At 42.6% G+C, this 143,099-nt stretch overlaps 4 protein-coding genes across 4 annotated transcripts; 2 read left to right on the plus strand and 2 right to left on the minus strand.

Annotated features, from left to right (window-relative positions):
- Positions 1-11,022: 11,022 nt before the first annotated feature.
- On the plus strand, positions 11,023-67,842 carry ABCG1 (ATP binding cassette subfamily G member 1). The gene is made up of 15 exons (XM_035545896.2): positions 11,023-11,251; positions 14,122-14,365; positions 44,686-44,803; positions 45,548-45,680; positions 46,993-47,043; positions 51,089-51,234; positions 51,936-52,059; positions 53,156-53,270; positions 53,970-54,118; positions 54,303-54,404; positions 56,305-56,473; positions 57,250-57,350; positions 57,814-57,972; positions 59,386-59,504; positions 61,028-67,842. The coding sequence occupies exons 1-15, from the start codon at positions 11,210-11,212 to the stop codon at positions 61,254-61,256; spliced, it is 2,001 nt and encodes a 666-aa protein (XP_035401789.1). The 5' UTR covers positions 11,023-11,209; the 3' UTR covers positions 61,257-67,842.
- Positions 67,843-73,882: 6,040 nt separating this feature from the next.
- Positions 73,883-77,594, minus strand: LOC118247798 (trefoil factor 1-like). The gene is made up of 4 exons (XM_035546061.1): positions 77,513-77,594; positions 76,356-76,502; positions 74,545-74,694; positions 73,883-73,890 (listed from the first exon to the last, which is right to left on the minus strand). The coding sequence occupies exons 1-4, from the start codon at positions 77,592-77,594 to the stop codon at positions 73,883-73,885; spliced, it is 387 nt and encodes a 128-aa protein (XP_035401954.1).
- A 27,403-nt stretch (positions 77,595-104,997) lies between these two features.
- On the minus strand, positions 104,998-120,269 carry TMPRSS3 (transmembrane serine protease 3). Its single transcript, XM_035545897.1, has 14 exons — positions 120,252-120,269; positions 119,037-119,178; positions 117,098-117,208; positions 116,158-116,274; positions 114,973-115,096; positions 113,730-113,855; positions 112,692-112,735; positions 111,791-111,956; positions 110,097-110,266; positions 108,539-108,634; positions 107,238-107,380; positions 105,894-106,048; positions 105,508-105,520; positions 104,998-105,027 (listed from the first exon to the last, which is right to left on the minus strand). The coding sequence occupies exons 1-14, from the start codon at positions 120,267-120,269 to the stop codon at positions 104,998-105,000; spliced, it is 1,455 nt and encodes a 484-aa protein (XP_035401790.1).
- A 1,882-nt stretch (positions 120,270-122,151) lies between these two features.
- On the plus strand, positions 122,152-142,611 carry UBASH3A (ubiquitin associated and SH3 domain containing A). The gene is made up of 14 exons (XM_035545898.1): positions 122,152-122,264; positions 125,138-125,191; positions 126,836-127,022; positions 129,260-129,458; positions 130,810-130,979; positions 131,850-132,058; positions 132,940-133,066; positions 134,976-135,084; positions 136,399-136,521; positions 137,226-137,318; positions 138,535-138,679; positions 140,860-140,966; positions 141,461-141,567; positions 142,474-142,611. Exons 1-14 carry the CDS (start codon positions 122,152-122,154, stop codon positions 142,609-142,611), a joined length of 1,881 nt encoding a protein of 626 aa, XP_035401791.1.
- Positions 142,612-143,099: the final 488 nt, after the last annotated feature.

The raw sequence follows: 143,099 nt of genomic DNA on the forward strand, positions 1-143,099 counted from the left end.
AGATCCTTTTCCTTCCCTCCTGCTGACTGGGGCCTAAACCCATGGGGCACAGCTCCCCCAAGAGCTGCCAGGCTCAGGGGCAGCGGGTCTGATGTCCCCAGTGGGTGGCAGGGATTTGCTGTGTGATGTTGTGATGGGTATGAGGGCATTTGTGGTGGTCAGCAGAGAAAAGTGAGCATCTCTGGGACATGACTCATCCGCCCTTGTTTTAGGTGTCTATTTCAGATGAGCTAGAACCACCCAGAAATGACTCTTTCTCTCCATTGACTCTGAAGAGAAACTAGACCAACACTAACTCATGGACCTCTACATTAGGAGACAGCTGCAGGTCTCAGAGGAAACCCCCTCCCCAGCTTGCATGCCTTGGCAGAAGGTACCGGCCTTGCCCGTCATGCCAGCACCTCGCAGGGTGGGTTAGCAGGTCTGTGACAGTATAGGCCTGGGTAGGGCTCTATATTGGGTGATGGAGAACAGCAATTTTTGCAAGCCTGGGGAGTTCAGCCGCAGCAGCATCCAACTGGGAGCCTGCAGCTCTAAGAGGCACCACTGGCACAAGATTTTTTCACTCCTTTAGTCGTAAATCTAGGACCTGTCAGTGCAGACAGACAGAGCTAAGGAAACTGGCAAAGGAGAATTGTGACTGCTTCACTCCTTCATGACGAATCACCACCCAGCCTTGCAAACTCATTGTGCCTACTGCATGGGGCTCTCAGGGTGGTGAAGAAGCAGGGACGTGCTATTGCTGTGCAAGCCTGACAGGAGACGCCTGCTCCGATTCTCGCTGCTAGCAACCCGCCTGCCTCAGACAAGCAAGCTGGCAGCAGTGGATGTCTCATCCGACAGCATAATGGAAACTGGATAAACCCCTCTGCCCCTTCTTTCCTATTTTTTTATGGTCATGGAGCCTTGAGGTTGACCTGCTATTAATAATGATGAGCGTGGTCATACTGCTCTGTGAACAATTCCCTTTATTCTAACAGAAAGTGCTGAAAGTCTTATTTAGAGGAGAGAGAGTTTCCAGCTTATGCCATGCTTGAATTCTCCATTCACCTCAAGTTTTTCAGTCTCACGCTAATAACTGGTACCTGCTTCGCTATGATAAATCCGTATTTGCTGGGATGCCCTTAATGCCTTTTGCAACTCAGTGGTGCAAATGTATGGAAGGTGTATTCACAGCTCAGGAAAACAAGGGCCAGTCTGTCACTGCTGAAAAAATTCTAGCAAAGGAAGCTCTTGGGTCACTGTAAAGGGTAATCCGATTTTATTTCGCTTGTGCAATGTCAGAAGTGATCGGTATCTTAAATATGAGGAAATAGGGTTTCCTGCTTTGTCCTACAGCCTGTATTGCAATTGTCTCATTCCCTTTTATTAACTGATGTCTCCATGGGTAGCTGGGAACAGTCTCCCTTTTCATTCTTTATGTCGTACAATGCAGTATGTAATTATTTCATGATGACTTTAATTAGTCATTCTTTCATTAAGGTTACAAGCACAATATTTAGTGATTTCTTTTTTATTTTAGTTGATTTCTTGGCTCTTAAGAGAGGTGGGGGAGTTGAGGGGCTTTTCAATTTTCAATTGAATGGCTATTCAATTTTGGAATTACCTTTGACACAGACTCAAAGTACAAAATTGCTTGTCATTTTTTCAGTCCAAAAGCATTACACTGGAAAACTGCCAGAGTCAAACAGCTCTGCAGGAACCTGCTTGTTTTCCTGTCAGCTTGCTCAGGCTCTGCCTGGGGAGGCTGCAGGTGCTGGCCCTCAATCCACCGCGCCAGCCAGGCTGGCGGGAGCTGGGAAGTGAAAGCTTCCATCCATGACTTGTCTGTGGGCTCCTTCTTTCCCTCTCTTCTCCTCACCTTCCTTTCCCAAGGAAAAGCTAGGAGGCTGCTACAAACCTAGAGGGGCATCTTCAATGAAAGGACGCTCCATTTTCATCAGGCATTTCCATCAGATGTGGGGTTACCTTGTTACATCCCTCCGGCACGTCTTCTTCTCAGAATAGTGATCTGAGCTGAGTTCAAGGAATTGCAATGTCAGCGCGGGGTGTTTGGGCATGTGGTCCTGCCCTTCATGACACATCCTTCTGCCACTGAGCACCGGTTATACTGGGGGCATATGTGTGTGTGGTTGCAAGGAGCTTCTCACCGAGGCCACTCTACATCTGGAAACTCCAGATGTCCACAGTGCATGCACAGATGATGTGGAAAGCAGATCTGAATTATTTAATTCAGAAAAAGAAGAAAAGAAGGAAAAAAAAAAAGAAAAGGATGCTTACTGTTCATGCAGAGTGCAGCTTGATGGAAATAAAAATAGTTTTTAACATGGGAGAAGCTTCAGTAGCGAACCATTGCTGGAGATCTACAAGTACCAGTTTGGTAATGTTTAAAAGCACCATGCCTAACACAGGGAACCAGCTAGGGACTTTCTGTCTCACTGGACTGGGATCCAGTGGTTGCTGAGGGACCACTGGTGCCAGTCTGCCTCTGTGCAAGCAAGACAACAAGAGAAGAGTCCCAGTAGTGCTCTGCATGTGGGACAGACTGCTATGAACCCGACGTGCCTGATAACACCACAGAAAACAGCAGAGTAATTTAACAAATATTTCTGTTTAGTGTTCAGAAAGGAGCTGCATGGCACGAGTAAGTCAATAAATTCAAAGAAGTATTTTCCAGGCCCTTAGGGTGGAAGGAGATGCTGCACAGCACTTGCTGGCACTAAACTTTTAAATCACTGACCTGGACAGTTTACATTCTTTTACACAAATATATAACATATCTCATTAGAGAACCTTTATGAAGTTGTACAAAACTTGGAGTCCTGAAGAAATTTCATTATTCCTAAAAACATTGCACCAGAATTTAAAAAAGGCCAGAGCAATGGCTAGACTGGGTTTGGGAGTGTGACAGCAGCTTGAGGCAAAAAAAAATGATTTAATGGCTTTAATAATGAACTGTACCATCAAACATAATACATAATACTACGCATTGAGAATACTGCCCTTTTCTGAGTCTGCCCTAGACAGAACGTGGCTCCATTTTTTATGAGCAGGCACCATACTGATTTATGAAAATATATGCACGCTCACACATGATGCAGCTACATTCTTGCGAGGTTTGACTTGGTATCTTATGAGAACCTGTCCAGTACTGTACAGTATTATAAAATAAGCGAAATAGTTTACCAACTGGTAAACTAACATACCTTAAGGCAGTCATCATTGGAGAAACTTCTAATGGATGTGTTTTGATTAAGATTCCTCTGGTGTTAGGCTTGAAGTGATTAAATATTTGCATCAGTGATTCGGAAGTAAATATAACTCCTTTACTGATTAAGGTGTGTGACTTATGCAGAATGGTAAACAAAGAAGCTAGGACTGTTGCACGCAACGATCTTGACTTCTTGATAAGCTTGGCCCATTTAAGTGAAATGTATTTCAGTAGTTGACTGCACAGATGCACTTTTAGGAATAAAGAAAGAAGGTCATACCTACAGAATAAGATGCTGTATCCCAACAGGAATGGACTCAGAAAAGGATTTGGTAATCAAAGGATAAGCAAATCAGCGTAATCTCCCACAGTTATGCTGTGGCCAAAAAAGGTTAATGGGATGCTTGGATTAGCAGTGCATGAACAGGGCCGTAAGGTAACGCTACCTCTGGATATCGCATTAGTGAGATTGTCACTGGAATGTTGCAACTTTTGGCATCAGCTGTTTTAAAGAGAGGCTGAAAAGGTGTAAAAAAGCACCCCAAAGATTAGATAGCTGGAGAAACTGCCTTACAGAGAGCTCTAAAGAGTTCAGCCTGTTTAGCTGATCAAAAAGAAGATTGGATGCAACTTATTACGTCTAAATATCCATCTTTTAGGGACCAGGGAGGGAAAAATGAGAAACTGTAAAGGTTTTTTTAACCTGATTAATTACACATGTAAGCAAACAGCTTGAAACCATGGTAGACACACAAATACTGTACAAATTATTTTACAGCAAATAACAACATGGTAGAATAAACTATAAAAGATAACCTTCTCCCTCCTTGATTTCATGCCTTCAAATCAAACCAGAACGCTTGTCCAGAAGGTAGCTGAACATTGCTGTCTGCCATACAGGGTCACTGAGCGTGACTGAAGGACTGGTGATGTACAAGGGGTCAGACTAGCAGATACGGCCGCTTAGTTTGATGTTTATCAGTCTATCAGTGAATTAGTAAACGCTCATTGTGAAAGGCTTTCATGTCAAGCCTGTGGGATGACCAATACCAAACGTTATGTCTGTGAGGTCTGACACAAGCTCGCTCTGCAAACCACGACAAACCTGGTGCAGTTCAGGGCCCGCGGTCTGGCTGCCTTACAGGTAATGACAGGTCTGCTTCCCTGGGAGGCGTCCCAGAGATCAGGCACCTCTTGTAAAGTGAGGGCATCACGTGCATTTCTTGTTCTGAGATGTAATCTTGGACAAAAGCATTGCCAAGTACATGTAACAAGCAAATAAACTTGTACTAAGCTTCCCAGCTCCTGCTATGCTCCTTTCTTCTGCCATCCTGGTAGGTGGATGATATAAGTGCTCTGACTCTTTGTTCCCCTGTCAGTCTCACGTGGGCTACTGGGAGTGAGTGGGACAACTTTCTCAGTACGTCATTGGTTTTGAGGTGCTTTTTTTCTTTCTTTCTTTCATTCCCCTAAGCTAAAGCAGAACATGCAACTTCTCCATGAGGCTGAGACTCCAACAGCCTGGTTTTGTTGCCTGGGAATCGTGCTTATTATCTCCCAGGGACTTCGGTACTGCAGGAAATAAATGTATACATTTTCATTGATAAGGGAGGGAGCTTTATGTCACTTATAAAATGATCTTTGAGATGTGTCAAATGCCATGGCCTTGCAGAATAATTAACGTTTGTCTGCTGAGTCTCACATGTCTCAGAAAGAGTCTACAATCCCAAATCTCCTGTGCTTCTGCTGCCAAGCATGTAGAAAACCAGGTGAGGGTGACAGGACTGGGAAAAGTGCTGTGTCTCCTTAGGATGTCCATGGTTAAAGTGTTTTTCTAGCAAGCACCATATCTGCTCCACCTAACCTAGAGCAGGAAGCTTGAATCTGAGTCTCCTGTCCTTTGTAGAAAAGCTGTATACCCTGGGGTGAAACCCCTGATTTCTTGAAGTTTTTCCACTTCACACTGAAAGCAAAGGGGAGGGTTGCATTCAGTTAGTGTTTAGCGACATTTTCAAAGCAGAACAACAGCAGTGGGAGTGACACCTACTGCTTTCCCCAGAAAATACTTATTTTAAGTGACTCAGACCTCGTCCAGCCCCACAGGCCTGTCCATGACCTTTCTTGAAACTGAGTAGAGGCTGAATGTGAAATGTCCTTTTCAGCACCAAGATGAACATGCAGCAGCAGGATAATTGGGTGTAGTGGGATAGGTGCTGGTTGGAGCTTTCTGTCAGACAAACACGAGGCAGTACCATGGCTGAGAATCCCCTTTGGAAGCAGAGAAGCTTTCAGAGACTAATCCAAGTCCTCCAGGCATGAATCTTTCCTTGGCATTTCCTTTTGCCTAACGTTTGCTGCTGACTTCTGTGCATTCCTTTCCCAGGTGCCCGATGCTCTCTTTAGGCATTGTACAGGGAGCTTAAGCTGAAGAAAAGAGTTTCAGAAGACTTGTGCCATGTTTAATTGTCGAGTTGCCTTGTGAATTGAGTCTTCAGCCTTTTCGTCAGGCTGTGAGAATATTATTTTCACCCAATCTGCTCACGACAGTGTTGCTGAAGTTTCTCCCCTTGGCCATTACTGCATGAGTGCTGTCACTTGCTCCCTAGTGCTCAAACCCTGAGGCTACGGTCTGTGCTGCCTGCCCCTAAAGGTGCAGTCTAGGGGGATGCGATGCTTAAAATCCAGCTGCTCTTAGCTCTGACTTACAGCCACCGCGCCCACATGTCTGGTTATGATGAAGGTGACATGGGGCTTGGAGAAGAGGGTGTTAAGCATCGTGGAGGTTTGCTGAGATAGCGTGCAGGACATGATGAAGCAGGCAGCTCAGCCTCCTGGCTGCACATGGGGGTATGAAATGTGTCTTGGGTCCAGTTTACAAGGAAATGTGTGCAGTCCTGAAGGCCTTTTTAGAGAATATGGTCCAAGACATGTGAAATCATGGCAAAAGCAGAGGGATTGTGAAAGGGTTACGGCTGCTCCTGGTATGGATTTGTAGCTTATGCCCATCCCTAGAGCACACTGATTGCTTAGGCAATTCCCCTTCTTATCCCATTTCCTTTCTGAGGAGAGCTGCCGTGTGGGGCAGCACTGTAGGGTTGCAAAGATATGTCTGATATAGCCTCTGTACGGGGAACTTTTTCCCTAGAGTTATTCAGCTCTTATCTGCTTCCAGCGCAACGTGTGGGAGACATTTTGCTATTTCTCCTCTCATGAAAACTACGGGAGTGTACTATGTTGACATCAACTGAAAGCACCGAGTTCTTATAAATTATGCTCCATCTCTGACAAGATAACTATTTGTTTGAGCAGGAAGAATGACGATGCGCGTTCCTGTTCCCTCCTAGCATGTCTCGGGATCAACTGGCTGTGGTAACTGAGGGCTACTTAGATACAGAGTAATGGATCACCGTCTTCTGCAGGGCTGAGCTAATCCGTTGCTCTTAGTGTTACTTTTTTCCAGTGTTCACCTCAGTTTGCTTGAATGAAAAAGCTCAGACAAACAAAAGCAAGTGCTGTATGCTCTACTGATTCCATCAGTACAATAGACAGTAGAAATAGACACAGAAATGAATTTCAACTGAAAATGTTAAGAAATAAGTTGGTGTTTTGCTCTTGAATCTGTTGCCCTTGAATTTCAGAAGAAGGATGTTGGAGTACTCAGATAGAAAAACAGGAATAAAACCTCACATAAAATAGATGTGTGAAGCTTCTTTTGTTATTCCAGGAAATGTTAGTTGAAGACAAAAGTGGACTAAGAACATAGCTTGGGTGGCATCCATCTCTATAGCACTGGCCATAGCTATTCCAGGTTAGGTGTCTGGAGCCCTTCCCAGTTGATTGGGAAGCCAAGATGATCTAGAAGACAATTAATCCCAAATCAGGGTAAATATTTAAGAAGACTGAATTTTCCTTTGGGGATGCCCATTTCTCTCCACTGACTGAAAGAGAGTCTGCATGACTAGCTTAGATACCAATTTTCTAGGCAGCTAAAATTAGAGACAAATCCCACCCATTATACAGAGTATACCTAACATGAAAGGAATGACTGATTATGTTCTTCAATATTAAACAGATCTGAAGGCAGATCTGTTTAAACTGACTGACTGCGTTCTTCTCAAATAGCATTATGTGAGTATTACCAGTATAGATAGGGAAGTATTAATGTCAGGCACAAAAAGACATGAGAAAAAATGAGAGGGTTTATGATGATGTGCCACTAAATAGGGAAAGTAAACAACAGAAAGGGAAAGGGAAATCTGGCCTAGGTCGGGGCTTTACTGTGTTTTTGTAAGATCCTTCTTGAGATTTCCAGCCCACTTCCAAAAAAATACTGGAATTTTTTAGTTGGATACTCGCTGCAGAGATCCTAATAATTTCTTAGTGTTATAGGAAAATTCAGTGTCACTGGTGGTTTGTTTGATGCATCATCTGAAAGTAATATATGTGTTGATGTCTTCCAAGTCTTATCACATGGGAACTTAAATAGAAAACTATCTCTTTAGTTTATATAACTTCCTTCCAGTACAACTGCTGCTTCTTTTTTTTTCTTTTTTTTTTTCCATTTCTTTTTTTCTTTTTAGATTATGTTTTCCTTCCCAGCTTCACTGACAGCATAGTGAAGACTCCCAGCTCCTAGCTTCCAGAAATCCAGGCTCCCAGCATTTCTCATGATTGGACCATAAGCTTTTTCTCAACTTCATCTTCAGGCTGTTCAAACCTACCGATATTCTTTCCACTCATATTTCACTAGACCTACCAAAATATTTGGGGCAGGGCACAGGAAGAGAGAAAGCATAATTCAGAAATCATCCAAAACAATGCATATTTTGAAGTGGCAAAGTGACATTCTGTCTGGGATAAACTGTTTTTATTGGGTTTTAATTTGGGTCAATAGTTGTGTGAGCATTTTACATTGGGATACGTTTCTTTGTGCTTTCAGATCCTTTGACTTTTAGGTAGATTTAGAAACAGTTCTGAAAGGAAAAACACAAATGTTTTTCTCCAGTAAATATTAAAACAAACAAACAAAAAAGTTCTCAAAAACTCTCTAAATCTTTTCCTCAGTGTTCCTTACACTCTGGCCAAACCACTTAAAATCAACAAGTTGCAAATTGTTAAAGTCAAGGAACTTTTTAAAAATGAAAACTCCATGTAAAATATTTTGCCTTCTGTATTTTACACTTCCTTTTTCTCACCTGCCTATTCCACATTTCTCAGTTGAACTTTTCCTACATGTTGTATCTTAGCAGCTACATCCATGCTGACCACTGTGTTCCCCCAGGCTGTATTGCTTCTCCATGTGAACTAGTTCTTGCACAGAGACACCAGAGCTATCAATAAAACACTGAAAATACTCCTGTGAGTGTACTGTAAATCTGCCCTCTCCTGCTGCTTGTATGCTTCCACTTTGGCCTGCCCTTCCCAGCTCATTTCTTCTTGTGCTGTCCTTTTTCTTTCCTGTGGGTTACACCGATCCACCGCCTGTAATGCTTACCCTGCTGTAAAGCCTGGAAGCTACTACTGTTTCCTTGTCTATTTTAGGAGTGAGAGTTTTGTCCCTGTCTGGTTGTCCTCACCTTCATTTGTAGCTGCATTTTTTTTTTTTTTTTTTTTGTCCTGGATTTTTTAAATCTCTCTCTCTCTCTCTCTCTCAATGTGTGTCTGTCTTTTTTCTTCTCAGAGTTGTGTGCTTGATATTTTTTGTCTGCAGGGACCAGGGGATCACCTGTGAAGTTAATGGAAGAGTTAATGAGGGAATGTAGGAATGCAGGAGATTGCTATTTTTAGCAGGCTTCATCTTATGTAATCATTTTTTTTTCCCTGTGTGATATCAAAATAGATACCAAATTTAGTTGGTAGGTAGAATTTAGTTTCTGTGAAACCTGTTTTTACGTCTCAGTGTTTTACAAGAAGCTCTGTTAGATACTGATACAGCAGCCACTGTGAAAAAATAATTCCTTGGGATGGGATTGTGTACTCGTGCTCAGGCTAAAGTGGACAGTAACAGGAGTGGTGCTTGAGTAAAGGCTGCAGGTCTGAGCCCTCAGTTGTCTTCATCCCATGCCTCACCTGAAGAGGGTTTGTGTCTCTTTGCCACCTCATATGAAATAATGCGACCTGTCTGGCCGTGCTGGGGTGGCTCAGGTGGGCAGCACAGGCAGTCCCAGAGCTGGCAAGCTACACGTGCCTTTCTCTGCAGGACCCTTTTGTAAAAGGCACAGTTTAGCCCTTAGTACCATAAGCTGCTTACAGCCTGAGCTAAAACTTTTGTTTGTGCAGCAGATTTCAGTACTGTAAATTTACATTGCATTACAGCCTTCTTTCTTTTTATCTTGCTTCTTCCCAAGCCTTTAAGAAGTTGAAACAGGTGAGAAACAGAGGAGAACAGGCATTGTGCTGGGTCTGGATCGCATGTGCACTAAGATGAGGATATCTCATGCACCTTCTCTGCATCTCCTTCTACTTGGCAGTTAAAACATCTGACGTCTTTAAGCAGTTCGTTTAACCCCATAAATGCCTTAAATGTAGTATTTCACAGCCGTTTTCAGGTCTTGTGGGAGATAATTCAGCCTATGTTTCTAAGGGAAAATAGAGGAAATAAAGATTGAATAAATTTTAGATGCTATGGATATGTGTTCCAAATCAAGTAAAGTAAAACCCTGGACCCTCACTGGAACAATAGTTCATAATTTCTCTTTATTTCTAAAATTAGTGTTAATTTTATTTCAAATTTCTTCTCAAACAGTTCAGGTCTCTGGTGAAGACTTCTGGATGGGCCTATCCATGTTTTGTCTGGTACTCCACAACGGGTATAGATTTTTTCCCCAATACATGAGTAACAAGTAAGTAATTTTCTGCAATATCTGGTGACTGAATCCAAGGTGAAGAGCAGTGAGTCTCAATGCTCTACCCCTTGGCAACAAGATGTAGTGGATGTAAACGATCACAGCTGTTCAAGGGGAAACCTGGCGTAGTTCATGTAAGAGACATCTACTGAAGTTTATTAGCACATTCAGGAGTGACAACTATATGTCAAGAAGTCCTTGAGCCCAGAATGTCTGTGGGTTGGCAGAGTATCAAGGAGACATCTGACACACACTAGCCTTGTGCTTGTGCTCTTCTTTGATCATCCATCTCTTGGCCCTGCCGTGCTGGTAGGCATCTCCTCACAGCTCAGGAAGGATGAAATACATACCTGTCTTCCAGGGGCTTTGTGAGGATTATTACCTCGGTATCTGTACAATGCTATGTGAGTGCCAAGCATTATGGCAAGCTCCCTTAACAGACTCCTCACAGGTAATGAATTAATGTATAAAATGTTCTGTAGACATTTTGAATCCATTTCTCAGATCCCTGCTATGATTTAGCTACCCATATATTCCTTCTGATGCTCCCTGAGGAAAGGGAGCCCCTTCGCATATGGAAAATAGGCCCAGTGGGCGCACAACTTCAGAGGCCCTGGAGAAGGCTGGTGGGTGTTTCAGCATTCAGCTTCCTGGCACGGTGAAGTGCCTGGGCAGAGCTCCCTGCCGCTGGGTAGCGAGGCTAATTAATCTGACTGGAAATCTAGCTGTGGATCTATACTCATCGCAGGAGTGCCAATGCAACTCTTAACACCACCCATTGCACTTAATGGGCAAGTCCATTGTTCCGGCCCCACCTTTGCTGCCATGTAGGTCTTAGAACTGAGGAGAAAACAATCAGAGAAGGAAACTTGGTTACAACCTTCTATTACAACCTAGGACACCCCCCCGCCCCGCCACACAGCTGCCGCTCCTCTCCCCTCAGCCCCTCAGCGCGGCGGCGGCGGGCGGGGCCGCGCTCTCCGCGGCGGGGCGGCCCCCAGCTCGGCGGAGCCGCCCTCCCTCCGTCCTTCCCTCCCTCCCTCCATCCCTCCGCCGCCAATCCGGCCGGGGAGGCGACACCCGAGGGCTCCGAACGGTGCCGGCGGAGCGGGAGCCGCCGCCGCCGCCAGCAGCAGCAGCAGCAGCGGGGCACATGGCATGCCTGATGGCGGCTTTCTCCCTGGGCACCGCTCTGGTAAGGGCGCCTTGCCCGCCCTTCCTTCGCGGCCGGGAGGCGGCTCGGCCGGGACGAGGGGGGAAAGGAGGGGTCCGTGGGGCTCCGTGAGGGAAGGGTGGGCGGCGGGGGGCGGCTGGAGGTGCCCGGTGGCGGTGCTTGACCGGCAGTAACCTCCCGGCTTGAGCTGCCGATGGGATTAGGGGGTTGTGCCAGCACGCTCCCTGCCCCGCCGCCGGTGGTTTCTCGAAACGGATTTACCAGGGGGGACCGTAACCTCTATTTCTGACATAATAGCCTCGGTGAAAGGCGGGCAGGCTGCGGGAGGAGGAAGGAATTGTGCGGGGAAGTTGTTTGGGGGAAAGGCTGCGGGGTGTGAGGGAGCATCGCGGTATGGGGACGGGACCGTGTCAGCTGCCGGGCCCGGTAAACACCAGCAGGCAGTCCAGCTCCTCACGGGAGCTGTGTGAAATAAAACTGTGTGAAATCGGCTGAGATATAAGTGCCATAGGTGTGTTTGAGGTGGACACCGGTGCGAAAGACACAGCTGCATGCATACACCACCGTGTCTGGAAAAGCACACGGCTTATGCTTGTAGATACATGAAATTCCTCAGGCTCTCCTCCAATGCCAGGTTATACAGACTGGTGGCTGTATGAGCCACCAGAATTGCCCACCTTGTGGGGAATTTCAAGCAAAGACCCCACAGCACAGTGGCGTTTCAGGCACCCCAGGTGGCAGGGGACATCCTCACCCCAGCGAGGGGACCCCCGGCAGGCTGGCATCTGACCCAGGGCTGTGTCACGGTCTGCTGAGAAGAGGCGTTTCAGTCCACCAGGTGACTGAAATGGTTTGCTTATGTCCCAGGAACAAAAGTCTCTGGCTTTGTACTCGCGACTGATTAAGTCATACAGCAAGGACCTTGTCCAAAGGATGTTCTTCTTGAAATTGTCTAAACTGGAGAAGCCCTGACTGTCCCTACAATAGTCAGTGTGACCTGCTCATTGGTAGTTTTTGGATATTCCCTCTGGCACGTGAATTTGCTCAGTAGTTTCTGTGAACCAAACTGTTTGAGAATGCCAAAGTAAGCCTTGAAAACATTCAGGAACATTATTAACTCACCTTCTGTTAATTTTTTAAGAGAAGAAGGAGGTTCATGTTCTTTAATTGTTCATGTCTAAGGTGTTTCACATTACACTTGTTATGTTCAAATTACGTGCTATTACAGTCATCTGTTTAAGAAATTGGGGGTGAGTGTTACTGGATACTTGACCTCTGAGCAACTTGAGAGCATCATTAAAATCTCTTGCTTGAGAAAATGTGGTAAGCAGAGCAGATTTTTACATCCAGAGCTATGTGCTTGCGCGTGAAGAACTGGAAGACGCTTGGTAACCGGTGGTTTTGAAGGACTGTATTTTAGGGTTTTTCATCAGCATTCATCAGAAGTGATTGACCTGAAAAGCACATCAATGGGGAGACCGCTCCCCATGACAGAGGATGATTTTGGAGGCAGTGTGACTTACTTGCTCTGGAGAGTGAGTAGGGAGAGACAGTGTCATGACCTACAGCTCCTTATTTGAGGGTGTTCAACGCTGGTGCCTTGGAAAGAGGTGCAGTAGATCTGCTTTTCAGTGGGTACCTTTGGAGACGTAGGTTGTTGGATACGGGTGACAGGATGGAAAGCCTGGCATATGTTACCTACAGAATTATTTTCTGATGCAAATCTGTATTAAAAATACTAGATTTTATAGTAGACAACTGTGCAGATGTTAGGCACTGCTTATGGCATACTCCAAACAACAGATGACAAAGGATGTCCTCCGAACTGTTCAAAATTCTGTTTAGCTGAAGAAGATTCATGGTTGTTTTCATTTAGGCCTTGGACATATCCTGTTGATACTGGTCCAAGGTGCCCATGCAAGTAAAAGGAATCGAAAAAGTACAGATTTTGTGTGTGTAAATAAAAAATAAGAGAAAGGCAGGCAGCAAGCTGCTGTCACAGTCAGGAGAGGAGGGGAAAGAGCCTCTGTCCAAAAAAAGCCAAGTGGAATTGCAGTGGGTGCCATGCTGGGCAAAGCATGGTAAGAGACATGGCTGTGAGCAGAGAGCATTGACCTTGCAGTGTCAGCAGTGCTGTACTGAGCAGGGTTTAGTATGTTTATGTAGCTGATAAGATTTCCATTAGGGATCACTGTCAAGCAAGGAAGGATTTTGGATGGAAATCGCTGTGCTTTCCTAACAAACCTCTAGGAAAGAAGTTGTACTGCTGCAAGTCTCAGAGTCTCCAGATCTATTGCTGCAGGAGCAGACAAGGCAGAAAACAGTACATTTCAAAATTTGCAGAAGTGTAACTTGTGCAATTTCACATTTACAGAAGTATCTTCTGATCTAAAGGCGTAAGAGCTCTTGGACTTTTTGAGAGGCTGTCTTTTGACATGTCTGCATAAACAATTGTTCAGCTAGCTCCCTTCCCCCTTCAGCTCTGTCCTGGAATCAGAGCAACTAGAGCCTAATTCTTGGAGGGAATGAGAAACTGAATACACTGTGACTGTACTTAGAAATTGTATTCTTCTGCTGTATTATTCTGGTGCAAGAGCCATTCTGTTCTGAAGTTAGATAGTGATGTGCTGTATATACCCACTGAGAGGAAAGTGGTGCAAAGGGAACTGCTCTTTGTGTGCTACAAGCTCTTTTACCTCTTCTATCAAGACACTGGCAGAACAAACAAAAGATTTTTTTTTTCCCTCTTTCACCTTTCAACACATTTCTGTGCTGCATTCTGTGCTTGGATTTTATTTTATATAATAACTCTTCTCATGCAGAAGGTTTTGAAATGCGTTCCTAAGGGAAAGTCTGTGAACTTTGTCCTTTCTCCAACTTTTTCCCTCTAGAACGCCAGCAGTTCTGCCTGTAATATGGCCGAGCCAAAGTCAGTGTGCGTTTCAGTGGATGAGGTGGTCTCCAATGGCACAGATAACCAAGACGTTCGACTGATGAATGGACGCTTAAAAAAGGTGGACAATACTCTGACAGAAGCTCATCGTTTCTCCTACCTGCCACGCAGACCAGCTGTAAACATCGAGTTTAAAGAACTGTCGTATTCCATCCAAGAAGGGCCGTGGTGGAGGAAGAAAGGTGAGGAAAATTTAATGTTTTAACACGTTATAGCTGAAAAGAGCATAAAGAAGCTGCCCCGGGGCTGATTGAAAGGCTAGGTGCAGCATTTGTCCCTGCTCTGGAAGCAGACACCACTTCCTTCTGAGGAACGTGGAGAGTCCCGCTGCCCCCAGCAGAGCAGGGAACTTCCCAGGAGCCTGATGCTCATGCTCCAAGATACTGTAGATGCAGTAATTCGTACAACTGTTTATTTTTGCCTCCCAATTCTAAAGTATCTGAAGCACATACAGTACTCCTGTGCTGCCAAATATGTGTCCTGTGATTTTGCATGTTTACAATTTGTTGTTTGAGTGGTGGGGGAGGACAGGCTGAGCACGCAGTAGTTTAAAGATAGGGGTCGGGGAAAAGGGAATGCTTTTTTTTTTTTTTAACTTTTACAATACATTGTTTTGTCAAATGGCTGTTTTTTTCGGTACCCTTGCAGAACAGCAAGCATCTCAGAATTTCAGAAGGCATTTGAAACCAAGATAGTTATTCTCTTAAAATGCTGTGTTTCAAAGTCAGTGCTGTGGGCTATTGGCATGTCAGCACATCCGTGTCTCTTGGTTTTCTCAGATGGGTGTCTTTAAGTTTACCATTTCTTTTAACTGATGAAATGACTGCCTATTGCTAGGACTAAATCCTGAGATTTAGTCAAGGACCAGCATGCTTTTTTGCTAGTTACTTCGCTAATACACAACAAACTGTTCACAGCCTGTAACACAGGGCCCACCAAAATGATGTGGATATTGGATGCGTGTGTCAAGGAAGTCAAACATTACCACTTTCTTCTCGCAATACAATTTCACTTATAGCTCTGAGACATTGCTTCTGGTGCTGATTTATTGATGGGGGTTAGGAGGGCATATTCAACTCTGTTCTTTATATGCTCTTGGTCTATTCCAGTTCTGAAAGGTGGGTGTAACGTGGCTCTGCCCTTTTTCATCTGCTTCGTATTCATTCTTTTTATACTTTCATCTGCATTGTGTAGCCATGTGTTTTCTGGAGAAATTTCATGTGTGTCTTTGTGTGACTAGTTGTCTCTTTGAAAGAAAAACTAGGTCATGCAGTAAATTCCTGCTAGCGAAAAGAAGGAAGTCCAAAAGAAAATACCGAAATCTAACGGAGAATTTTGTGTGCTAAATGACATAATTGCTCTTTCTTGAGGAATTCTCTCTTAGTAATGTAAATTGGTATGGCTGTGTGCTTTAGTTATTTTTAAGAGATAAGACCCTGTCAACGTGCTGCCTGAGCCATATTTGATACCTGGACTTGCTTTGAATCTATAAATCCACTGGCTTAAAGGTTCCACTTGAAATTGTTTCGCAAAGTACATTGCTGCTGTGTGGAAATGTTGTCATTATCATAACACCGAGGCTTTAATAGTCTAGGAATGTGTGGTATGAAAAACACTGAGCTGTGGCCGTGCAACTGCTGCCGTATCAGGATAGCCTATGCGTGCAGCTAATCATTTGTTAAAGGATGTGCGGTCTTGTGGCTTTAATGTTTTTGTTTGTTTTTTTTTTTTCAACGTCAAAACTGTACGTGTACACACATGCCTTCTTTAAATTATTTAGTAACATTGCATCTAGATCTGCTGTCCATAGGAGAACAACTCGGTTTGGCAACAACTATTGTACATTCAAAATTATTTTTTGTGTTTATGGAGTAAACTCAAATTTTGAAGTCTTTTTTTCCCCCAAGAAATAGAACTATGCCGAAGTGTTTCATGTTGGACTTGACAATTTGAGGGTTTTAACTGGTCTGTTTCTCACTGGCCAAAAATGATGAAGGGGTTCCAGACCAGAAACTCACTACACTTGGATTTGCAAGAGGAGATGGTCTCACAGTGGCTTACAATTATACAAAGGGCAGCTCTGAAGACACTGCAGCCAAACTCCTGGTGGTAGAGCCAGCTGATGCGTAACAAGGGTCAGTGGCCACGTACTGCACTTTGGGTTACAGTGGGCATTAAGAAATAGCTTTTTATCAGGAGTGTGTTGCAGTGCTGGGACAGGTCACCCTGGTGGTGTGGTTTCTCCGTGCTGCGGGGTTTGGAAGAGTGGACTTGGCACAACCACAGCTGGCCTGAGCTGGTGGTAGCGATCATCTTGTTTTGAGCAGCAGGCTAGATCAGGGCACCTCCAGAGGTCCCTTCCAAGCAACGCTTTTATGATTCAGACTATAGAAACCTTCCAGAAACAAACTTCCCTCCCAACCATGTTCCCACTCCAGAGATTGACCCGATATATTGCTTTTAATAGAGAAGGTTTTCCAGTAGAGAAACAGAAAACTGAATACCAAACTGCCTAAATAGTCTCAAAGGAAGGTTGGGACCAAAATATTAGATTCCTTGAATCATTTTAGCAGTTGTGTGAATAGAACTGTTTGTGTGTAATTTTGGTTATCTCTGTTTAAAATGAGTAGGCTTGTAGATAAACACATTACACATAAAACTATTCTGAATGCCTCTTACCAGTTTCTTCTCCAGTGGGAAACTGGGACTTTGCAATGAGTTTTAATCTGTGTCTGTTCAGGAAAAGGGGCATATTTTACCTCTAAACACTGGTGGCTGTTTTAGCTCTACACTTCTTGGGGCTTCCCTGCACTAAATTTCTTTCTCATTGCTGTGAAGTGAAATGTTTAAATTCACTTTTTTTTTTCTTTTCTGAGTAGCCAAGAGCATACTCCTGAAGATACAAAGTCCAGTGTTGGTAATCCAACTAATTAAAAACAAGCAAACAAACAAAAACCAGTAAACTTGTATGTGCAAGATGGAAAAAAACGGAAGATGTCTCTCTGTTCATTCTGTTCTTTGGTGCTGTTCATGGCAATAAGGGGTAAGGGATGCTGTTCTGAAAACATGCCTAATGGCGTTTCTATTCTGAAATGGAACTGGAAAAATTCTGCTCTTCCTACATCTTTCCCCACAACTGTAATGAATTAGTTAAAACCTTTCAGTGAGTGTTGCATCACAAAGGGAGAAATGTAGTTTCCTTGTGAAGACAATTTGTGCCAGTGTGTTAGAGAGGAATTGAACTAAAAAGCAACAACAGAAAAACGTACTCCCTTCAGTGAGGATGTTATTGTAAAGTAATGTTAAGGTTAGGCTCTAAATTAACAAAAGGAGGAATAATTAGTAATGCTGCCATTGTGTTCTGTACTTTGCTGCATTGTTCAGACAGTGAAACTCATGGTTTGTAACATCATTTACTTTTTATTAAAAGCACAAAGAAGGTGAGCTTGAATTGCTTGTCAACAACAAAAAAGCTAAATAAGCCATAGTAGACTTCAAATTAGAATTTTTCATTGATTTGTGTCTCAGCCTTAACGCGCCTAATTTATCTATTAAATCTCATTTAACTTATCTATTAAATCTCTGTAAAAACAAGGAAGGGCGTTTCATTCTCAGAATTATGTGAGAAATGCTGCTTGCTACAAACAAGCCTGGTCAGCTCTTTTTATCAAATTGAGTTTTTATCAAATTCATAGTGAGGATTTGTATGAGTCTGGGTCTGATTCATTCACAGTGTAATTCCTCTCAAAGTCAGTGGTATTAACAGGAGTGAACCTGGCACATGAGTCCTTGATCAAAGAAACTCTGTCTGACCCGGTCAGTTCAGCAGGCCTTCTTATCAATATGGGAATTTGGAAGAGGTTACAGAAGTGAAATTTTTCGGAAGGTCTCACGTAACTTTGGTATTTCCTCCATAAAGCTTTTAGGGAATTACTCAGCTGGCAGAATGAACTTTTCCTTCAGTTTTGAAGGAAAGAGATTGGTAAAACGCATCTCAGTCTTTGATTCCAGTTTTTGTTCAAGCATGTGCCAGAAGTCTCGCGCAGGTCAGCAGGATTCAAGATTTCCTTAAGAAACCTCCAGGACTGCTGGAGCAGGTAGACAGCGTGTCAAGGTTAACGTGAACTGGCAAAGCCAGAAAAAAAGGAAAATTCAGCACACAAACAAATAATATTCTACAATGCCTTCTCCTTTCTGGAGAAGCTGGATGAGGGAGCCAGCTGTCTCAGCCAGGGGAAGAGAGAGAACAGGAGAGTCCTCTGTTAGATCAAGTGTGGGCTCCTTAACTGAGGAGAAGCAACATCCACAGAGCTTCAGAACAAACCTTGGCCAAAATTTCACTGCCTTATCAGACAGCCATTTATCTAAGGGTTGAAAAAGAGACTGAAGGTGGCTCGTATCGTGGCTTGCGAACTGTCTCCTTAAGCTGTATTTTCAAATGACATTGAAAATGTCATTTAAAATGCAAACAACAGGAACATGTATTGGGTTTACCAGCTTATAAAAAAAATAGTAGATGTGTAGGTTTTAAATCTAAGTCTGCTTGAAGACTGTATACAAGGGGATTTTGTAGAAAAGTCTGTGCCTTAGCTTGTTGTTGTTGTTTTATAAGCACCATAAAGAGATCTGAATAGAGTGACTGATTGAGGAGTAAAATTATGGATGGTCCCAAATATGAGGAAGCCACAAAAAGTACTTTGGAGTCTTCTGTCTTGATACAACTCTTTCCCTTCAGTTAGTTTGGTTCTGTATACACACACCAAAGGACGTTTATCCTTTTGTTTCCAGGTTTCTGCCGTAACGTAGGATCCCAGGGAAATATCGCTCCTACCTAATGAGTGCATCTGGGTAGAAAGCAGTAATAAATTGGCTTTTAAAACTCCACCAGAATTTGGGGAGTAATTTTTTTTCCTATCACTTCTCAGTATTCGTGGTTAATTAGGCAACAGTGTAGTTGGAAATTTCTCCATTGTTATTTTGAGGACTGCAGTGACTCACCCGTGCCGCCTGGGGATGGAAGTGCGGGTAGGATTTGATCTGTAGTAACCTCTGGGGGAAGGGGCCCCCGCCGGGCCGACTGTGACCTGCTCGTCTTACTGGGAGGATTAGCGGCCACGAAGAAATTTAGGCTCAGCAGAAAATGCCCAAATGTTATTTGGGGTTTGCTGTAAGAGCTCAGACCCCGGGAAGACGAGTGGTCGTAGAGGTCCTGTCTTTTCTCCCAAGATTTTGGGTTCGTAATGTAAAGATTCAGCACGTGAAACGTGCAGATGAGGTTTGCCGGTGTAAAGGAGGGGGATGCAGGACTCTGTTTTTTCTGGCTGGCCCCATAGTGTCTGAGGGGAAAACAGGGAATATTTGGCAGGCTGCTTGGTATTCGTACAGGGCTGAAAGCGTCCATCACCGCCTGAGGTGGTGTCATCAGAGCAGCACAGAGGTCTGTGTGCTGTATGAATGCTGATCTCTGAACGAGGTGGAAACAGAGCCCCCTGTCAAGCCCTCAGCACAGATTTGAGCAGGCTGGCTTTTGCTGCTCTGCTGCTCTGTTATGAATTCCTTATTTCTGGTACGTGTGCTCGGACAGCCCCGATTCCTTTTATTATTTAGCTGTTCGGTTTTTGTTTTGCTGCACCTTTCCTGGGACTCCTCTTCCTGGCTTCCACCCGCCGAAGACCTGAACGGAAAAGGAAAGGGGCGTGTGGGGGGGGGGGGGGTGGAGGGTGGGATTTGCCCTAAATTATTTGCTAATCCTTGCCAGAGGAGTCGGAAAAAGCCTGTCCTCAGCCCCAGCAGGTGCACTGCGGTAGAGGCGCCGCATGCTCGGGCGGGCTGGCTGGCGGTTACTGGCGGTCAGTGCACTGCAGTAACCCGCGGCTGCGATGCTCCGCGCCGGGGAGCGGGCCCTGGTTGGCTGCTCCGCGAGCTGTTGCTAAGAGGAGAGGAGAAAAGATGAGCAGAAAAGAGCCCCCCAGAATTAAATAAATAAAAAGCCCTTCGCGAGAGAGGGAGTTCTCGCTTCTCGCCTTTCTCCGACAGATGGGTTGCATTGTTTTCCGCAGGTTTTGCCTGTTTCGTCGGAGAGCGTGGTTTCAGCCCGGAGAGCAGAGCGTGTGCAAATTCAGAGCCGTGTGCTAGGAAGAATAAACAAGTTAAGCTGGCTGAAACGAGCTGCAGTACCAGTAAAAGCTCTTCAGCCAAGCATTTTGTGTCTTCTTTTTCAGTGACTTAAAATGTTAGAGGGATTAATGAAAACAAAACGTGACTTCTAACAGGATTTCTAAATTTGTGTTTCACCCTTGTTGAAGCCCATACAGCTTCTCTTTTACCTCTTAAGCTGTGTCCTAAGAAGTCACTGTCACTGGAACAGTTCACAGTGTTTTATTAAGAGAGAAATAACAATTCCTAGCATCCTCTTGCATGTGTTGTATAAAATAGAGGATACTAAGGACAATTCTTGGTCAGCCCCTTTGTCTGATTGTCAGTTTCCCAGCCAAGAATGACAGTCTCATAGCAGTAGTTCTGCTGAAACAGAGAAATGCTTATTTTCCTTCACATGGAGCCCGTTGTTATTACTGTGGGATTTTTTTTTTGTATGCAGAGTTTTTGTTTTGTTTTTTGGAAACATGTCCAAGTTTGACTCGGGGAGTCTTGGTCACTGAGCTTTTGTGTGAGTGGAACATATTTTTCTTCTTTCCCTTTATCATACTGCTGGTAAAACAATGCCAACAACATTGAGAACTCGTGATCAAGGAAGGAAGTTTCAGAGAGGGACCAGTTAAAACATTTCAGAATTTATATCCCAGGGAAGCGGTGATGGCAGTGGCGATGAGCTGTTGGGAGACTGAGCTGCCGTCTCCACTGTTTCCATCTCACAGTGAGCGTGTGTTGGGGGCTGGCTGTAACTCACCCTGACAGCTCTCCACTGCGACCTTCTGTACACTGAGTGGGATTTGATGAAGTGCTTTGCTGTCCTCTGCCCATACGCATTCATCTCTTGCTCGAGGTGTTGAGGAGGTAGTGATTGCATGCGCCATCTTCAGAGGTGGCGTGTAGCTGTGCCGTGTGGATAATCATAGAATCGTAACATCATTTAGGTTGGAAAAGACCTCCAAGATCATCAAGTCCAACCACTAACCTAGCATTGCCAAGTCCATCACTAAACCATGTCCCTAAGCACCACATCTACACCTTTTTTGAAGAGCTCTAGGGATAATGACTCAACTACTTCCCTGGGCAGCCTGTTCCAATACTTCACAACCCTTCCAGGGAAAAAATTTCTCTAATATCCAACCTAAACCTCCCCTGGTGCAATGTAAGGGGAAATTTCCTCTTGTCTTATCACTTGGTGCATGGGAGAAGAGCCTGATCCCCACCTCGTTGTAGCCTCCTTTAAGGTAATTGTAGGGTGAGGTAAGGTAATGCTAGCCTGTGGTTTGCTGTGACATGTGGGTGTACTTTGTTCCACCTGATGGTATTTCAAAGTAGAACTCAGTCCGTAGTCTGAAGGTATGTCTGAGGGAAGACTGGGGAAGGATCATTTTGCAATTGAAGGCTTCAGCCATCAAATGGTTGATCGGGGTCCTCTACAGTCTCAGTAAAAGTGGAGATAAATCAAAAAAGCAGCCAAGAACAGAAGCTAATGCAAGAGCAGAAATGCTGTCAGAGGCCACTTTCACTTGTGTATTTACACGTCATTTTGGAAAGTGCCCTCTGGAAGCCCACAGGGTCTAAACTTACACGCGTACCAAGGCATAAGTGCCAAGACTTTTGTTCTCAGGGGATTTAAGATCTCAAAATACAGCTCTATTCTCTAAGAAACTAATTCCTTCACACTTCCCTGTAGCATTGTTCTTCTATGTAAACTGGTTGGTTTTGGGAGGACGGAGCACAGAGAACATGATACTCCTCAAAAATGTGGCAGACCCTGAGCAGGGATACCCTGCTGCAGTATAATTCACAACCATACCTGTTAAACTAATGGCAACTTTTGTCCTCTGTGAGGAAAAAACGTTTGGTCTTACAATGAGAATTAACACCTCAAGACTTGCTCTGAAAAATATGCAAGGAGAATCCCAGCAAAATGGGATAGCACACAGGAAGGAACTGGTTTGGATTTAAAATGAAAGCATTGCAGACTGAGGGGTGGGTGTTCAGTCTCAGAGTGAATGTCCTTCAGGCAGAACTCAATGCATTAACCAAAAAGGCCATGTCTTATCCTGCAGACCTCTGTGGCTTTCACACTCCTGAGCTACGTAAGGATGTATGTCTAACACTTTTTGGCAAAAATAACGTGGGAGTTTGGGTCAGTTTGCCATTGTACAAAGTCAGAGGATGCCCACCTGGCCCAGTGTCTGTTCCCTGACACCAGGCAGAAGTAAATACTTCGCGAACGGTGTGAGAACAGGCAGGCATGCAATGTGCCCCATGTCCTTGCAACTTGCAGCTCAGATTTCCAAAATCAGGTTTGTTTACCAGCTGTTCGTGGAATTTTCTTTTGTAAAATCATTCACTTGCTCTCTGACCCTGTGCAGGCTTTCGGTGTGTGTGCTGTCACCTTGCTGTTTGCCTGCTTTTCCAAATCATTTAGGAGTAAACGCATAGCCTGCTACAAATTCCCTGGTACTCGGGGGTAAACTTTCCCCACTGCCTGACCACTGACTCCTATTCTGGTGTCTCCTGTTGCTTTACCTGCTTTCTCATTTATTTGAGAGCCGTCCATCTACCTTCTTGTTAGGTTCATTTATTTAACAACTTTAGTAAAAGACCTTACTGAAACTCCGTGGCATCCATGTAAGATGACAAAATGGCCTTTCTTTTAAGACAGTACTTCCAAAGGACATCACATGCAATTTACATAACTGAATCTTGGATCAGAGACTTCTGCACAAGTTCTCCCTCTTTGTCTGTTAAAAGCACTGGGACAGCAACAAGTTGGGATGTTAGGGGTTCAGATTGCCTGCCTACTGTGCCAGCTAGGCTCTGAACCTAGAAGCCAGCAATTTCTGTTTAACATCACCACTATGGAAGACAGCAGACACACCAGCCCTGGCTTAGACTGTACCACGTGGAAAGTTTATCTTTTAGTAACATTGTCATCTTCTTGATATAAATGCCTGTGTTAATTAGGAAACCAAAAGACTAAGCGTCCTCAAGTCCTTCCAAATGTAGTCACTTCTTCACCAACTTTCGAAGACATTAAAAGAAGTTACAGTTTAATAAAAATGTCTGAAAGAATTACAGCCCCTTTCAACCAATTCTTTAACCTGTTTGTCCCCAAAGCAATAGTTTAAATACGATGGGAAAAGGTCACAGCACATCGATAGAAGGGCAAGAAACTTCAGTTGTTTTTAGTAACTGTTTGAATCGCAATAGCCTCCTACAAGCAAGCGTCCTTATGTATTTCATTTGTTCCTTAAGTACACTATCAGGAGACCTGTTGAAATATCCCATCGGTGATGATACACGTATTTGAAAATTACTCCCTTGTGAGTTGTGTTCTTTAGTACAGACGTTTGAGGTTAATTTGGCCTTCGGATACTTCCTCTCTTAGAAAAGAAGATTGGAGAATGAATATTTGATAGAGAACGTAAGGGGTTGTATAAAATACAGAAAGCCTAGTGTTGTGTAAGTGTCTGTTGGACAAGGACAGAATAATTCCTTCTAGGAAATCGTATAGCTGGAGACTTAAACTGCAATATGTCTTTAGTCATCCTGCAGAAACCTTTTTAATGTTTCCTACGTTTCCTGATTGGGCTCTCTTGTCACTGTTAGGCTTGTATTCTCATTCGCAGTTCATTTAGACTTTTTTTATTTTGTTGGAAGAAACAGATGCAATCTGAAGACTTAATTCTCTTCAGAGAGGATGGGGATGAAGTAGTCCAAGTTGTTAACAGAAAGAAGTACGTGGAATTACATAACAGTCAAACTGAGTTAACCACTTGTTTGTTTGTTCATCATTCATTACTTATCTGTTCCAAAGGAAAATAAATGGCAGAGACCTTGGCTTTACAAGACAATTTACCATCTGCCTCTCATCTAGTATCTGCAGCCTACATCTTCTGTGTAAGAATCATCTTTCTTCCTGCTTTGCATGTTTAGAATAATAACAAATGTTGTTTATAATTGCAGTACATCTGCTGCCGCAGAGAGGAGAAAATGGAACGTGCCATGGTCAGGTTCCTGGGTAGGTGAGAGTGAGACCTCTGCTCTGCCTCATGCTGATCTTCAGAGAGCTGGCTTTCATGCAGGGCAGGAGAAGAAAGGAATTTCAAATGAAGTGATGCAGCTAGTCAATACAAAAATGAGAAAAAATCAGAAGGTTTTAATGCTCTCATTAAGCAGTAGAGTTAAATTCTGCCCTTTTGCATATGTTTTGTGCTTATTGAAGTGCTCAAGTGGATGAGGCTGCACCAACAGAGCATGGCTGGTACAATTTCTTTAGTCATGACCCAGTCACTACCTCAAGTGCTTTGGAAATTAAACACTGTAGTAGCACCAGCATTACAAGGCTAGAATTGGTAAACAAGCATACAATTAAAAGGATGGGGATTGAAGGTAAACACTTTGCTTTTGGAGGGAGGACAGATTTTTTACCTGGGTCAAAATGCCACTAAGTTCAGCCAGCTTACTGAATAGGACTGTCAAGGCCTGACTGCCTAAAATAACTATCTGAGGTCCATAAAGCTGAAACCTGTGGCTGGCCATCTGGGAGTGAGCTTCTTTCTCCACTCAGAGGGGAATGTCATATGATGGGAGGACAAGGAAAAATGCAGAGGAATGCCTCTGTGCACAGTTGCCCATGAGAAGTTACTCATTTGGGTCTTGGTTTTGACCCTGAACCTTGTAGAATCATTTGAAGGAGAATTTGCCATAGAGTAGGAATTTGACAGTAAATAAACACTAACCGTGCAGATGCTGGATGGGAGACCTTGCTGAAAACCAGTTGGGTCAGATTTGTTTTGCAATCAGAAGTGCAAGGTCTTTGCAAGAAATTTGCAAGAATTTCTAATTTTGATGGCTGTAAAACAAGACAGCTAGCCATAGCCACATCTGGCGGGGTTTCGGGACCCAAGGGGATTCCTCCTGCCCTAGCCCTGTGGCTACATGGCAGCCTCGGTTCTCTGCAGGTCCAGTTGGTTACAAGGCAGGGCAGGTATTCTATCCCGCAGCTGGTTTTGCACAGGTCCCTGCTTCTCTTCCCCCTGCATGGCACAAGTAGTCCTATTCCACTCCAGGGAGAGAGTTTCCCCATTGATGCACCCTGGTGGGTGCACCCCAGGGTCAGTGGTCCTGTCCTTTTCCTTCAAGAGCCTTAAGAGTGGCTGATTCAGGGGCTGTGTTTGCACAGAGTAGGTTGGTGGGGCTGATACCTCTGCTGGTGCTCTCAGCCTCAGTTTTTGTTTTCTGCGTGGCTGACCTTTTATCACATACCCGAGCAAAGACAATTTTTAGACTTGCTTGGCCGATTTGATTTTGCTAAGCCTTCTATTTAAAAATAAATGACATCTGCCTAGCCAGTAGCTCCTGTAAGTCCGGGAAAATTTTCCTTGTGATTTAAATCATCATTGAATTAGAACTCACACCTGAACATTTTTACCCTCACATGTGAAAGTATCAGGAAAGTTGAGAAACTGCCAGCAGGGAATAGAGGTGCTGCCATTTGTGATTATAATAAATCAGGTTCTGCTGTCTTTAAGGCTGAGTTATAACAATGTGTGTGAGTTGCTGTATTAAAAATAGTCAGAGGACCTTGACAGACATTCGCGAAGAAAGTTGACTATTTGATTTCTTGCCTGGGAAAATGATGATGTAAATCTCAAGGAAAAACATATTGCCTGAAGTAGTCACAAGTCTGTGAACCTTGGGATCACTGAAAGACTAGGTGTTTGTAGACAATGATTGTGTCTTCTCCACTAATAGTAAGACACCTGGGGACACTACAAGAAACATCAAACTCCGTAACGTGAGTAATACTACTTATCATATTTACTCTTTACTATCTTTATTATTTATCGGATGGTTGGACCAGATGATCTTGGAGGTCTTTTCCAACCTTTATGATTCTACGATCCCAGCCTCCTGAGTCACATATTCTCTAAATACCTTGTGTATGATGTATGAAAACAAACAAAAGTAAAGTAAGCCTTCCCATAGTGGGCATGGCTGTGGTATTTTAACACTGTGTTTGAGTCTCATTGACAAGTGTTAAGTAGGGAAAACACACTTCATCAAGCCAAGTGGGTTGGGACAAAAAGTGACACACATTCTGCAATAAATAAACCTAACTTTGGAGCCAACCTTTGGTTCAGCTCAGACACTCAAGCAGTACTACTTAAGAAGCATAAGGCCAAATGAATCTTAAAATCTCAGCAATGGCATATTGGATAACCCAAAGAATACATATGGGTAGTCTGCCAAGGGTGTTGTCTTACAGTAGATCATTTTGGACCAAATTCATCCTCGATATAAATTAACTGAAATTAATAAAGCTTGCTGAAGGAAGAGTATGACCTACTATCTGAAAAGCACTTTTTCCACTCATTAATGCAGTTCAGCGCTAAAACTGCTTTCCAGAACAGTCAGAAGCTAACGCAGTTCATGTCAAATGCTGGTGCTGAAAGTCAAGCAAAGTGGACTTCTGACTACCAGCATAACAAAGCAAAGCCCATCTATTTCCTACTCCCTCCCATCACCCACAGCATTAACCTGAGAAAATTGGTCCTGACTTGTGGTCCAGCTCCTGTCCAGATAACCAGCATTACAAATGTCTCCGTCATCCAATGTGGGCATGTCTCAGACGATCAGAACACCCTCCACCCTTTCAGCGTGCAGAGAGTCTTGTATGGCTTCTCCCCCAGATTTCTACATTTTCATGTTAGTAATCTATAAGTGTATTGTATGTGCCTTTTCTTTATTTTTATATGTATGATCTATTAATATGTTCAATGTAATGTAGATATATAGGTGATCTAACATATTTACATGGATATGTGTAAATATAAATGTGTATGTGCACATGTATATTTTAGATATCTATATGCACATACGCCCATACACTCAGTCAGGTGTATTTATTTATGTACAAAATCTGGCCGTGTATCACTATAGCAGATATTTTGAAGGTAATATTTTCATTGAGGTATATATTCCTCCTCCTTTTCATGACAAGGTGAAATAATTATAGAAATACAGTAAGAACCTGATGCTTTTTAATGAAAAGCAAAAGAATATTGGTTGCTTAGAAGTGGTTCGAGTCTGTTGCTACTGGATTAAGAGCATAATAAGCTAAAATAGCAGGAAAAATGACTGTAAAATGGAAGCTGTTTTATCCACCTGAATGCCACTGGTGTAAAGAATGGTATAAATAAAAGACAGCATTTTGCTGATGGTTTTCAATAGGGGCTTATTGCATTACATAAGTTGAGTAATTTTCTGCTCTCGGTAATTTCTGCTGTAATCAGATTGCTTGTGCTTTGTTTGTTCTTGCTTTCCTTAGAAGTTATAAGGAAGAATGGGTTGGAGCCCCTGTGTTTATCAATGGTAGGTCCAATTCATACATGTTTGGACAATTGTTCCTGTTTACAACTGCCAGCATCATTATCTGAATTTCCCTTTTTATTAATTTCAACATGATTGCAAGCCCCTTTCTTGCTAGGTGTAACGGAGAGTATGTTTATGTGTCATATAAATGGTTTCTACTCCTGTTTGTTTGGATAGCGGTTTGCTGGTGACAGAAAACTGGAAGAAGTCTGGATTTTGGGGTACAGAAGGAAGATATTAGGGTTTCATGTAAGCTAACGGCAATGTGCCTTTTCAGTTTGCAAAAGGCACTGATAGAGCGATGCAAAGAATGGGAACCTAGTAGAGGTGTTCTACTGGCTGATTTTCTTGGGGGCTAGAAATGTCCCTTGACTGCTCTAGGGAGGGCAAATAACAGAGCTGATAGTGCGAGGGTGAGCGCCTGAGATCTGCAAGTGGAGGGCACTTTCCAGAAATATCACTGTTAACACTATGGGTGTCCATGTTCCCCTGTGGCTACATGTACTTTCTGTGAGCACCTCCGATGTAGGAGGGAAGGGAGAGCACGAGTGAGGATGTTGTCTGGTTGTGGTCAGACTCTGTTGCTCTCATTGTCTTTTTTGCTAGCCACACTGGCACTAATACACCTCAAGACCTGTGTGAATTGCCCAATGTATTTTAAAAGCTTGACTCTCCTCTCTCCTCTTTTCCAGATCTCCTAATTATCCATATTTGTGCAAGTGCTGATACTTAAACACATAGGGAGAAGTGACTCCCAATGCTTCCAGGATGTTTACAATTGTACACAAGGAAAGGAGATTGAAGATGGAGTCAAGATTAACCTCTCCTTTTGTATCGCAGTATCATTATCTAATTAGATCAGAAGCAAAGCCCTGCAGCTTAGTCAGTATTAGAGCGTAGGCACCCATTTCAGGAGGAAGCCTTTGAGAAGAGCAATCTTCAGCCGTCCACCTACACCATTTTCTTTGCGGATTTGCAAGATGGAAAAAGTGACAGATGTAAACCTCCCCAAAGGCAATTGCATCTTCTCCTTGTGCATTGCCTTTAAAGAGACTTCTTCCCCTCGAATCACTGACTCGTGGACGATCCCCACAGGGGATCCTTGTCTTTGTTGTCTGTGAGTTGCTGGTTCAGAGACAGAACAGCTCCATTAGAGCTCAGTGGGTCAGACCTGGAAAAGATCATCTGCTGGTTTTGAATAACCCCTGCTACTTTGTTATTGGCACAAGTAGCCTTCGGCAGGGAGTTGGAGCCATAATTCAGATAAGCTGTATGGAGAGGGAATGGGAAAGAGCAGGGAATTCTTCCCAGTTGCTAGAAGAGGTCCTTTACCTGATCAAGGGCTCTGTCATCCAGTAGCTGCTGTACCTTACTGCAGAAAAAGGCCAAGATAGTTCAAGTATATGGAGAAACTCCAGCTGGGGCTCTAGCCACATGATTTATAGGTCCAATTCTTGGGGTTTATATATTGTGGAATTCATACATGGGATTTTGATTCTTCATCAGTTCCAAAATGACTTTCTGATTTCTTGATACAGCAGTCATCCCTCTAGAAGAGCACGAAACTGCTCGTGTGCAGTTTCCCCAAGGATTCTTTCCATGTAACAGACAGTAGGATTTTTGTGGTCAATGCCAAACCTGTAGGTTTGATTAAGTTTCGAATTTACCACCTTATGTGAAATTACCCTAGCGTGAGCTTCACTTTCTTGACCTCTAAGGCTCTTAAAGCAGTACTTTGGATTCCTGCAGGAAAACATACAGTAGCAAACCCTTTTGTTGTAAATCGATGATAAATTGGGACAGTTTATCATTTCTCAAGCGGAGAGTGTGAAAGAGAAGAACAGAGTAAAGCAGACTCTGTCCCTGCTACAGGATCTTAATATTCAATGTCAGTTCACTGAGAACATGGGACCATGAATCTGGCCAATGTATGTAGAAGCTACTTTGACAACTGTAACAATGACTGTAAAATACTGAACTCTTGCAAATATTACAAATGCCGAAGTGGAAACTGAACTGTTAGGGGTGGATGGCAGCGCTTAAAAGAAGTTTGCTGTGTTTCACTCGGGTCTTCACGGGAGGTGGATGGGTGACTCAGTTTAACATGCACATACAGAGATTAAAAAAAAAAAAAAAGTGGTAACATTGTCAAACTGTTGTGATCGGATGGCAGAACAATGTTCTGTGCTTGTGCCATTACCCGAATGTTGCAGCCCCTGTCAGCGTGATGGGATCTCACCTGTTGGCAGAAAGACAAAGAAACCACAGGTGGTGCCTTCACCGCTTTCACACAACGATCAAAAGCATTTACCCAGCGCTGAAATGAACACCGACAGTATTGGAGGTGTACTTATTTTTCCATTTGCACTCAGGCCACAGCTGTCATTACTTTCCCTTGTTCTGTCACATACACTTAGAAAAATGTACCCAGAAAAACCTGAATTTGTGCATCTCCAGTTTGGCACTGAGCGCATTACCTGCAGAAGGAATGCCTGTAGCCAGGTAAACTGCAGCTGCTCTGTCCTTGTGTGTAATGGAGCTGTTCATCTCACATGAGATTTTGAATTATACTTCTGTATATCAGATATTTTTTAAGACAGAAATTACGCGAGCAGTTACACTTAAGAGACAGCAGGCAGCATTTTCCCTTAGGCACCTCGCAGCAGCAAGAGACATGCCGGACAGATTCATCTGAGTAAATGTAGGTTTCTACCACATACAAGTCTGTGTCTGAGTTAGACATCAACCTCGGCACTCTTTAGAGACTGAAGAGATTTCCCTGGCAGTCAGTGGAGTTGAGGTTAGTATTCTTCTCACCCTCGGTGACCCCAACGAGCGACTCTTTCTCCACCCTGGAGAGGAGGAGCAGCTGGGGTGGGATGACCCTGGTCAGCAGCTAAGCCCCACGCAGCCAGTCCCTCACTGCCCCCCAGTGGGATGGGGGAGAGAATCAGAAAAGCAAAACCTGAAAATTTAGGGATTGAGATTAGAGCAGTTTAATAAGCGAAGCAAAGCGACGCACACAAGCAAAGTAAGATAAGGAGTTTATTCGCTACTTCCCATCAGCACGCAGATGTTCAGCCATTTCCAGTAAAGCAGCACACAGAACAGTTACTTGGGGTGACAAACGCCATAACCCCAAGCTTCCCCCCCGCCCTTCCTCCTCCTTTCCCCGAGCTTTTATTGCTGAGCACAGTGCCATATGGTGCAGGAGCTGACTTTGGTCAGCTGGCCTGGCTGGGGCCCAGCTTCTTGTGCACCCCCAGCTTCATGGCTGCGGGGGGCAGAGAGGGAAAAGGAAAAAAAACAGAAAGCCTTGATGCTGTGCAAGCACTGTTCAGCAATAGCCAAAAGACTGGTGTGTTATCAGCATCAGAATAGCTCACATGCAAGTGTTTACATTGTGGATGTTGCAACTGGCTAAAATAAATCCCTCCTTGAGATTCAGAGTTCCTGATACATCAGTATTTCTTTCATGGAAGCTTTCCACCTTCTAATCTTTGAATATTGAAATATTGGTGTGTGTCTAGATTGTTATGAATCCCCACTTTCAATCCCTCAGCCGTGTGCCAGCCACTCAGCTAGCATGAGCCTGTGCTGCTCTGTTGGTTTTAGCAGAGCTTTGGTAACAGTTTGGTAGCAATTGAGGCCGGTGAGAAGATGTGTTTTTTAGGATCAAAGCATGTGTTTTGAGGTAGCATGGATATTGTTCTAACTGTGTATCGTTACTGTTTCATTTAAAGTGGCGCTGTGGGTGAGGAGAACCATGTAAGCAGTCTGGGCTGTTAATACCTTTTTCTTTTTTGAGTGTGCAGGTGTTAACAAGTAGCACAGATAAATGACTTACTGAAGGATATTAAGTATAGATAGGCAGTGGTACAAAAATCATACAGAGAATAAAGAAATCCCAAGAGACAAGTCAATTTTAGTTTTCAGGTAATGTATCCAACTGGCATTTTTCTGAAATGATATTGTCAGTTTAGTTGGTGGTCAGAAAAAAATGGAAGCATGTCTTGACTTTGGAAAAAACAGGTGTATTTTGGAATATGGTTTACATGGACATCTACGAAAAGGATGTGAGAAGACCAGCTTATGTGAGCCTCTCTTCCTAGTGATGCACATCAATCTTCAGGTCATTAACATATGCATTAGATTTCTTTTGATGGGGTTACAATTTGTGGATGAACCAATTGCTTTCACTACCAAATTTTTCCTGTCTTAATAGACCAGTTGGATCAGCCTAAGCCGGTTCTTAGCTTATCCCTTGAGTTTTCATTAAACAGTTGAAGAACCTCATTGTAAAGAAGGACAAAAAGTGTCAAAAGTAGTTACAAGTGTTACTGGGAACCAAACACATACAAAGATAAGTAAATAGACTGTTAATACGGAGGATCTCCTATGAAAATCCAACAGGAAATTTTCAATAGCTTCTTTCTGTTGGAAAATGGTAGTGCATCAGAGTAGAAATAGGTTGTTTCTTCACTTTGTTTTTTTCTGACTGGATTTTCATGGAGATTTGTCAGGTCCAGGACTTTGTAGTTAGGAAGAGGAAGAGTGAAAATCTAGTCTCTCTGATGATCAGGGCTCTTGAAAATGTAGGAGATCCAAACCGGAGTTCTTGATCTGACTCGAGGACTTAGACTTGATAAACGCTCATGTCAGCGTGTCCCACTGGCTGCTAGAATGATGTTACCGGCTTGTAAAAGGAAACCCAACCAACTCAAGGTTGAGTTTTCTGTCTGCCTCAAAATAAGAATATGGAAACTTGAATGGAAACGATGCTTTTTTGTAGTGAGTCTTTGCTTTCTGAGTTGCTTTTCCAATCATTTTGTACATAATTTAGAAAAAAACGCAGGGTTTCCAAAATGCCAAACGATTTTGGTGCCTCATCTTAGCATGTCCTGAAATTGTGAATTAATTAGCCTTTTTTAAAAACTTCCAATAATTTTAATTTGTACATTTGAATTGTTTTAGTATGCTAAGGAAAAGTTAATCAGCTTGATATTTATATTGCAGTCTGAGTGCATCTGTCTAGTGAACATTTCTGTTTTGTGTATGAAATGCTAAAAAGTTTTCCTCTTGAAAGCTCTCATCTTTACATGGGCCATCAGACTGGCAAAATATTTAATTGCTTAGGAAATATGATTAGCAGCAAGAGTCAAGCTTTGTCTATGTTACTCCGTAAGCTTCAGCTAATCCATGACATAAAATGTAGGTCAACTGGAGCTTTTTAAAATTGACTAGTTCATGGTAGCTCAATGGATGCCTGTCCCCACAAGGCTGCCAACTTCTCCAGTTCCCAATTGCAGAAAAAGCAGAAATCAGCCTCCTAAAAGCCGCTTATTCCAACTCGTTTTCATTCCAGAAGCAGCCATGCCCTGTGCAGTTGGGTTCTCTTTGCAACATATTCAGCTCTGACATGCCACAGAAGATGCTAATTAGTTCAGCGGTGTTTAGAGGATTTTATATTTAGTTTGCTGACAACGAAAAGTATTTTAATTTGGGCAACTTCATTAGTGTAAATATTCAAGACGAGAGAGAAAAACACAGTTGTTTTAAGTAAAATGCAAGCACTGGGGCTAACCCAGCGTTTATTCCGTACACCCTTCAGGTCTTCCTTTATTTTAGCATTGAGAATCATTGAGAATCATCGATCTGTCACTCGATGAGTGCTAGGATGAAGTAAATACATTACCCTGTGCTTCTGTTTCATGAAAGTATCAAGGAGAAAAAGGGAAGAATCAACGTGACTGTTACTAAAAAGAAGGATCTCCCAAAATAACTGCTCCAGCCAGCCATGGGGCTGGCCACCAGGATATATCCCACCGCCACAGCAGCTTCCTCAGCCTCAGCGGTTCTTCTGCATGTGACTCCTGTTCTTGTTCACTGAGCTCCTCTCCAGTTTTGGAGGCCAACTGTTGACGTTTCTGTCTGTATCTCTGCTCCTGAGTGTATGTATTGTAATTAAAGTCTTAATACCTGAGTTTAAAGTTTTCTTTTAAAACACCTCTGATATTTACCTCTCAGTGTGTTTCAAAGGGTACTAGCTATGCAGTTTGCAGAAGACATCCCATCAGATACCAATTTAACGTAGAGTTTGTGATAAAGCTGTTTGCATGAAGAGCTTCTTGGGAAAAACTTATTTTTACATCTAAGCTCTTCAGAGTAGACATTACCATCAGGCCCAGCATGGAGGAAAGAGGTGCTATGTAACTTCTGCTGTATTTCTTCTGTAGCTCTGAAGAGCCCCAGAGCCTTGTTCCCTAGACTTTACAGAAATGTAGATAGGAGGAGAGAGCCACAGTCTTACATCTCCCTTTTTTTCTTCTTGCTTTGTGCATGCATGTGGGTGGGGAGAGGCTGGAAAGAAGACGGGAGAGAACAGAAGTGAAGTGCATGGCTATTCTGAACACCAACATTAGAAGACCCAAAGAAGTCCTCTCTGAGGGAGGAAGGGTTTCTGACTCCCACTACGGAGTGACCCAGCTGCATCTGCACTTTGAAATGAAGGCAGATGGGGCAGTTCGGTTCTTAACAGCTGCTGGGCTATTTTAGAATATCTCCTGCTTGAAGATTTTTTTTAAAGGGAAGGGATGTTGGGGAGAGTTCTGGTTTTATCTGTTTGTAAGACTGTGAATAATACTATTTGTACTTTGAGGTATAAAGGTACTGCAATTATGAGGAAATTGCTTTTTGCCTGACTGGCATACGTAAACAGCTTTCATCTCTAAATGTATGCATCAGGCTCGTGACTTCAGTTTGTCATTCGAGAGAATGTGTCAGCCTTTCATTTCAAATTGTGTTGGCTCTTCTTTTGTAAGGAAAGACCTTTCTTGCGCATTTAAGTAACAGAAACAAAAGAAATTAAAAAACGGTAGCAAAAAGCAATTATCAAACAAGGATTGGGCTATGGATATTGCTTTGAAAAGATATTTCCAATAGATTCAGAAGAAAGACAAAGCTGTGCGTCATTCATACATGTTTTTTTTCCCCCTTTCATGTTCCCTAACGGTTGAAGATAAATTAGGGTAGCAATTTTCTTTGCAGGCAAAGCACAAGCTATGCCCCAGATCTCCAAATGCTTCAACATGTAAATACTGCTTCTGAAGCCATCATGTCTCATTGCAAGTACAGATTTATTTGCATTCACAGTCGAAGGTTACTTTCGTTCATTGACCCATTTAATTGTCATTCCCTATCCTCAGTTGCAGGCATATGGCTTCGTGTGCATGCCTACGAAAGACAAACAGCTTTAACTCTCTCAAACAAAAACATTCAGCAAGGAAACAGACAAGAACCACATCTTGCCGTGGACATATCTGATTAAAATGAGTACCCATATATCACCATAATCATCCTGTAGAACTCGGTGAAAGGCTGTAACCTTGTTATAGGGCAGGCTGAAGGGAGCTACGCAAAAAGGGTTTGCTTCTCTGAGCTCCCTGGGTATCCGGAGACTGCCTGCTCTCTTCCTCACTAAACCTTGTTCTGGCCTTTCTTGGACTTCTTTGTGAGCGGACCAAAAAGGTGTTATAATACCCTGGAACGACTGTGTAGGAAGAGAAATAAGGAAGGTGTTATTTGTCTGATTTTGCTCTTCGTAGAAGTGGATGGATTTGATGTTTGGTCTCAGTGAATAAAACAAGTGGCTCAGAGCAGCTGTTCCAGTGGGATTAGTGTCATTCCGTATGAGGTATTTCTTTAACAAGAAAGATGTCAAATATTTACCTAGGTCTTTTACTACATTGATAGGTTTCTTCAATACTTCAGCTCTTCCTGGTCATAGCTGTAAAGAGCATAGTCTTAGTGGGGGCTGAAACAAAACCCATTCATCTCACAGCATGGTGGGGTGGTCTAATCAGTCATAGAAGGAGCAAAGAAGTGTGCCTACGATGCTCCTGCTTCCCATTCTGTTCCTCTGCACTGCTGGGGGAATGGGATGTTCAAGGAAGTCTGTAAATTGTGTCCAACTGCAAGCGCTTCATTCTCATGTTACTTGGTGGCAGGGGTTCTGGGTGCAGAAAACTCCTCGTGTTCATAAAGAGACACTGCCCAGCCAGGAGATGTGATACAGCCAGACAAGGTGAGTGAGGTTGCATAGTCTATGAAACCTTCGGACCCAAAATTAGAGGGTTGCAGAGCTTGCAGCCTAACAGACTGTCATATCTAATTAGTTACTCTGTAGAAAAAAAATATTCAGGTACTAAAATAATGTGATGGAACAGCCTGCATAGTAGGGAAAGAGCATGGTACACACAATCCTTATTTTGAACTTTCAAAAGGGAGAAATCTTTACTTAGTCAGGGATTTTTTTATTTGACTAAACAATGTGGACTGTCAGATCCAATGTCTTGCGTAAGCTTAATATCTCATCCAGGGATCTGAAAGAACAATAAAATTAAATGGTCTTCTCAGATATTTTTTTTTTACTCTGGGTTTTGATTTACGATTCTCCCTCTGCTAAAATTTGGTTTCTCACCTAGATTCCCATCTTCTTGTCAACACGGTCTCTTCTATTATACAGCATTGCCTAGGGTAACTAGGGATTTCATGTCCTAAATCTTGGTTTGGGGATTCATAATCTCTCAGATGCCAATCTACCGCATGCTTTACTGACTTTCTACAGGAAGAAGTTAGCTAATGCATTTAGCACATAGGAAGCGCCACGCACTAGCACTAGCACTTAGAAATCAAATCATAGGCACCCACACGAGCAGAATTCAAAAGCTGCTTTAAAAGTTGGTTCTCAACATTTAGCTTTTGTTTAAGATCTGACCTCCCAAAGCTTAAATGGAGTTTTCAGGCTTCGAGGTGTTCTGGTTAAGTGTGAACTGAGTGCTACAAGAAAGTGATGTATTCTTGAGCTTTTATAGCTTGAAGCAAAAACTCCTAGAGGTTTGAACTGCCTGCGGTTGTCAGAGTGAGAAAGAAGTGCTAAATACTAATGATAAAGCAAAACCACCATGCCTGTTACATTTGTACTTCCTGAAGATGGGCAGGATGCCCTCCTTGATATGTTTGTAGGAGCATCTTGGAGTGCCATGCCAACTACAAGATTTTGAATGTGCAGTTTGTGTGTTTAATTACTGCAATCGTGCAAGCAAATGGAGTACTATGATCAAATTGACATTTAAGAAATACAGAAGAAGTCTTGGTAACCATTTTGTTTGTGACTGATACTGAAATCAGCCATGACTTTGTTGACAAAGGATGAGATTTGTCCCGGCATCTAGAGATTAAGTGTCCAGTGCAAGCTGTGACCTGAGCTCTCACTGTAGGTGAGAGAAAGAGGCTCTCTTAACCCTTCCCTGAACAGGAATGCAAAATAGGTGGAATTAATTACCTGTTGGGGGTGCCTGTCTCTCTTTATTGGTAATAAGTGGGCCCTGAACAATTAACTTAGGTTAGGTGTCAAGCTTCTAGGTGCACATAATGAGGTAAAATGAACTCTACGAGATCAGCCGTAAGCGTGGGCTAAGCTCTCCATCTGAGTTATGAATAATCAGTCCCGTGATCACTAAGTGGGAAATGGGCTGTGGATCAAGAGCGATACCTTTCAGCTACATTAAGAAATGCAGTTTAGCCTACCACAAAGAGATTTGCTACCCAGTGGATTTTCTTCTTTCTTTTTGGTAAAGCACGGAAGACATTATATTCCTGGGCTGAATGGAACAGATTCCTCATTTTTGAGTTGGAAAGGACAGAAGCATTTGATCTGATTACTTCAAGCACTTGCTTGGCTTTTCTGTCCTCTCCGTCCTGCTGTCTAGGTGCCTGGCTTGCTGTTTTACAGGCATTTACATAACGAAGGTCGTTTCTCTGAGGCAGGGCACAAGAATGCATTACAATTGTAAATTCCATTAATTGTTGTAAAGCAGAGCTCAGAGCTTAGACAATGGCAAATCCTATTGTTCTGTGTCCCTGGGATAGGTGCGAATGGAATATAAATATACGGATGTATGGATTCTGAAGTACAAAAATGATTCAAATTATTCAAATAATATCAATTGATACAGATAAATTTCTCATGTGAGAACCTAAACCTTGACAAACTCAATCCTTACCACCAAGAAGAAAGCACGCTGTACTCAGATTGTGAGTGAGGAGCATGGTGCCCTGGCTGGTCAATAGCAGAATGAGAAATATCCAGAAAACATTGCCCTGACAGTATGTCAGTTCATGGAAACACCTTGGCTTTGAACTAACTTCGGTTTAGTGAAGAGCCCCAGGTATCTTAATCTTGTCCCTGGGAAGTGATTTAATTGTTTTATATTAAAATACAGCAAGCAAGCAGCCCAGTTTGGAATGAAATGGTTTGAATGGCGTAGCATGAATTGTGCACGGGGGCTAGTTGCATTTAACTTACAAGTCCAATTTTTGTTTCAGAATGAAAAAGAAGCCTCCAGATATGGATTTGATGGTGGTGTAAACTGCCTGCAATGTACCCAGCTGCTGCAAGGGCTGTCTGACCTCCCTGCCCAGCCTGTCCTGCACACTGTGCCTCCTGGTACTGGCAGTGGCATTCCTGCAGCCCGTGCAGCTGAGAACAAGCCCTGTTCTTTAAATTTCCTTGGAGTGGTTTCCAGGTGGATGGGCTTGCTGTTCTCGCTGGTTGTGCCAGCTCGGAAAGTGATAGGAAGGTGTCCTGGGGAGAGGGCAGAAGGACGCTGACCCCCTTCTTGAGCAGCAGCATCTTCTGTTGCTGTAAGCTGCTCCTGAATCTCCATGCACCAAACAGCCCAAGCCCAGAACCTGGCCACCGCCTTGCGATGGCTGCGAGTCAGTCTGTGCATCTCCTGGCCTATTTACAGCTCTCGTGTTTCCATACACAAACTGGGTAGCTGGATGACTGTAAATCATCAAGAACTAATTTACATGCACAATTAGGTTATTTATATGCAAAGAAGAGCAACCTGCATCTCTTTTCATGTACAAGTGTATGCATGCATTCACCTTTGAAATATGGTCATGACACACTAAGCTGAAGACATTCACTGTCACTGACTTCAGTGCTCTGCAGCTGCAGCCTGCTGGTCTTCTGTAAGCACATACTTGCTTATGGGGTTTATTTTCACTCAGGGAAGGGTGATGCAGAAGAAATCAAGCACTGGGAGAATGAGTTACAGCACATGGGACAGCGATACAGCAGAGCTGTCTCTAACAGCTCCATGGGAATCTCTGCCACTATTTGCATACCCTTGCCCTGCAGGGATAAAACTGTTAGATGACGTGGACTGGCATAGTCTCTATCAGGAAACATGTAGATGTTTTGCTATGGTGCATGTAAATGTTTTGCCACTATGTAGTGGCTTCCTCTCTGGAGTGGGAACAAGGATCGAGAGACACAGGTTGTGAATAACGGTTTGCAAAGGATTGGGCGAGAGTTTTTGTTACTATATCTACTCCTAGGTGTATGGAAGAGACTTTTTGCTGGTGTAAAAATGATAAAGAATTACGTCTCATAGATGATGCTTTATTGTATCTACAAATGTCTTTAGTATATATCTGACCTTCGACTGTTTCCTCCATGTGTGTGTGTCTCATCTTGTGCTTCTCTGTAGAGTATCTGCCAGCATTCCCCAGCTGTTCAGTTTTCTGCTGTAAATCTAAAGAATTTGCAAATGAAATATTTGCAAGATTTCATGAGGATGTTTTCCTGGATGGAATTCTGCAATCTCCTTCTCACATGCACGTCACTAACTTTCCCTTTAATATGAGATACAGCATCTGTTTTGCCTGTTGTGTTGTTCCGCAGTAGGTAATTCAGGGAGTGAGTGGTCTTTAGCCATCAATGTGTGGGTATAATGGGGCTGAGGGGCAGCAGCAAAGTCGTGGTTCTGCTAGGAGCCTTTTTCCTAATAGGAGGACTCCTTACTGCTGCCTCAAGGGGAAAGATGTGGATGTGGGGTCTTGATACCACTTTCTCTTATTCAGGTTTTGTGTTGGAGAATCCCCTGGGTTTCGGCATAGTTTTTTATTTATTATTATTATTTATTTAAATAAGAGGGAACAAAATGAAAATTAAACCTGAATTTCAGAATAGCAAAATGCAATGGAGTTTCTTTAATGCAACAGGGACGGTATAGAGTGACAAGAAACTCCTGAGGTTTCTGCTCAGGATTTAACAAACCATTGTATTGATGGTAGCGTAAATGAACAGATTTGTGTATTTAAATTGCTGTTTTAAAAGTTAGTTGCTTGTTGAAGGTATTGAAATAAGGCAGGATAGTAACACAGTACAAGTGTCTTCTGTATTTCCAGCTGGATGTTTCTGAGCAGTAGTAAATCGCATCTTGTCCAAAAAAGCAGCATAAAAAGACATAGAAATACAGTCCTTGTATTCGAATAAAATAGTGCACTTCTTTTTACTTTGCTGCAGGTAGGAAGTGTGGACAGAGTAGGCTATAATGACTTTGGCTTTGACTTTTAAGTGCCCGGTGCTGCTTATTTTGTAGCTTGGTTTTCAGTGGTTTCTACTTTTGCCACGTTTGAACTGTTTGAATTGAAATTTCCCACCTTACTTATTTGCAACAGTAAATTTTCTGTGAAACCTTTGAGTAACTTCAGGCCAGTGGTAGTTACAGGGCATCAACAGCTATTTCCTTCCTTCAGAAGAGCTTGTTTTGAAAGAGAACCAGTTCAGACGTATTGGGAAGGACAAATCCTGCTCTAATTGCAGCAAGCAGGGAAATCCTGCTGGGCCCACTGGGAGCTGAGGCGGGCTCTGTGTGCCTATTGATGGCTGCAGAATTAGGCCAAGATGCCTAGAAACTTCGAGGAGTCTGTGACATTTCTCCAAATACCAGATGAGTATATTACTGGTAATGAAATGCAAATGAATGAAACATTTTAATCAAAAACTTAGAGGTAGTATTTACCTGAGGATATTCACTGTAAGGGTAGGAGTTCTAGTTACATTTTTTTTTACTGATTCAGACACATTCTTAAGCATGTGCTCCTATCCTAAGCATGGGGAGGGGGAGGCTTGCTTCTCTTCAAGATTAATCATAATTTTTGGAAAATGATAAAACTAAATCTCTCCAGAATTCCTTGTAGAATCCACAAGGAAGCAGATTAAACCATCAACATAACGTCTCCACTGTTGAATCCATTAGCAAAAATTTTGGTGAGTTAAGCAGCAAAAGCTCCCCTGGCATCTTCATCAAATAAAAAGGTCACCCTAGATCAGCTCATGAACAAGGGGCTGCTGTGGGCTTTGTGCTGCAATCACACAGCAAGGGAAATCCATCTCTTGAATAGGCATCTGTTCAGGCCAGTCATGTGTTTCTGGCTCTGAATCGGGTCCAGTGTCACAGAGCTTGGGGTTTGCTTTCCGTGGGAAATCCTGACACAGAAATAAACCACTGTCGTTTCTCAGGAGAAGCAGTTGAACTTTGGAATTTAATGTTAGGTGAAATTAAGACCAAAACATTTTGCATTACCTGCATTTTCTGTTTCAGGTTTGATTCCTAATTTTTTTTAATCCTTTTTTTAGTGGGTTGGATTGAGAAAGTTGCTAAGCAGTTGTTCTGGTTGGTGATGGTTTATTAATGTTCAGTTGAAGTAGTCCCTGAAAACTGGTACGTAGGTTCTCATGGGCATAGGACCTGAAATATATTTTTAAGGGTGAGGTCACAGTAACTCTGGGAGGGGACATTGGAAAATGAGCTGGACCAGGTAAACCGGGACTGAAGGTGGTCGGAAACTGCTAATATACAGCAGAGGGATATAAAACAGTCCCCGTGCTTTAAGAATGCAATCTCCTTCAAATGCATAATCTGTTTCTCGTGAAAGACATGTGGCCCAATATAGTTTTAGGTCAAATGATTCAGTTGCAGATTAGCCTCAATATTCTGAAAGAGAAGGCTGTAGTTACTTATGGTCTTTAATTCTTGATAAAGGATTATACTGGGCACCACACTACTGCTACAATATGAAATGTTTGGGGGGGTTGCTAAATTAACCTTTGTAATAGACAGGCTTCTTATGCATGTCCAGTCAAAAGAAGAGAAAGCTTTGAGTTGGTAGCAATTTAGAATGCCAGTGATTGGGATTGTGATCTAAAATTATTTTTTTTCTTCTTCTTCTTAACTGTTTTGCAAATGAGTTTCAGAGACGTGTCCCATTCTGATTTAAGCATTGTGTGCAAGATATTTAACATAGAAATCCCCAACAGATGGGCAGAAACAAGTGCAGGTGATGAGGGGGGAAGACAATATAATTAAAGGTAGCCTGATTGTCATTTGTGAAGTATTGTTTGGAAAACTGACTTTCATGGATGTAATTTTAAATCTCACAGTCGTGTTGCGAGAGGAAAGTCTTCAATTTTAGGTAAAGGCACATATGTTGGTACATGTTTTTGGATGATGAGTGTGTGTTTCAGGTTGTATCTCCCTTACTATTCACGGTTGTACACATTCCTTATGCTCCCCTATAAATTTGTGCTGTCACGATCTTAGCCCTCATTATGAGCTACTACTGACCTCCTACAAGAATGCTTTCCCCTGGTAATCTGGGTCAGAACAAGGCCATACAATAGTTGTAACAGAGAATTATGTGAATGTGAATTTCCATCATTTTGAACTGCTTTGTGGGGCAGACAGAAAACAGAGAAAGACACCAGTGAATAGTTTACCCTATACACTACACGTGGGATCCAGTCAAGGAAATCCTCTTCCAGTGGAAGTTAGTAACAGTCCAAGCTGGCCAGCTTTTGACAAACGTGAGCAAGAGATTCCCAGCTGCATATCATTTGTGTGTGTGGTGGGTGTGTGCATAATGCAAACAAGTGCTGGTAATGTCTAATGCTCGAGTCCCTTACAAATCTAATAGGCTTGGGAGGTAACTGATTCTCATTGGACTTAAGGGATAGTATGAAGGACTTTATTTCTGTAGATCCAATTTAATAGATATTGTCATGTTTGAAAGGTCTGAGCTCTTCCTTGTGCTTTTCCTTCAAATCCCAGTTTCCAAAAGATGGCGACGTTGGCATGAGGAACGAGGTTGTTAGACCTCGTTTGGGTGCCGGGGACTTCTTTCTTCCAAATAGATGCTCCTTTTGACAGATTCTTTGTGCTTTTGTTCTTAGGACTTGCCCCATCAGCAGGCAATGTGAATACACTGCTGTTTTCATACCTGGGATATCTCGGTAGCTTACAAAGCGTTGCTTCATTCAGGTCCAGGGCAAATTTTTAGACTGAAGGATTAATGTTCTAATTAAAAAGGATAACACTTGAGTAAACCATTGTTTTGATACATTTGTTCTTTTTGTTGTTGTTGTTGGTCTTGGTTTATTTTTGTGTCCACTGCTTTCCTCCTGGGCTGGGGAATGCTTAGAGAAGAGTATTGGATGTGGATTTTGGGGATCCCACGGCAGTGTAGGATTCATGTTCTTGGTGTAAAAGTTTGCTCTCTGGCATTGGAAGTGTATGAACAGAAAATAAAGAAGAAATTTTAAGGAGAATGCTAAGTGGGGATGAAAGGAAAACAAGAAATGATGGAGTTAGGAAGAAAGAGAAATCAGAAGAAGACAATCCGTCATTCATTGTCTAGGAGCTTGCAGACAAGGTGATTTTTTACAGCATTTCAATGTTCCAGCTACAACCTGTGCTAATGATAATCACAGTGCTGGGATTGTTTACCTGTGGAATATAAATGCTTCCTGAGTATGCACCAGTGTGGCAAAAAGGATTGCTGAATCCCAGCACTGTGCGTGAATGCATCTTCCACCCTTCCATTTTTGAGATTATTTAATTACAGAAACACTTTCAACATACAGCAAGATTGTTTTTTGACACCTTACTCATCATTTTTTTATGATTAGTTTAATTAAAAGCGCTGGTCTTTAAAGTGAAGCAAGCAAGCAAATAAATAAAAGGGAAAACAATTCTGAAAAGTTTAAATGCAGGTCAGGGCTCTCTCCACCCTCCTCACCTACTCATTACCCCATTAATCCTCCAGAAATCACTAAAGGAAAAAGACTTGCTCTAAATCATAAGTGGAGAGGACAAATTTGTGAATCATTATTACAGATCGTAATGAAAATCCAATTAACCAGAGATGTTTGGCAAGCAACAATCTCATTTTTACTGCACTTGAGTTTTTCAGATGTCAGCTAACTAAATGGCAACCTTTTGCTTGTTTTGCTTGCCAAAAAATGTAGTAAACTTTTATCTATACAGATTCCCTGATTCAGTAAAATGCCTCTCCGCAATAGTGAGAAATTGTGCATCAGAGATCTTGACTTCCAGCACAGGAGAGCTGATGTGTTAGAGTGTGGTATGCCTCAAATTGTGCATTGTGCAAGAAAAACTGGATGTAACTAACTCTGAATCTGCAATTCTCATGGGAGTCCAGTTTGTGTATGCCTACAGAAACTTGGAGTTTGGGGCTTTAAATGAATGTTGATTGATAAAGGTCATTTTCAGGAGTAAGGTGAGGTGTTTGAAATTTGTGTTGTAGTTATTCTAGAACAGCTTTGCCTGAGAGCATGATTGTTGTGGCTTGATCTTCTAAAGTGTTTTGGTGAGAGGGCAGAGTTTTGGTGTTGAAGTTGCTGTGATTGGAGGATGCTCTGCTCCAAGCCTGTGGAGTTACATAAGCTGTGGAGTATTCTGTTTTGTAACTGAGACACAAAGCATCCTAAAATACTCTGAGAAGGCAATTAGAAAATGGCAGCAAGGCTTATCCCTGTGTGAAAATTTTCCTAGAGTGAATGAAGAGTGTGTGTGCTTATAAATGGATTCCTGTGATCCCATCATACTATTTGTGCAGTGGGAGAAGACTGCCACTCTCACTCAGAATTTGGCTTTCAGTAGTTATTGCAATGTGCTGATCATAATATCAGCCTCTCAGTACATACCCACTAATGCCTAATTGTTGTAATTTTTTAGCAGAAATAAACTTACATTGTCCACCAGACATGAGTATGAAGGATTCAGTGAACGTTTTGTTCTTCTTTCAGGTTATAAGACCCTTTTGAAAGGAATTTCAGGGAAGTTCAGCAGTGGAGAACTTGTTGCCATTATGGGTCCTTCGGGAGCTGGGAAGTCAACACTCATGAACATTCTGGCAGGATACAGGTCAGTAATGTGAAAATCCCAAGTAAGATAAGGATCACCTAACCTGGTAGTTCCTTGGAGACAAAAGCAGAAGAAATCTTAGCCAGTGTTTGTAGAAAATAAGTATTACACAGATTTTTATTTAGATTCTCATTGCTTCTATTTTTTCTGTTTTTCCTGTTCTGGTTACTTGTGATTTACCTGTTAACAAGGCAGGTTCAAGAACAGGAAGCAATTTAAAGTCTAGAACACCAAAAAGATTTCTCTTTTCTAGCTGTAAAACAAATCTGGCTCTAATGTTTGTGATATTTTAAAATCACATCTTATAAACATTTGAAAAAAGCCCCTTTTTAATCAACACCTTCATAATGTGGATGTCTTCTAGACCAAACTGCAACATGTGAAATGACTGTGGTTTATCATCCTGAATCTTCTGGTTTATGGCTAACTATGAGGTGCTTCTGTGTTGTTGTCATTAGGGCATAAGGAACAAGATAGAGAAACTTAATAAATTCACTTCAATATTTTTTCAGACATTCATGCAAGACAGCACACATTTTGTATTGGATTGAAATTGTCAACAAAATCACATGAAGCCTCTTAAGAAAGAGAAAATAATCATGAAATAAATTCATTTCTATCCACCGTATCAGTTTTATTCCATACTAGGCAATAATTATTACCTAGGACTTCCACATAATGAGGACTGTGACAGCTCAAATGAAGGCAAGATTCACCCCTGGTTGTTTTCTTGGTTCATTTCAGAGAGACAGGAATGAAGGGAGAAATTCTCATCAATGGACAGCCTCGTGACCTGCGCTCTTTTCGCAAAGTCTCCTGCTACATCATGCAAGATGACATGCTCCTTCCTCATCTGACTGTCCAAGAAGCTATGATGGTGATCGTTGTTTCTGGCTGTAATTTATCTGAGCAGGAGAAAATGGAAAATCTCCAATTGTTTATTGCACACGTACTTAGTAATGCCACTAGCTGTTAGCTCTATTTGATCCTGCTCAGTGGAAGTGCCTAGACTTCGATGTTCCCTTGAATTCCATTTCAGGCCCATTCTTCTATGGGTTGTCTGAGCTTCTGTTTTATTGCCTTCAATTTGTGACTGGTGTTATGATTTATAAGAAGGCTGTACTAAGTAGACCTCCTAGGCAATGGAGCCTGCAATTCAATGCAGAATGAGTCTTTGTAGGAAGCATCCTTTTTCTTGGGTGGTGGTGAAGTATTCTCTTTCCTTTCTCTCCATCTTCCATGCTCTGACTGAAAAGTTGCTGTTTTGACTTCAAGCTTGATCTCTCTGCTACTAAACTCTTACATGACTAGTCTGTAATAAAAATAGTGTAAAATTTCTTCAAAAAACAGCAAGAACAGAATAATCCCAAGATGTACAGGCAACATAAATTCTTTTTGTTGTTTATCATAGCATCAAGAGATTTATTAATTGACCAATCAATCTAGAAGAGCCTGTTGCTTAGTTTGAGAAATAAGGCTAAGGTTACTCATACTGCATGCCATCATCAGTCCACAAATTTCACTGTAGTCTTGGCTGTGCCTTGTGTGGCTAATTTCCTGCAGAGGCACTTAGTGAGGAATGTTTTCTCTTTTGTTTATTTGAACATTGTAGTCAGAATCCCATAGGACCACTTTTGTAGAAGTAGGCCCAGATGGTACTTTGTCTAATCAATCAAAGCTCTGACAAAAATATTTATTTAACTTAATAATTACTTTTAATTACAACTTAAAATTAATTTGTTAATTATTAACAAATAATCACTTATTTTTTTCTGTACTCATTTGTTGACTTCCTAGAGAATGGCAGTTTTTTTCGGTTATCCTCATGACATGGAGGAAGCACAGATAAACTGTGATTCCAGCATTGCCTAGGATGTTAGTGGCTGTGCAAAGACATGAGTCTCCCATTTTCCTCTCAAGTTCTTTAATTTGAAAAACAGCCTTTCTTTCTAGTATGATTTTTGTCGGATGCTTGAGTGATTGCTTAAGTAAGGTTGTACTGTTACCTAAAGCAGAGACATATATGATGCTTGTGATTTGAACTTTATAGCTCAACTTAAACCTTCCCTTCAGGGTTGGAAGAGGTCATTTAAATGGTACATTGGGATGTTTTGACTGAGACTTCCACTCTAACTGGTTGCGATGCTTCAGGCAAGTTTAAAATTAAATTCCATTATGTTGCATTCCAGGTATCTGCTCATCTGAAACTTCAAGAGAAAGATGAAGGAAGAAGAGAAATGGTATGTATACTATCCATCAAAGTGAAGATTTTGGGGGTTGTCAAAGAGGTCTGTGAAGTGAGCTCTCTAAAGCTGACATTTTTTATCTAACACTGAATTGCATTGGACTTGTAATGATAGAATAAATCATAACCTCAAAGTTGACAGGTATCGTTATGAGTGAATGCATAGTACTGACTGTATGAAAGTTGCTTTCAGTGAAGCTGACACTGAGAAGATAATTGCAAAAGATGTAGTGAAATGAATTCATGGGTTTTGTAGGATTCCTTTTATTGTCCCTTAACACTTAGATTCTCTTACATGCAGGTCGGAGGGCTCAGGCATTCTTGTGTGTGGTCGTGTCTGGCAATAGTGATTGTAGGCCAGCTGCAAAGTTCACCTTTCCAAGGATTAATAAAAAATTCAGTAGTTCTTGCAACTGCTGCAGAAATTTCTGTGCTCATGTTTGAAATCTTTGATCATTATGGCTGTGCTGGTGAGCGGTGAGATATTGTTCAACTGGGCAGGCTAATGAAATTGCAGTTAAGATACGGGCTAATGTATTTTGAATCTGTTTTAAGTGACCAAGGTTTGGGTATGTAAGAAGCCAGGCTGAAACGTGCATGTATCTTTTCAAAAACACTGGGAATGAGTTGCACAATTTATTCTTGCACATTTGCTGTATTGTCTAGCTGTGTCCGTCATATGACTTTCCTGAGTGGGAGAGAAGCCAAGGTGATGTTTTTTGGCTGTGGAGGCTTATAACCTAGCTGGACGTGCACTAAGTATGCTCCTCTCAGCCATCTGACTGCCGTGATTCCTCCCCATCATTTGACCTTACACAGTGCTGTCTTTTTAAAGAAAATACCTTGGAGGTGTGCAGCTAGACAGAAAGGCTTCTGACAGGTTAGCTTGTGCATGAGAAGGCTTTCTCAGCTGAATTTGGTTACCTCAGTTATACTTACAAGGGTTGGAAGTGTAACCTTTCTCCACGTTTATTCTGCATTTCAAAAATCTAGGCTTGTGTATACCTACGGCCACTCAGAGCTCAGTTGTCTGTCTGGGCTTGGGTGGAGATAGCAGGAAATGCTGAACCATATGGGAGGAACAGTTCAGTGCTGCAAGGTATGTTTCAAAACAATGTATAGCTGGGGAGCATTATGCCTGCAGCTTAAAATAAAAAATCACGGCACTGATGAATGTAGAAATAATTTGCATTGCTGAGAGATTCATTAAAATTGAACCTGTAGCTCAGAGGGTGTTTGGAAGTGTTTTTGCTGGCTTCAAACTATGTTTCAATCCAGTGTAAGACAACACCAACGAGGAGACGGTAATTATTCTCTCATAGACTGCCTCCTCAAGGCAAAAACCTCCGTAATTTGAGAGTTATGCTGAGTGCTAGTGGGGATTATGTGATAACATGGCCCATGGCTAAAATTGAGACTTACCTTCCAAGAAAGTTGGCTGCTCCTTCTACCTTCATTATGGACTTGTATGTTACTCTATACAGCTTTTTTCCTGTCAAGTTCAAGTTTTGGGCTTTCCATGGCTTTTCAGCGTACTCTTTTTCGTAAAGATAAAGAAGGATCAGTTTTTCATTTTGGTGCATTTTGTGCTCCCAAAGTCATACACTGAGGAGACCTTCCATGGGCAAATTTGGTAATGGTGCAGGTGACTTGGAAGAAGCCACCTTACAGGACGCAACTGAAATAGAATCATAGAATCATAGAACGGTTTGGTTTGGAAGGGACCATATATGACCATATATGATCATATAATACAACGCCCTGCCATGGGCAGGGACACCTCCCACCAGACCAGGTTGCTCAAAGCCCCATCCAGCCTGGCCTTGAACACTTCCAGGGATGGGGCATCCACAACTTCTCCTGGCTAAAAAATAAAAGTCTGCAGAATGAAGTAGGAGATGAGCACATCTGGTTGAGGCCTGACCTTGACTTGTTGGACTTGAGCATTTCAGAGGAGTATCTTATTCTAGTAAAAGATGCCTCTGGCCATAGCTGGCATTTCTAAGCAGAAGTTTATAAAGGAAAGGGTGGAAACACTTCTAACCTGTCTGGTGAAAAGCATACCCATTGCCTGCAACATGACAATTATGGCAACTTCAAAGTTAGGGCAGCCATTTCCATGGCTGCCTTTTGTCCTTACTTATTTCCTAATTGGAACATTATAAATCTCCTCAATCTCAGAGAATCTGTGGAAATCAGAAAGAACTGTAGAGGGGGAAGCGTACATGAATCAACATATGTTTGGTAGGTTAGGATTGCTTTGATTCAGTCAAGTACTTTTTTCATAATAAGCCAAAGACACTTTTTTAATTGGAAAAAATGTCTATGTTTAGAAACAGCTGTTACTTTTTTTGTACTTTGAAAGTCTTAATTCATTTGCACTTAGAAAGTTAGGCCACGCAAGCTAATTCAGCTGTCATACTGTCAGTGTAACTACAAACAGCTCTTCGAGGAAAAGACTGTGTTGTATGCATTTATACAACAACTGTTAGAAGGGCACTCATTTTAGTATTACTGGCCTGTACTGGAATAAGTCATTCATTTTATTGCTGTAAATTATAAGGTAAATGTTTATCATAGATAAATTTTATGAATTTATGCACTTGTGTTATCAGGATTACAGATGGTTATTTAAAACAGTCAGGGACAAGTGAAAAATCTCCAGTGAACTATACTTTATATTTCTAGTTGGTTTATCTTGTGCTGCCCATGTTCTGTTCACCCTGCCTAGAGTTGAAGAGAAGGAAGTAGTTGGGTTCTTCTCTCTGAGAACGAGGGTTGGTGAGTTTTGTTCTTTTTCCCTCCTTGTGACTAAGAGAGGCAGCTCCCAAAAATCAAATCAGGACAAGTGACTATGATTTTATTCTATCATTCTATTAGGAGGAAATTCTTCACTCAGAGGGTGGTGAGGCACTGGAACTGGTTGTCCAGAGAAGTTGTGGATGCCCCATCCCTGGAGGTGCTCAAGGCCAGGCTGGATGGGGCTTTGGGCAACCTGGTCTGGTGGGAGGTGTCCCTGCCCATGGCAGGGGAGTTGGAACTAGACGATCTTTAAGGTCTGTTCCAACCCAAGCCATTCTGTGATTCATTCTATGATTCTAAGTGGTTGGTCTGACCAGTCTTTATGATGTTAACGGCCCTGTCTGGAAAACTGCCTCCACCCAAACATTACTTTAAAAAATAACAAACTCCTTCTCCTATGCTTTGATGAAGTGTTATATATCTATGCTTCCTTTCTGCCCTTTAAGTGGTTATTTTATTAATTGCATGAGCAATATAGCAATGTAGCTTGGATTCAGCCATTTTTATGTTTGTGTTTTACTGGTGCCATAGAGCTATTTTGCTCATAGAGGGCTACAAGGTCAGATCTACAATCACTGAAACAGAAAAATTCATAGCAGCTGGGATTGTTCTTTTGTTCCAAAGACCCTGGGACAAACTGTGCCATTCCTGAGGCTGTGCCTTGAGGAAATCCCAAACATCTGAGAGTATGTGTGACAGCTGAATTGGCTCTGAGGAGAATGAAAGCACTTATAATCAATGACCACACTTTAAAGAGTAGACTTTGAAGAACAAATATGAGAATAGGTCATGACTCTATAGAAACTACTGATTTGTGTTATACAGTTTTCCATTCCCTTGTAAATACCAACTAGAAGTTCTAATGAGAGAAACTTGTTGGTCTTGCTTTATAATGAGTTCACATACAGCAAAGGTCTTTGGATATCTATGCCATATCCCAGAGATACTGTAAAAGAACTGATTTCCACTCCATTTTCACAGGAAAGGCTTTCTACTGAGATGGGTCGTGTAGGAGAGACAAGTCAAAATGTTAAGTGCTAGGCAGTTAAGCCCTGCTGAATCTAATAAATGTTTAAGACCCACCTTTCCTATATTATATAGAAATAGGCTTAGGTGTATATATACAGAAATAAAGTCAAGAGCTGGTTAACATTCACCATGAAAATCAGTGATACAGTAAAGAGGCTCTTCTTTTCTCCTAACAAATTAAATGACACACATTTTTTTGTTTCCTCTAGGTAAAAGAAATATTGACAGCCCTCGGTTTGCTAACATGTGCCAATACGAGGACTGGAAGTCTTTCTGGAGGCCAGAGAAAGCGTCTTGCCATTGCTTTGGAGCTGGTGAACAATCCTCCTGTCATGTTTTTTGATGAACCAACCAGGTATTTCAAGGCCAAAAAATAAGGACTGAACAATACTGCTTTATGTGGTAGAGCAGTGCTGCAGAAAGATTATTCACCTCTAAGTCCTTGGAAAAGGCTCATTTTGTATTGCCTGCAAGTACTGAGGAAGGCCCAAAGAAATCCTTTGATTTGGGTACTTAGTGTCTCGGTCACTGCTGTAATCAACAGACCATGGGACTATAAATAATATTTAAGGGAGACACAAACTGAAACAAGAAGGAAAAGAGAGAACTAATTGTTTTCAGATTGTGGCATGTGAATTTTCTTTTTCAAGCAAAGATAGCTTGAGTATAAGCATTTTGAAGACTGACTTTTAGTAATCAATAGAGCATATTTAGGATCAGATTCAGCGATCAGTTTAAGAGGAGGCTGGGAGAGCTATGAATATGTATCTTTTCATTAAAGTTGGGCACATTTAAATCTGTAGTCCTAAAACGTAGAAGTCCCTCAAGGCAGCTTTGAGAATACTCCTATTTTTCATTTTCGGGCATGTTTCCAACTTAATTAAAAGACTGGTGGAGAAATACAAGCATAATGTTGGCATATGATAAAATAAAACTGCTACAGAGAGAACTTATGAAAAGATAATAGTGAGAAACCAAAGTATTGAATACATGTGCTAGTTCTGAGTGGTATGTACGGAACAGTGGATAACAAACTTATTCTTTCCTTTCATTCAGCGGCTTGGATAGTGCATCATGTTTTCAGGTTGTCTCTCTGATGAAGGCTTTAGCTCAGGGTGGCCGGTCCATCATCTGCACGATTCACCAGCCCAGTGCTAAACTGTTTGAGTTGTTTGATCAGGTATTATTCTCAAAATTATTTTCAAACTCTTTCTCTTTATGCATGGTTTAGGAAGGTTATACTTTAAAGGCTATATTCTGTAAGTAAAAACATGAGTAATTCTACTCTGTGGTTCCAAACAAAATAAATGAATTAAATTAATTGGAGCAAAATACGCTTTTTGATTATGACTTTTCTTCTGCCTGTTTCCATTATTTAAATGCAGTGTTTTTAAAGAATCTGGCTGATGTGTTTGTGAAATCATGATTATCACACTTGCAATTTTTATACCTTCACCTACTGCTGTTCCTGGGCACAAGGCTGTTGGTAAAGTAAATGAGAGATAATTTGAGAGCGAGAGAACTTTAGTACAAATGTCCACAATGTTGCTAGTACATGTTCTCATCCTAGCTACACAGGTGCAAATTCAGAAGAGATTATTCATGTGAAATAATAACTGAAATGAAGTCAGTTGGAGATCTTTTCTCCAACCTAACATGGTGTGGACCATGTGTGTTTAGGTTAGATTTAAATTTACGTTAATCTTGTTAGGAGATAAATTAAAGCTGTGAGAGCTAAGAGAAAACCTACTATACCATAGGTGAACAAGCTCTTGCAGATTATGAGTCTGGCAAGGGAGCTTATTTAAAGTCAATAGCATGGCTAAAAGTTAGAATAATCAAGCTATTTCCTATTGCTGTGCTGTTCCACCTCTCCTTCCATTCCTACATTCACCAGCTTTGTCTCCCAGCCAAAAATATCCATAATGTATGGAAATTAGATGGCTTGTTTATAGAGTTTCTTGCCTATTTTCAGCATGTGTCTAAGGCTTGAATTAGTCTGTTTCTAAGTTAATGCTCTTTAAGTCGTAGAGGGAATGTTTGCAGAATTCAAATCTTCAGCATTTCATTTTCCATTAGTTGTAATTACGTGCAAAAGTAATACCAAGTGATGACAAGTGCTCCCAAGGTGTTTTTCGCACAGGGCCAACAGGATTTCATTAGGTTCATGGATTGCTGTCATATAGATAGCATGTTCAGATATGATACGATTTCATGTTTTCAATGTTTCTTTTCAATGTTTCTTTTTCTTTTCTTTTCTTTGCCTTGTGTTTCAGCTCTATGTTTTAAGTCAAGGTCAATGCATTTACCGTGGCAAAGTATTAAATCTAGTCCCATACTTGAGAGATTTGGGGTTGAATTGTCCAACCTACCACAATCCAGCAGATTTTGGTAAGGAAAATCTGAATAATTTGTTCTATTTGTTTTGCATTTGATAAGTACCTTCTTGGTAATGGGAACCATGATGTGCTTTACACTCTCGTACGTACATATATATCTGTGTACATATATGTACCAAAATTTGAAATAGAATTAATCAGATTTTTTCTAAGCAATTTGAGTGCCATCTAGTGGTAGAATTTAGTGAATATTTCTCTCTTACAGAAGTCCAGGTCCATGAAATAAAAGATAAAACATATTGCTTTGTTTCATAGGAATGAATCTTAGTGGCTTTTCAAAGTGACTCCAGTATTTGTGCTTTTTGTGTTTTGTTTTTTTTCGTGAACAATAGCACTGTAGTATCATACAGCTAGTAAAATTGAGATTCTTTTTCGTTGTTCTTTCTTAATTCCAAAGACAGTAAAGACCACAAAATAGACCTTGGTCACTTTTGACTACCAATACTGCTATTTTAACTGCCTGTCCTCTAAAATGGTTCATTTAACTACCAGGATGAAGAGAACTCCCTGAAGAGTTGTGGAAAAATACGTTTAAATTATATGTATATACATATGAAATTGTATGTGGGTTAGAGTCTGTTTTCAACAAAATTCATGTTTCTGTCAATGCTACAGAATCAAGGAAACCTAACAGTAAAGCCTGTAACTAACCAGTAGTAGAAACCAGTAATTCGCCTTTTGATTTGTGTAGTTATGGAAGTCGCATCTGGTGAATATGGAGACCAGAACAGCCGGCTGGTAAGGGCAGTACGGGAGAGGATATGTGACACAGACTACAAGAGAGATGGTGGTGGTGAGAATGAGCTGAATCCCTTCCTCTGGCACCGGCCCTCTGAAGAGGTATTGTATATATCACAAGTAACGGGTATGGCTTGAGGTTGGAGAGGGAGGAAGAGAATTTAAAATCCTCAGTCAATGGAGGAGGTTTCTGGGCTCATTCAGCTGGTGAGAATGGGGTTTTGTGAAAGAAAACTAAGCAAGATACTGTAAAGAAAGAAGTTTATTCTTTCTTGTGTTTCCACAGGATTCCTCATCCACAGAAGGCTGCCACAGCTTCTCCGCCAGCTGCCTAACCCAGTTCTGTATCCTCTTCAAAAGAACTTTTCTCACCATCATGAGGGATTCAGTAAGACTGCTTTTGTAATACTTTTGTAGCCTAAAGATCTATTCAGTTGATTGTGAGGCAGTATAATACACCTTGAAGGCATATAATACACCTGTCCACAGCCCATGCATGAAGATTGACACAGAACTTCAAAGTAAAGAGACTGATCTTTCGGCCTTACTATTAATTGTACCACCTTAATTGTGAATCACTTTTTTCTTCAGTGGAACTGAGAAGCATCCGGGCTAAAAACCTAAAGCTTAAATCCTCTCTGTACTGGCAAGTCCCTCATACAATCATTTTCCTAGTAAAAAGTGAGTGTAGAGTTGTACTGGTATGTCACAAAATTAGTTTCTTCAAAGAATTGAGGATGGCAGATAAACAGTTTCAGTGTAATGTAAAGTTAATGCTTAAAGTCTTTCTCTTTCCTTGTGAAACAGAAAATCAAATAAAAAATTTGTTTCTCTGAAAAGGAAATATTTTAGTTTTCATACATTTAAAATCAAAATGGAGTAAATATCATAAGGAAACTTGTCATTCCCAAGGGAAAAAAAGTATATATTATTCGCCTTTCCTAAAAATAAATAACCCCCTTCAAAATCACCAAACCTGCAGTTTTCAAGTTCATTAAATGTTTTGGGTGGCTAGTCTACATTAACAAAATGCAATGGGACATTTTTTTTTTTACTCAGGAAAGTTTTTCTTATCTCCAAGCAGCTGAGTTCTTTGTGAATTCAAGAGATGGGAGTACTTACACTGTCCGAATGATGTTACTGCTTTGAAAGATCCTCCAGATAGGGTTGTTTCTTCATTAACAGGCATGAATTAAAGAGATGAGCTTCCTCAAATAGACCTTACATGCACATTTGTCCAAGGGACTCATGAGTATTCAGTATCATTGGCCCAGTGCTTTTCTAGTTGGCAAATTTGCAGTTTGATAAACCTGAAGAGGGTTCATTTGCTGCTTTTTATGTGGTTTGGAACGTTTTCAGTGCTGTACATGATGGGGGAGAAAAGGCAATATATGCATTAATATATGCATTGATTTGACATACCTGTCCTTAAGAAAGGGAAAGGCCAGATAATATATGTATGAGGTAGTTTGGAACCTCAAAGCAGGTGAGCTCCATGGAGCTCAGCATGAGTGAATTACCCTTGCAGCAGAATGAGCTTGGCTCCAGATGCTGCAGCTACGCTGCTCTTGCCCCTCACCTAGGGAGGTATCCCTTTAGGACACTACCATTTATATGTATCCCAGAGGTGTACAAATCCAAAATGTGGATCATACAAACCTCTCCACCAAGTGGAAACTATAGCTTATTTTCAGATGCATAGATAGAAGAACAGTGTTGTTTTTAAGACTTTTTTCGTGCTCAACTGTAAAGACTTGCAGTTATTCCATAGTTAATTATGTCTTTTGTTTGTCCATACTTCTTGTAGGAGTATAGTATTGCAGAGAAGACACATAAAGCTTATTTATGCCAGATTGAGTTAATTTGGTCTATATATGCCCCAAATAACTCTTCTGCCTCTCTTGCCGGTCTCTTCTGCTCAGGGACATTTATCTTTTAGTCAGAGAGAAAATCTGCTTCTCCTGATGAATGAGGGCCAATGACTCAAAGACAGTCTGACAATAAGATTTCAGATTGCAGAATTTGCAGTTTCTGCTTTTGTTTACAGGAAAAAAAATTGTGCAGCAATAGCCTTGGGTCGGATTCACATTGGCAAGTTCATTACCATAAGTTTCCCTTAGCTGAGGACCAGTATGCTAGTAGAAAATGAACATTTCTATATATGTTCTTCTGGATATAATTACTGTTTTTCTGCAAGCTGTATATCTGATTTCAGTCATATTGCCATTGTTTTTGAATGTAGACTTTCTGATCAGAGGTATTTCTGTTTCCTGTTTCCTTGCTTGTAGGTCCTGACACACTTGCGTATCACCTCACACATTGGAATTGGTCTGCTCATTGGCTTGCTCTACTTAGGCATCGGCAATGAAGCTAAGAAAGTCCTCAGCAATTCCGGCTTCCTCTTTTTTTCCATGTTGTTTCTCATGTTTGCTGCGCTCATGCCAACTGTCCTTACATGTAAGTATCAATAATAATTTTAAATTAAAGGACAAGGAGATTGTAGCAGGTTGGGAGGGTGTTGTATCTGTTACAGGTAAGGTAGTATTTGACTTGTGCTTCCACTTCTAAGACAGGTATCAGGGTAAATCTTGCACTTACTAGCTGCTGTGTAGAAGCCAAAAGAGAGAGACTTCTCTCCACAGTTCTGCCAGCGTTTCTCAACCCTCACCGTCCAATGTTACAATCCTGGACTGGGATTTCCCCTTTTCCTAAGGTGCCAGTGGATCTCTGCTTTGTCATGATCTTGTGGTTGATCTTAGAGAAACACTGTTAATTTCTCTAGGACTTCTAAATCATGACTACTGCATGAAATCAGCATAATCTTGTGGTATCAGAAACAAACTCCTGCAGTATGGACTGCTCCATACTTCTTAGGGGAGTGCTGTTACTTTGTATTCCCTCTTGGACCAAAATGAATAACCAAGTCCCTTAAGCTTTGAAAACATTTTTACTTCAAAAAACCTCTTTGAGGAAAGTTCAGATCATCTGAGTAACCTCATGCATATTCTAAACAATGAGCAAGTCTCAGGGCTGACAACTTACATTTTGTGACAAATAATTGAAACTATTGCTGGTCTGTCAAAGGCCTTAGAGTTACAGTCTTACTGTGGGGCTACAGCAGTTAAGGATTAGATATGGATTATGTTGTTATTATATTATATTATTAGATATGTTATTATGTGCAAGACTATTACACACTGACAACCTAGCTTACGAAATTGTATTCTCTGTAGTTCCTCTTGAGATGGGAGTATTTCTTAGAGAGCATCTGAACTACTGGTACAGCCTGAAAGCCTACTATCTTGCCAAAACGATGGCGGATGTTCCTTTTCAGGTATATGCTCTGTTTTTCAATAAAACAAGAACCATTTAAGTTCATGGCAAGTCCACTTGCTGAGATCAGTAATAGTATTTTATCCATTTGAGTGGTGATGAAACTGTTCATATATGTGTGCTGAATCTTCAGTTCCAAATCAGAAGCACACGGATAATAGTGTGCCCAGACCTAACCCAATATTTTTTGAATAAACACATTACCATCTGTGGTTTTGTGCAGAAGGGGAATCATAAAGGACTGCAAGTGAATGGGATCTGCCTTCTAATACTGAAGTAGTATGATAAATATCCCAGTCTGTGGCAGATGCATTCATTCTCCTCAGCTGAATGCGATGCCTGTCATGTAACATGCAAAGTCTGAGAGCTCTGAGTTAACTGGAACTCACTACATTTTTATCTTATTGAGAGTGACAGTGAATGTTTGGCTTCAATAGACTAACTACAAGTGTATCTCCTTGCAGATCATGTTTCCTGTAGCTTACTGCAGCATCGTCTACTGGATGACTTCGCAGCCATCTGATGCACTCCGATTTGTCCTCTTTGCAGCCTTGGGAACCATGACATCCCTGGTGGCACAGTCACTAGGTCTTCTCATAGGTGCAGCCTCTACATCCCTCCAGGTACTAATGGTGTTTTGTGACCTCTCAGAAATCCTGCAATCTCCTAGTACTGACTGTGTACCGTGACTGTTGCTTTGTCAACAAGACATTTGTTAAGAGATGACAGGCAAAACATTCTCTTGGTCTGGTAGAGCTATTTGATGCTTCTCGCAGCCATCAACTTTAACAGCGTGTACACCCACTGGATGCGAGGCTGTGAAGTTCCTTCCCCATCTGAATGGAACTGTGCTTGCTTGAGTGGATTGTCACTTGCTATTTTTAGGTCCTAAAAACTGCAGGACTGATGCATTTGTATGCATCTACAAAGTGGAGGTAGGCCATGAAGATCAGCAGCTCAGTATGGGGTCCTTCCGTGTACATACAAGAAGGTTGCAGGAGGCAAGGTAGAAAAAGGATTGCCCAGAAACTAAACCTCTGCAGAGGAAGGGCAGGAAGCAGCTGTTGGTTTGACTGCTGCACTGGAAGCTGGCCACTGTTCTGCTTCCTGGCAGGAAGGCTGGTGAAGTGATAATTAACAGCAGAAATGTTTTGTGGTGCCTGTAGTAATAGATGATATTGACATTAATAGGCACTGATACTATAATTTTTCTGCAGTAGAAATCTTGATTCCCTCTCTGTGCCACCCTCTGGAACTAAGCATAGCCCTGTGCTGTGACCCCTATTCGTCTGCTCTTCCCAGAGATATGGCCTTTTGCCCTAGAGGAGATGTAGAGAAAAGAGGCTGGAGATGGGCCAAGATCTGTCTTCCCCACCAAAACCACCCAACTGGAGACAGTCCTTAATGCTCTTCATCAAATTTTAGTACCAGTTGAAGCTTCCGTGCATGTGGGGTTAATGAGAAGGGAACTTTGTGTGCCTGCAGAGGGGAGTGAGTGAGGAAGGATAATATTTAGGAAGATGGGTCTCACACACAGGGTATGCAAGGGAATGCCTGTGCCCATCTTGCTCAGTAAATTATTGGTGGGTTCAAATGTCTCAAAGGACAGATCCCAGCACAGCAGTGTGGTCAACTAGGAGCAAGGTTTAGGAAGAGGAGAGGGACCCCTTTTCCTCCACTAACTATCTAACCTCCCCCCTAAGAAACCTTGTCAAAAAAAATCAGTAATTTCTTGGTCTTTGAAACTGTGATAATTTGGGGGAATAGCGTTTTCAGAAGGACTCGAGTGGCATCACTCCCAACTGCCTAAGAGAGTAGATTTTCACCGACTTATTTGGTTTGGCACGGAACAGAGGATTTCCATAAGGAAAGTGCTTTTAAAAAGACTGATTTTCTCAATTGAGGTCAGGACATCAGATGAAAGAGCAGGTTTTTTGTTGTTGTTGTTGTTTGGTTTTGTTTGTGTTTTGTTTGTTTGTTTGTTTTTCTTTCTCTGTCTCTCTTGGCCATAGACTGTCTATTCCTTCTCTACCCAGGTGGCCACTTTTGTGGGGCCAGTTACTGCCATCCCAGTGCTTCTGTTCTCCGGGTTTTTTGTCAGCTTTGATACCATCCCAACATACCTCCAGTGGATGTCCTACATTTCCTATGTCAGGTACTGCTAGGGAGGCCATTAACCTCCCATTTTGGAAATGCTGTTTGTTTTCTTTTGCTTGCTTGTTTGGTTATTTTGGGTGCCAAGGAAACTATGTTCAGAGGATGTTTCTTTAAAGTATACATGAATATGATGTAAATGAATACCACATTATCTCAACTTCATTTTATTTGTGTATGATGTGAAATAAACTGGAACATTCAGTACAGATCATCAGCCACAAGTCTGTGTAAGTTCCATTAAATTAAATGGAATTACACAGCATTCAAATCTCCTTGGATTTTGGAACAGTGGATTTGTGAAATAATAGGAACAGTATGCCCAAATGAGAAATTGATGCCAGCGCCTCATTTTGGAAGAAAATATTGTATAAATCACTGCAGTATCCTAGGTGGACTTGTTGGATGAAGATTTGTTTTCTTTACATTTTGCAGTAGTACTGCCATGAGAAACATGAGGTTTTTGTTATCTCTAATTTGAATTCTTAGAAGAAAACTCTGGAGGTGGACTAGTTTAGACCAGATACCTGAATATTTATGGTTGAAATTAGATAAGATGAATTCCCATGATGATGGTGAATGGGTTTTCTTTGGAATGAAACAAAATGATTAGGAAGTGCATGTTGCAGAAGGAGCTAAAATGTGTCCTTGTAAACAGTCCTTTGACCATCATTTTGTATATGGCTCATGTACTTGCAGGACCACTTTAGTATGAAGAAATAGGTTTCTAGGTGGTTCTTCCTTTGCCCACCCACCTTTTCCCCACCATGCCTGAGCTGCACTATTACTAAGAAAACCCAAGCTAAAATATCCTCTTGTTTGACAAGTGAGGTCTTACACAGAGACCTAACAATGATTAAGAGACTACAGCCCCCCCCGAATTAGTAGCTAGAATTCAAGCTGAGGACTTTAGACATTGTCTAGAGTCATTTAGACATTGTCTGCGGGGTCTCCTGGAGCTGGTGGGAGCTATCGTAGGTGTGGGAACCATGATACTGTATCTGCTTGCAAAGTCAGATCCTAAGTGCACCCAGTCCTAGGGGAGACATGGGAACTGTGCAATATTAATTAGCGAAACTACGGTGAACAGAAGGTAAGAGAAGAGACATTCTAGATTGATGCCGGTTTTAATATATCCTGACTTCAAACCATAATTGTATCCCCATTGCTTAGTTTTAAAAATGGAATTAATAATGTCACTTTTAAAAGCGGAGTTTCTGAGTGTGAGCTGAAATTAGTCTGCTTTGTATTTTAACATTTTACTTCTGAGAAATTGCACTATACACTAGCTGGAAGCAATTCAAGGCAAAACTTCTGTCGTTGTTCAATCTCATGTAAAATGCCAGTGGCATGTCATTTGCTTGATTGTAATAGGGATAGAATTTACCTTGAGACATGTCAGAACAATGCTGAACCCCTCAGTGTTTCCAGCCAAGCTCTCATAGAGAGTGTATTGCTGGTGGACTACTTCTAAACAGATCATCAACATTTTACTTTATAATAATCCATCCTTCTTCTTTCCAGATATGGGTTCGAAGGAGTAATTCTCTCCATCTATGGACTGGATCGAGAAGACCTGCATTGTGACAAAGATGACACTTGCCATTTTCAAAAATCAGAGGCCATTCTGAGAGAACTGGATGTAGAAAATGCCAAACTTTACCTGGACTTCATCGTTCTTGGAATTTTCTTCATCTCTCTGCGCCTAATTGCCTATTTTGTTCTCAGATACAAAATCCGAGCAGAGAGGTAAAGGAAAAACAACTAAAATGATGCAGTAGGAAGATCTTTAGACATGCAATAGAGGGCTCTTGACATTGTCTCACTGTGGCAGGCCCGTCTCCAGTGCCCAGCTAGATGCTGTTATGACCTAGCCCATAGAGAACCGCATTGGGATAGAGGACATATAGTGTTAAGCCAATCAGTCCCGCTGGGTTGGGTCATGTTTTTATTACACTTTCTAGCTTTAACTAGGAAGAAGAAATAGAAGGGAATTTTACAACACAGAATATCAATACTGAGACAGTGTAACTGTAATAAAAAAAACTGGTTGTAGGAAATTTCCTTATGAAAACCAATCATGCGACAAGGTAATACTAGTCCTGGTAGCCAGAATTGTATAATGTCATTATAAGTGACAAGGTAATGAGATGCAAAATGGAGAATGCAAAGAAAATATAATTCTCTCATCTTTTTAAATTCAGAGTTTCATCTTTGCAGTTTTATATGTATTATTTAGCAATTATTTTCCACAGAATTACCCCTTCTGGCCAAAAGTCTGTAAATGTAATAATTATTAACAAAAAAAAATATCTTTTTAACATGGATACTTTTTAAAAACAAACAAAAAAATCTAAAATTATTCAAGTCATTATTTTTGTTTCTGTCTAAATTTAGAATTTTGGTGCTTTACTTGTCGAGCTGGTCTCATATCTGAAAATCTTAATGTTAGGAGGAAAAGGCAGATTCTGAGTCTGCACTAAACCTGTGGTCTGTATGTGGAAGCAACAATAGATAGCACAGACATGTTCAAGCTACTGCTGAATGATTGAAAATGTTCTTTTGCAGTGTCTTTTAAATCCTAAATGTTTGTTATATTGAAAATACTGACTCTGCTCATCATCCGTTTGATCTACCTCTTGTGAATGAAAAGATCAAAGCACTCCAATGCTCTTTTTTTCTTAAATTATGAAAGCAGAATCTACCCCTAAAGCCTGAGCAAGATACATCCACAGCTCAAAGCTTGGGGTGTTGTGTTAAACCACTAGCGACTGCCTCCTGTGGCAGCATTTAAAATACCTGTAACACTCTATGTGTAGGAGTCTCCTCAAAATATGCAAAGGGCCTTGTAATATTTCAGGGTTAATCATACCAAGCAGTTTTGTTCTCATCCCGAAGTCTACATGCGTGACATGGGAATTAACACCAGTGAAACCATTGCAAGAGGCATGCATTTGTTCTGCATATCTCACCTTTGTAAACTTGGTGGGGGGAATTCTGACTCCAAGTCGAAGTGAATTTTGTCGCTGATTTTCCCGGGTTTGGATTGGCAACCCAAAATGACAGCATGGGACCAATGCCCATGTTGGACACCCTGGTAAACTTCTGTTGGACACCCTGGTAAACTTCTGTGTGAGTTCTCCTACCTTCTGCGGTTACTGTGTGTTTTACCTTAGTGTCACAGACATCCAGGCCAGACCTACGCATTCTATAAATGCATTATTCCTATCAGGACACTGAGGTCTTGTAGATTGGAAGCAGCTCGGTGACAGCAAACCACTCAGGAGCTCAGCAACTCGTGACGGAATAGTTGAGGAGAGAGACCTTGTGCATCTGCTGGCCACCAACAGTCACAGCTCACAGTCTGGCTTTGAGGACTCCATGACCACATCTATATTAGTATACTAAATAGTTCCAGGGCCTGGTCTCTGTTCTTTAGGCTAGTTTTCACAGTCTGCCTTTGTCTGTCCTGTTAATCCTCAGACAGCTGGAGCTACCAGGAACAATCCCTGCACTGTACTAACTTTTAAACAGTGCCCAAACACTGTCTGGAAAAGCTCAGGTTGTGCTGAGCCGCAGCTCTGCCACTTAGCAGTGAAGACAATTGTTTTCCTGGCCCATGCCCAGGCTCTATTTTATTTGCTGGTACAGACACAGACTGTGTGTATCTATTAAGCTCAGAGTGCTTGAATTAAGCCAGTCTTCTAGACTGAAGTCAGGTCACTTGTATTAGGAAGGTCAGCTGAACTTTCTCTGGAAATAAGTTGACCTGTGAAAATAAGGTCAATCTTTACTGTAGAAGAAAAAAAAGGCAAAAAACTCCTTGTCCAACCTCTCTGCATGTTTTTGTTGCTGTTTTTTCACAAAATATCCCTGAAGCCAGTAGAGCTTTTATACAGCTCCGCAGCTTTTCCAGGTATATTCACAATCAGGTATGGGCCTCCATGGCTGTCAGATAGGAGAAATTAAGCACTTTGATTATTCTAGGTAATATTCTGAACTGTGAACAGTTTTTGAACAAGTCACGAATTCCTTGTTCCCCTGAATTCCCTTGGCACAATGTACCTTGATTATTTTAAGGCTCTCAAAATAATTTGTGAATATTTCAGGCAGTTGCTGTTTGCAAACAGATACAGGACTATGTTTCTCAGATTACTCTTGTTGCACACTGCTGGTCCAGCTGTAAGCTAGCTGAGTATGAAAGTGTGTAACATCCACAGCATGAAATAAATTCAGGGTTTGATTTGCGTTTATCAACACCATTTACCAAATAGCACACTGAGGATCTCATGAAACTTGCCAAGTGAAATAACTTTGCTGATAAAACTGGTACTTCACCACTCTCAGCTTAGACAAGGATATTGCAGTCTCCTCCCACCCAGACCAATTTAGCAGTATGAGCGCTTTGGATCCTGTCTTGTTATCTGTGCCTGTTCCTGTGTTTGTAGACTTTCTTATTTTACCTCATTAGTCTGCAACATACTGTTCTGTACTGTAAGTTTGTACTGTGTTACCGTAGCCAAAAGTCTGGTCCTCCATGGGTATTCCTAAGAAAATGCATGCTTTCGACTATTTTTGGTCACTCTTTTTTTTATTAGATGTGCTTCTTCCCAGCCATCTGCTGGCAGAATTTAGCTGAAAGTTACTATTCTAAGGAACGCTTTCAGACTGTAGTATCCCAGTAAGGAAATAAATGATTTTTCTTGAAGCCAATGCTACACATAAATGAGATAATCATTCTTTCCCTCCTTAGTGCTAAAATTAACTGATATCTCTTTTGCTGATACTGTGGGACAGAAGTATTTGAAGTCCGTCCCAGTTATATTTTCGTATGCTGCAAAGTCTTTTAGCATAGGCTCAACTTGGCCTTTCTCCCTTTATGTGGAAATAAGTTCTAGCAGGCTAGTATTAAATGCTTTCCCATGTTAGTGGACTGAGCTTGCATGTGCTGTGGTGTAAGCAAGCTCATTGCCAAGCTCTGGAGACTTCGTGCTGAGATATAATGAGGCCAGCAGGATTCTAAAGACTTCAAAACCTCATTTTATATAGCCATATATAAGTAGCCATAAACTGGTTGAAATCAATGCCATTATCACCATTCAAACCAGTCACAATCTGGCTAAAAATTGCACAAGAGGCACAAAAGTTTTCTAAAGTTCTCTTGAAGACTGAATGTGTGATTTCTGTTGTGATTACTAGAAGATGGGCATTCTTTTGGCTTCCTTGTTTCGTTTGGACTTACTTTGTTCCTGTTGCTTTGGTTATAATGTGCACCAATTAACACTTTATGTGCTTCTTTTTTTTTTTTTGGCAGAAACTTGCATATAATATGAAAACCCCTGAAAGTTTTTAGGAGGAATTACTTTTATTTACAATTAAATAAAAGATTTGGAAAGTAGTCTGTACTCATAAGAAATTCAGAAAAAAATCATCTTTATAGATCAAAAGGAGAAACAAAAATATCTGGTGGTGAATTCCTGTTCAATTCTTAATATTTGGAGCCCCAAATATTTCTTTTATCATTACAGTAGAGGAATATATATGCACATTAAAGAAAGAGAGATGGTATAGGTGTAATATAATGAACACTTGTGTCCAGACACTGGATGTATCAGATGGCTGGCATTTCGATCTATTCTTTTGAACCACAAATTTCTTTTGAGGGGCAGAAGAGAAGGAAAATCAAGCAGAGAGATGAGTGTATATTTTCCTGCGTATTTACTGTTGCTTTGCGTAATTGCTTTTGTGTAATTTTGGTAATGAAAAAGATCTATTTTTTTCTTTCTGCACCAGAAATGCCAATCCACGTCTGCTTTGCATACAAAAAATGCCAGTGTTTATTTGTACTTTCCAAAATAAGCAGAAAGGGTTCTTTTTTCAGTATTAACTTTTACTGAAATACAGTTTTGTTCTTTTGCCTGCTGCTCTGTGATGATTACCTTCAGAAACAATAAAAAAGGGCAGAGGGAGGGACTTAATGTGCAATGGTTATGTTCTCAAACAGAGATCCTTGGAAAATGTGTGCGAGAGGGGTGCAGATGGCATGCGTGCCTCTTCCACATTGCCTCTGCTCACTGAGCTGTAGGTCAACCCCACTTGGTGGCTCAGTGGGAAGACGGTGATGTGTACTTGTCCTGCCTAATGCAAGAGAGCCCCCTGTTAAAGGTTGGACTAGATGATCTTAGAGGTCTTTTCCAACCTAAACAATTCTGTGATTCGAAGAGCAAGGATATTAGAAAACATCACGGTTGGTTTTGGCACTAGCTGACCTCAGGCTCCTCCAGAGCAGGTTGAGTGTGGTAGATAATCAGGCTGGATTTCTGCGTCTCAGTGGTATCAAAGATATTGTCCTGGAGGTTATTCTTTTTTCCTTTTTTGTGTGTGTCCATTTTCCTACCAGAACACCCTGAAAGGGTGCAATTGCTCAGGAACTACTTCCCTTTTGTTCTGTATGGAAACCATTAACGATGTCTGATAATCACAAAGGCATTTTGATAAGCTGTTGGGAACTAGAAGTAGGCAGAAGATGACGCTGTGTCATGTCCTTTCTAACAGTTTGTGACAGGCCGATCATTGCTGAGCCCATGACACAGGTCCTACTAATTGTACAACACCACACTAGTGAGTGTTTAAATGAATTGCGAGGTCTCACTGAAGGTAATCACGGGCTTTCCTATTCCTGGACAGGGGCAGTAGCATTTTCAGGGATCAACTCCTACTGTCCTGTTCCTGAATACCTGTTCTCATAATATAGAGATTTTTCTTGTGGATCCCACCGACTGTTTTTTTATAACCCAGATGCGTATTACAAGTCCAGAAGTTACAGGTTGAGCCTGCAAGCATCACAAGTTTGCTTTTAATTGTGTGTATGTTAGCATACTTCTCTTTCTGTACACATTTCTTACAGATTTTGCAAAAGAGTAATGGTACCTTACAGCATTAAATCTAGCTTCAATGTTTTTATTATTTTGAAATCTTATAATGAACCATAGCTTTACACAGATGTCAGTTGTAGAAGCTTCTTTTAAGAGAGTTAGATTTCTATTGAGACTAATTGCAAGAACTGTAAAAGGATGACCAGTCAAAATATGTACCCTTGTGCAAAAGAAATTCCCACGACTCAGCCTACCAGCCTGCGTTCTGTACGTTGTTTATGCCTTCAAGGTACATCGAGAATTTATTGATCCATTCTCTTTCTTGGGGTTTCTGTACAGCTCTGGCCATGCAAAACAATTTCTCGTGTCCTTCCATCTAGTTACTTGTTGTTGTCTACGTGGTTAAAATGAGCTTCTTGGGACCAGTGCAAAGGAGTTTGAGGTGAAGCGCTGACTTTTTAGAGTTCTTTGAGCTACTGAATACCTCACGGTCTGGATCTGAGGGTGCGCTTCTCTCCGCTCTTTCAAGAAGAACAAAATCTAAAATGTCTTTTTAAGCAGATTATAAGATGACATGGAAATCCTTATTTTTAAGTTTGTGTTTTGTTTTTTTTTTTTTTTTTACTTCGGTGACATCTGTGATGTCTTTCTTCTTACCCCATTTTAACTTATTTTTGTAACCCATTTAGTGTAATCGTTACACAAACTTCTTCCTCTTCCTTTAAAAAGCAGCTTTCCCACCGCGCAAAGTTGTTGAACAATTTTTTTAAATATTGAACAAATGCTCCTAAGTTACAGGATAAATACATGAAATTTAAGGAAAAAGAGTATGTGATATATCTAAAAAGAAAAAAAGTTCTGCAGTGTAGCCAAACCCTTATGTATGTCAGTAAGCCTCGTGAAATACTTTGAGTCAGTTGACCTTATTGTGAGATACTACCCTTGAATCTGTAATTGAATTATTTAACATTTGTTCTTTTGTTTTTAAAGCAAGAGTCAATGCAAGTATCATTCTAAATCAGCGTGCTGAAGTGTGCATATTCTGTATATCGAATGTCATTGTTGTCTCTTTTTTCTGTAATGCATTTGCATTACTATGAATCAATTTTATTACGCTTCTCTAGAGACTTTTGCTGCCTGCACGCTGTGATATATTTGCACTGTTGTAGATATATATATACATATATGTAATTATATTATATAAACCATGTCTTTTTCAGGTTGCTTGTTACCTTTGTAGTTAACGCTTACTGGTACAGTGGACCTGAGTAAAAATGTGGGATGTGGGGCATTCTGATGATATATGACAATAATAGAAAAATCTTTGTATATTTCTGTATACTTAATACCCGTAAGAGATTTGTATGTGCATTATTTTCCAAACTAGGGCTTTGTTTTCTGAGAATAGAGACATTTATGATAATGTAACAAAAAAAAATCAAATAAAGTGTTATTATTTTCAGACAGATGCCTTCGTCCCTATTCTCTCTCAAAGGGAACTGGCAGCTGCAGTGGTAGAGATACATTTTCACTTACTGCCCCTGGCAGTCAGCAAGGACAACAAATTGCCTGTTTTGGATATGGTTTCAGGTAACTCCCAGTAGAGGTAGGTTACAGATACAACTTGTAAAAATTTTTCATAACATAAATACAGTCACATTGACTCAGGGCAAGGATTTGTATTGTCAAGCCCAGTGCTTGACAGTGGACAACAGCAACACACAGGGAAGAGTGTAAGAACAGGGTAAGCATCGAGAGGTGCTTGCCTGCCAATTCAAAGACTGCCGGAGACATTGGGATTTTCTTTGTATTTTCTTGCCTTGGATGGATTTTTCTTTCATGGACTTGTCTAATTGCTGCTTGAGTCTCCTGTTGACCATGCTAGCTGCAAGTTTCAGCAGAGGTTTCCCATACTCTTACAGTACAGGAAGGAGTGAATGATCATTCCCTATCTACCTTCTGCTCGGTACTCTGGAACTTACAGATTTCCTCCTCCCTTGTTCCCAGAGAAGGGAAACCATGTATTATTCTGCCAGTCCCACCTGTCCATTTCCCATTTTACCAAGCACCATTTTCCCTTGTTCAGCCACGACACCCATGCTATGTTCTTCTGCAGCCTCCTGTGCATTTCCATCACGTACATCATGAAAGGTCTCTTCAACTCGTTTGGCTGGGTGGCTTTTCATGCTACTAAGTTGTCCTTGTGCCATCCCTCCTGCCTGCCACAGCAACAAAATTAGCTGTATATCTCACCACAGTGCAAGACTAACAGCCATAACTTCCACAAGTTAGTTAAGTGTCCAGTCCTAGACAACACGAGTAGTGATGCCTAAAGGATAAACTACCCAGAGGATGCTCCAGGACTGTATTTTCAAAACTAAGAGCAAGACAGTTTTCTAATGATAATAGAGGTCATACTTTATGTTTTATAGACCAGCAAAAATGCTGGACTGAAGACATCATGGTCTCCAAAACTAGATGCCTCCCAATGCCAACTCTCCATAGATCACACAAGGAAGAGGAGGAACAGGACCCCTTTGTAGCCCAAGCGGCAACTTCAAGCACTTTTATTGTCTTATATTACAGTTAATGCCATTAAATAAGCCATCCATAAACTTCTCGTTATCAACTGTACAAAAATTAATATACCTCACATGCAATTACCATCCACTCTGTTCTCTAAATGGCGTCATAAAATAAAGAGCATTAGAAAACAAAGAACACTTGATATTGCATTTTCCCGTAGCTATCAATTTAAAAACTCTTCCATAATGCAGGATGGGAAACGCTGGAAAGACAAGGAAGCTGCTACAATAAGAATGATCCTTTCTTTCAGCATGGAAGGATGCCAGGATGTGTGCAGTGCCCAGGTGAGCGATGAGCAGCTGTCATGCTGCCATTTACCAGCACTGGGGTTTATCTTAGAAAAGCCATAATAAGGGGCTTGGCTGGGAATTCCCACCTCTGTGGCAGAAAAGCTGCCAAGGGCAGCATGAGCACTAATTGCATTTTTTTTTTTTAATTTCATACCCTCATTTGGTTTCCCTTTTTCTTTTTTTTTTTTTTGTGCCTTGATTTTTCAAGAAGATCTGTGAATTTTTTATGCCAAGTCAACTTTGTGCAATAGCACTGTTAGATACCTGACATTGCAGTTTTGTGCCAGTCCTTCATCTCTTCCACAAATGGAAAATATTAACAGAACATGAAGTTGAAACATTATCAAATTGTGACTTTGGAACAGAATTGCACCGTTTCTCCACTAGCACCTAGTTGTTGCCTTGTCCCACTGCCTTTCTGCTGCCAGCTTGTCTTCTCTGCTAAGCAGGTAGAATGAAGTTCCACCTGTTCCTGGGAACTCCTTGCTCATTCCTCCATATCCTTACAGTCAGATATTAAAAACATTTCATGGCTTTATCAAAAGTCTTACAGGTGGTTTTTGGCTCTCCCCCATGGTACAATCAGAAAGTAGCTCCGAAGTCGTTACAGAAGAAACAGAAATGAATCAAAGCTTAGGATTTTGCTGCTGCTTTTTGCTGAAACCTGTATGTTGTTGTAGCAATGTCCCCGTTGGGTGGGGTGTAATGACAAGTCTGAGGAAGGGGAGGTAGCCGGGGAAATCCCACTTCATGGCAGGAAGGATCACGGGGCCTTTGGAGAACTTGGTCAGGTTTAACTTCTCAGATTCAGCTTCCATGAAGCTTCCTCAAAGCACAAGAGATCAAAATCATCCAGCTGCTGATAACTACTTCAAACCACCACCACTCCGCTCCCGTCTTTAGTCACCCCTGTGTGACTTGCACAGGCTTTTTAAAGCCTGGTATTTCCCTGGTATTCACCCTGGGTATTTCCTAGAGTTTCTGCAACAAGAAAGCTCAGCAGTGAGCTGTTTGGCTCAGCAGCGATGAAATTATTTGATTCAAGAATTCTAGTTTCATTTCAATTTTTGTGATATTTCAGTGTTAAATCCTTCAAAAACTCCATTTTCCAAAAAAAGCCTTTGGATATGCTGAGATACAGACGTGCATATTGAAGGAAGCCCGGGACACCTAACTCAGAGACAGATGGGAGCAAGACCTTGAGAGAGCCTGTCTTTAGGATCTTCCTGGAGAGGTGCTTCTGGGTGCCACAATGGGTATATGAAAGGGTGCTCACAAACTACAAGAAGTTAGAAGAATAGATACACGAGTCTCCAGCAGAAAAGTACCTTCTTTTCTTACCCTGCTCAGCTCCGATAACATCACAGAAATTTTACCATTCTCTAGCAGGAGGAGACAACCAAACTGCATCCTCTTCTAGAGCATTGGTGAGTGCTACTGTATATAACCAAGTATTATGCATTGCAACACACCTATTTTTAAGCAAAGTCTGTCTATTTGGCAAATTGTCTCCTACTGCTGAGCACACGTTTGCAGTCTCCTCCTCCCATCGTGTACCTGGTGGTGTGTACTGGAGCAGGGACCACACGTGCTGCATCAGGCTGTCAGGCACTTTGCTGTTTCATTTACTGACACTGGCAGCTTTCAAATGCTCTAGAAGGTTTGGATGGGGAGGAAATAGGCTACAGTGCAATAGGGGACTCTTCTGCCCAAAGAGGATTTTTTTTTCTGGCAGAGAGCTGCTCGGGAAACTCTTGGCTGAACTTTGTTCCTAAGGAAGGTTTTGAAACCTGCACCTCTGAGCACTGAATCTGCCTTTTTGGACCCAGCCTGCCAGTGAGGACAACCTCCTGGAGACTTAGTCTGGGTCTTGATACCTTCATTCTTCCTGGATATAACAGGGAATCAGATGTAGTTCTTGGGTCTTACCTTCTGCTTTCCAAGCTGGTTGAGGGCATCATGGTCAAGTTTCCAGGCTCTTCTCTGCAACTAGGAGTCTTGAAATTCAATTGAAAATATGGGCCAAGTGTCCCTTATATTTACTGAACCCCAGGGATTAAACTTTTGGAAAGTTGTTCACTGAGACTTGTGGCAGAACTGTGTGATTTAGCTGCTCTCAACAGGAACATTTCAGTTTCTGTATTTGTTTTCACTTTGGCTTAGCACCTTACCTTAAATCTTCCTTTTGAATGGGAGCCTTGCCAGGGGAGGTGTGTGATACCAGGTGTGTGATACTCAAACAGGCAGCATACCCTTTCCAGAGATACTTGGGAATGCAATCTGCAGTAAGTGGGCATGTTAAAATATACATCTTCAGAGGTGTTTTCAGATTGCTACAGGTTTCTTCTTCTTTGTTGCTAGCACCCATCTGCACCCTGAGCTCCTTGTCTGCTCCAATTTTTCCTATTAATTCTGCATGTCAGCCAAATTCAGCTCTCCTGCATTACTTCAAAATGTTTGACTTCTGAGACCTTTACCTTAGCTACAGTTGCTTTAAAAAACAGTCAAATATCCTCAGTCGCTGAAGACCCACACATGGAATCAATCCATATTGCCAAACAGTTTCTTTCCAGCCTTGTTGGAAGCTGGGGCATTGGTTGCACACAGCTGTCTTGATTGCAGTCAGTTTAGGACCACCAGGCATGCGTGGTTTTAAACATCATTCACTAGCTGCGTAACAGCCTCACCAGCACAAATGCTTTGTGTCACAGCATTGATTCCTATTACGGTAGCACCTTTGCTGATGAAAATTGTGTAGCTGACCTACTTTTTTCCCCCCCCAGAAAAATACTAAGCACTTTGCTTACTTGTTCAGCACTAGCTGTGCAGCGATGTGGGTGTGCAAGCAAAGATACAAAGGGTGAGTCTGCATTTGTGATTCCCATGTTTACTCGTTAAAACTGATTCACGTTTGTGACAAGAGCTCTGTGCTGTGTTAGAAGGGCAGCCTCATTATACGCTTATTCTGCCCCTTTCCCTGGACAATTCTGTTGGGGACTGGAGGACACGGGGCTGGATGAACCTCTGAAATGCCCCAGTGCGTCCACCCATCGCTCTCAGGGCATTATGGGTGCACTTGGATTTCTTTATATTTGGAAGTTTAATTTGGGTAGGGTAACCAGCCTGAAACACTAACAACAGCTTTGTTCAAGTTTCCATTTGAATCTCTTTTCCCAAGGCAAGTCAGGGCTAAAAATAAATAAATAAATAAATAAATAATTAAGAAGGGACAGGAAAGGACAGGCTTTACACAACCCAGTCATTTGAAGCTGTTTCCATTGTGCCAGCTAGTGAAGCCTGTAAATCTATTGACGCAGACCGAATGGATGAGCTGGGTGTATCTGCTGGTGTCCGTGTGCTGGCCGACACGGGCTATGAAACGCAATCGATAGCCAGCAGCCATGGCCCCTCGGCTGAGCTTGTCTTTCTGGGGCCTTGGCCACTTCACTATATTAATGATCACACTGTACTTAATCCTCCCAAGTTCACCTGGGCTACACCTCCAAATCTTCCTTAGCAAAGAGCTTCAAAGACATTCAGAAGGCTTGTCCGTTTATTTGCTTCTATTACAACCATATTTATATCCTGTTACTGAGCCTGTTTTAATTGCGAGATAATGGAGTTTCACAAATGACTGATTTTTGCCCACTTGGATAACTTCATCATCATAAAAGAAGGCTCTAAGGAGGCTGGTGTCTTCATCATTTTCTCTCCTTGCAGCACAGCCCTGCAAAACTGCTCAACTGCTCTTTCCTGCAAAGCCCCCGAGCACGGCATGCTACTGCAGCAGCCTCATGTTACCCATTTTGTTCCCAAGGAAGCTCTTAGGGACCCTTTATCTCAGCCAGAGCAGAGAAGCATTTAAGCTGCAGTGCCAAGCATTAAAAACATGCAGGAGAAAGCAGTCACACTCGCCTGGAGGCCTGGAGCTTCTCCTGTGTCTGGTGACATACCACAGGATATGATTCAGGTTTAGGTTGGGACCAGGGGCCCTGTTTCTTGGTTTGTTTTTAATGCTGCTGAGCTCAATCACACTTTTCCTGCACCCAAACCAGGGGACCCACTCATGAGCACACAGGCTGGCCATGCCAGTGCTGGTTTGGCTGCTGGGGGCAGCACCGGGGGTGGGAGAGCAAAGGGGCCCTTCCCTATGTTCTGAGGGGAAAACACAAACCAGTCCTGCTGCTGACACTGTAAAAAGGGAAATGCTGGGTATTTTCAGTGTTCAAACAACAGAGGTCCATGTAAACACCCATCAGCTAACACCTGCAAGCAGCTATTCTGTGAAGTGTGAAGGGTAAGCACGGCACCCTGCTTCTTACAGAAATGTCAGCGACCGTGCTGTCATCTGCAGGTTGCTAGGATGTCTGATTTCCCAGGAAACAAAGAAATACATGGCTTTAAAATAAAGACAGCAAAGGACTCATGGATTGTGTCTTGGTTCTTTTATTACATTGAAAAACTGTATGGTACTACCCTACTGATAGAAGAAAAGCTGTGGAAAACTTTTCTTCAGAAAGGAGAAAAAAATGACATAAAAATCGTTGTTGTTACAAATGATGAATTTTGGGCTGGGACGTCTGGCTGTTATTTCCCAGTTGAGTAGGTTCTTGATGGAAGTTTCTGCTTTAACAAGCTAGGGAGAAAAAAAGGGGAGAAACGGATTAAGGGATTTGTTTTTTTCCACAGATTTGAAAAGATGCGAGGAATTGTTTGCCTAGAAGAAGGACATTAGAAAGGTTGTGTGCGTCCAGATGTCAGATTTTAGTAATTACTTTCCCACCCATCCTTACATGTGTTTCCTAGCTATGATTCAGATCAATAAAACTGAATTATGGGGAATTGTTCCAGACGCAAAACAGACTGTGAGGTGTGTTGGAAACAGCCAGGGGTATTTGCTACCTACACTAGGCGTGCTGCAAGTCCAGTTACAGAAATGGAAGGAGAGGATCAGAAATTTCTGTGAGGTGCATTCCACCTTTCTAAACTGAAGCCTTTTGCCTCCTGTGATAACGTAGATGTGGGTTTGGTAGCTACACCTTTTCCATGGTGTTAGCTGAGGGCTTGTGCTCACATCAGAGCCCCATTGCCCACAAGTCCCTGGCTCTGGTGGGCCATGGACACCACCCCTCTGTGCAAGAAGCTGGTCTTCTTTGGGTTTAGCCAGCTCTTCCTGCATGTGCCCTGGGCACTCTGAACCCCCACTGGGAAGGAGAGGAGGGTCTGTCCTGCTTTGGAGCTGCAGGGCATCCGTGGGGACAGACAGGCAATGTCTCGTGCGAGATGTTACCTTCCTCGACCGTGCGGTGGTAGAAGCACCAGGGGACACCAGCGGGGTGTGCCCGGAAGCAGCACTTCCTATTTGTGCACTCCTTGGCTGTGATGCCAGGGTAGCCGCAGTTCACTCGGATCCGAGAGTCGGCAGGACAGACTTTCTTAACTGCAGAAAGCAAAAAGGAAGGAAGGAAGAAGGGTGCGTTACTTTATGCTCCATGTACCTGGTGGCAGAATTCACAAATGAAGGGCAAGTGCGGCCCGTGAGAGAGCTCAACAGCCACAGTGACCTTCTCCATGCTGATTTCAGGCAGCAATACCACCCAAGTCCTTGCCATACCTGGTAGGCAAAACTAAATGCCAACAGATGAGGGATTGCTGCCACGCCAGAGGATCTAGAGGGGCCAAAATTCACCCCTAAAAGTGCCTGGTGGGCAGCAACCCAGCCTGTCTCCCATGGTGGTACCACGGACACTGGCCTCAGGTCCGGGGCTGTCCCTGTCTTGGCCCAATCTTTAGAAGGCCATAGCCCACCTTTGCATGCCAGCTTCAGTTGTGGAGGGGAGGTAAGCCATCTAGGGGAAAACACAGCTCATCCAGCAAATTAAAAGTAAAATCAAAGGTACAGAGGGAACCTTTGTGGGGATGCAGCCAACAGATAGGAACTGCAGCTGTGGAGAATCTATGTTGAGTCCCCTTCCACAGCATTAAAACCTTTTTTTTTTTAGTGGTTTCACCACACAGCCTGAATAACTAAGTTTTCCTCTCCTGGAAGACTCCTGCTTTAAAAATCAGCTCTGTGAAAATGACACTTTAAGATGCAGCCATTTCTTTTTCAAGATTTTCATGAAATGCAAGCAGTGTTCACAGGCAAAATCACTTTTTGTCCTCCAACAATTCGAAGCCTTGTTGACCAATCTTGATTTGTATCAAGTTACTTTATTTGCTAACGTTGCCTTTGTACCCCCACTTCCCCTCATTTCGTGTTCCCAGGGCTGATTGTGCAACTGCTGAGGTTCTCCTAAGAAGGGGTTGGCACTGCAAGTGTAGCTTACACTCAACAGTTACATAAAATATGCACCCAGTCCTTGAAGGACTCAGGTGACCAGATCCAACCCTCTCTGAGAACACAAGGGCAAAAAATGGAAGCAGATGTTTGGATTTTCCAGGGGTCTTTAGAAGGAAGAATCTAATAGAAAAAAAAAAAAAAAAAAAAGATCTGCTCTGGGATATTTTGGAGATTTCACTGAATGAAGACTGGGAGCAAAAATAGGAAAGGAAAAAAAGAACCACCACTGGAAATATACTGGGAAACACATAGAAAAGGAAGGGAGTGGCAAGTATCAACACAATCTAGGGGAAAAAAAAAAAAAAGAGGAGAAACCTACAAGTTACAGGATGCCTGTGGTGTTAACCACAGATGGATTCATCTGTTGAGGACGCTTCGTGACTCTTCATGATCTCTTTAACATGCAGTGCTAAAGTCCTTGTCAGCCACGCAGAAAACCCATATAAATAAGTGCAGAGGATCCCGTGTTCCACTGATCAACAAGACCACAACTGGCAGTGAAATGTTTTTAAATAATCAGCTTGGGCTACGTGATAACTAGAAGCCTGAAGGAAAAGGAAATACCTTATGCAGAGAGGACGAGTTACAAGCCTGATGGACAAGCAGGATTTGACTTTGTACTTTCTTACCAGAGGTCTTCTAACAGAGGTGTGTGCCCGCTTCATTGGCCTAACAGCAAAGCAGGGCTAATCCCTGGTTGTCCACATTTCTGTACAAGCAAACACTAGGTAAATCAGTGTTTCTGGTGGAGATGTTACCTTTCTTTGGTTTAGCAGTGAAGCACCAGGGGACGCCAGGGACTGAAGCGTTGAAGCAGCACCCAGCTTTCCTGCAGTCAGCTGCTGAGATTCCTGGGGGTCCACAGTTCTTCCGCTCCCTGGGGGCTATTTTACACTGGCATTTTGCTGTTGAGGACAGAAATCCTAAGTTACTGGGTGTCAGTTTGCACATTTGTTACTGGAGGTGTATTTATAAGGAGGCTACTGAGAGCAGTGAACTTTCCTAGACTCTGTCCACCTTGCAAGTGTACACTTTCTGTCACTTGCTAAGACCAGAAATTGTCTGTTTTAAGATCCGCTTGTAGTAAAAAGATGGCAGGTGAAATGCTGGCCCCATTACGGTAAGGTCTGTACTTCACCCATAGGTATCTTGTGGTCTCACCTGCAGTCAACCCAGCCCAGCACAGTGGGGGCTGTGGACTTCAAATAGACCACATCAAACGGTACAAACACAGCTTTAGATGTTATGCTAGTAAACGTTTGTTGGTTTGCCACATGTCACATGAAGAAAGAACAAGTAAAGGGTCCTGTGGACATAAGACAAGTGTAAAAATACAAAATCTTTGCTTTACCTTCAGTTAACTATAAAATCATAGGGTTATGTGAGAATAGTCACAGCTATACTTTTAATATTTTGAGTCTACTACATGGTGATCCACAACCAAGAAATTCTCGGCACGTCCCTAGGTGTCTGCTGTCGAGCTACTTGCTTTCCACTTCTTCAGTTGTCTAAATGCCTTCTATTGCGGAGGCAGATAGACTTCTTTGAGATTGCATTAACATAGAAAAGTAGCATAAAATAGATGTCAGAAGACTACTTAGGCAGAGCTAGATCCTGTTCCAGTCCCTACCTTGTTCTAGTGAGCTTCTGAGCATTTCTGTCCCTCTACCTTTGTGGCAGGTTCCCAGTTATGCCACCAACATAAGAGTTCACCTGTGGTCTTTTTTGCTGTTGTTGTTGCCATAGCTTTCTCTGAAAGACTTTTTAAAAAAGACTCCAGCTTTGGGAATAGTGTCAGAACAAGACTTTCACTGTCTGATACATGAACTGGAGACATGCCCATGCTGCCTGTACAATCAGTAGGTTCAAGCCCACATACATACCTGCAAAAGCAACAGGAGATAAATGTACTTACTTGGTGGTGTCTTCCCTTCTGTCGTGGTGATGAGGGCTACAACAAGGATGACGGAGAGCACGCAGATCCCTTTCAGATCCATTGCTCCTGGGAGCCCTCAGGCCTCCGGCTGCTCTGGCAGAGAAAGTTGCTGGAAGAAAGGTGCTGCTTTCCCTTGAGCAGCTCGTTTTATACGGTCCTCATGTTTGCCCAGAGAGATCTGATAACATTGTTCCCTATGAAGCTTCACCCAGATGTTGGCATTTTTTTGTTGTTGTTTAATTAGGAAATGTTGCCATGCATATTTTGATATCCCTGAGATAAATTTCTAGGCTCCCGTGATCTATTGATCACATATCTATTACGTACCCACAGATCACGTATCTATTACGTGATCCCATAATCTATTAATAGGACATTACTGCATGTCTCTGGCAGTCCGAGCTGATTTCATTGCTACTAGAGTATTTCAAATCTCTGAGCAGCTTTAAATGGCTGCCACCACTGAAAAATATATACACATATTTCCCTTCCAAGTGTGTCCCTGACACAGATTTTCCCTGGCCTTAAGTTTGAGTTATGCTTACTTTGAAACCAAGTAAGGCAGGACAGCTGAAGGTGTGACACCTTCAAGCTATGGGAGACTTGGGAGAGAAAAGAAAAGTTTATATGTGATCTCAGTCTGACCCACTGGGGTCTGTAGTTGTCCAGAGGCCAGACACGAGCAGCCCAGATGATATTTTGGAGTAGTTGCCCTGCACCAGGATGTTTACCTCATGGAAATCTTGCTTCTTTAAAGAACAGCTTTTCTTCTGAATATTTTTTTCTCTTTACTAGTCCCAACTAGGTGAACCTAGATACAACATACATATACTATCAATTTCAAGGGTTTGTGACTTAGCCACCAGGGAATTCTTCCTGCTCATCATTAGATGAGGATTTAACGCATTTTTTTGATCTTCAGTAGAATTACGTCTTCATGACTTTGATTACTATAGATGAGTTTGTTTTCTGCCTCTTTCCTCAACAGGTTTAAAGCAAGAACCTTAAAATTCTGCGGTTGTGTTTTGAAGTCAATTTATTTGTCGAGAAGCATTCTGAACCCTACAGGAGGGATTTGGGTCTACAAGGAAAATAATAACAGATCTCATTTTTCTTCTGTTTAACTTATCTGAGACTTTATTTATGTCCATCCCTATTGAATATATTGATAGCACTTCTCACCGAAAGCCATGATTTGGAAATCAGGTACTGTGTATGCTTCATCGCATGAGGTACCAAGCTGCAGACAGCAGAGGACCATGTGCCAGCCCTCACGCCTCTCACTTCCATCCCCAGGAGGAAGCATCAGACCTAAAATTCACCTGTTTTTCTCCATGCACACAACGCTGACCGCACTCCCAAAGGTCAGTGGTGATGCCTGGCCCGAGGGAAGTCAGGAGGGACTTTTCCACCGTCCTTCTTCAGCAGGTACCAGGAGGGATGGGCTGCAACACTGCCTTTCTGCGGCAGCTGTGCGGTGTTCGTGCTGCTGCAGCAGCTCACGGGAGATTATCAGCCCACGGCATGAGTCAGGCAAGCCACCGATAACACCTGTCCCTCCTGCCTCTTACGGGACATTAGTTAAGTCCTTATCTGCAAGCTGTCACCTCCTGGGCCCAATCCCACCATGCACACAAAGGCAAATCTTCCACCGAGTTCTTGCTGCGGAAAGGCTGCGTGATTGGCATCTTAAAACAAACACCCTAGAAGAAATAAGCTTCATGCTTTCTGCCAGCGGATTACTTTAAGATCTTTGATATGTTTATATAGCAAAGCCTTGGACATTATCTGGGGTTTCTCTGCAAATGTGTTTCCTTCCCTGAGGCTGGCTTCCACCCAGACCTTTCGGTAGCTCTGCGTTGAGCTCCTGAAGGGGGCTGGAAGGGCTCCTCAACCCATCAACCAACAGCACTAATTAGGTTTTCATCCTAAAGGGAGTTTGGGACCCTAAAGGGAATTTTCTTCTGTGGTTAGAACGAGTGCTACATGAAATATCTGTCTGATCAATGCCACTGTACACTAGCCCACAAAATAAATCTCAAGTTTTGCACATTCATTAAAATAACTAACCATAAGAGATAAAAAGTCAGAGGCAGAGCAACAACGAATCTCTCCAGTTTGGGGATTTTTGAGGGTTGTCTTTGGCGATTTTGCTCCTTCAAGCTGTGCAAGGGATGCTCAGCAGAGGGGAGGACCCAGGAGCAGTGCTAGTCTCACAACACCAGCTAGGCAAAGCTCACTTCATGCTGTTCACTGCAACGCTGTTTTTAAGGAGTGTTTATGGAAACTGTAGGAATGAGGAATATTCTCCTCCCTTATTGTGAGGCTTGCTGTTTGCCTTGCTTCACGACAGCCGCTGGTGCCCTTGGCTTCCCTCATAGAGCTTCTTCTCTAGCCCGAGTAGGAAATCCCTGTGTTTTTGAAGCTAAAAGGTCAATGCTTTGAGTGGGCGTGGGAGGGATCTAACAAGGCTTTGTGTAGATGTCGGTCTGCTGTAAAACATGCCTGAGAATTTTGTTTCCCACAAAGCAAGCAGGAAGATGTTGTGCAGACCTTGTGCTGCAGCTTGGAGGTGGGCAGAGCGTGGGTGCTGCTCGCCTTTGTTGGGCACAGGCTGGGGCTGGGTTTTCCCTTTCTCTTTCAGGGAAGGCCCTGTTTTGGAAGCAGTCAGCCAAGCCAGGCTTCGCAGGGGAGCTGAGAAAAGCCACTGCTGGAGAAAAGCAACCAAACTTAACTGTGGAGTACGAGACCATAAAGCTTGAAGCTGCACATGCCAATAAGCACAGGCTGTAATAAGGAACAGGTGAGACTTTGGAAAAATTTAAACACATATTTACCAAGTCAGGAGCAAACAGAAACAGAGAGGAGCTGCGTGACCCTCACATACACCTGAATTTGGGTGAACATTCCTGCAGGAGGAGAACACGACTGCACCGTGCTTTGTGTCTGCTAAGCTCACCCTCAGTGGGACCAAAGCCTGAACTGCATGGGTCTGGAGAAAGAACTACAGAAGGAGGAAGAAGCCTTGAGCTGTAAAGGGGAGAGAAAAAGAAAAAAGAAAAATAAATTTAAAAAAAAGGGAGCAGTAAGGATAAGGGATACAACAGGGTCTCTGACAGGCCTCTGTGCTGTTTTGATGCATACGCTGGGAGCAGTGAGAAAACCCTGGCATTTCTGGAGCAAATGAGGGAGAGGGCCGTCAGCCTCCCACATATTTTAACAAGATGAATGAGCACACAAAAGCCCTCAGTTCAGGTTGTTATTTGCCTATCTACCAAATAACACTGCGGGTTCAGAAAATAAACAGAGAAAACCTTACATCTTAACCCTGGGAACGAATGGTTCAAAGTAAGCATTGAGAGCCATTCAGTCATATCGCTTAGATAAATAGACCTCCATGAGATATATTAACATAGGAGTCCAAACCAACTTTAACTTGGTATGTACAAACCTTTTCAGGGGACTTTTAAAAAAGAATACATCCTTTCTACAAACCAGAGGCAGTGCTGGAGAAGGACTTTTGTCACATTTTTGTGGTCAGCATCTATACTCAAGGTAAACAAACAAAAAAATAATTATGTGAAGTTAATCAAATATGTAACTCAGAGTTTAGTCAGATCTAAAAGTCTGAATTTCAACATCCAATACATCGCAAAAAGATTTTTTGCAACTGCAAAGTTCAGTGCCAATTTAGAAATACAGATTTGAGCATGTTATTTTTCCTAATGCTCTGGATTTTCACACATTGCTTGCATTCACTTTTTGGAGGGAGCATCAAAACATCAGAAAACTTTTACTGCTCCTGAGGTGAGGTGGGGACCAGCCTGTGGAGAAAAGGACACAGTGGCTGCAACCAGCAACAGTGAAAGACACATTCCTTCATTTCTTTTCTAGAGCCCATCACTGCAGTGACCCAGAGAGGGGAAGAAACTTCTGAATTGGGCCTGAGAAATGTGGTTCAAGATGTAGCTGTTGAAAGGACTCCTTATGGTAACGATCATGACGTATTGCATTTTAACATGCCTCAAGCAGTAAAAAAGCCCAAATCTTGACCTATTATGGAAATACGTAAGCCAGGGAAACATTAAAAGGAACTTAAAGGATGAGTAAAATGGGTGAAATGCTTGCAAACAGCAGGGTGGTGCTGTTTAGAGGCACAATATGAGATCCTCAGGAGTAAATACTTACCCCCAAAATATATATATGTGAAAAGCATATCCTCATGCACGCATGTAGGCCCAGAATAGTTAAACGATAGAGCAAAGGGTGCTACTGGAAGAAAAAAGGCTGTTTGTCTCAAAGCCAAATAAAGAAAACAGAAGAAAAGACTGACTACAGGGAAGTAAAATCAGAAAGAGGTAAACAAATAACTTCTTCTAAGATAGGAGACAAAGGTCAGTTATCACAAGGGGGAGAAGAGGCTTTTTGTTGTTCAACGCACTCAGAAATGATGTGGAAATGTTGGTGAATAATGAGGTGATGAATATGCAGATGATTCAGAATTATTTTTCATATTTTTTCAAAAGTGCAGGTAACTGAAGAGTTGCAGAAATTTCTTACAAGACTGAGTGACTGAGTGATAAATGTCAAATGAAAGGCGGAGTGGGTAAGTGTAAAGTAAAGTGCATGGAGGAAAAATAACCTAATTATACGTAAACACAAAGATGGGCTGTAAATTAGCTCTTGTCACTCAGAAAGAGATCTTTGCATCACTTTGGATACACCAATTGAATATTCAAAGTGTCAAGCAGGCAAATTAAGTTTTAGTTGTTGTTAGGAAAGGGATTGAGTACAAAGAGTTTTGACACCACTGCCATCCCCGCTGTGCCCACACCTGCATCCTCTTGTGAAGTACTGGTTGCCCCCAAGTTAAAAAGGAGAAAGTGTAATTAGAAGAGATGCTGAGAAAAGCCCCCTGGCTCATGGGAGCAATGAGCTATGAAAACAAATTTTGAAGAATGTAAGGATCTTAGAAACTATGCCGTCACAGGCCAGAAGGAGAAGTTTTCTCCTGGCTAAAGAAGGAGGTAACAAGCAAGGGGTGGGAGTCAGTGGATGGTTTTCACTGCAGGGAGAGGTCAGGAGGAGTCTCCTGCAGAGCTATGCTGAGACCTTTGCAGTGTAACAAACTTGTAAACCATCTGGAAAAGGAGGTGAGAGGGTAAAATTTGTTGACAACACAATGCTTCCATGGTGGTAAAGGTATGACCCAGTTGTGCAGATGGATTTTGCAGAACTGAATGACTGCAGAATAAGATGGCAGGTGAAGATTTCCAATGCATGCCAGGTGAAAGGAGCGACCCTACCTTTTCAAACAAAATGATGAGCCCTGAGCTGGTTATTATCACCTGGGTATGAGTGAGTGCAGTGTATGATATTAGCATGTGGAGTACGAGAGAATTTTATGAAAACACCAGCTTATTGCTTAGCAACCATGAGAAAATCAAATGACAGGTGAACAGTTATTAGTGAAGGGATAGCACAGAGCATGGAGAACACTGCTAAGCCATCTTATAAACCCACAGTACATCTGCTTTCTCCTTGCCCTATTTTCCATCTCCTGCCTGTAAAAGGTCCTGTGATGGGGATGAAGGGAAAGCTGGCATTGTGGGACGGCATTCGCACCAGGGATGACCATGTACACTGGGTATCTCCAGGCTACAAGGTGTATAAAAGTCCACAAGAAGCAGAAGAATATACCATTAGCTCATTGTCTCACCTAATATAAAAATTTGACCACCTGAGTGACACATTCAAAGCAAGTGAAAAAATATGGTGTTTCACTGAGCATGTGGGAATGATGTAGTTCAGCTGTGGAGCTCCCTCCTGCATGATGTTGTGGATACTAAAACTTCACGTGGGTCTGGAAAGCAATTGGATGAACTCATAGAAGAAAACTGGTTTGGAGCAACAGGTTTGTCTCAGACAATGACTAAGCTGCAAATCACTGGATGTTGGAAGAGTAATCTGGGAAAGTGTCACTGCCCATTTGACTTGCTCTTTAACTCTTACCATGGCATCTACTCTGGCTGCTTTTGAGGACAGGAAGCTGGCTGGCTGGACTTCAGCTAATGTCACTCCTCACTTCTCAGAATACTGAAACCAGAAAGGCAGTCAATGAAATGATGAGGCAGCAGTTGTACATGAGGAGAACTCAGTGTATGACTACACTGGAATTCATTGCTCCAAAAGCAGAAGGCTAGAGGTATGGAAGGGCTAGAAGACTACCCAGAGGAGAGGGCCATTGGCAGTTGCTGTTTATGGTGGTCAAGGTATAAACTCTCTTTCAGAAGACTCTAAATCTCTGGCTATTGGTCTGGGAGGACCTACCAGGAGAAGGATTGCTCCATACTTCTTCTTAAAGATTTTCTGTAAGCACCTGTGACTGGCCATGCCTGACACAGGATCCAGGCTAGAGAAGGATTTAGCCTGGCTTAGTCTGGCCAATCACGTGATTTTATCACTTCTGATTTTTGCTATTTTTCGGAGCATCTTTTTGAACTTTCCTGGATTGATGAGTTTAATCATCTGGTGAAAGTTTAGAGTTCAAAATCAAGAGAATCTAGTTTGATTTTAATTCTGAATCTGTTAAAAATGTCCCAGTTTGGAGAACGGAAAATGCTGCGATGGGTGGAGTTTCACAGACGCTTCTGAAACTCACCCAAACCCAAAGCAAACCCACCCCCGCATATTGGTTGTGATTACTGGAAGAAAGACCCAAAACTAGCACCACTCCTGAAGGGGGTGGTGGTGGTTTTTCTGGCTTGGTTTCCTCCCACAGTTACTGGTGGGAGGGAGGGAGGGAGGGATGCTGGCAGGTGCAGAGAAATACATCGCAGCCAGCGAGGGGTATGAGCCGGCCAGCACCTCTCACGGGTAACAGGGAGGCACCAAGGCTGGTTGGTGGCTCTAAACTCCAATGTGCTGAGGGCAATTGTATGGGGCAGCTGATAAATATGGGCTAAATTGCATAATTTTAGCATAATTCATGCATCAATATCATGGCAGGTTGTAACATAAATATATCATCTATAAAGATGGTGAAGGGTCTGGAGGGCAAGTTGTATGAGGAGCAGCTGAGTTCCCTTGGTTTGCTCAGCCCAGAGCAGAGCAGGCTGAGGGGAGGCCTCATGGCGGCCTGCAGCTCCCTCACGAGGGGAGCAGAGGGGCAGGCGCTGAGCTCTGCTCTCTGGGGACAGCGACAGGACCCCACTGTGGTGGCAGAGAGGGTAGTTGTTGCTTTTAGCAATTTTCAGTTACTGCTGTTTTAATTGATAACAGTGAATGGGCAAAGCATTTCTTCTGTACCAGTTAAATGTAGTTAAAAATAGAGGCAGAAATATTAAACTCTAATGCCAGCAAGAGAATATGAGGATAGATGGGAGAACTACTTCAGGGGAAAACTCTCTCTCTATATAGTAAAATTATTCAAAAATGTTAACAAAATAATGAAGGAAATAAGTATTTTTTTTTTGTTTTGTTTTAAATTCAAATGAAAGAAGGCGGCTAGCTATAAAATTCCTTTTAAACTTTCCTTCTAAGTCTTTCAAAGAGAGTGTGCATATGAAGTAAACTGTAAAGATCTGGAAAGAGTCAGAAAGAGAAAAAAAGGTTTTCCTCCCCTCAAAGCTAAAAAACAAACAAAAATTAATAAAACGTTTTTCTTTACTGTATTTTTACAATATGTTACTGCAGGTTCCCATCTGCTCTCTCATTACAGAAGCCATGAAGGTCTTCATCTCAAGTCTAGATGAGCGTCTTGGTGGGCTCCAGCAGTGATGAAGAACACCACAGCAGATGAAGAGACACATGAATGAATTACCAGAGTCCCAAATACCCAGTGGCCAGGAATATACTGGACGTAAATGCTTACTCTCTTGTGACCGTGGAGGTTGGTGTCTAGGGCCCCATTGTGAGCCATTTCCTTCTACACATGGTGCAGGCTCCAGCTCTCAGCAGCATGAGGTCTGTGTTGTGTAGCCCCTTGGCTTGGGAAGATGGATGATAGGTCAGGTCTTCTGGACACCACTGTCCTAGGACATGAGTCCAAACAAGGCTCTGACATGAGCCCTCATGATGCAAACAGTTCTCATTCTGTGTGTGTAAGACTGACGATGACAAACAGTGATGGAGAAGAAGGGTCTTTGGATCTTTGGTTACTGGTATCTCCACTAGTATTGGGCTTCAACATCCTATGAGAAGGCAGTGAACTCCTGAGAGAGAGTATACTTTGTAATTAATTTCAAAATGTGTGATGTTAGTTTGGTCCTTCTGCTGGTGGATTCAATGTCTAGGCCTGTGTTGATTTCTGTGCTCAGGAGTGCAGCTCCCAAAGTCTTTTGAAAATGAGCACCAAGTCAGATCATGGAATAAATCTGTTTAGAGTTGGACTATGCATTATGAAGCTGGAAAGATTGTTTTTTATTTGAGTGAGATACCATATCCAGCTGCCTACAAAGTTGTTTCTTTATGATCAGAGCCATCTCATTTTTCTCTACACCTGTACATTCATTATTGGTTGAAATCCTCCTAGAGTTTCCTCCATCCTCCAGTCATGTCCTAACTAAAAGAAATTGTAGCTACTATCACTGTAGTCAGCGTAGTATTTTGCAAGTATGTTGACTATAACCCTCCATAGTTGGATTGGGGAACCATTAGGAACACATTTGAATATTGAAACTGTAGAATACAGGAAGGGGCACTTACTACAGCACAGGCCTCAGCTGCCCAAGTGAGGTGACCAGAATCAGAGTCGTCCTGTTGCAGAAGGGGAAGAAGGGTCCCTCAAAGGGCAAGTCAGAGCTCTAACTGATGTGTCCCCTGCTGAGCTCCAGAAGAGTTGCTTCCCACATATGGTCTACAGAAAGAGTTTGGGGAAACGCAGTCAGGCCAAGCTGTGTGGTGTTTGTATTTTCCTCAAAATCTGAGTGGTGTATATCAAGGAATGCACATGATGGCTTTTAATCCAGGCCTGGTGCTGCCAGTTTTACTGTGGGAGAGAAAAAGGGGGCTGTGGGAGTCAACACATGGAGGTACAGACAGTCTCTGAGTTGTCCTCAGGTGCAGAAGCTGTGGTGATCAGCCTCAGTGAAGGCAATGCACCTTCACTTCTTCTTGCAGAGGTGGCTTCAGCTCAATCTTTTTCCCCTTTCATATAAGACCCTATCTCAGTTCTGGCAGGGCAAAATGAGAGCTAAAGACAGGGGAAAAAGATGAAATAAAGAAAACACCATTTCAACAGTGAGAACATAGCCCCTTTTCTTGCAAATATTAAAGCAATCAAATCTGGATGATAAAAGGTATTGTTCACATTTTCTGTATATGTCATGCAGACGATACTGTAGCCCAGGAGGACTCTCATGCTGGATCACTGGTTTAAATCTCTCATGTGTAGCACAATCAAGCAAATTGTCAAACACACTTCTGGCCACAGCAACAAAACAGCATTTGATTCATGCCCATAAATACAGGGATGAAAATATTGATATTTCAGTAAATCAAGCAGCTTCCATCTCTATCATACTTTGCTTTTCAGAAGTGAGACCTGAATTCTCAATGTCTCTCTGCTAATGGAGATTTTCTAAAACCTAATTAAAAAGTCTCTATTCAATGGGCTGTGAAGAATTTATAGCAGTGAAGCTGTCTGTGTCAGACAAATATGCTATTGATAGTCCTGTGGGAAGTAATGATGAAGGGACTACAAATAAGAATAGAGAGAAAAAAAGGAAATACGCAGTACACTGGGCTCATTTTTAGACAGCTGGACGCTGGTGTGAGGGAAGGGCAAAGAAGGGAGAGGGCTGGGAGTGTGCTGGTGTCAGCACAAATGAATGCTGCTCTGGGAGAGCTTTCAACGGAAGAATCAGAGATGTCCCGTGGGCTTTTACCCCTTCTCAAGGAAGGGGATGCATCTGTGGTTGTGAAATGGCCTCAGCTTTTACACAGAATCATAGAACCATAGAATGTGGTCTTACGTGGATACTGGCTGCAAAACAGACCAAAACAGCCACCGGTATGTGTGCTCTGGGATCATCAGCCAGTGCTTAGAAATCAGTCACCCGGGGAGAGAAGTGTTGTGTGCATGTGCACATTGGTACTTTCAACCTGCCCCAACAAACAGTGCCAGAGAGGGGCTGTCTGCCCATTCTGCAAACCTCCAGCACCCAAAAGGGCAGCAAACCATCCCACTGGGCATCACTGCCCAGTAACACCACAGATCCCTCCTGAAGGGTGAAGAGAAATGGCACCAGCCCATCCTGGACCCTGCTACCTCTGGTGACAGTCAGCCACCCAACAGGTAGCCCTTTCTTTACAGCACACACAGCAGGACAGCTCTGCTCTAGCATCATGGGAGGCTTTGGGGCTGTTCAGGGGCTGTTGCTTTCCTGCAGCTACACCGTGTAATTTAGATGCTGGGGGTGACCTGCAACCCAGGCTGCAGGAGGACACAGTTGTAGGACACAGGTGTGGACAACGCTGCTGGGACCAGCTGTGCACGCAGCCCCATATGTCCCCGAACTCTTTCTCCTGCCAGTCCCCAGGACCTGTGGTGTCTGCATGACAGCTCTCAGGTGCATGGAGAAGGTGGCACCTTGCTCACGGGTGATGGCACATTAACCACATCCATGCTAAAGAAGTGTTTGTGAGGTTTAATGGTCTGCAAACCCAACATACTTAAGGTTCAGTCCATGGCACTTCTCATTTCACCTCCTTGGTGGCAAACGCCCCCCTTGCGTATCCCTAGAGCCTCTGCTGTGTTGCACCCTGAGGTGGCTGTGCTCCCAGACCCACAGCCCCAGCACTTTGCAGCCAAGGGTGTTGCAATTGCAAAAATGCAATTGCATTGCTGACGGGAAGGTCGCTAAGATTTAATTACATATAAACTGAATGACAAGTTTAGGGTTGCTGGAACCCACTGTTGCCTTGTGCGTTCTACAAATGCTGTTTCTACATTATAGTCTCGAGCTGGCTGGATTTTGTTTGGAGAGGTTTGTAACCTCTTTAGTCATCTCCTTGATAACAAAAGAGAACTTTAGAAATGTGGGAAACGTGAGGCCCCTATACGAAAGGGCCTGATTTCTGAGCAACAAGTCAGCTGCCCTTACATTCCTGTCAAATGTCATTCTCATTAGGCAACAGAATCAGCCACATTCACGTAATGCAGATTTAACTGCTTGCGTTAATGAGGCCACCTGCAAGAGGAGAAACAGAGGGGGAGCTACATGAGTCAGAGAGAGGCCTCAGAAGCTGGAAGCCCCGGCCAGGTGCTCTAACCTGAAGGTTTCTGGGTTGGGGTTTTTCCCCTCAGCCTCTGCAGAGTTCAGCCTCGACTGGAGGTTAATTTCTGGCTTAGTCCCTTTTCCCTGCTGTATCACTTTTCTTTAGTGAAATTACATTAGTAGTGAGAAAAAGTTCTGCCAATAGTTTAACTCGAATTATTTCTTGCCACCTGTATAACCCTTGATGATTGCATTTGGATCTATTCAGAATAACTATAATTTAGTAAATGCTATGTTTGCCATTCCTAAGTGTAGCTTTATACAAACTTAGATTAGATAATTCCCTGCCCAGTTATGGGTGCCAACATGCTGGTCAGAAATTTTCAGAAGTGTTTTTTTTTTTTTTTTTTTTTCCCATGCTGTAACTAAACTTGGCCATTGTAACCGTATAAAGTAACAAACTGATTGCTATTTTCAGGACAAATTTGGTAAATTCTTAGGTATTACATTAGTCTGAGAGATTTTCTACTGTTGGCCCTTGGGAAAACCAGACCTGGCAATGGTGTGAAGCAGAGACCCTGGTGAGACCCTCAGCAAAAGTGCTCCTGAAAAATAACTTCCAAAGAGACTTCACATGGGAGATGCCACCAGGAGAGCTGAGGGGTGTTCCAGAGGTCAGCCTTGGAAATGACGCTTGCTCCTTTCCTGACCTCTCTTCCGAAAGAGACACAGCAGGAGCGGGGAAGGTGAGCCTCGCCAGCTTTCAATGAGCTCTGTGGCATGCTTGTGAAACTTCACCTTCAGCAGGTCCCAGCACAGGTGCTGCAAGAGGTGGTGTCCCAGCATCACCAAAAGGGAATGCAGGAGCTATGGATGTTTTTGTCCTCAACACCTGGGATTGCCCTGGTGCTTTCCTCCTTTGATAAAAGCAGGTAAGGCAGTTGCCTGAAAAATGCTGGCTAACCAAGTTAGTTGGCCGCACAACAGTGCTGCTGACATCTTACACTTTTTGACTGCATTTTATGAGTTTCCCTTTATGTGCTTAACTTTCTTTCGCACATATTCTACTGGATTACACAAACATAAGTCACCTGTAATTTTCCCCTGTACCAATGGGTGCTTATGTGCCTTTCTGAAAACATCCCATGCTGTCTTGTGTGGTGATGAGCCATCTCTATCAAATTGCTTAACAATATCAAGCATTTCAGTTGACCTTTGTAGTACCTCTTACTTTTATTTGTTAGCATGTGAACATGCTATTAGGTATAACAAAATGATTGCTTTGTTTTCTCATGAAGAATGTCATTGGGAAAAAAAATGTAGACAAATTTTGTCATCAGTTGAAATTGTGGCTGGAAACTTGAGGCCAGAGACGGAAATAGTAAAATGAACAGATTGAAAAATATTTGATAATTCTTCCTTAGAAAGACGTTTTAACCAGTTTAAGTGAAATTTTTTTGCCTTCGTCAGCCAGAAGAATGAAATATTTTCTTCCAAGGACATTGTAGCTCCACTGCCTAGATGGATATATGGTTCACAGAGTCACAAGACACCCATGTCCCATATGCTCTGCTGTTTTTCTGCTAATCCTTTTTTGACAGCAAGTGCCGCAGTGCCCCAGTGGCCAGGGCTTCAGCTCTGTACAAACATTAGGTTGCCATCTGTGTTAGGTGGGTACCCTAGTCCCAACAGGACTTTCAGACTTTCTGCTATTGGCTTGATCTCAATCACTTCACCTTTAATAGAAGAAGAAAAAAAAACAGAAAAAAAGAAAAAAAAGGAAAAAAAAAAAAAAGGTTTACACATGTTCTTGAAGAAACCAGTTCCTGTGCTGTGGTCATAGCAAAATGAGTGTATGAGGACAAATTAATTTATATGCTCCATATATATATATTGTGGTATGGAAATGTGAGTCATTTATCTGTAGACCTGATGGGGTGAGAAAATAAACCCTTAAATATTGTCATTTCTCTCTTTCTTTCCTTTGTTTTCTTTCTTTCTCTTCTTAGTTGGTTAAATCAAAGTGTCTCTGGACGTATAGACCTCCATGAAGCAGAAGAGTTTTAGATCCTCTGCTTTGCTACATAAACAGTGAGGCTGTTCCTGTCTTGAACTCATCACTCTCCCTTGACACAGCTAGTGACTGGAAGGAGGAGAAAGTTTTTTGAAATAATTTTCTCTTAGTATCCATTTGCCACTTCAGACAATTAAAAATATAAAGTCTGCAAGCCATAGGGAGTACTTGCTTCGTGGTTTTGAGTTCCCAGTTGCACTACAAACTACCTTCTGATCCGAGCTTAGTGTGGGACAGAGATGGCTTCACAGGGCTTCAGAGGGCCTGTTGTGACCACACCTTGCCACCAGGGAAGAACAGCGCAGCAGGAGGCTTATGCTGACATTGTTGGCTTGCTCCTGCACGGACTGGTGACTTTTAATCCGATGCACCCTGCATGACTGTCCAGGCAGAGTCAGGCATGACCCTGGCAGTCCCACCAAAAGTTTGTATGTGCCCTTTTTGTGCCCTGATCCCTGCAGTCCTCTCTGCATGTAGGGCAGTAGAGGGGCCAAGAGTCCTGGACCCCCCCAGCCCATGGTGGGCCGGTGCTCGCTCTGAAGAGGCAAGGCCACATGAGCAGGGTCAGCCATGTGGCCTGGGCTTCTCGTGGCAGCCTTCCCCAGAGGCCATGCCCAGCCGCCCAGCCCAGGTTGCTCAGAGGGCACACACATCAAGCCCCCGCTGCAACAAAGTTAGTGAAACTGCTTTTGAAATCCTCTTCCACAAGCTCCAGGGTAGGATTAATCATCCAGAGTGGCAGCGTAGGAGCAAGCCCCCCTGAAATGTAAGAGATGGGGACAGAGGGGTCTGTGGTGTTGTGTGGCCCCAGACCCGGAGAGCTGCTGCTGCGCCAGAGCCACCCCTGCCCTGCCAGCTTTCTGGTGCATGCAAAACCGGTGCCTGCTTCCTGCTTTTTGTTCTTCAGCAGTAGGGGACAGGAAATATGAAGGGAATAATTACTGGAGGTAAATGTCTTCATTTTTTTCTCTGTAAATTGACTGCATGTGAACCTCGGGAGTGCTGAGATCTTCCAAAGCTCTGCGCCCCGCTTTGTGAGTGAGCCTTGCGCTCCCTCTTCTGGCATGCGGACTGGGTGCTGCGGAGGGAGGAGGAGGAGGGACTCTGGTGGTGGTGGTTGTCCTCTGCTCACAGGTGCTAGCACCTGGGGCGCTGCTTGCCCTCAGCTGCTCTCGGCCCCACTGCCACCAACCTACCCCTCCCCAACCATCCTCACCCACCCCGAAGGGATCTGGCTCCTTTAAGGAAGAGAAATCCCTTGACCATTCTTTGCCAGGATCCTCCTGTTTGGACCTCAGGAGGTGCAGACCCTGATGGGAGAGTCTCCTTTAATCAGAAACCCCGCACTGTAGGCTGCACTGGGGAAATGACCCTGACAGTGCTTGCTTGTGGGTTTGGGCACACCATAGCAATGCTGCAGCCTTCCAGTGGATGACAAGAGAAAGAAAACAATTTTTTCTATGATTTTGTGGTTTTAAGGTTTTTAGTTTGTTTGTGTACTTAATGGATTCAAGATACAAATGAGCCTTTGGCTCAGTGCAATCCGCAGATACACCTGAGTTCCTCCTAGCACTTTTTCCTGCTCCTCAGCCATCTTGTGCGAGCTCGGAGTTCTCCACCACTGGCACACAGGGATGGATTTGTCTGCTTGCTGAGTCATGCGGTGCCACACACACTCACTTGGGACATCCCAGATACCTGCACTGAGCTGCTAGGACTCAATGGGACTCTTCTGCCCTGCTGGATGGGAAGTTCTGGATACTGCTCTCGGGTGGTGTGGAATGTCTCACAGTTTAAGATTTAGCCCAAGCCAATGGTACTGTCACTTTCACACATAGGTGCATAGTGCAACTATTTACGTTAGGTAGCTATAAGATATCCAGAGATAACTCACAGGTGTTTAGGTCCCTACTTACAGTTGTCCACAGGTGCTAGCGGTCCAAATGTTTATTATGTCCAGAGAGGTCTAAGACATGATGTAGTTGCCTGTGCATACCTCGCTGTTGCCATTTTGGCATGCTTCAGGGGACTTTCAGCCACTGCTCAAGAACACAAGTTCCCTGCAAGTCCTTCAGGTCTTAGAGTAACTGAAACATGCAAAAGTAGTTCTTGAACTAAAAGGTATGTATACAAAATAGAAGCTTGACATTTAGAAATATAAAAAAGTATTTCAGGGATCATTTTAGAAAATAATTTATTTTGCTCAAAGCTAAAAATCGGTGCTGGTTGAATCCAAACTTGTAACAGAGCCTTTCCTCTTGCACCTCATCTCCATATTGCTTTATTTGCTCTGATGATGATTTAGTCTCTGGGAATTCAAGAGGCTTGCTGATCATTTCTAGTTGTTTCAATCATTAAAAGGAGTAGGGGTAAGCCCTTGAACACCCAACATTTTATTTTATTTTATTTTATTTTATTTTATTTTATTTTATTTTATTTTATTTTATTTTATATTTTCTTGTTCAAGTTGACTAAATAACTTGCTTGGGGGATGCTTCTTTGCCTACACAGCGCCAATCCAGGGTGGTTTGCACACCCTCCCAGCTGGGGATAGGAGATGCAGCAGCTCAGCCAAGCCCAATAGACTGGTAGCAGCATGGAGGGAAAACTGCTTTGTTGAAAGTTGCTGCACCAACCATGACAGTAGGAGAAGGGGATGGTGGAGTGAAGCTAGCCAGGCTTCGTGTCACTGCTATTAGTCAGGGTGTCTAAGTAGAGACAAGCTTCTGCAGGAAATCTATTTTAAAGACACTGCTCTGGATGGAATCACAAGAAAAAAAGAAAATGTGAAAAGCAAGATTGCAGAGAGCTCATCCTCTGCTGCAACATCCTGCTGTCCTGATAAATGCAGCTCAAAGTGACCATTCTGTTCATTTTCCCTCTGCTATTGCTCATGTAAAGAAACCACTGACATGAGCACTGAACATGCTCACACGAAAAGATGCAGAAAAGGTGATTTTGCATGGTGGGGGAGATGGATAAAATAAAGGAAGACAGGGAAGTATTTACAGTCCAGGTGTTCCCATGTGGCTCCTTCCATGCTGCAGCCCAGGGAGATGAGGTGCTGGGGTGGCACCATGTCCCCAGGTGTCTGCTTGGCAGGTCCTGGATGCTGCATGTATGCAAAGCAATGCATGTACTCAAAAATGTATATACACAAAAGCTGTGTGATGCCTCTGTGATGCCTTGAGATCCATGGTTTTCCCTAGCTCTTGGGCACACATCACATTAGTTAGAGTCTATCTAAAGCAAAGGATAAGCTAAACAATATATATATGTATATACACGTCACAAGCATATGTATACACATACAAATATATGTTGTAGAATATAGATATAAAAACATAACCATAAATTCATATTTTTTCCTGTCTACCTGATACAGCCACTCCAGGGTCACAAACCTGCCAGTCTCATACGAGATGTACCTGTGAACTCAGGGGTATGTTGTCTTCCACTATAAATAGGCCCAGCACGGGTCTATTTAATCCTTTAAGCAAAGGGCCTCTTAGTGATGAAGGCTGTGGTCTTGGCCTGCCTTCAGAAGAGCAATACACTAATCTTCACAGTTTAAATAGCTTTAAACAGTGATGTCACTGAAACTGGGGGCCATGTGATGGGGAAGGTCTGTGTGAAAGGCAAGGGGAAGCTCATGCAAAAAGCCTCAGCTCCAGTGTGCCAGTGAAGATGGGCTTGCAGGGTGGGGAACCTTCCTTCAGCCCCCCCATGCAAAAGCAGGACTCTTTGCCTTAAAGCGCCAAATCCAGACAGCTTGTCATGCCTTGCCTGGGTGCCGAACACCTATCAGGAATCCTTTATTTCTTGTTTTGCATCGTGCTCTCTGTGCACACTGTACTGCAGTACCTGAGAGACTCTCAGAGTGACCCTGCTCCTCTGCCAGGTGAGCTGCAGACACCTGCACAAAGAACGTTTCTGAGCTATGCACAACAGGGATTATACAGGATGATGCCGTAGAAACTTATTTAAATAAATCTTTCTTATATTATTAGCACTAGATTAACTAAACACCTCAAAAATCTCCTTTATTTCTGAATATTGGCTTACTTTTGGAGTTCATTTAACTTGGAGAATGAGAATTGGCTAGCTCTTTTGTAATGCATTCCTCTAGGATGTTCCCATTGTCACTTCATTTCTCCTGGTGTCACATGCATAGCGGAGAGGCACCCATGCACGACTGAAAGCAGCAAATAGCTTCACCCCCCCACACCCCACTTGTGCCTGCAGAATGGTGATGCTTCCTTTGAGCTGCCGGCTAGTTAAATTAAATCTGCTTTCTGCCAACCCAAGAAAGAAAAAACTGTGGTCATTTCTGATCAGGTTCAAAGAAATGCGTGTTTTGAGCTATTCATTCCTAAAACCAGCTCACCCAGCGGGGAACACGAAAGTTGACTTTACCAAAAAACGCCTCTTCACTGCCGTTCCCTGCTACGTAAGCAGTCGCTCTGTGTGTGCTGGGGCACGCTGGCCTCACAGACAGCGTCACATCCCCTTGTCATCCAGACTGTGTCCCAAAAGACCACCCAGACCTGGGATGAGTCTGCTTGCATTGCTCTTCTCTGTATTTAACCTTCAGGCAGAGCGTGTGCCTACAGGCAAAAGCGCTCTCAGGATTTTATTTTCTATTAGTTGTGTTCGTCCAAATACCCTGATTTACATTTGCCTAAGGAGGAACTTTTCGGCTGTTTTATTTCTTTAATCACCCTCGATTAACATGTTTTTGGCACACCTGGTGTCCCATGAACAGGCAGGTAAAGGCTGGCAAAGATACCCCAAAATAGTGGGGGGTCTGCGTGGCTGACAAATTTGACTGTCAGGCTTTCACTCCGGCACTTGCATGGCTCTCCTTTATCTCAGGGTGTGTCCTGCCCGTCGCTAAATAAGCTGTTTCTAATCTGGTGAATCACCAAATCAGTGCACTTGTGTGTGTACAGCAATAGTTTTTATTGACTTCTTAAATTATGCAGGTAATGGGGAGCCTTCAGATAATGCTCAATCCAGAAACAAAATGCTGTGGTGCTGCAGTTTCGGGGTGTGGGGGGGAAGAACTGGGGTTTCTTATTTAGCGAGGGACACATTCACAAAGCCAATTGCAAATGGATGTACACAGGGGTGTGTTATTCCCCCCTTTCTTTTAACAATGTGGAGTAGGTACATGCTCCCAGGTAAATGGTAGGGGAGCATTCATGCAGCCTCTCTGCTCCCTGGGGTCTCCCCATCCCACTTCTCACTGCCCTGCTGGTAACACACACGGGCTTTCTGTAGGACTGGGGAAAACTGTGGCTAAGGCACAAGTGGGGTTACACGTCTCTCCTTCACACTGCTCAGACATCGTCTCTGCAGTCCTGAAGCAGGAAGGAGAGCAAGGAGAGAGGAGTCAGGGGCTGGGTATGCTGAAGCTGGTGGCGTGGGCTAGGGGCTCTGCTCTGTCCCCTTGTAGACTGTGACCTTCTCCTGGCAAGGCCCCGGCTCTGTCCCTGCATTGCAGTCTTCTTCACGCTTCCAAGCGTGTTTGTGGGATTTATGTCATTCTGGTGAGTGGCAAATCCCCTGTGACACCCAGGTCTCTGTAAGGACAAGTCTTACAGTGGTGTCCCTGTGTCCCATGAAGCGATGCTGTGAGAGCTCAGAGGGCTGCTGTGAGCAGCCATTGCTGCTCCCCCTCCAGCTCACCCATGTCTCAGGCAGGGATGAGCAGCTTCAAGTCCCACGGGAGTCTGTGGTCAGCATTTTCTTGCTACCTGCTGCATGTCCTGGAGGGGTGCTGGAAATGAAAACACCTGTAAGGCTCTTAAACCTGTTGGTCCGAGTCCTTTTTTTTTTTTTTTGGTGTGTTGGTTTGCTGACCCATGATTATTTTTAAGCCCACCTGCCTTTTTGAGGCTTTATTCTCTTCATCCAAGAAGAAAAACACCTGACAGCTCGGCTCCCTGAGGCTGAAGGACGAGGTTGGCCAGAAGGGCTGTGGTGGCCCCAGCTCGGTGTCATGGCCAGCTCTGGGGCCGCACATGGCCCCGCTCCCTGTAGCAGGGGACTGGGATCTGCGGGGGGGTGGAGAAAGCAAAAGGCTTATGAGGTGAGAGGGAGGTCCTGAGAGGTAGAGAGGATCTAGGGGCATTGAGGTGGAGGTGCTATAAAAAGCAGGGATTACGGTAGTGTGGGTTGATGTGGGGACTCAGCACCACGGAGGAGCAGGGATGGAAATCCTGGCTCCAGCCTCGCAGTGGAGAAGCAGGAGGATGAAGTGGAGAAAACAGATTATAAACAGGCCACCTGCTTTCCCTCCATGCAGCCTAAGTGGAAAAAATTAACAAACTCAATTGATTTTAGTTTTTCGACAGGAAAGCAAGGTATGAAAAGTATTGCTGACAACAAAGGTCTTTCAGTATAGCACAGCCCAGCAGTTTACAACTGAGGCTTGACAAGTAGGAAACTTCAAAAGGGATGCAAGTTGTACATATTAAATGGTAAAGGTAATTAGGCAGGGTTTGAGTTCATAACTGGACCCTTGAGGAGGAGCTACCTTACACTGCAGTGTATTGTATGACATGGGCACTATGGCTGGAGAGCGTTGGCCTTCTGTTGTGGGTGAGCTGAGGTGGTAAGCAGAAAAGGTAAGCATAAATTTGCTTTTGATGGTTTATTACTATTATAAGGTCATATATAGGTTTCTATAGTTTCCACAGGCAGAATTAAGTAATTGTGCCAAAATATTCAGTCTGTGAGGGTGAAGAAAATGTCCACAGTGAGATGAAGTAAGATGTTTCTGGAGAAGTTTAGCTTCCATTTTTCCACCAGCTTCAAGGGTTTCTTAAAATCAAGCTATCTCACAGCACATGGCTGTAAGCGCCTAGCACTGGGTGCCTGTACTGAAATATGTTTTGTGGCAGTTGTGTTTTGGCCTGAGGCCTGTAAGCTGTGATACTGTCCCAGCCTGATGCTAGTAAAAGGGAAGGTTGCTAAAATTTTAAATAAACCTTTTTCTTTCTGCCGTTGGCGAGTGACACAAAACATTTTGTAGGGAAAGGGGACATTTTCATTGTTATTGTTCAATTACAGCCTCAGACTCAGCTGGGAATAGTCTAGCCAGGTAGTTTTAGATGTGGATAATAAGCTGCTCTGCAGATCTCTCTGGATTAACAGCAGCTCCGCAGTGACATCTTACAGCTATTTCGCTGTAGTCATTCAATATTTAAAATATATCCTGTACACCAAAGCAAGAGAAAGCCTGGGACTCCTGGTCATCCCGGCACGGCCACAAACCTTGGGACAACCAGAGGAGACCTGAGCAGCAGCATCGGGGGCACAGTGGCATCTCCCCCATCACCCCTCCTTGGCAGGGACCATCAACATCTTCTCATTAACCACTTCTGGTAGTCGAGGCGCCAGCCAGTTTAGCATTTATTTATTTATTTATTTTTAATTATTATTATTATTTTCTAAATGGAGGTTGTAGGCAAAATTTTGATGTATGCTGCCATCTGCTGTGGGCTTAAAATCATCCTGAGCATATCGCATCAGTTGCTGATGGAGGCGATGCTGCTGAGGATGCGGGTGCTCAAAGAAGTGACAGCATGACACGGTGTGACATAATTGTATAAAAAGGAGCTAAAGCCGCCATCCACTCGACCCTCTATGCAAAACGTGTGCTTTCAGGGTAAAGGGCTGATCACAGCGTACTCAGCTTACAAAGCTTGCAAAGCCCTACAAACAACAACAATACCACCACACAGCAGTGGTAGAGCTGCCGTGATCTGGCTGTGACCTCTGTATCACCGGAGATGCTGATGGATGGTGCAGTGCCAAGGCTGGGTGGCCAAACTGCCAGTGCTGCAAAACCATCCCAGTGGTGTTGGTGGCTAAAGCAGCCGACAGCGGGGCAAGCTGCAGCACCCAGCTCCCACCAGGCACGCGGGACCAAGGCCAAGCCTCAGGGCGCTGGAGCCATCTCATGGCTTCATCTCATGGCTGAAGCCACCTCATGGCTTCAAGTGACGCAGCTCCTTACCAAGGCCCTTACTGCTCTGGTGCCCTAGGAGGACAGCTCATTTTGGGGGGGTACCTGAGGTAAAGGGGCAGTGAGGGGTGGTCTGCAAAGATGGGTAGAAACTGGTTATTTGCAGAATAACCACATCTATTTTAAAATAGACCATATTTTATTGTGGGACCATATCTATTTTAAAATTTACACCTCAGAAAAGAAAGCCTCATCACCACTATTGCCCTCAGCAGCCACTTTAATTTCATCCAGCAGGACCCACTCAAGCACGTCCTTTCTCAGGAGAGCCACAGCCTGCCTCAGGGTCCCACCAGCCTGTTCTGCACCAGCTGCAGCAGGGGACAGTCCTCAAAAGGTAGTTGTGCAGGGTAGGATCCCATTTGCTGTAGCTAATTTCCATTTATTTAGGCCTCTGCTAAGGAATTAAAGCAGGTTTTGTCATTAATTGTTTTCCACATGTCCATTGTGCTTTATATATTCATATTGCTCAGACTGGCAGCTGCCAAAATGCTCTTTAGAAAAATGAATGAGGTACAGAGTCAATTTTCTTTTAACCAGCAAAAATTGGTCTGACTGTTTTCTGCAATCCCCAGAGTTATGTTTTTACTTCTCCCATGCCAAATTTTGAAGCAAAGCATTCAAAATCCTGCCTGGCTAACCAGCATCAATGCTGGGAACACAACCTTGCTGTCTTGTACTGGGGCAGGAGCTGTACCAGTAAGAAAGCAAGTGGCAAAAGCAAGAAAACAAGCTCAGATGCCTCCACTCCTGTAAAATACGTAAAAACAGAGATTAAAGGCAATGATCAAGTGTGCTCTTTCAGTTGAGATAAGAAACACTTCCTTCTACCTTCCCTAAAGTTAAACAGCTGAAGTAAGCTCGTTTCTTACTGTGCTCTATGTAATCGCAGGTTTCTGCACCCCACAGGTGTGATACTGGTTCTCACGGGGCTGTTTTGTTGAAGAAAAGAAATTCCAGCTGTGTATCTTGAAATGCACTATGCTCACAGAGATACTGGAGAACGTATCTTTCACCTTTCAGTGACAGACCTAAGTCTGTCACCACAACAGCAGGTTTTACAGTGCAGCACCTAGATGGTGGATGTTGAAGACCACCAAGAATTGGATGATCCAGATCTGTTCTTTTTGTAAGTTTAATGTGCAGATCGTGTATTTGCATTTACAACTTTACATGAATCTCCACAATGAGAAAGCCCCCACAAGCCCAGCTCTGCTTCACACACCCTTCTCTGTGCAGTGCTTGCTTCCTGGTGGAGGATGTGCTAGCATGTGAAAGCATGTAAAATCTCAGAATACACTTTTGCTTTCTCAAACCCCAAGATTTTCATACATTTGTTCCTAATTAATCTCTGTACATTTACCAAAATTGCCTTTTTATTTAGGCATCTCAAGTGAAAAATGAAAAAATAAAAAATAATAATAATAAAAAAAAGAATTCCAAACTGGACAAAAGAGATTTTATTTGTATGATGTTATCAGAGCATCTGGGGAAAAAGTGTGTATTGAATAAAAATTCATCCAATCTTATCAGCTTTATCTCAACTTCCAGACAATTCTCATGATGAAAAGAGCAGGTGATGGATTGAAAAAGAATATTTTTCATGTGCTGGACATTTCTTGAAAGTTATACACTGGATGAATTTTCTGAGAGTCTAACGCTTGTTGCTGATGCAAGTTTGCTCCACAGGTGATGCAACAAACAGGTTGTATTTCTAAGGGATACTATGACTGTAATGTAATCCTTTCCCAGTGCATCTATTTTAACCAGTGATGTGAGTTCACAAGCTAGAAGCTGTTTCATCATCCTCTTTAATAATGTAGCAGATACACAGTCCTCTAGTAGAAAGATCTTAAATATTTCCAAGGTGTTCACCATGAAACTCCTAATCAGAATGAGTTAAATGAGAGTGGCCTTCACCCCTATCTAGTTTGGCAGGCCTCTGTGCATACACATGCACTGTAACTAATTATTTTCATTGAAGAGGAAGAACAAAATCCAAGAAAAAGGACAGGCATGGTCACCTGCCCTCGTATCACCTCTTTGAAATTCCTTTACTGTCTACCAGTTCATTCCAGCTGTAACACTGACTACCTGTAGAGACTCCCTCATTGATCCTACCTCTCTTTGAATCAAAGAGAGATGGCAATGGCCATCTCTGCACAAAACCCTTCCCACAGTAAATGTCCTAAGACCCCACATATCTTCACCTGGGTTAGTGCAATGAAAATGCTTGTATTGTAGTTACATTCATTTTTAAACCTCCAGCATTCTTGTTAAAAGCATAAGCAGGGGGAGGAAAATCCAGCTTTATAGAGTGAGACGAACGTTCTGCCTCTACCTAAGATGCCACAGCAAGGGGCGTAACAAATCGGAAGAGAGATTTGCAGCGCTGAGAGCCCGGGCTAGGTCTACCCATCAATAATGGTTATTGACTTAGGGAATAATGTGGCTTCTTGTCTAGAAGACTCTAGCTTTCTGTGTTTTACATTGGGCTTCTCTTTAATATAAAGGTGGCTCACAATGTATACTTACTGTGCAGTCTTTTTATGGAAGTAGGAGTTCAAAAGGAATTTTCAGGGACATTTTCAGAAATATGAAATAACTACTCTGTGATCTGAGAGCTGCAGACCTGAAGGGAGTGGCGACTTGCCATCATCTCATGACCTCATCTCCGACTGCTGATAATACCAAGACATGAGCCATACTGGGGCTGTGAAAGTGTTATGTCTACAAACAGGGAACATTAAAACACTTCAAAAAAAAAAAAAAAAGCTGTTAGCTACACAAGGGTTCAACATACTTTGTTTTAATGCTGTCACAGTTCTGTCAAGTTGAAATTTTCCATTTTTTTCCAACTTTTGTGTCGGATTTACAGTGATGCTTCCCTCTTCTTTCCAATATGCTGTTTCTGGAAGTGTTATTCACATTGCACTGAAGTTCCTGTTGCCATGGTGAAAGATGTCAGTGCAGCGACCTGTGAGACTGAAGTGAGCATCCACAGAACAACAGAGAGGTTGCCCGTTCATGATGGTTTGATGTTCTCTCTCAATTTTCACCCCACTCTGCAGTCAGAATGCAGTTCTGATTTCACCAGTGCTTTCTTCTTGCAGCAGTGATGGATGACATTTGTGATACAGACACGGTGTTAAAGGCAAACAGAACTGCCTCCAAAACCACATTTCAAGCATATCATAAGCATTTGATCAGATGATAAGATCAGTTTTGGCTGGTATTGAAAAGCTCTGACAACATTGTCTGTTATTAAGCTTACCTAGCCCCTAGCACTCAATTCTACATTGATAACTTGCATCCCAGGTTTTTTTAAAGAGAGCAAGTGCAAAACGATCGGGCATTTTTCAAACTAACAACAAGACACTGTTGCATTAAAATGGCTTGTAAAGCAGGAAACCACAGCAGCACTTCAGATATTTTGTCCCCAGATTAAATGCTTGCATTGCTGCCATCAGTTCACCGGCACCAGTGTTGTCACTAGTGGGTACAAAGGGTGCGGGATCCATGTATCTATGTCTGCAGAAAAAGGGAGAGAAAACAGGGAAGGCAACGGAGTATGAGTGCCTTAGTGAGCCGTACTCCATGATGTGAGCTTGGGAGCATTCAATGGATATTGTACTGTGTGGTACACCATACATAGAGCAATGACTTTGGCATTATAGCCTGTCAAAAAGCAGTAAAGAAGTCCCTCTTCTCTTTAAGACTATTCAGTAATCTCAGAATTTTTCAGTAAAGTTATCATCTGTATATTGCTCATTTCAGAGCCATTTACAGCAACAAAACATCCAAGAAATCAATTTTTAGGGATTTTGCTCACATGATAAAAGACTAGAATCCAGTGATTTCTTTTTTTTCTAACAAAAGTTGAGTGTACTTGCCCAATGTGTGCCAAAATTGCCAGCTGCTTACTTCCTGTGTGCTTTATGTCTATAAAAAATAACTGCTGGTACCTGTGCAACACAGCATGGGCCTTATACATGAATACTTTCAGGAAAAAAAAAAAAAATCTTTTTGTAGTCTGGTTCTTGGAAGGGAAGTACTAAAATAGTAACAAGCAACCTGATCTGAAGTTCCTGTAGTCTTTTACCCATGGTGCTTGCAAAACTTTATTGCAGCATTCTGGGTTATCAGTCTTAGCACTTCTGTGTGAAATTAGTTGATGACAGTAAATGCTTGTGTCCATCATGCAGAATGAAACTGCCTCTTCCATCCAAAAGAAGACGAATGTGCAACGGTTTTCATTAAGTACAGTTACCAGTGCCAAAAAGAAATGGTAAAAAGTAGTCCATGAAGGTAGAAAGCTCAGAACAGACATCCAGAAGAGTGCAGTAGGTCCTTCTGTGGGGCTGCATCTTGACGTGGGTGTTCAGAAGCCCAGCAAGTCGCCACTCCCTTCAGGTCTGCAGCTCTTCTCTCTAGAAAACAAAACCAATTATGCATCTATTCAAACCTTCATGTTGCTGCCTGTTGAACCCTGGAAGGGAATGACATTTTTTACTGTACTACAGTCACCAAAGGCACCAGGGGGCTACTGGAGCCAGTTCTGCCATAGGAATGGCAATGCTTGTTCTTCACAAAAATACACCAGCTCCTCAAAATAGACGTGGTCTAATTCCCATCACATGCATTGTGAACCTGAGCGAATGCCATCAGCTTCTGTCACCACTTGGGTTCACTCATTGTCAGCATCATGTGGGCTGAGACAGGAACAGAAGATTTGTGAAGAGATGGTTATGGGGGAAGGAGGAACATATTAGTAACAGTGCCAGACACTGCATGTGGGACAAGTGCATACAGGGAGCTAAGAAATCTTTGAAGGGGTTTATTTTGTTTCCTCTTAGTTGTTCCATTACTCTTTCTTTTTCTTTCTTTCTTTCTTTTTCTTTTCTTTCTTTCTTTCTTTTTCTTTCTTTTTTCTTTCTCTCTCTTTTTCTTTTTTTCTCTTTCTTTTTTCTTTCTTTTTCTTTCTTTCTTTCTCTTTCTTTTCTTTCTTTCTCTTTCTTTCTTTCTTTCTTTCTTTCTTTTTTCTCTTTCTTTCTCTTTCTCTTTCTTTTCTTTCTTCCTTTCTTTCTTTCCTTTCTTCCTCTCTTTCTCTCTCTCTCTTCCTCTCTCTCTTCCTCTCTTTCTCTTTCTTTCTCTTCCTCTCTTTCTCTCTCTCTTTCTCTCTCTCTCTTTCTCTCTCTCTCTCTCTCTTGCTTTCTCTCTTTTTTCTTTTTTTCATCTGGGGTGGAAACCTTTCTCAGTATATCTCAGACAGTCATGTATGTAGGTCACTGGTACTCCCATTAGCACTATAAACTTTTTTGCTTCCTTCCCTAGTGATTGATATTCTCAGAATGGAGGCAAGAGAAATTCTGCTCATAATATTGGAGAAACATCTTGTTAAATGACACCAACTAATTTTCACCACATAGAGGAAAGAAGTAAAGAACTTCCCTTTGCACTTAAGGGGGAGAGCCATTAGCAAAATATTTACATGCTCCTGAAAATTTCTGAGACAGAAATGCTTTACTCAGGTTTTAAACCAGGGAACAGAAGATCAGAAAACACAAATAGCTCAACTTTGATCATGCTCTGCATTAGATGACTGGCTTTGAAAGGTGAGTAGTTATAAAGCCAGTTTCCAGAAAGAAACCATTTAAGGGCAAGCTGATGACCGAATTCCTTGTCTTGCAGTTTTGCATCTCTTACATCAGAGTGGATCACTTTCCTAACCTCTTTGCTCAGCCTTAACTACAAGAGCTAATTTAGAGTGAAGAAAGGAGAGGAACTTCTGAAGAGATCAAATGAATCCCAATCCACAGTGAGCAATAGCAGTTAAGAGCAGATCAGGACTGCCATTCCCTTGGTCCTGTTTTCAAAGGTATATTACCTTTACATTCTTTTGGTTTTTTTCATTGTATTAATAAGTGTCTGTGCTTCTGTGGTGCAACTGAAAGTCCTTTTTAGGGGGATAAATAAATGTTTAATCTGAAGGATGTCCCTGTGAAAAGTTATAATGTGAATTTCTAGCTTAACAAAAAATTAGCTAAATATTTTTCCCCTTGATTATTTCATTAGATGTGACATCTTCATATGAAATGTTTGCATTTCTCTTGCATGTGCAAAATATCAGCCATTTCTAGAACCTATGGTTGGATGTAGGGGAACACAATGCCAAAGATATGTGGGGGAACATGGGTCAGGGGACAGGACAGACATGAGAAATAAAAAAAGAAATAAAGAAAGAATACCAGAGCTCTTAAAGCTTTGGGCATGTTATCCTGTCTTCTCTAGCTTCGTTGTGTGGCAGATGGGCATGGGATAGCATAAACCTTTGTATGTAACATAGGCTGTGAAAATGGTGTGTGTCATACAGTATACAGACAGAGGACTGAGCTAAAGCTGCGCATGTAATCTCACGGTGGGAATTTCCTTGTCTGTGAGTACTTGACATTGGCACTTCAGTTTGAGGAGGAAGTCTAACCTATTTCACACACGAGATGAGGGCAGGAGTGATTCCAGCATGTGGCAGCACAGCTGGGGCTGGGGGCTGTGCTGCTGCTGCTGGCATAGCCCCACTGCTGTTCGTTTGTTCGTTCGTTCGTTCGTTCATTCATTCATTCATTCCAGCCAATTGGGTGCTGGAATAGCAGTGCTGGATCCTGTGTCTGTAAGGACCAGGGAGGAGCAGGATGGGACATACACTTTGATTTGTGCTTAGGGTGGTTTTGTCTTGATGGTAGAAGAATGAAATTTAAGAGCCTGTGCATAGGTGCATACCTGTAAGGTACAAATCACCTGGGGCAGGTGAAGGTGGCTGTAGTGTCCCCCCACTTCCTTGACTCTGCTCTTCTCTCCTTCCAACCAACACCTTCCCCACTTCCCCATTTCCCCACTCAGCTTCCACAGGACAAACGTGCTCTCAGATCACACATGGCCCTACAGCACCAGTCAGCTGTGACAAATAGGAGCTGAATCCTGCATGGCACACGTGGAGCAAAGCTACAGCTAGAGATGGAGACAGGGCAAAACCACACCTCCATCTGCTCGTGTATCCAGTCCAGGAAGGAGGTGGTTCGGCTGTAGACGCCTGGCTTGTTCTCTTCTGCACAGCCCACTCCAAAGCTGGTGGTCCCCACCAACTTCCAGATGCTCATATCTTCGCACGCTAAAGGGCCCCCACTATCTCCCTGGAGGACAAAGAATTAAAACAAGTGTCAGTGCCCCAGAAAATGATGGGAATATCTGTTTGGCAGGGTGAGGGGAGAGGCATAGTCCAGTAACTCAAAGTTTCCTATTTGCATTCTGCTCTGGGTCCTAGGATAAGCATATGTTACAGCAGAAATTGGCGACCTCTTAGAGATGCCTGTTAGATCCTATTTTTCTTTCCCCTGCTAGGATACAGTACAACAGAAACAACATCCAAGCCTGCTGTTAAACAACATCGAGGTGCTGGGGGATGTGTCTGTCCTGCAGGCAGGGCATTGCTAATCTGCAGTCTCCATGCCATGGTGTCACAGCTGCTGCTCTCAAAAACCATCTAAGTAACTACAGAAAACTCTCAATTTATTTTCTTCAGGCCCTACGACCATCAGAGCCACCACAACAACAGAAATTAAAAAGGGAATTCAGAAAGAGCCAAAGAGTAGGACCATACACTGAGCATGTTGTCTTTGGGCAGCTCTGCTGGCCGCAACAATGTTCTGGTGTTGGGTACCTTGCTGGGGAAGTTGTGCAAACAGGCATTTTGATGACAATCAGTGCACCTCATGCCTTGGTTTCATCTTGTTCCTCATGTAATTGCGACTAGGTAACTCTGGGATCATGAAGTGCCCCACAGACCTTGCCCTTCATCCACAATTTGCTTGGTGAGCCTGCATTACTGTGTGTAGGGATGAGTTATTGACAAGACTCTGAGTTACTCAAACCCTTTCTTCTTTTTCCTGTCTCTACTTTTTCTAAAGTTGCATGCTTTGCTTCTCTTCTGATAAATGTTTTGGCTGCTTTTCACCACAGGGTTTCTGCACCTCGCAGGCCTCCAGAGCTGTTTGCAGTGCAATTCAGTGCGGTGCAGAGGCCATAGCCAGGGCAAAGAAAGGATGGTACCACACTGTAGCACATATGAGAAATTAAAAAATATCTTAAGTAAATTTGGCTTCAGAAGTAGCCGATATGGTCCACAGAAGAAATATAAGAAGGGAATTGTAGCATACGAATGTGTGCACAGTCAGTGCTATATATTCATGGTGAATGGAGTAAATGGCACAAGAACAAATGTTTGCCCAAGAAAAGCCTGGGAGTGCCTTCTGATAGCTTATCACCCATGTTTTTCCATCGCCGCTGTTAATGAGCACACTTGCAGTTTGGAAAATTTCATACCTGGCAGGTATCTACCCCTCCCTTTAGGAAACCGGCACAAAGCATTGAAGGAGTTATGATCCCACCGTAGACATCCCTGTGATTGCAAATTGCGTTAGAAATCAAGGGAACACCTGCATAATTCATTGTGTCGGATGTATCACCTGTTCAAAAACAGAACAAAACCAAAAACAAACAAACGAAAACTCTATCTTTGAAAGTAATCTCTAATTATACACAGAGGGTGTTTTAGTATATGAAGAGCTGGCAATCAAGGATGAAAGAAATACAGTTAAAATTGCAACATACGAGTAAGGCAACCAGATGTTTCATCAGTTACAAATTCCAGTAACTAATGACTGCATAGAGCTGGGAATTATCACAGTATGTAATAAAAAGCTGCAAGCCATATGTTTCTACCTCAAACTAGATAAGCAATGGCAATAGTGATCTTAAAAGCTAGTTGGGCACTCTCTTCTAATACTAGTGCATAAATTTGTTTTGAATTTAGAACCCGTTTGTCAACAAAACATCTGCAAACATCTGATTTATTTTATAAGTATTCACAAGAGTCTGAATGAATCATTTCCACAAATAGGAGTACTTGCACGCTCTCTTCTTCCAATTTAGAACTTTTTTTTAATGTTGTAAACCTTGCTTTCTGTTTTCTCTCACCTTTTGCTATTATCTGTAGGTCAGGTAATATTGTTCTTGTTCTCTGAACAACGGGAACATTTTAAATGAGACAAATGAAGAATGAATAGAAAATAATGACCTGAGCATTCAAGCACTTTCAACTGAAAGTGATTCAATATTTATTATTGACTAACATGACCCGTGAGTCATGCTAAAAATAAAAAAATCCCTTTTTGTTGTAACATTATTCACAAATCCAATTTCTTTATCATCCAACCTGCCTGAAAATACATACATACTTTTACTGGAAAAAAAACGAATGTTTGATTCTTGCATTCATGCTCTGCTTTCAATGCTTGAAGTTATAAACAACACAGCTGGTTTGACCGAGGTCTCAGTACAACACTCTGGATGATGCTGCTGTCTATTTGTGGTTTTCATCCTTTTCATAGAGCGTGCCAATCCATTCCTTGCGATAAGGGTTTATACAGCACTTTTACCTCATCTGCCCCCATGCAAAAGAAAGAATTCCCATTCTAGGGTGACCATAAAATTTAGGAATGCCACCTTTCCCCACCCTGATATTCCACAAAATTGAATGTTGAACAAGGCTCCAGCCAAATCCTGTATTTACTTTATGTGAGATGTTTTAATGTACTGAAATTAACAGCAGACATTTAAAATACCTCCTTCAACAGTTGCTCCCCATCCTGATACCCAACACATTTTCCCTTCTGGGAACTGTTCACCAAAATTAGGCAGACAAATTGGCTCTATGTGACCTATTTAAAGAGAGAGAGAGAGAGAGAGAGAGAAGAGAGAACAGCTTTTAAAATTTAGTAAAAGTTATATGACTGAGTAAAACTTTTAGGGTTTGACTTGCCATGAACTTGCTATGAAAACCATCCAGTCTCCACATAAAATAGCTTGGCAGTCCTGTAAGTCTTTTGCCTTGCGGCCAAGGTTTGAAACAATACCTACACCAGGCCTAATTTGTTTAAAGTAGGAAGTAATAAAGAAGGTGTTGGGATGTCAGTAAAATGATGAATGAGCAAACAAGAAATACACCTCGTACTCAGTTGACAGGCACAACGGAGCCCCCATGGCATGCTGCTACGGCAGTGAAAGGTCCCGGTGTGGTGGTATGGCACCAAAGGGCAGGAAGATATGACATTATAGTGGGTAATTCCTAGCAGTTCAGTTCTCCAGCATGCAATGGTCCCAGCTGCAAGCATCAAGCCCCCAGGGCGGAGCCTCCAAGTCTCCCCTGGCTGCCCCTGGCCCCCAGCTCAGGTGCAGAGCCTTTTCTGTTCTTGGCAGCCTCACAAACCTGACCCTGGGCAAAATTAAACAGCAGTAGCTGAGATTTGAAACAGAACAAATCCAAGCTGAATTTTCATTTAAACTGGATGTTAGAAAGACTTCAGGAGTATTGATTAAGGAACGGACAATCTAGATGTGTCAGAGAGAGCCAGCCTCCCCTTTGCAGAGAGAGCTCATGGTGATTAGGAGGTCTTGGTAGGTAATCATTTACATTCATACAATATTATTATTTAGTATTTCCATTCACTAGCTGTGTCAGCTGTAGGTGGCATTCTGCTGCATGGTTTTAATTTAAATACATCATTATATATCAATTGTCTTGGATTCTCTTTGAAATTTAAGTTTGATTTTCAGCTCTGGGTACTGCTGGACCTCCCTGTGCTCACAGAAATAAGGACAGCAAAGACATAAAAATCTCTGTGACGTCCAAGAAAAATGAGGTGGGGCATTTATTTTAGATAGGCAAAATAATTTAGAAAGACTAAAGTTAATGTTTGCCTTTTATTAAATGCCTTCAGCAAGCCAATACCAGAATGGATTGGAAATGTTTTGCAGCACTTGAGATCATATTCTCCTTCTGTGTGCCTGGATATGGAGTACAGAGGAGTTCCTGATGCTGGGGTCAGGGAGGGCTTTTTGCTGCCATGTGCAGCATCTGCTGGGGCAGATGAGACTTGCCTCATGGCTAGGGACATGGGAGCACTGGGGACATGCCGTGTTGTTTCAACAGGGATCCCTGCCTTGCCATCACAGCAGCAGTCTCAGTGCATCTGTGCTGCTCTTCTCTCATTGCTTTTAGAGGATGCACCCGACTGGCCTGGTTCAGACCTAAGGAACTTCCTTTTCTCTGCTAGGAAAGACCCTGCCCAATCCTAGCTAGAGAGGTGAGAAAGTCAAGTGGAAGCTCGCAGAAAGAGTTACCGTTGAGAGCAAGCGGTGCTGCCAGTTTCATCAGTGCTATATCATTTCCCATTGTCTTGGGTTTATAATTTCGATGGTAGATAATTTTTTCCACTGAATATGGGTGAACCTGGGTGTCTTGCTGAGTCACAAAACCAACTTGCACGCTCCATGAGCTCGGCAAGTACAGGCTGAAACAAAGAGGTAAGAGAGGGTGAGAAACCTTCAAGAAAACTCTCATTTTTTCTGCGTGACTCCTGAGCTTACAAACCACATCAATCTCTGCAGGCAAATAACTACAGCCTGCTGCACTGGCTTACTGATCTACTAATATTGGCTATGTTTTGCATCTAATTTCAAAAACACAGAAAAGGTGACTAATATTAGCAACACACTGGCTTACTGACAGGTTGTCTATGCAACTTCTTACAAATACATGAGAGCTTTGCGTTGGTATACCTTGAAGAAACTGTCTGTCTTCCTTTGTGACCCCACAGCTGCTGATGGTACTGCCTGGCATGCCTGTGCTCAGACATTAGCCGAACTGAGTTGGCACTCATGGCAAGGTGTTTTCAAGGCAGAGCCTTTCCTTCTGGAAGGTGCCTCTGTCCCCAGCCCACGAGCAGCCACGTCGTTCATCTGCCAGCACGTGAGTAGCTCCTCTCCTCTTGGCTTCACCCCACCAGACTAGCCACAGGTGAGTGGTGGTGCCAGGAAAAGGCCCCAGGAACATGGGCTGTGTTGCCAGCTCCCATCTCCATCAGCCTTTGAACACATCACAGCCAACTGGGTTGTGGGGGATAAAGCTAAGGGACAAAAGTCCTAAAATGCTTAACACCTAAGTAATTATTTTTATGGCAGCACAGGGCTCTAAATAGAATCTAGGAGTGGGATTTGTCTGTCCTGTATCCACTCTCTATTGGATATAAAAGCATCCCAGAGGTCTTGCTTAGAAGCAGGCATCCATGTTGAGGGCACCTAGAACTGGTCAGATGAATCCCCTTTTAGTTGCCTAAATGGCTTTGGTGACAGTGCTCTGGGGCTTGTCAGAGCAAGAAGAGCTCACCTGCATCACAGGCAGCAAACAAGACTGCAAAACCAGACAATAGCCCTCATTATAAATAAGAGAAGACCATGTGTACACAACAAAGGGTCTAAACAATTGTTTAGCATCTATTTACACCTCAAAGACTCCCTCAAAGTAGTCTTTCAAAGAATACGTGGTAAAGGGGACTAAGCACACTGTAACTCTTAACTACAGCTGATTGATCCTGTCAAATTGAAAAGTCTTGTGATTTATTTTGGATCTTCTGAGTACCAGAGCATGCAAGTACAAATTTCTCCTGAGCTATTAATTCACATGCAATATAGAAAAGTTGCTGATCTAGATTCCTAAAATCTGACATTTATATGCTTTTTTTTTTTTAAGCTGATTTCTCAGGCAGCTGGGAGTGCCCAGGATATTTGAAAACTGGGCCCTTTCATTTGGATCACTTTTTGGCGCAACTCTTTTTCATAAGGATTTGCATTGGTGCAAGAAGAAGGAGAGATGGTTTAAATCCTCTGGAGTAAGCCTGTGAAATAAGGATAATCCAATCTCTCCTGCAGGTTTTTTATGAGGATAAAGCACAGTGCTTGATTCCTTTTCTGTAGTGTCCCCAACGATGTACTGCAAGCAGGGTCCATCAGTGGGACACCACGATTCAGGGACTTACTCGTAGACGCAGTGGGCAGCCGTGATGATCCAGCGTGGGGTGATGACGGACCCTCCGCAGAGGTGGTGCCCGTGAAACTGCAGGCTGACCTGCCAGGGCCACTGGCGGGGGGAGGACGCATTTCCCCCCACGATCCGTGGCCCGTAGCTGGCCCGCGTCCCGCATGCTGCCAGAAAGCAAAGGTTATGGTCCGTGGGGGAAACACAGACACGTTTTTTTGTCACCTTGAGCCCTTCTGCTCCCAGCTTTCCCAAGGCCAGGTGGTCTCTGCAGCAGGACCATCCTCAGGCCCATCTCCATCCCCAACCCCTACCCTATGGCCCACGTCTTGGTCTGGGGCTGCCCCAGAGATCTCATCTCCACCCTCCTGCTCCTGCAGCATTGTGTCTGGCAGCTGATATGGGACTATGGAGTTCACGTCTTCTCCCCTGCAGACATAGTGCTCTGCTGAGCTGTGAAGCCCACTGCTCTGCCCACAAAATGTATAGGTGCCCAGGAGCCCACATAAGCAGGCTGAAGCCTCTCCTCTCCCTTGGTGAGTTTTTTGCTGCTGTTTTTTTGACTTTTTATATCACAATCTGGGGGGGGGGGGAGGGGGGGGAGGTTGAAAAAGAGTTGGAATTGTGGTATCAGCCCACTAACCGAACTCACAATCCTTAAATGTCTGCCTCCTATTCTGATTCTCGCCAAAATGCTCCTGTCGCCCAATACGCCAAATCTGCCCTCCCAGCTTATTCTGGCTTCCTGAAATTCTTTGAAACTTTATATAAGAAATGCAATTTTTCTTGTGTGTGAAAAACTGATGGTATGCCCCTGAGTATACAATTCTTCCCAACTCTTGCCCTGCAACAGATGAAGAAGGACAGATTTTTTTCTTATTTTCACTTTTGCTGATGCTTACCCAAACATTTCAGGATGATTACATTGCCAGAAGTGCATTCCTCTCTAAGATGAAGAGACAGTACAGTATTAGTTCCAATTTAAGAATACCATTTTTTCCCTATACAGTTATGTGCACTTAAATATATATAACCCATATCTTAAGAGAGACACAAAGTCATATACTCATCCAATCTACTTAAGACATTTAGCTGGAGTAAGGTAGGAGCTTAGACACCACTGGGAGTCTGCAGACCATACTTTGTCCTGCTGAAGAGTGGTTCACCCTTCTGTGAGGGGAGGCTCATAAGCGATTTTTCAGAATGTGATCTGTAGTCTCCGTGGATCCATAACTTGCTTCTCAGAGAAAAGTAACTAAGAAAAGCAAGCAGCTGTCAAGATAAAGAAATGCACCATAAAGGGTTCATATGCCCACTGAGAAGTATCTAGGGATCTGTAAACTGAAAGAAACTGCTCTACAGTAGAGAAAGATAAGTGCCTGGTGTCTATCCATTTGTTGTAAAGGAACCATGGGACAAATAGAATTTTCAAATAGCTCATTATAAAGCCTTTGTTTGATTGTAATGGTCCTTGGATCGGGTTTTTAATTAGTATTTCAATTAAACTGCTACTGAACTGTGGTCTATGATGCCTGACATCACAAATCATAGAATCACAGCATCACAGAATATCCCAAGTTGGAAGGGACCCACAAGGATCGTCAAGTCCAACTCCTGGCTCCACACAGGACCACCCAAAAATCAGATCCTATGTCTGAGAGCATTGTCCAAACATTTCTTGAACTCCATCAGGCTCAATGCCGTGACCACTGCCCTGGGGAGCCTGTCCCAGTGCCCGACCACTCTCTGGGTGCAGAACCTTTCCCTAACACCCAGTCTGACCCTCCCCTGTTGCAGTTTAATTTATGAAGTACTACATGCCTGAAAAAATAGGCAGCAATCTCAAACAATTAAGAGTTCTCCTTCTACTAATTACTCTCTTCCTGTCACTACAGGAACAACCTGGTTTTCTGCCATTCAACCAAGAAGCTGAAGCATACCTCAGGTTTGTTGCGTTGTGCAGGGATGTCACTTGATCAGCTGATAACCAGTGGCTGAGGGACACAAAATGTCTTTGAAACTGTTTTTCAACTGCAGCCACCGGCAGGTAACCTGAACTCACATAACTGCAAATAAACCATAAACACAGCTTCGTCAGACAGACTTTCAGTAATCCATCTGAATAATTCAACACTTCTTCTAGTGAAAATCCAGCTCAGCAACCACAGTGACCGGATTCTGACACTTGGTAAAGCAATCCTACCCTCTCCAAGAAGCTCTTTTTGTAACGTGTGTGTACTATTGACGTAATCAGGTGCGGAAGTCACACATACTGAGAAGCATTTAACTGGTAGAGAGGGTAAATTTTAATACTAATATTGCGATAGAATTCTTGTTGTAACTGGTTGGCACATTTCCTGAAACACTGTATATTGTCTCCTTTTCCTAGGGTTATATTTTGCAGGAGGAAGGATGCTTTTTTTCTTGTCCGTTGCACTGAGCAATTGAGATGTACCTTATCAGAAAGGCAACAAGAACTTACTCAAAGAAGCTTTATATTGCAAATATAATATGCAGAAATCAAAATGACGCTACCATAATGCAACTCGCAGCTCCAAACTCTTTCTCGGTTGTGTGAAATTTTTTGAAAGAAATGGTGCTTTTTTCCAGGAATCAGGTCAGTCCATTAAAAACTATTCAGTAATAACTGCCTCATCAGGTTCTTCCCTAGTGCAAGGTGGACCTAGCTTGGGCCTCACTAAGGGAAGTACAAAGCATTTCCTAGCAGATTTAATGACACCAATTGTAAATGCAATTTTCCTGCCGAGAAAATGAAAGAAATGGAAAATGCTCATACATTGTTTAGTGCTTTACCAACAGGTTGTAGTTACTTGAGAGACAGGTAGGATTCAGGTACCTGCAACCCATAGGGAAGATTTAACCAAATAATTGCAGGTAGCCATCATTCAGGATTTATGGGAGTAAATGAGGAGTAAATGTCATTTTTGGTGCACAAATATTCAGGACTATTTCCACATCAACCCAGACTTCTTCAACTATAACCAACTAACCCAACCTCCTCAACTATGTTGTTGAATACTCAACTATTCACAAGAGTGGATTGTTAAGTCATTTTTTTTTTCTTTTAAAGCCCATGCCAACACAAGGTTTCATTAGAAAGATTGCAAACCTCAGAGTTTGTTCAGAGTGCCAGGTAAAGTTTCTTCTGTTTTACATTCATACCTTGAGAAACCCAGGTGTTTGCAGGTAGTATTTCCATACTCTGCTTTCCAGTCATCTGAGCAGACTGTTCGCCAGGATCCAGAGGTGAACACCTGTAGCACCGCTCTCTTGCCACTCAGCCTGACTTTGAGATTCAGAGGAAGAAAACCCTAAGTGGCATCCGCATTTCTTGGTTCATGCAGTTTTTACTACTTGTCTTTTTCATCACTTGGATCCTTTGATGGAATTTTTCTATGCTTTTTTAAAAACAACAACAACAACAACAGCCCCTAGGCTCCCATGGAGGTTTCTGCACCCTTCCCACTAATGCAATGGGGCTGGCACATCTGGGTTGATGGGCAGGTAGCGGCTGGGGAGAGCAGAGGTGCATGGGCTGGGAGCTCAGCTCACAGGGAATGCCTGTACTCCACTGCCAGCACGGATCCTTCAGGTGGCTCTTTGTGCCAGCCTGGTGGCAGGAACTGAGCCATCATGGGGAGATAACACCACTGCAAGCCATGCTGCCTCCTCAGCAACAGGTGTGGGACTCACAATTACAAATACACTGATCTAAAAGTCAGTTCTGCTACTCCCAAACGTTGGGATCCTTTCCCTCCAGCTGTTGAAAACATCACAGTCACCTTCTGCAGTGCAGGACAAGGAGGGACCATTTTAAGTGCCCTGCAATGCCATAAACCATTACAAAGAAAAACTCAGGTGTGGGAGAATACATTCACCCGTGCAACAGCAAATTGCACAGTACTCAGCACAGAAAAAAAACAGTTCCCACATCCCATAGGATAACAACAGGCTTTTGCAGCCTTCAGAACTGGCACAGCACAATTGTGTAACAGCGAATGCAGAGAGTGCTGTATATATACACACTGCAATGCAGTGATGGTGTGCCTTGCAAACAGAGGAAGTGCTGGAAGTCAAAAAACATCTAGACTTTTAACTGAGAAGCATGCTCAATATGGCAGTAGCAGTGTTCAGCAATCATCACATTTATCCTAAGAGCAGTCTGATTTCTCATAAGCTGTAAATCAATACCTCAGAGAGATCATTCCTCTTAAGTCCTGATCTAGATAATCCATCAGTCTCTATCTTCCTCTGTCTCACTGAAATTCTTTACAACACATATCTCTTAATAATATGCTAAATGCTACAGGAGGAGGTAGGAGGGATTTATAACCAAAGCTGAATTACCACATCCATACTCATCCTCTCCTTCTTTACAGTTGAAGACACCATTGCACCTGGCTGACTTCTGGATACACTTAAAGGATGACCGGCAGCGAAACTTCCCAATGCAGTTGTATTGGACTAGCAAGAATGAAAGAAAACAAGGTGATGGAAACACACTTGGATATTAATTCAGCACTTCTGGTTTTCATTATCTGTCCATATTTCTGTCTTGATGAGGAAAAGACAGCTCCTGTACTCTAGGAACTTCTGAAATACAACCTGGACATTGACGGTGCTGCTAAACTCATCCATTAGTGATGAAATGCAGGATGAATCGGCCTTGCTGTCTATGCTGGCTTCTTCACAGCTCTCTTAACCCAGTATACATTCCACTCCAGGGTAAGTTTCTGTGTGCCTTGGCTCCTCACCAGCAAAGCAAGAAGACCCTTGCTCATCCCAGCTGCAGACATGGAGGCACCGCTCTACCACCTACATATTTGGCACCAGCCCCTGGGCGGGTCACACTTTCCAGCCACAACTGAGCTCATCCTGTTCTCTTTCCTTCATTGAGGTTGTTTGTTGTAGGGGAAAGTTCAGTAGTTCTTTGAAACCCAACTTAAAGAAGTGATTTACAGGACAAAACTATGCACATTACATTAAATTGGTTTCTCAATTCTTAGGTCACCACCCAAGATGAATCAGTGAAATTTGACTGAAGAAAGATGTCTTAGGGCTGCAGGTTCCCTTATTTCCTAAATATTACACCAACCCTCTCATGAGTGGTAGATCTATTTTACTCATACATGTAAATAAAATTTAAAGCCATCACATCAACAAGATTTTTTTCCTTCAGTAAGCAAGCCACAGTAGCAGTTTAATTCCATTCTAAGCAGAAGGCTCATGAAAAATTAAGAATTTGAATGGTTAATCGAGAACTTAATGAATAACTAATTGTACTCACCACCCAGGCCAATGGCAACTGCTAGGATTACTACAAGGAATATAACACAGACATATGGAAGGTATTTTGGGGAAATTAAAACATGGCACATCGAAGGTGGTTCGATATCTCCTAGAAACCAAACAGAGACAACAGATTCTGTGAAGTTAAAACAGCTTGAGTTTGCAGTGAAGATTTATCTAACATTCAACTAGATGGAGCAGTAACTGCCCCATTGCCTTTGGAATTTGAATCATACCTGTACAGCGCATGACTGGCCTGTCCTCAATGCCACCAAGAGCGTGAGCTCTAAGTTTTGGTTATCTTGGGCTACATCACACTGAGAGCTTTAAAAGTATGCAAACACCTCTCTTGAAAACATGAAACCCTGAAGAAAAATGAAATTCTGACCTGCTTTGTTTGTGTAATCAAACCTGTATGCAGGGTACTGATATACTTTCTGAAGAACTCAGAATGCTCAAATGGACTAATAAAGTCTTTAAGCGGAAATAGCAAAGGATGAACTGGTTTGAATCTCCTTGTTATGATGGTTCCTGTCTGTGACATCTTCTGACTCTTGCCTGTACCAAGTTGTGGTCCTGGTGCTCCCTCCAGCCACAGCCCCTTTCAGATGCTGCTCTGAGCACTCCGTACTACCTCACGCTTCACAGCTCCGTACTACCTCACAGCTTCATTCCTCCAGAGTTGGAGGAACACCCATGGAATGGAGTAAAAGGTGCCTAAAAATTCAAACATAAGCAGGCATACTGGAAAGAAGACAGGACTAGCTAATAAATAGTATTCAAGACAGGAAGAAAGAAAGTTGCTTTTGGACTTTGAAGCAAGGTTAATTGAAAATGATAGCAATTTGCAAAAATAGGAACTCCAAATTATAAGATAGCTTGAAAAACGTGGGAAAAGGTGATCTGGCCAAGGTTTTTCTATAAAGAAAAGTAGAGAACTAAGCAATGGCTCAAGGCTGAGATTGAGTTTTCAGGAAAAAATATGCAGCTAAAGTTAAAATAGACACCAATAGTAATTGCCAAATACATCTCATGAGCAGGTCCTGCTCACTGTTCACCTCCATAATTGACCTCAACTTAGTAGCACTGTGGATCAGGAAAAGAACAGATTCCAATGAAAATAATGAAAGGTTCACTTGTGTGTAACGTATTCTGATATTCAAAGTGCAAACTATGGGAAAATAGCACACAGCTCTCTCATCTGTACACACGCGTACACAAAAGAGCTGGCAGAACCTTGTCTTCAATTTTAATTCATGCAGCTCTTCATCCACTCATTCTTCAAGCTTTGAGTCTGAGATGAGCAGAAACTTAAAATCAGTCAAGGATGAAGAGTGTCTCCCAGTGCTTATAGAATCACAAGTAAATCCTAGCCTACCCAGCCCCTCCCTAGGAGCAGCTGAATAGCTGCTTTTGGCAATGGAGTTGGTGTCTAGTACGCAAAAAATTTTAGACAGCTGTAGTAGCTAATGGACTGTAAAATTAAATTGCTTCATCTTCACCCTTGATGCTCATCCTGTCTCTTTTGAAGTTACTGGGTATTTTTGATGTGAAACCTACGGGAAGTAGCAAACGTGTTATTCCTCCAAGGCCGATATATTGTATATTTGGGTTTTGTAATGGCCTCAATTTCCAAGTTGAGAAAATTTCAAATAATCCATTGAAAATCATGTCAGAAAAGTGTGGGCAAATATTTGCTATGTGGCTGAAGTGTTTGAATAATCTGGCTGCAAAAAATGCTTGTGTATACAAGCAGACACAAGAGACATAAGATGTCATCACCTGCTAATATGGTGGCAAATCTCACAGCTGGGGGAATGAGGTTGTGTTTCTTCCTCTAAGTAATTGCTTTCTCTGAATGAGTGTGCAAGCGTAGGTTTGCAAGGCTACATTAGCTGTTCAGATTACAAAGGTCAAAAGCTATGCAGTGTCCCTACCAGATCCATCTGCACTGGGGTCAACTCTCACTTGTATGCTGAAAAATCTTTTGAAGGAAAAGTGAATTTCTGGTACTGGAGGTTCATCTTCTGTAACAGAGATGATTTCAAGACTTCCAGTAGTGGGATTTGTCTCTTGTGCCTGGATCAACAGGAGAAAAAAAAAAAAAAGACAATTTTAAAGCAATTTTTTTCTATCACCTCTAAAAAATTTGACGGCTTTCTCATTATAAGAAGGGACATTTAGTTTTTTTCATGCTTTCTTTGTTAATTTTTTTTTTGAATGTAATGCAAGTACAAAGTGAATCCAGAGAGACACTTTCAAGAACACTGTTTTTGCCCAAAATAAATCACTTCGTAAAATTTATTTACTTCATGAGAGAAGCTCTTATAATTAATTAACCAGCAAACCACTGAAGTTAAATTATTTTCAGGTTCATCTAAGCACTGTAGCTAATTTAAATAACTTACACTGGAGGTGTTTTCCCTTAAATTTCAATCTATTCCCTGTGAGGTGCTCCTTAATTGCAGTCAGAAACAAGAGAAAGACGGAAAAGCACATGACACCTGTACAGCACCTGGCAGCAACCTCATGCATGGAGCCACTGAATTTTACCTGAGAAAACCTTTGATCACCTTCTACACACTGGAAAATGATTAAAATGGGCTATACAAGAACTTAGGGTAAATAGCTTTGAAATTCTAATTTCTGGCTCCAATTCTGAACACTATCAGTGACAAAATGTTTCTGAACTCACAGTGGTGTGAAATAGGTCCAGGCTTGCTAAAGACAGTGGAGTTGGTAAGCTGTAAAAGCACTATAAGTGCTTGCAAAGTCAGTCCCAGAAAATGTTTACAGTGACACATTTTAGGCAAAGTATATGCGTTTTGTTGGTGACACAAATCTTTAATCACCTGGAGTGTCTTTTCACCTTTCAGCAAACAGTTGCAATAAGGTTTCTACTCTTTCATTTGATAAACTTCAATGTACATTTCAATGGACATAAATTAAGTTTTACATGTAAACCATTAGCTTTAAGGCAGAGAAAATGACAGCTTGCTGTGCATGATTTTTAAATATTTAAAAACCTTGTAATTGCTGCATAAGTTGTTCATCTGGAAGTAGAACAACATTGAGAAGTACACTACATGACAGCAAAACACAGATGTGTCACTTATTTAGAGGACATCACACCCTCCCAAAGCTTCACTCACCTCTTCCTGAGAAGCCATAGTTAAAAGCAAAACTGTTTTCTCTCTTCATTATCAAAAGAAGCCAAAAAGAAGTCCCAAACTTGCTATGCCAGTCTCCTCTAGAAAGGTTTCCCCCAGGCTGCCCATTCAGTCACTGACTACATGCAGCATTGTGGAGGCAGCCTGTGAAACCCAACCCGGGACAGCTATCGGGTAGCCCTGGATGGCACAGCTATGGAAAGGGGGGTGATAAAAATTCAGCATGCATTTTAATCAGCGAAAGAGCGTAAGGTAATATTGCAGTATTTGCAAACCTTTCTGTAACCTCCCAAGCAAAGAAACACCACAGAAGTTAAACCACACCGGCTTGAGCTTGCTCATCTTTTATCAGAAATTGTGCAGCTGAGGAGTCTGCCCACAGCACTGAGTGGCAGGAGGCAGAAGCACCAGGTGCTTCTTTTCATCCACAAACAAGGCCCTTGGGCAGATGCTGCTCCTCTTTCACTCCTTTTACCCTTTTTTTGTGCACTCATGGCAAAGAGCACATTTTAAGAGGGGTTAATTAAATATTGTACAATATTTTGGAAGTACTTTGCTAGCAGTAACTCATTCCTAAAAATGGTGTGCCTGTACTGATAGTGTTGTATCAACTTGTAGTGCAGGATTAAGAAAATGAAAATGTGTGTTCAGATTCACAAAATACCCAAGAGTAGTCCAAATTTGGCTTGGGGTATTTTACTAAGTAAAGAGAGGTGACTGAGGGGGGGTGGAGGGAAGATGGGGGAGGAGACACGAAGCAAAAGGCCATGGTAGTGTAAGTGAAACAGGACTCCTGAGAGGCCAGGGAAGAAATGAAGGTTTTCCATGAAAACACCCACCTCCTGGAACTTGTCTGCAGTGAGGGAAGCCAGTCAGTCCTTTTGCTGTGCATGATGGAAGCTGGCACTTCCAAAGGACAGGGCACTGCATCACCTTCCTGTTAACCATTCACATCCAGGCCATGGCATTAAAAGCTTCTCTTCATCTCTTAAGCCAGTTTCCCTGTAGCCTTTTAAGAAAGTAAATTAGGATGTATAGAGAAGGCTGTGTGAGGGCTTGTTCTGTGAGCCCAGAAGCTCTGGTGACCCTTTCATTCCCATCCTCCCCGGGGAGAGGCAGTACCTCAGCAGGGACGGCCTAAGCCAGGGAAAGCTGCCTCTGGCCATTTCACCTGCTCTGACCACACTGTGAGCCCCCGGGATCGGCCAGCACCACTCCGTGAGGGCTCCTGTGGTGGCATCGGCACCACCAGGAAGGACAGGCTTCCCCCTGCTGCATCTCAGGACCAGGCCCTGCATCTAGGTGGGACATTGGGTTTGGCCTTGCACAGTTGGCCAGCTTGTGGCCTTTGGCTGAGAACATAAGGGGATCCACGTACAGGAGAGGCTGGAGAACATGAATGTTGAGCCCAAGAGGAATGAGTTCAGCCTACAAACTAACTTCTTACATGCCACAGGACATCCCCTCTCACTCCCTCCCTCTGCAGTAGAAGCTCAGGTGGGTTTCTTGGCTTCAAGTAGATAATTTAAAATGAAGGGCTGAGAGATCCTGTGTCAAAACCTTCAGCAAGTACACCCTGTCTGTGGTGTTTACCCCTGGACTACTAGTCTTGTTATGCTAGCGCAGACGGGACCAGCCTGCAGATACTTTCTGCTCTTTTAGCTACCCTAAAACAAAAACTCATAGGTGCACATGCTACGAAAACAGGATGTCAGCTTTTGTCAGAAAAGATCACAAGAGGTTTGAGGTTTTTAATTTTTTTTTAGCTGCCTCTTTCTCTTTCTCTCTCTCTCTCTCATTTTCTTGCTCCTTCCTTCTCTTGCTCCCTCCTCCCCCCTCCCAATTTCTGTCAGCACTGAGCACAGTCAGAGGGAGAGCAGAGATGGCGGTGGCCGAGACGCAGCTGTATGCAAAGGTGGCCAACAAGCACAGGAGCAAAAGCCCCTCTGTACTCCTCGAGTCTCTCCTGGCCAAAGGATTCCCAGCTCACATCGCGTGAGTATTGCTTTCGGCTACCTTTGTACAGTACAAGGTGTTTATCTTAACAACCTGAAAGCAGACAGCAGAAAGCCTGTCACCTCTCAGGAGTGATGTCTCCACATGGGGATCAGGCTTATCTTGCTTTGAAGGCCTTGTAGAGCAACATGTATTGTTCCTATTGGTAAAACAGCCTGCTCTGGATCCATTTCTAAAAATACTGCGCATAGCAGAAGACACGCACCCTTCTGCATCTTAAGGTTGAGAGGCTTCGCAGTGAATTAAGAAGTCGATATCCGTAGTTCGTTCCTGGGATATATCCTTTCATTTTTTCCACTTACTGTTGTTATTACAAGGGAGCTACATGTGGATGTAACTTCTATCCAAAGTTTACTTCAGGCCTGGCAAAAATCTCTTGCTGAGTTGTGTCACTGGAGACTGTTTTAAAAGAGTAAGCTTATGTGATAAGATGCCACATAAGTCCGTCACTTTTTCTTTCTGTCCTCAATCAAGATCTTGTTCCAAAAGTATGTTCTACCTGGAAAATGTCAGCCATTATCCTTGGCCACTCCCTTAGAGGGGAGATAAACTGGTGGCAGCACTTACAACCAGGTTAGTTAAAAAGAAAGATGTTGGTCAGTCCTCCTCCAGGCATGGCACTAGTCAGACAGGGATGTTTTGCAGGGGATTTGCAAACTTTTGAAGGGCAAGTCTGGACACTATGGTTGCAGCCAGTTGTGCCACAGACTTATCAATGCTAGCTGTTCAGAAAATGAATCAATTTATTTAAATGTTAAAGGAACTCTCATACAAGCATTTGAAAAAGGAGACCAATTTTTTTGTAGCCTCCATTTTGACTCTAAATTGAAAATTAAAGAAGTGGAACTGGCTCTATATGTAAGTGCTGTGTTGATTTTCTAGCATATTGTCTTTAGACATGATGGCACAGCTTACAGGGAAGCTGTGGGTTCTTTGTTCCTGGTTATACCCAGTGGAATTTTAGCTGTGGAGCTGAAAATCTGGCTCATCATTTCTTTAGTAGATACAGTAAGTTTGGTCACCCAAAGTAATGGCTAGTTTCACTTTTTTTTTTCCTTTTTTTTTTTTTCCCTGTATGTGGTGTTCTTTAAATCCTCTTCAAAAGACTTTCTGCTATTATTGACATGGTTTTGTGCTTTCCAGGTCAAAATCAAGAAACTGTGGACAAAGTGCAATGCAAGTCAACATAAATTAACAAAATGTTCAAAAGCACTTTGTTTCTTTTTTATTTGTCTTTACTGACTTTAAGACATTCAAAATTTGGATGGCATTTTATAAAAGCTTTTAGCTCTCTCTTTAGTTCCTGGATTCAACCGTAAATGAAAGTACTGAAAAATTGTTCTTTTGTGATGTCCTGGCCTGAGAAAAATAGGGCTTGTTGGAAATATTATGAAACCTTTCATAATGTAGCAGCATGCAAAAGAAACATTTTCAGAAAGAACAAAAAATAAATACTTGAGGATCAAGCCTAGCATCAGATCAGAAAAATGGACCTCTCATGCTTAGACAGAACTGAACCATGCCAGCAGTTTTCTGCTTTAAGGAAGAGCCAGCTTATTCTCCCTGTAAAGATACCATTTTTAATACAGGTTTTCAAGGATTTATTCCTACTGTTTATCTGAAAGACTTTGGAATATACAGAATTTATCTTAAGCATTATCTTTCAAATGTTCATCTTGGAAGCACAGGATGTTTAGTTACAACCTAATGTTCTGCTTATAGTGAGGGCTGAATAAACCCTGTTGCAAAGTACCTACAACCAACTCATATGATGGAATGCAAGGCAAGAATAGGCACAGAGGGGAGTACGAGGGAGCAAGATGTTGCTGAGCATCATGACAGGCTGTGGTCTCAGGTCACCATTTGTCTTATTACTTTTATGATTGTGCAGGCCCTATGTTAAAGAAAAGCTGAAGTCAAGCTCTGTTTGCAAAGTCAAGCTCTTTCAAAAGTGCTCGTTCCTGAATGGGAGGAGCAGCACGGCATGAAGTGATAAAACACTTGCACTGAGGTGTAGCAAGTGGGTGACAAAGGCTGGCATCACCAGCAGAGCAGGAAAGGCTGTGTGGGGAGCACAACAAAAACACCAAACATTTGTATTTGATGTGGTGGAGAAAGGAGAGTCAGTTGAGTAGCAGAAGTGCAGGTGCTACTTAAACACTGGGGATCCTTCAGCTTCCAAAAACTTACCATTAGGCACAAAAACTTGTTCATATGAAGAACATAGTTGTCATTTTGAAAGATCTAAGGAGAAAAGGAAATGTAAATCAAATTTGATCCCAGAGAATGACAGTTGCGTAAGTGAGAGAAAACTGAGACATTGTCCCTTATCTTAGACTGAACTGTTGGCTTAGATCTCACTTTCTTCTGGGCTACAGAAATCCTCAATCTAGATTTTCAAACCCCAATGTAAGTATGTTTTGCTTTGGTTGTATGTGTGGACATGAGCCCGGCATTTGAATCTGGGCTTATCATTAATAAAAACCTTATCCCATGAGCAGAGCAAACACTGCTCTTACAGTATGTGGAGGGATGGCTTACCCAAAGCTAAGGAAATCCATGTAATGAGTAGGACTACTGAGGAAACATCTCCAGAATATATCCTGTGGACATTGTGTGGACAGGTTACCATTCTTCAAGGCATTAAAGACTTGCAGTGGAACAATTTGTCTGGAGGACTTCAAGAACATTAACATTTGCCAGGAATAACCTAATCATTATAAGTCCTGTCTGTGCTGGAAAAGAGACTCAGTGACCAGAGCATGTCCATTCTTCTTTATTTTCTAGAAGTCATAGGAAACAAAGTTTAATGTATTCTGTTATTCTGATGAATCTATTTTGTTTTCTTCTAGGCAAAAAGCCTTGGCTGCTACTGGTCAAAAGACAATAGAAGAAGCTGCAAAATGGTAAGCACCAGTGATTTCTACGGTGTGCTTTCACATTAAAACTGACTAAAAACACTTGTTCACATGCTGATTCTGTCACTCAATTTAAAGTTAGCTGCTGTTAAAAACCCTGCATATGAGGTGGGCGTTTTTTGTTTGTTTGTTTTTTCATTTTAATTCATGCAAAGAAAGAAATAATTTTATTTGTGCGTATTCTGAGAAGCAAGGTTATTTGCAGAAAGCCTGAGGTAAATCAAGAGCTGGGTAGCAAAGGGCAGTCTTGGGCACAAGCAGCTATTTTTCCCACAGTGACGTTTCATGGGACCTGTTGCTCTGGACAGACACTTGTCCTCAGTTTAACCTCCTGCTTAATTTTCAACTTGGCTGCCAAGTTCTGCTCATTGCAAAGGGACCACAGGCTCCTTGACGGGGGGAATGCATTGGGGCATGTCCAGGAAGGCACACAGAGATACACCAGGGTAAATGTCTGTCTTGGCACAGCACTCACAGCTTGTGGGACTTCCTGGTGTGCACCCTTGGGCAACAGGTACGGGATCATAGGGTAAGACCTGTCCTCTCCATCCCTAAGGAAAGGAGGAAGGAAACAAGGAAAAATATCTGTAAAAGAGCGGCTGCAGTTACAAAGCCATGTAGTACCAATGTGGGGTTAAATGGCAATGACTGAAGGCAAACAGACCATATTCTTCCCTTGAGAAAGTGTCATTACAAAATAAGCTGAAAGGCTGATGGTCAGAGGGAGGTACCATTAGAGCCATAATCACTTGTTAGCCTTGACGACCCCCCTTCAAGTTTTTTTATTTGTCCGTACCAAGACTCCCACAGAGTGGTCACTCTGTTATCAGAATGTTGATAATTCACTTTTTTGTTTTAATCCATTCTCAAATACAAGCTAATCTTTCCTGGGTTTTGTCTTCCTTTTTGGGAGGAGGGTTTTTTTTGGGGGGGTTTTGGTTTTTTTTTAGGTTGTTTGGTTGGTTTGATTGCTTTGTTTTTGAAAGCTAGACAGAATATTTCAGAGTAATATGTTCTTCCCAAAGCTTTGTCAAGGATGCCACCAGGCTTTCTGAAATTCACCCCCACTCCCAAAGCTGTGAAGCCAAACACAGAGCATGTGCAGAACAAGGTGGAGTATATCATCACCTGGGATACAAGCTTCTGATCTTTGCCTGTGCATTTCTGATTTGTCTTGTTTACTGTTGTTAGGTCCGAACCAATATGCCAGATCTTTTTGAGTATTCTTTTAATCTTTGATTATTTTTCCTTTTGTCATCTTTCTACCCGCTGACTCTTTTTCCTCCTCCAGTCCTCTGTTTGCAGTCATGAAAAAGGGGGAGAAATAATCCTAAAACCCTTTTTTTTTTCTTTCTTTTGCTTTCAGACATTGAAAGAATTGAAGGTACTTAATAAAATGCAGAGTACACACACACACACAAAAGGCTGAAGAAAAACAAAACAGTAAAGGCCTTTACAGCTCCATTGGTTAGTATATGAGAGAAATGTTATAAGCAGCTTTCATTTTAGCTTTTCATTTGTAAGAAAGTACCAACTTTGTATTTCCTTTTTCTAGTTTCTACTATGGATGTCTTCAGCCAAGGAAAGAAAAATAAGCGGTGCATATGCTTACACTGTGTATTTTGATTTCAGGTTGCACTCTCACTGCAACGATCCCTCTTTGGATGACCCAATCCCTCAGGAGTATGCTCTTTACTTGTGTCCCACCGGCTGCTTCTATAACCGCCTGCAGGAGTTTTGGAAAGAGAGCAAGCGCCAGTGCGGGAAAAACAGAGCCCATGAGATTTTCCCTCACGTCACTCTCTGTGACTTCTTCACGGTAAGGCACAAAAAATGTGCAAGGGTCAAACTGACCACTGGTGAAACCGGACCACCTGGCGTTCTTTTACACTAGAACAGCTCCATGGTAGTCAAGCTGACGTGACCCACATCCAGGGTGAGGAGCCCTGGCACAGGCTGCCCAGAGAGCTGTGGGGTCTCCTCCTTGGGGATCTCCAAAAGCCGCCTGGGCACGGCCCTGGGCAGCCTGCTCTGGGTGGCCCTGCTTGGGCAGGGCTTGGAGCAGGTGGCCTCCAGGGGTCCCTTCCCACCTCACCCACCCTGTGATCCTGTGATCCCATGGTCTGTGATGTTAAACCTTCCTGCCTAGGGTGACAGCGGCTGTGTTCAGACAACTGTGCAGCAGGGACAGAGTTAGCACTGGATGTAGACAGCTTTAATATTAGGCCTATGGTAATCTCATGGAAACTCCTGCCTCCCCAGTGAGGCCCAGCCAGTAGGCCATAGCTATGGTGGGGTGAGCCAGCTTTTACACTTTCTGTGGAAGCTTGGCCATTGTGAAAAAGAGAGAAGCAGAATGCACAGGGATAGAAGGAGCATAGACTGGAGACATGGAGTATAATCTGGCAGTGCAATTGAGTCATTTTCTCAATAATTCTACATGGAAATTAGGCTCCTGACCTGGACTCCTGGTTAGTTATTTTCTGCTTCTGGATGCTCCTGTCCTCCTAGGTGGTCTTCTGAATGCTGAGTAACCCTTCAGCGAACATCTCAGTAAGGCTGCTTCCCCTGTGGGAGTGAATGTGCCAGTATCGGCAATGACCAGCAAAGAGTCACTGGTCTGGACAAACTCTGGAGCTACCTGGAATCCAGTTTTTGCATGTTGTTGATGCTGAACATGAACATCAGCTTCATCTGAGATGCACTGAAAAAGAGATGAGATAGAGCAGCTGCACAAAATTATTATGTTAATTGTTTTTCATGCTAAACCGTGCTGCTAAGCATAGACAGTGAAAATACAAGTATTTTGCTGCAAAATACTGAATAGCACAGTATCCTGCGGCCGTTAGTCACAATTATAAAGAGTAAAATCCATTAATTAACAATGAATGCCATGCTCTTGAAAAGTGGCAAGTTAAAAGGCCTGACCCTGGAAGAGATGACTGAATTGTATCCTCCACCTCGTGCACCTCAGCCCTGTTTCAGGTAGCATATTTCTAGGGATAAATGCACTCTCCAGTGCTATTCTCTGTTCCTCGGCTGTCAGCAAGAGCTGACCTGGGTGCTTCACACGTAGAAAGAGACCCACTGACCTGGCTCCCACCTCCCCCTCCCAGCCCAGCCTCTCCTGTTTCCTGATGCCCCACGTTTCTTGCATCGCATGGACTTGGCAGCCTCGGAGGAGCACAGCACTTACCCTGGGTGCAGGCTCCCACCCGCCCCTGTCCCGCCCAGCCCAGCCTGCTGGTGCCCTCTCAGTGCATCCCTCCTCGCCTCGCCTGAGCCTCACCAAGCACTGGGTCTGTAGCCTGAGAAATACTTGAGAGAGAAAGACTGTCTAAGCAGGAGGAGGTGGTGTTTTGTAGCTCCTTTCTTCTCTTCTGCAGCTTGACCCAGTGCAAAAGCCAAATGGGGCAAATAGCACTGCTATGGAGAGTAAAACAGCGTGGAAAGGAAGCATCATTAATGTCTGTGCTTTTGGCTGGATGGCAAAATTCCATTTTTATCTATCCACTTCTTAAATTGCTTAATTGCCACTTTTTGTCAAAGCGTGGCTTTGTACAATCCTTTAATTTGCTGTGATTAGAGCATTAAAGATCATAATTACAAAGATTCCTAATTAACTTTCCTGTGTATGTTGCTCAGCATCTGAGATGTTAAAGTTTTAACCAGAGTGATTCCAGCTAAGGACTGTAGGATAACAATAATACAAATTCTTACTTAGAATTGAAAAGAGACCTCATGATCCCTGCCTCATTTCAGATTGGTTAGTGCGCACCTGTCAGTCGGTAAAATCTTCTGGTTCTTTTCTACCCTGGCTAGATACAAATAAAGGTAAAAGATCCCATCTCCTATTATACCACCAGGTTATTGTGCTGCCCAAGCTGACTGATATGAATGATTTTAATACCAGGAATTTCAGGCAAGTTTGTAAGTGTGTTGTCTTTCTCGGGAAATAATGCCTATCCTGTTTTCTGGTGTTACTGTACGAGACAGGCTACCAGAGTGGCTGTTGGTCTGGTGGGTGAAAGATGCTCCTCCTCTGTTTTCTTTCAGTGCGAAGACCAGAAAGTGGAGTTACTGTACGACATCTTAAAGCAAATCGTCAACAACTTTTCACAAAAATTTCCGCAAACTATTTCCCTATCACTACATTCATCCACCAGCTACCTTGGTTTCTTTATCAGTGACAGCCACGCAAATATCCTCAAAGAGATTGCTGTGGCCTTCTCTTCAGAGGCTTCAGCCCTGGCAGGTAGGATCAACATCGGAGGGAAAATGGGTGGCTTGTCACACAAATGCTTAGACATGACACTGAAACCAACTCCTGTGTCTCCGCAGCAGCCTAGCAGATGTTTTACTGCAACTTTCCTCCTACAGATTCAAAAATAACTTGGCATGGGGAGATTGTTGTAGACTCTGAAGATACAATGCTTTTCGCTAGAAGGTTTCGTTTTAGCTGAACTCAGTGGGCAAGAAAAAAGAAAAACGCTAAAAGCTTGTATAAATTCCTTCTTCTTTAAGAAATCTAGTCAAAGGTTTTACTTGGTTTGACTTTCTTTTCATGATCCACACGCTGAAGTATTTGGCTGTGTAACTAGAGAGACCGTTGATCGGGATGTCCAAGACAAGCAAGGATTTAATCCTCCCTATCTCGAGACCTACATACCCATCTTTTCTTCACCACAGACCAGTGTCATGATTGCGAGGGGACAGAAGAAAAAGAGAAAAAATGTGTCTGGAGGAAACAAGCCAAATCCTAATTATGCTTACTTTTCCATCTCACATGCAGCCTTGGGAAGACAGCAGGCTGTCTTGGGGATGTTCAACTCTCTGTGGCCAGGCTGAGAAGGAAGGTGGAAATGAAAATGCAAAGAAATGCAGCCTGGCAGGCCTGGGTTTTCCCTAGTGCTCACATAAGTCCTTCTCCTCCTGAAACTGAGTCACCCATCTCCTTTCAGTGGTTATGTGCCAGCTGGGGATCTCCCGCACCCCCAGATTTTTTCATCCGAAGCATAGCAAGGGCAAACAAATATTTTACACTCATATCACCAGTGGGTGAAGTGCCTTGTACGTTAGCAGTTGTCAAGGTAACAAATTAAATAAGGAAATAGAAAAATATATTTAAAATCAGGCCTGCAGCACTAAAGAAGGAAGACCTAAAGAAAAGAAGTAAAGCCCTAGGAGCAGGCACGTACTTCCAGACACTGGTGCAATGAGCACTATAGAAATTTTCCAAACAACACTGAGAAACTGCATCTTCAGTGGAGACTGAAGGGATGATGCCCCAGAATAGCTTGGTCTGGGAGAAGAGAATTTGATACATCTTAGACTGGGAAAGGAAATCAAACATTTTGTTTTGTTTTGTTTTTCTTTTTTTCTCACAGCTGAAGCTAAGGGGCAAATCCAGTCCAGATTTCTGATTTATTTTGGCATTATTAAAGCCATGACATCCAACAAAACAATGATTCAGTAAAATTACGATCTACTCTACTACTAATTACTAAGATATTTCCTGTATAATACAAAGCATGTAAGATAAAACAAGAAGAGGAGCTTTCCTTTACTTCTGTGTTGTGATATGAAGCTGATTGCTTTATTCCTAGATTGCCATGTGAAGCCCTGCCTAAAGCAGCTCCACCTTACCTTGTCTCACAAGTTCTGTCCTCACCACCAGAAGACTTTGGAGCAACTAGCCAAATGCATTAACCCGGGGGAGACCTGCCAGTGGGTAGCAGCTCTCTATTCAAGAGACATGCGTTTTGTGCATTACCAGGTACTGTCATCAGATTTATTTAATTTTCCGAGTCTGTGGTTAGAATATTTCCTACACTTATTTTGTTTTTGTTTTTGTTTTTTTCTTTTTCCATGAAGAAGTCAGTACATGCACAGTACAGTCCTTCAAAATGCATGGTTGTTTCAAGTACTTCTTTGGGCTGAAAAACTGTACTCTTGAGCCTGTAGGAGATACGTTTATGGTTACCTGCTTGACCTGCATGTCAGCAAGATCTAATTCCAAACTCCAGCAGAAGAACTCATCTTACAGTTAGCTATGAGAAAAAAAAAGAGACTGGAAGTGATGACTTTTGAACAGTTGCTAGGATTTGTCAGATCACAGCTCTGCAGTAAAATTTTATTCAGCAGAGTTAGTTTTCTTGATTGTTGTACCATGATGCGCCAGTGAGCAGGGCACAGTTGTCCCTGATGATCTTTGGCTTAACAGACTCCAAGTTAAAAATAGTCAATATTTTTCTGGTTTTCATTTCCAAATTTAAACTACGGAATGATAAACCGTTGGTATTTTTCAATCAGATCAGTGTTTCGTTTTATTTCAAGTCTCATATTGGGTTTTGGTCACACTCAGGAGAGCTGCAAATAATCCCCAAAATAGCTGATAAAGATTTTGCTATGCCTGCTTTCAAATAAGCCTATACTAGTTACAGGAAAAAAGCAATTTTATGAACACCAAGTGCCTATTTTTACACGCACTCCATACGCATTTTTATGTATCTGCTGAAAGAGCAAGCTGCAGCACAGGAAATGGTGCTGGTGGCTGTGTCCAGTGAAGGGTTGAGCACATATCCCCCATTTGCTGCCACCCCTGCAACAGCCAGCTCCACCCTGACCCAGCTCTGTCCTTCCCCAGACGCTGAGGGCCCTCTTCCAGTACAAGCCCCAGAACATTGACGAGCTCATGATGAACGCTGGGGACTTCATCTACGTCGACCCAACGCAGCAGTCCGATGTCAGCGAAGGCTGGGTCATCGGGACCTCGCACCGTACCGGCTGCAGGGGTTTTCTTCCCGAAAACTACACAGAGAGAGCCAATGAGTCAGACACATGGGTTAAGCACAGGTTGGTTGCGATCCTCTCCACAGGTGCTGGGGCTTCATGGGTGCTGCTTGCTTTGTGTAGCTGGTTCTCCTCCTCACTGCCAGCTGTGGGCTGCCAGGAGAGAGCTGGAGGTGGGGTGGAATGGGGATAGCAGAGGGGGTCCTCAGGGTCTGATTGGGAAGATGAGATTTCTGAATGGAAAGGGATAGGACATGCACCCATGGAAACCCAGAGTCCAGCTGCTCAAAGGATGGCCTCTGTCTGCTCCCGGATAACCTGAATATCCTAATGAATTTTAAAAGTCCGCATTCTTTAGCGTAGACTGGGCCTTCAGCATGGCTTCCAGCTTTCTTTTTTTTTTTTTCTTTCTTCTTTCACATCTTTTCAAGAGGTTGCAAAGCTACCTTGAAATGAAACCACGCGAATGTTACTCTACCACCATGCTCCCACCCTTGCCTTGTCAATTCAACCTGTATCAGCAGGCATCTGCCTGGCTTCCTGCACTTTGCTCTGCAGCTGACAGCGTGGCTGATGCTACTTGTAGATTAGAGCTAGTTTTTCGGAGCAGGAGGTGTAGGTGCGGTCCTTGCTGAGCTCTCAGAGGCAGAGAGGAGGTGAACAGGTAGTGTTTCCTGCTTGAAGCTCACACTTCAGAAGGGTTACACCCAATACATGCCAACAGTTTTTATTATTTTAGCCGCATTTTTACCAGACAGACTATAACTCAAGAGCAAAGTGGTAATCTAGAATGCATGTCTGTGAAAAATATTGAGTGGAATATGCATTGTGGCTGTCATGCCTGTGGACAAAACTGTGACTTAAAAATCCCTTCTTTTTTTTGTGTGTGTGCCCATGTTTGTTTGTGTGTGTATTTGTGTGTGTTGCTTCTGCCTTTTCTACAGGGAATATGCTTTTGTACCAGGTTCAAAATTTGTCACCCAATCTGCAAATGAACCTAATGTGAAGCTGAACGGAGAGGTCCGTAATCCTGTTACATCAAGGAGTGTAACCAATATTCTTTCACTTCAGGTAATTTTTTTTAATTTCTTATCTTTGCCATGTAGTTGTGCAGATATGCTATTAAGTAAAGCCATTTATAAAATTTAATAGTATCTTCCTGGTTCTCCTTAATATTTTCATATCATGTTGTAGTACATATATATAATATTGCAAATTTAAAATTAAAAATTAAATTAAATATGCATACACTCACACTGCACATTATAATATCTCATATACATTTTGTAGTATATACAATGTGGTATTACCATTGCCTTCTTTCATAAAACTCTGTTGCTGCCATAGTAGCCCAGCACACGAATTTTCTGTGCACAGATGCACAACACAGGCTGTGCAGAGGTATGGGGACAAGACTGACAAGCAAGGTGCAGACACATCTTCCCCTGTCTTTCAAATGGTTTCATTGCAGAGTAACTAGAGCAGTATCAGGCTCATTGCTCATTGTTACTTTTATGCCCAAATTCTACAGATGGCACGCTGGTGGTTTATGTACTCATGGATACACTTAGCACATGTAAATGTTTCATCTTCTTTAATGTTTTAGGTACATAGCTAATGCAAATAACTGCACAGACCTGTAGAAAGAACAGCTACCTGAACAAGTTAGCAGCACTGGGATTATGTTTTTGTCCCAATTTCAAAGCTGATGTATCAACTTTTCCCAGGTTTCCCAAACAGTTCCTGGTAGGAAGAGCAAAATCGAGAGGAACTCTGGCTTTTCCCTACAGCATGTTTGCTGCTACACTGCCTTATTAGCTCTGACTTTCAGGGTGGCCAAGACAGTCCTTTCCATCACAGACCTTTCCTGACATGCTGCAGAGACCCCTTTGGTCTTGCTGGTCCTGCTGAGAGTGTTCTCCCCGTGCCGGAGGATAAGCCCAGGTTCCTTTGTGTTAATGTCAGAGAAACTTGAGAGCACACTGAGGGAACTTCCATCCTGGGGACCCCCAGGACAACTGTGCATACGGCTGTTAGACAGACACTTCTGCAAGAGCCACGTCCTCCCACCAGCTCTCGAGTGCTCTTGGCCCCCTTATCTCAGATCTGTGGCAGAGGCACTGCTTGGCCTGAGGAACACTTTTTGCAGTTGTGCACGTCTTCAGTCTAGGAGCTTCCCCAGCCTCTGAGCTCCCCCCAAACAGAAAAAGCAAGACCACAAAACCTTAGTTTTAAACTCTGACCTCATGGCGGTTGATTAGTGCCTTATGGCAGAAATGCAGTAGTGTTTAGCAAAATACATATATCTCATACCACTTCTTAAGAATTCCCTTCTCTGCTAATGAAGATACACATCACTAAACTCTGTGTTGCAGCAGTAATGCTGCGAGGGGTTGCTGTTGAAAAAGATTTAAAGCCTTTGAGCTGTTCCTCTTTATCTTTAAATCTCTATCTATGTTCATTGTAAACTAACCCCAAAACAATTAGAATGTAATTGTAGTTCCATGCACACTGAGGAAAAATGTGGCCTTACAGGAGATCTGGGTTCACTGCTAACTTGACCACACGCTGTCAGAAAAGTGTGAAACTGGTATTTTCAGTAGGAAAGGAAACACTTAAACCACATAGCTAATTTCCCTCTTTTGTTTATACCAACTACACAATATAAACTAGAATTATAATCCCTTCCCACACTGGAATTAAAAGATTTAGCAGCACTACCTTTCACTAGTGTAAACAGAGAGTTAAAACCTAACATGAAGATCAGGGATATTCTTCATTTGCCTTCAACAGAGAGCCAGCCAGGGTTACTATTTTCATAAAAAAGTATGTTTTAACAATTCCATTCTCTCCCCTTTCTGTGTTTGTTATAAACCTCTTAGGACAGCACTGCTGTTCCTTGCCCTGTTGGGCAGCATCCAGGAATCCAGACTTTTAATGCAGGTTATATATAATGTAACAGAAAGCAATTTTTATACAGCTTTCTCAGAATGCCACTCTGCGAAGAGGTGTGCTGGTGATGCGCCATGGGGAAAGAGTTGATCAGGTCTTTGGGAAATCTTGGCTTCAACAGTGCTTAACTGCAGATGGTGAGTAAGATAATGGGAGGATCTTAGCAAATCTGAACTAAATTTACCGAGTAATGGGTACAAAATTTCAGTCTCCTAGGTGTGGATGTAAATGCTGACGCAAAAGAGTGACTAACATTGCACAGCCAGGCACAACATGGCTTTGACCTGTATTTCATAATGTCCTACTGATTCACATGTCTCACTGGGGTATGCACAGAGCATGAAATCTCTACCACTAATCACTCAGTTGAACCATGTGGTGTTTATCAGATCCCTTCACATTTCTGTGCTCGACTCAGTGTCAATGATCTGTTGATACAGTACATCCCTAGCCAAACTTGCAGAGGAAGAGCAAGAGCGAACCATGGTGGAAATGACACATCAACACAGAACTAAATGAAAAGTTGAATTTCCTGGCACTCTCTCTGTCGCTGTCAAAAAAATATTTGTGGTGGAGAAAACCAACCTAGAGCAGGGAAGTATGTATTGGGAGGAAGAAGGGGAACAAGAAGGAGGGGTTGTTCAGAAGGAAGCTTTATGTTGACAGACTCCTTCGTTATGCTGGAGATCGTCTATATTATATGTGTGAAACTCATACTAGATAATGAGGCCAGTACCTTCCAGCTTCAAAATCGATTCATTGGTTTCATTTTTCTTCAATGGAAATGTTTTTGGCAATGGCAAAAGAATATTGATAGTGGATTTTTTTTTCATTTGGGTCCCACAAAGCCAAATTCTCATGACTCTCATGACTTCTTGTCCTCTTTCTTCTCCACTCCCTTCTTTATCTCCTTCAGAGCTTGCATAAGAGGTGCTCTTTTGTTAGGACAGGTGGTTTCCCAAGTCAGTGTTGTGACCTTAAAACATGTTCTCTTTAAGGTAATAGTAGTCTCTGGGGTTTTTCATCAGTGAGACGCTATGTCCGTACTGCTGAACTGATCCTGTATGCATTAAAGTTCAGGCCCTGACCCATGATCCCCCACATCACTTGGCTATTAGCTCTCTCCTCAGCATGGTCTTGGTTGATGGCAACTTCCCCTCACCCCCAGATTCTCGGCAAGTTTTGGAGAGAGCACAGACCAGGACCCATTCTCAGTGTTCAGTGTGGGTGTTGGAGGTAGAGGGAAGGGAGATTAGCTCTTCAGGCAGGTGCCCTGCTGCATCATTTGCCCTCGTGGCCAGAGAAGGGGCCCCGGCCTGTTCTATTTGCCAGCAGAGGTGTAACTCTGGGCTGAGAATTCAAAAGAAATAGAGCCATTACAACGAAATGCAGACTGTATGTACAGCTGCTGCCTCCCTCATACCACAGTAAAATGTTCCACCTCATTTCAGGAAAATACTACAGAGCAGACCTCAACTTTCCTCCCACCCTACCAAAACGGAAAGACAGCATGAAGCATTTTGAGCAAGATCCTCCTTTATCTTGCTGTGGTATTTTCCAGTCAAGACTTATAGGTAAGGTGGATAATATCTTAAAGCAAATGTAAGGTTTTGGGAAGCAGGCTTTTTTATCATCTGCCAAAGCTCATATTGGCTTTGTAGCAGAAATACTTCCTAGCAGCACTCCTTTTGGTAACATCTTCTTTTTTGCCATCTTCTTGATGGGCAACCGCTGCAAGATCTTGTTGAATAGTAAAATGAGGCTAGTAGAATAATAAAATAACAAGGCTGGTTGCTCATCTTGGAGATTCAGACTGCTAGTTCCTGGCAAAGAAATTTAAAAGAAAGAAACTGCAGCACTAGCTGTGTCCTGCTTCAAGTCTGCAAGGGACTAACGTCTTAGTTGTCACTGAGTGAAGGGGCTGGCTGGAGGACACAGCTTCATGGTCAGCAGATTGTGGTCATCTCATCACAGATAACTGCCAGGTGGCTGATATGGGTTAGTCTGACTCGGTTCACTCACCAGACGAAGTTGTTTCTGCTCCCTGAGCTTGCATGCCTGACTTTGACAAAGAAATCTGGTGCAAGTGCTTATCTCTGATGGTTCAGATACAAGGAGACCGCCAAATACCTAACTGCTATTTGCATGTTTGGAGTGCATCTGCTGTAATTACCCTTCCTATGCTTGGTCCCAGCTGTTTTTTGCAGAAAATATTTTGCAGCAGTTTCTCATCTATGACGATTTGTAAAAGAGCACCTCACATTGCTGTTCCCACCAGGGGAAGCTCTGCTGGACCAGGAGGTGGCAGTCAGCTACATCTACTCGTCACCTGCCCTCCGCTGCGTACAGACAGCCCATCTCGTGCTTCAGGGTAAGGCAGAAAATCTGATCGCATGCTTTCGCCACTGTGAGAATGTCTTTGTCAAACTTCTTTGAAGTCTCTAGGATGAGCAATTGAGAAGATGTACAGCTCTGTGTTTATTTAATGTCGTATTTAATCAGGGAAGACAAGGCTTTTTTTTCTGGCTGGTAATATAGGCAGCAATAAACCTGCTGCCAGGTGTATGATCTGAAGAGCTCTATCCTATTAACTCTAACCCTCTCTCTTTAAACTGATGTTATATGAAATGGAGGCATTTCACATGAATGGACTCTGATGTTATGTGAAATGGACGCATTTCACAACAGGCTGAAGTCAGCACTAGGAGCCACAAATCAAATTACCACTGGCAGCTCTTTCAGGAAACTTTCTGAGCTAAAAAGCAAATGTTCCCAGTGCTCTGAAGTATACCTATTTGAATCAGGGAACATGGCATTCTCCTCAAAAAGTTTGCCTTTGCAAGCCAAATGATTTTACTTGTTTAGGGACGTGGTTTAGTGTAGACTTGGCAGTTCTAGGTTAATGGTTGGACTTGGTAATCTTAGAGGTCTTTTCCAACCTAAATGATTTTATGATTCTATGATACTTCCTTCATATTTTAGAACCTCTGTCCTTCCTCCTCTCCCATTCCCTCTGCTTCTCTTCTTCTTCCCTTTTCCTCACCTCTCCCCTTCAATAGGTCTGTTAAAGGTTCACAGATCATCATCTATACATCAGTATTAGTAAGTGTGCACTTCTTCTGGGAACTCATGCCACTCAGTAACCTCTCTTGAGAATAATGAACAAAAGAATGCATCTTTTTACATGAGAATTCAATTTCTGACACTGTAGGATGAATTATTGCCCCAAAGAGGTTCACTAGGGAAAATGTTATATAAAAAAGGATTTTTTAAAAAAATCCTTTAAAAAGTTTATTCAGATTGCAGCATTGTTGAGATTTTTTTTTCTGTTCTCTTCTGTACCTTGGAGATCCTTACAATAGAGCTCCAGGAATAACAATAATGTAAGAAATTTTGGTGCCTTAGCATCTGTCAGACAAGAATATGTTGATTTCACTTGAACAACATGATCCTCTTTTGTTCAACAATAAGTAATTAATTTTAGTAACAAAAATATTACAGCAAACAAGGCAGAATGTGCTGCCCAAATGTAACACTTTGAGTATACCTTTCTCTTTTTAAGGAAGACTTCTTTTTTTTTTTTTCAGGGCTTAAATTAGACCAAAAAGTCAAAATCAGGGTGGAACCAGGACTATTTGAATGGACCAAGTGGGAAGCAAGCAAAGGGATTCCCAACTTCATGACGCTAACAGAACTGACAGAGGCCTCCTACAAAATAGATACAAGTTACAGGTAGTTGCTCCTTGTCTAGCTGATAGAGCTGGCTCTTTTTCTCCTGAGGTACCTCCTCGTTGCTTCATACGCCATAAACCATTATGGACATTGCAAAAAATGGATCACGCTAATTAATTTCAAGCCTGCATGATCTGTTCTCATAGTAAGATACGCTGTTTGAGGTCTTATGGCAAGAATCAACTTTGCTGCTCTAACATGGAGTCACACAGGCATGTAGCATGTGCACATAACAACGAGCAGGCTCACAGGCACACATCTGATGTTTGTGTATGGGATAAGCCCTGCTCTGATGTCACCTTCAATTCTACCACTGAATTGAGAGAGGTGACTCCAACACAAGCCAGCTGTCCTCCTGGTTTTGGGGGCAGGCAGGATAACAGCGCTTCACTACAATGAGTGTTCATGCCACATTCTGTTGGGGAGGGGGGTGTTATGTTTTGACTTGCTCAAAGAGAAACACTGTGCTCAGAAAGGATTTTTTGGGGCCCCCACAGCTCGGGGAGGGGGGTGATGCCACCGCTGAGCACTCACAAACCACAGGGGAGCAGGAAATGATCAGCCTCCAGTTCAGCCCAGCTCCACGCCCTGCTCTCGCTCGGGCTGCTCCGTACGTGCAGTGCGCAGCCCGCTCCAGGAAATTGCTCAGCTAATAATAGTTTGTGTCTGGGTTTTCTCACAAGTATAAGAAAGGAAACTTCTCAGCTCTTAATGTGTATCTTGCAATTAAGTGAGCATCTTCATTTGAAATTGCATAATGGAATAAAATTCTTAATTTTCTTGTGTCAATGTACATTATGGTGTATTTTACCACCAACAGACCATTTTCCCTATTTTTTTCAATACATAATCACTTGCCTCAAACTTCCACAGAGCAAAGGGTGCAACTGTAGAGCAGTAGAAATTGCAGAGGAAAGCTCTGAAGCAGTGCTACCTGCAGCCTTCAGGCCCCTTGCAGCTCACTCAGGTCCAGGCAAAAACAGAGCAGATGAGCTGTAAAATTGCACATATTGTGCTGCTTTTTTCCTGTCACATACAGGGTTCAAAATCCTCGGGTTTCAGGGGGTGGCTTTACCATACTCAACCACTGCAAGGGACAGCAATCAGTTGGGTCAAGTCTCGGGCTGTTCCCTGTCAGTGGACCTAACCTGGCCAGAATTAATATTAGTTATGATTAACAATATAGTAGGAGCCTGCCACCTGGTTTTACCACTTATTTTCTGCAGTTTGTGCTGACGGAATGTACTGAGGACTCACCTGTAAAAGTACACTACAATACCAAGCCCTACAACAATATATTAATCTAATCTCACTCCTGCCTATTCACTGAATAAGGAGACTATCAAATCGGTGGGGCAGTTGTTTGTAGAAAGAAATGAACACCCTGGAAGGCCAGCAGGGCCTCTCACCACCAGGAATTTGGCCTTCCCAGCTGCCTACCCTTGGCACCACTGGCCACCACGCATCAGGACACCGCAGGCTCTTCCCCCTCCTCCCAAGGATGGACACAGCTGGGGTCATGGAGGCTGCTGAGGGGCCTTGGGATGTGTCTGGGCAGGATACGTGGTGTTTATCATGTTTCTAACATGGTGTTATACTTGGGCATGGTGCATTGTGATTTACATCCTTGGAAACATACTATTTTTTAATTCTAGCAGTGAGAGCCTTTACTATGCATTTGTCCAGCTGATATTGATATGCCTTGTCCATTGTTGATTTTGGTTTGATTTGCTTACTAAGGAGGCTAACACTGAGGGACCAGCTCTTGGCAGCGTTCATGTCATCAGCATCTTGGTTTGAACCCAGTCAGGATGGCTGGAGCTGGACCACTCTGTGTGCCTGCACCCACACAGGGACAGTGGTCCTTACCAACAGAACTGCTCAAAGCACAAGATTTTCTTAGGCGTGAAATTTTTAACAGCATCCACTGTAAACTACAGGTTTAATTAAAGCACAGTTTTCCCCGCATCTGGTGCTTTATGTACTACAAGGTATGAGATTTAATGTAAATTATTGTGGGGGAAGCTAATGCAAGCTGAGGTATCAGCATGCCAGCCAAGTCAGTGGATAAACCCAGATTCTTTTAACGAAGTGCTTCTTCTCTAATATACTCATTCAGTAGTGCTAACAGTGCCCAAGTATTCATCTAGATTAACATACATTTGTGATTTTATTGTTAGAAGCAACATACCACTCTCTTCTCTGGTGCCATCAGAAAGTTATGAAGACTATGTAAGCAGAAGCTCTGCAGCTATAAAACAGATCGTCACTGCTTGCCCCAACAAAGGTAAAGGTTTCAGATCTTTGTATATTCTATTAGACACTTTCAATACCAGGAACAGGCAGAGATTTGCCAACAGAAACACATTTATCATGGGTAGTTTGTATTGCACTAAGTTCAAGGTAGACTTGTAGTTCTTGGCCTCATCTTATACTAAATCAAAATAGATTCAGTTTATGGGATAGGGAAAAAAAGGAAAATTAAACAGAAGACTGCTAAATTGCAAGAGTATATACTTTGCATGGTCATTCTACATCAGGATGCAGTTCAGCATAAGATAATCTATTTTTTCTGGAGATCTGTTAGGAAATGCATTTTCTCACTAGCTGGCATGTCTACAACACGTTAGACTTTTTCTGACCAGCACAGTACACCTTGCCACATTGCCAAAGATGCCTGCAAAGTCAAACAGCCCCAAAACAACCTTACGCCATCAGCATGGCAACCTGACAGTGCTGCAACCCCCTTACTACTTTTCTTTGCTTACTGTGGTGTACCAGGTGTCATCCTCATCGTGGGCCATGGCTCCTCCTTGGCGTCTTTCACCCGACCTCTGATAGGGCTCCCTGCCAAAGACAGCAGCGACTTTGCCCAGGTGGTCCGAAAGGTGAGAAGCCTTTTCATTCAGCTTGAAGCTGTCTCTTTGTGTTGCTGTACTTTTAATATGGAGCTTTCTTATGCAGCGAGGCACGTGTATAACTGCATGCCAATACCAATAACACTAGCTTTCTCCGTACAAAGGGAATCTCATGTAGTTTTAGCACAGCACTGATGGTCAAGAGAAGCACTTTGTCCTGTTGAACAGCATGTTCCTAGTGGCTAACTCTTCAGAGGAGATTTTCATCCAACTCCCGTGGGAAGTCAGTGCCAGGTAACACCTCCACGTGAGAGGCACATGTGGAAACTTCTCCCTCTGGCACAAGCCTCCTTGATATAAAAGCAGGGCTAAGAGCCTTTCTTCTCCTCCCTCCGGTCTTGTGAGTGTGAACTGCAGCTATATTCAGTGACTCACTCAAAGTTGTATGTTTTTTGGGTCACTTCAAGTTCACAGCTTAAGTGCTCAGCTACAGAATGAAGTGGAGGAGGGTTTTCTGCCAGCTTCACAAGTGAGGCCTGCACTTGAGACTTTATCAGAGAGGTTTTTTGTTTGTTTTATTTGTGCATTAGCACCAGTGGCAGATTTTTTCACCCCCGTTTTCTTTACCATCTGCCTTGGTATTACCGACAGGAGAATTCAGTTGTTAGATATATTTTTACCACCCGCTGTCAAAGCATAAGGAGTGAACACATCTTGATCTTCAAATCCAAGCATGAGTGCAGGGTGATGACACAGGCTCAGCTATTGCACCGCAGGCCTCCAGTCTGTTTTCAGTTTGTTTCGGAAGCAGCAAAATGTCCCAATATCTGTTCCCAGAATGGTCTCAGGATCTGCTCTTCTGTTCTGCTACAATGCCTCCTTCGTGTCAAAGCAATGGCCATGCTGGTAACTCCTGCTTGTGTCCTTCTTCCCTAGATCCCTTCGCTAGGCATGTGTTTCTGTGAAGAGCTCAAAGAGGGGAACAAATGGCAAATGGTTAATCCCCCAGTAAAGACATTAACTCATGGAGCAAATGCAGCATTCAACTGGAGAAATGGTATCGTGGAAGATTAGAAAGCCAGCTCTGTCCTTGCAGCCATTAAAAATGAGGTGAAGACGGCTTCTGGTTCAGCACAGTCCAGCAATTCATCCAGAAAAGTTACAGTGGATGGAAATTGCCCTCTCTAAGTAGTCAAAGCACAGAAAACACTTCTGAGTTTGGTGCCTAAATTTTGCTTTTGCTTCAGTGACTGAGAAAAGGAATCATGGAACTGGCATACAAGAGAGCGATGACTCTTCTGCTGGTGAAGAAAGTACTTTTTAACCTTTTCTGAAGGTACCACGTGCAACATTTAATACATACAGAACTACCTGATTATAAAATTTACTGCTAAAGGCACTAAATTTGACATTGTTGCATTTTCCAAGACCAAAATACAGCTGGTAAGAATTGCTTTTGTTATTTGGATATTTTCAGACGAGCAGAGAAATTGGGACTGAAAAAAAGTCATCTCCTACCCAAAGAGGAGATCATCTCTACCTAAAGCCAGTTGGTTTCCTGT

Source organism: Cygnus atratus, chromosome 1 (assembly GCF_013377495.2).
Source record: "Cygnus atratus isolate AKBS03 ecotype Queensland, Australia chromosome 1, CAtr_DNAZoo_HiC_assembly, whole genome shotgun sequence".
Classification (NCBI taxonomy): Eukaryota; Metazoa; Chordata; class Aves; order Anseriformes; family Anatidae; genus Cygnus; species Cygnus atratus.

Excerpts from the sequence above, each read along its gene's own strand:
- ABCG1 (XM_035545896.2), top strand. The coding sequence starts at position 11,210 with ATGGCATGCCTGATGGCGGCTTTCTCCCTGGGCACCGCTCTG. Across the intron at positions 56,474-57,249 it reads CATGCCAACTGTCCTTACAT|TTCCTCTTGAGATGGGAGTA; the intron begins GTAAGTATCAAT and ends TATTCTCTGTAG. Across the intron at positions 57,351-57,813 it reads TGGCGGATGTTCCTTTTCAG|ATCATGTTTCCTGTAGCTTA; the intron begins GTATATGCTCTG and ends ATCTCCTTGCAG.
- LOC118247798 (XM_035546061.1), bottom strand. The coding sequence starts at position 77,594 with ATGGATCTGAAAGGGATCTGCGTGCTCTCCGTCATCCTTGTTGTAGCC. Across the intron at positions 76,503-77,512 it reads AGAAGGGAAGACACCACCAA|CAAAATGCCAGTGTAAAATA; the intron begins GTAAGTACATTT and ends TGTCCTCAACAG. Across the intron at positions 74,695-76,355 it reads CACTGCTAAACCAAAGAAAG|TTAAGAAAGTCTGTCCTGCC; the intron begins GTAACATCTCCA and ends TGCTTTCTGCAG.
- TMPRSS3 (XM_035545897.1), bottom strand. Across the intron at positions 112,736-113,729 it reads CACAACGCAACAAACCTGAG|AGAGGAATGCACTTCTGGCA; the intron begins GTATGCTTCAGC and ends TCTTCATCTTAG. Across the intron at positions 110,267-111,790 it reads GCTGCCCACTGCGTCTACGA|CCTGTACTTGCCGAGCTCAT; the intron begins GTAAGTCCCTGA and ends TCTTTGTTTCAG.
- UBASH3A (XM_035545898.1), top strand. The coding sequence starts at position 122,152 with ATGGCGGTGGCCGAGACGCAGCTGTATGCAAAGGTGGCCAACAAGCAC. Across the intron at positions 122,265-125,137 it reads GGATTCCCAGCTCACATCGC|GCAAAAAGCCTTGGCTGCTA; the intron begins GTGAGTATTGCT and ends GTTTTCTTCTAG. Across the intron at positions 138,680-140,859 it reads AAAATAGATACAAGTTACAG|AAGCAACATACCACTCTCTT; the intron begins GTAGTTGCTCCT and ends TTTTATTGTTAG.